We start from the raw sequence: 134421 nt of genomic DNA on the forward strand, positions 1-134421 counted from the left end.
TTTTTTCTTTAGTAAACTTTAATCCAGGATATTAGAATAGGGTATGACACCTGTGTAAAAACCTTCATAAACTTTTAGAAGCTTGCCTAGGGCAATGAAGGATTAAATAACTTATCCAGGGTCAAACATGTCAAGAGGTCAGATGTAAAATGGTATCTTCCCTTAGAAGTAGGCTCTGCCTTTCTCCATAACTAGTGTTTTACAGGAATAATAATGAAAGAATAATGTTAAGTCGAAGTGAGAACTCATTTCTTACTCTGTGCCAGTTTAGGACTAAAAAAATTTGAACTATACTATCTCCCAAGTACCCTTTAGCTAAGGAATAATAACTGGCCTGTCTGAAGCCAAAATGAAAGTATCTGGTAGGGAAGAATTGAGAATGGTTTCACATGTTGCCGAAAGATCTAAATTCCTTTAAAAGGCCATCACATCAGGCTATTATAAAGTTGTTTGGGAGAGCAATTTCATTAGCTCTTTAGCTACATTGCAAGAGTTTGAAAATAAACTCATGAGATCTCGCTACAGATAAAATTTATAATAAGCAAGTGGGAAATAAGCCATTAAGGTGAAGGGAAGGTTTTGTTTTTGTTTCTGTCGGGGTATGCTTTGTGGACAAATGGGAAGGAGAAACGGAAAAAGATTAAAGATGCAGGAGAAAGGGACAAGACTAAAGCCAATTCTCGAGAGGCGAAAGGGAAGGGATCAGAGATAGTGGACTGATTATATATACGATTATCCCTAAATGACCAGAGACAAGAGTGGGTGACGATCAGCAAAGATTCTGAAATAAAGTTCTCTTCCGATAGCCCCAATTCTTCCCTTGGGTTGGTTTGTCATCAGGAGCTAGAAAAGAAGCCCTTTATGGTGCGAGGCAATCTAGTTGTACCAGATTTAGAGAGAGTGCGATCTGCTAAAATGAAAAACGTGATTTGTGTGTGGCTTGCAAACTTCCAGTGGCAGCGCCGACAAAAACGCCAATCGCTCGGCTCTGCTGCGGAGGTGCTCACCCACAACCCCGACGGTCGCTTCCGCGGGGTACCGACGGGGCTCGGGGCTGGCTGGCGGGGTTACCTGACCCAGAGTCTTCGCTAGCTTGCTGGGTCTGGCGAGGCCACGGGCACAACTACACCTTCCAAGGCCTCCAAATCTCAAAGTTCGGGTGAAGTTGGACGTATTTGTTACTACTCTTTACGGTTTCCCCCTACGTGGTCTGAACGGTCAGGTGGCCCCGAATGGTTTCTCCCGAGGTGGAGTTGCAGAGAGAGGAGCGAGAAAAACCGTTCCCTTCAGGAGTCTGCGCAGTTCATGTCTTACTGTAGTTGGCGCATGCGCGTCTTCTGAGGCGCTGCAAGATGGCGGCAGGCCGCTTCGTCCCGATTCGGTGCTCCGGAGAGTTAGCGGAAGCGAGGGCTGCAGTCGCCCGGGAATAACAGTAGCTGCTTCGCAGTGGGAATTCCCTGGCCCTTTTCCGTGAGCAGAACGACATCAAGAGAGACCTTGAGGCCCCGAGATCCAAAGGGAGAGGGCAAAGCGGGCCCCTCCCCCAAACCTCCCCACAGATCGGCCGACTCTCTCTCCCCCCTCCCTTTTTTCCCAGCGCTCAACACGCGAGTTTGTGACACAGGCGCAGAAGGAGTCGGAGGGGGCCCTTTGCTCTCGCGCGTGTGCGGACTTCAGCGCGCGCTTTCCGTCTATCGATCTTGATTGGTCTAAGTGGATCGCCTCCACTCCTCCCCTTCCCTCTAGATTGAAGAGGAAGGGGAGGCGGGGCTGGGTGGCGCATGCGCAGCAACCTTACTGTCGCTGTTGCGTTGCAAAAAAAATTTCTGGCTGGGTAGTCTGGTGGCTCTCGTGCGAGGGCTGCGAGGGGTTTGAGAAAGTGTTACGGAGGGAAGGGGGTGGGGGTGAGGAGTCGGGTAGTGTTTAGGCGCCCGACACAACTCCCATCCCCCGTCCCACGGGACTCCCTGGTTCTGGTTGGGAGAGGGGCTATGAGTGCAAGGTGCCGGTCAGGCCCCTGCTAGAAGCAGGGTCCCTGCGTTCCAAAACGCTTGCCACTCGGGCCAGAGGTTTAGAAGGGCATTGCTCTAGGCCTTGTACGCCCCTGCCCTCTAAGCGAACCACCTCTGGTCCCGGACTGGTTTAAACACTACATCCGATTCCAAACTGATCAAAGTGCAAGACTAGCTGCTTCCTCGGCCGCCCCCTCTGAGCGCCTCGGGGCCGCCTCCGGCGCCGGCCCTCCCGCCCCCACCGCCAGCCCAGCCGAGCGCGTGCACCCGCTTTCTCTTTCCCTCTCAGCCCCCAGCTTGCACGCACCCGCAGTGATTGTTTTGCCCGCTCCCGCCGCCGCCGCAGGAGGAGCAGCAGCGCTTGTGCAAGGGGGAAAGATGGCGGCCGGCGGCGGCGGCGGAGGCGGCGGCAGCAAGGCCTCCTCGTCGGCTGGGGCCCTGGAATCTTCGCTGGATCGCAAATTCCAGTCGGTGACCAACACGATGGAATCCATCCAGGGCCTGTCGTCATGGTGCATCGAGAACAAGAAGCACCACAGCACCATCGTCTACCACTGGATGAAGTGGCTCCGCAGATGTGAGTGGCCCAGCGCCGGTTCGGGGCTACGGGAGGGCAGGGAGGGCCCGGCCGGGCCCAGGGGAGGGGAGGGCTTGGAAGGAAGCGCCGCCGGAGCCGGCCCACGGCTGCCCCAATCCCCAACCATAGCCGGTCGAGGGGCTTCGGGGGCTGCAAGAGACCGGCTCCCGTGGGGCCGGGCATGGCGTGGGTGACCTTGGGCCGCGGGGCCCGGATCTAGACGGGTTCCAGGTGCTCCTGGCTTCGGAACGGCGCTTGGCGAGCTGGCCGCGGCGCTGGGTTGGCGTGCGGGACGCCAACGGCTTCGTGCCTCTGTGGCCCCGGGCCTCGGCGTGCGCGGCCCCGATCTCCTCGGGCCGTCCTCCACTAACCCCCGAACGCCCCAACTTCTTTGTGCTCCGCCAATTTCCCACCCCGGGGCCCGGCGAAGGGGGTGGGGAAGGGGTCCGGCGCGAGGAGCGGGGGTCCGAGGTATAAAGCCCCCGGCCGCAGGCGGAGTTCCCACCCCGGCCTTAGAAAGGCGCTCGGCTCCTGGGGTGAAGGGGAAATGTAAACTTTGCTTCAGCCTAAATGCATTAATCAGGTGCTTTCCTCCAGGTCTTATGTTAGGAGAGCATTTCAGCCCTCTTCCTGTCCATAGGCTTAGAGAAACGAATACAGAAAACAAATTTGGAGGGGTAATTTTCCCCAGGGATAGCGTTCTATTACCTTCTCTTTGAATTTTCCCTTCAATAGAATTCCTTCCGTATTACTGCTTGAAATGGAGTTTCCAAACTGTCACTGAGTGGTGAATTTGCAGGAATGCCCTCATTTTGTAGGAAGGGTGACTACGGTGCCAGTTGCTGCTTTGTGAGAGAATACTTAATCTAAGCTCCTCAATGACCTTTCCGAATTTCATGTCCCTTGTGGCATTCTTTCTAGGACTTGTGCCCATCTCGACTTATAGTTGAGTTAAGCAGACTCGGGTGGTGTGGTTTAGTTTTGCTACTTAGTTTGGCCAATGTGGCCAAAAGTATCCAGGATGCACAGGTTACTGTGGAGAAATGTGTTGTGTGTTCTTTGATTTGGGCAACCGAAATATGGCAAGTATTTCGAAACTCAATTTTTTAAATTGCACTTATTTTTTATTCTTACTCCCTTTGCTTCAGTAGGCCTTAAGTAGAAAGGTAAAACATACAGAATTAGAGGCTTTATTATGTCTTTGTGTGCAAGTTTGTTGTTGGGAGCAGTGTTTCCAGGTTACCGTGGTAATCACACTGTACTACTAGAAAAGTACAAGGCTGCTGGGGTAGTCATTTGTGTGCTCAGATAGATTTTTTAAAAAATTAATCCCTTTCTGGGTAGTAAGTCATAGTAATAAAGGATACTTATCTGTAACTAATAAAGTTAACCAAAACTTTCTGTAGATTATAGTTTTTAGGGTTGTTGTTTTTAATGCATTGCATAACGTATGTGCTTATAAACAAACAGGTTTTTAAAAACTGAATAACCTTCCATTCTGTTTTAAAACATAACTGCCTTACCATTTAAATATTCTTATATCCGATTGGACATTGGGGGGGAAATATCAAATATATTGAAGTTGCAAGAAAATCCTATATTTTAGAGAACCAGTTGATCTTTGTGATGTTAGAAATCACAAGGCATATATTTATTAAAATTTCTGATTCTGGTTCTGAAGAAATATATTTCTGTGATTACAGATTGCCTTTTCTGCCCCAATGTACTGTTTATACTATGGCAGGTCAATGAGGGAACTAACCTTATCTTAAGGAGTAGAAAACAATTGATTCAGGCAGGCTTTTTCTTTCGAGTCCTTTTCTTTGGGAGGAGGAGAGGAAAGAGGGGTAGTGGAGGGGAGTATGATTATTTAGCATTTTTAAAAAGGACAATATGGTTGGAGGTCAGGATTTGGAGTCAGGAAGTTCTAGGTTCAGCTTCTCCTGCCTCTGACTTAAGGGGTCCTGGGTGACCCTGAGCAAATCACTTAACCTTTTTCTGCCTCAACTTACTCACTTGTAAAATGGAGATAATAGCATCCTTTTCAAAAAGGATCGTTGTGAGGGTCAAATGAGATATTTCTAAAGCATGTAGAAAGGTGTTTGGCACTTTCCTTCCTCAGTTTCCTCTTCTATAAAATAAGGGATTGGCTGCTTGATAATTAAAAGTTCCTTCCAGTTCTAATTTTGTGACCCTATAAACAGTTTTCTTGAGAACTGCCTGCAGAATGAAGTTATTCTGAGAAAATAATGATTTTTCAGGAATGATTTTATATAGTGACATTGCATTTAAATTTAATGAATAACTTTTAACCTTGCTTTTAAACCCTCTGAAAACTCCATCATAAAGGCTTTGAAATCTGACCAGGTTTCTAGGGCCAACTGGTATATAAAACTGAACAAGTGAAGTTTTATCTTTTGGCACCATCACCCTCTCTTTATCTCTACCTTGATGCTCTCTCTCTACCCTGCCTATGTCCCTTGTTTTTTGTTTTTTGTTTTTCTGGCAATCATTGTCTTATTTCAGTCATTTTAACCTTTCTAAGATTTTTGTTGAGTCCTTTCAGTTGCCTACATTTCTGTGACCCCATTTGAGGTTTTCTTGGCAAATATACTGGAGCCATTTGCCATTTTCTCCTCCACTTTATTTTACAGATAAGGAACTGAAGCGAACGGGAATAAGTGACAGACAGGCTCAGGATCATATAGATACTAAGTGTCTAAGGCTGGATTTGAGCTCAGATCTTCCTGATAAAGCTACTAAGTGTCTAAGGCTGGATTTGAGCTCAGATCTTCCTGATATTTCAGACACCTAGCTGCCCTTGCTGAGACTATATAAACTTAATTACTACTCCCTAGAATGTTTGTATTTTTTAACTTTATTTTCAATTGTAGAGTAAAAGGTGGAGTACCTTTTTAAAAAAAATTTCAATATTTTTGCATCATAAAGTAAGTTGAGGACAAAAGTTTTGAGGAGGGATATGTTAGGGGGTCATGTTTTAGGTGCTTTAGGTGATAGCTGCCTTCTTTTCAGGCTGCAGGAGGACCCACATTAATTTACCTATCTGAATCATATATTGTATGATCACTTTGGGAAGTAACCAATCCAAGCCTGAAGAAACACTGAACTGTTCCATTTCAAGATATTTTAGGTAGGCAAGTAAGAAAAGTAACTGATATAGGTGGTATTAATGGGCCTAAACTTTGGCTCTGACATGGCCATTACTTACAATTTTGTTAAATCCTTCAACTGTTCCTCCTTCCACATCTTCCAGTTCCTCCCTTCCAAAAACAACCAACCATTACTAGTTATTGTTTTTGTGAAAAGTCCTGAACATTCACAGATTGTAACCAATTTGTGTTATGAATTCACAGCTACAGATTACATTCACAGAAAGCAGGAGTTCAAAACACATTGGAACATGGTTCTGGAAGTAAGAAGGCTTAAACCAGGTCATAAGAAACAGTTAAAGAATTGAATGTGTTTAGCTTGGAGAAAAGATTTGGAAACATGATTGCATGATTTGGAGGATACACAAGATACTGAGTTTCCGAAGGAAGTTTTTGAACATTATTCCAAGACACCCATCCCACCCCCCACATACACTTTTTATATATGAGGAAAGTGAGATCCAGATAGTGTCACATGAATAATAGAAAAGCCAAAATTTGAATCACATATGATTCCAAATCTCTCTATGTCAAGTGGAAGGAGAAACTAGATTTGTTCTGCATGGCCCTGGAGAATGGAATTAGAAAGAATGAATAGATATTATAGGGAACTGCATTTGCCTTAATATAAGAAGACCTTCCTGATAGAGGTGTCTTAAAAAAAACTGAATGGGCTGTCAATCTGAGGCTGAGTGATTGCTTGAGAAGGGGGAACTTGAACTTTACATAGGGGTTATATATTCCTTCAAGCAGTAAGATTTTGTGACCAAATGATCCAAATAGCTTACTAGAGGGGAATGGAAAATCTGGCAGGGATAGGGCTTATAGATGCTAAATAAATGTTTTTCATTCATTCTCATTTCACCTTTGCTCTTTATCCTCCAGACCTTGTATCTTATTCTGTGCTGGGTTGATTTGGTTTTGGAGCAGAGAAAGGAAAGAGGGATTGATAAATAATTGTCTTGAATGGTAAAATGTTATTTTTGTTCCTTTTTTTCTACAAATTAGACATTTTAATTTTAGAATGACTGCAATATAGCCACCGACCATATGATGAATTCATTGTAATCAGGGTACCAAAAAATTATTAACATGTTAATATGGCGACTGACAAACCAAGCTTTCTGGCCTTTTGGTTACAACCTGAGACCCCTTCCTGTGACTGGTCCATAGACAGCTTTTCTTTTCTTCATAGTAAGACCCTAACAGTAACACATAATCAGGCCAACCTTCTTTAATGTCACAAAATCTACTTTACTATGGAAGTGAGACTTTATAATGATATAAATTCTATAGGTATAGGCAGTACATATTTCAGCTTAGATGAATTTTCCTTAGACATCTCTAGTTGCATGCTTCAGTTCTCTCCCTACTCCAATCCATCTTCCCCTCAGATGTCAAATTGATCCTTCTAAGGTATAAGTCTGCCTGTATCACATCTTGCACTCCCCATTCAAAAAACTCTAGGGGTTCTCTATTACCTCCAGTTTTTTTCCCATGACAACAGGAAGAATGAAAAAAATCTGGTCTCTTAATTATTACTCTCAGGCTTATACTGGGCTAGTTTCCCATACTTCAAGCTGACTTATTCTATTTGATTTTCCATAAACTTAAATATTTTCTCTATATTTCTAACTGTCATTTACCTTCCTCTAAATACTTGGGTTCTGTCACCTATTTTTTCATGAATTTATAGACTCATAGAAGATATTCTGTACTTCATGGCATTGCTAGAGATATATCTTACTTAGCTGTTCCTATGATCCATCTGCCAGGACCAGGAAAGCCTTTAATACTTTGTTGCAGTGTTATTCACCATTATGGTGCATTTGTGATAGTTAGAAGAAAGCATGTTATTTTGGTACCAATAGAAAGACCTTGTGCCATACATATGTGCCCTACCACTCCTATTCCTCTCCCTAGTCTTGAAGGAGCATCTAAGAAAGAGTGTAGAAAAAGGAATACTGGCTCTGGACACAGGAGACCTGGGTTGAAATCGTACCACAAACTTATCAACTGTGAGCTCTCTTCAGCCTCAGTTATTTCATCTATAAAATGAAAATAATAAATTTTTATAAAAGCTGTGACCAAATCAAGGTTTTTGTGAGGACTGAAAGAAAATAATTTGTAAATCTTTAAAGTACTTTTTGAATGTCTGATGTAATTAATATGTGTTCATATTGTAAGAGACACCATAATACAATAGAGTTGGCTTTGGGTAGGGAGACGGGTTCACATCATGTCTGTGTGATCTTGGGCAAACTTAGCCTTGTCAGGATTATAGGCAGCTCTTTAAGACTTACATGACATGAGGACTAGGATAAGGAAATTTACCCGGAAAACTCAGGGATACTTAGAGGAAATCTCTGAGAAGAGAGTAATTAACTGGCCTCTGGGGTTCCTCCACATGAATACAAGTGTAAATTAGGAGAATGAATCCAGAGAAAATGATAAAGTATAAATCTTCTTGGGAATATATCAGAAAAGACATTCCACATTAAGTTGTAAAGTTCTTCAGAATAAAAATTGTTTTATTCTTTGTAAACTCAGATCTTGGCATTGTACCTGATACCTACTAAGTGCTTCATGTTTATTTATTGGGGGGAAAAAAGACTTATATGACAAAGTACCAGTCTACAAGTGGTAGAAGGCAGTATCCTACTCCACTGAAATAACAGGTCTAGTTCCTATTTTACTATTCCTAATGTAATTTTTCAGATCTGTCCAAAATTCAGGAGAAAATAAATTATTTTTCCAGTTTTCCTGAAACAGTACCAGAACATTTATCAAAAGAAATATAATCATCTTGTATAATGGCTAAGCTATATTTAAAAGAAAATTTTAACCACCTAGAAAAATTCTGATAGAATATGCTGAATTGGACTTTATGATTTTTGTCTTAGCAGCCAATAGGTTTTGACAGTGAGGAGAAGGTTTACACATAAATTAAAAAGTAGCATTGGAATTATTTAGGGATTCAGGCTGACATTTTGAGGTTTTACTCTCATTTCCAAACAGTTTTAGCTTGTCTGAGTTTCCTGGCATTCACAGATAATTAACACAAAAAATTCTCATTTGACTTATTGGTCTTGGCCAATCTATTAAAATCAAAATCACTTTACTAAGTATTAATTTTTGATTAGGGTGAATGAAATTAGTGATTAGGATATGTAAAAGGAACACAAAAGGAAGTATATAATAAATCCCACATTATCTTCAGAGTTGTTCAATTTGTGCTTCATTACTTACATATGATTCATTAGTATATGTCTTCTTTTACCATCACTTCCATTTCTCTATCCTCAGGACCTCTGTTTTTCTTATTCACTCTTTCAGTACCTTTTGAAGACCTTAAGGTTTTTAAGAGGCACTTGTGTCTCCACCCATGAAAATTTTTATTAGTCAGTACTGTATCATATATTACTCTTAATATGTTTATCCTTCTAGGTTTCTCTGGGCTCTTGTATTTGTATTTCAAACCACATACACATTTCTGATCTTTTCATCTCAAATACTTAAAAGACCCCTATTTGGTTAAAAGTCTTCTTGCCCCCTTCCTTCTTCTCAGGATTATATTCAGCTTTGCAAAGTTGGTTGTATGTCTTCATCTTTTGTCTTTTAGAATGTTGTATATCCCATGATCTCTCATTTTTAGTAGAAACTGACAGGTCTTATATGGTCCCAACTGAAATTCCTGAATATTTGAACTGGTGTTTTTTTGGTAATATTTTTTCTTTGACATGAAAGTTCTGGGTTTTGGTTGTGACATTCCTGGGACTTCTTTTTGGGAGGTGATCCGTAGATTCTATCTTTACTTTGACCTGTGATTCTAATACATTTGGACAGTTTGCATTTGATTTCTTGTGTCCAGGCTTAAAACAAAAACAACATTAACCACATTGTTTTCAGGGAGCCCAATGATTCTTAAAATCTTTCCCTTGTTTTTTAAAGGTCAGTTTTTTTATATTAATATCTTATTTTATTCTGTCTTTTCATTTTTTTAGGGGGGGGGTATTTTTTTTAACTGCCTCATGGATTCATTGATTTCTATTTCCTTTTTTCTAGTTTTGAATCTCCTTTTCTACAAAGATTTTTCTTAAAGGTCTTTCTCTTCTAAGCTACTCTTTATCCTTCCATTGTTTTCCTTCAAAATAAATTTTTTTTTTCTATTTTACTTCATTTCCTTTGAGTATTCATATAGTTTTTGTGGAGAAATCCTTTTTTTTTTTAATTTTTTATCTACTTGTGTAATGTGCAGGCTAGCTTTCTGGAGGATCTCAGAACCAGCCCAAGTCCTTGGTCTTAGTGGAGGAGGCAGGAGAGCCACCAGGATGATCAAAAATAAAATGTCTCTCTTCCAGTCCTTCTTGGCCCTTACATACTCTTATTACAATTACATCATTCCATCATACTTGTATGTGTGAACTAGAGAACATCACTATACTAAGTATATATGTGAACTAGAGAACAATCATCTCATCAATTCCACTGAGTTAATAATACCTGGTTTCAAGTGTACTTCTCCAGTTCTGGCTCTCTACATATTTGCAGTTGTACTCCTTCCTTTTCAGAGGGCTCTGGATTTGCATTAATTTTTGATACTGAGTGATGTTTTTAAAAAATGTACTTTCTTCTCCAGCTTTAGTTCCTAAACTGTTAGTTTGTGGTAAGATTAGGCTTCCCTTCCTTCCTCCTCTTTACACTTTTGAATGTGTGGTTAGTTTTGTTTGGTTCTTGTCCTAATCCTTCTTGGATTAGGACAATCCTAAAACCTTCTTGGAACTTTGAGGTTCAGCATGGTAGATGTTCAGGACTGACTCTTTCCCTCCCTCCCCCTCATGTGTGTGTCACGCGCACTCACTCTCTCTCTCTCTCTCTCTCTCTCTCTCTCACTCTCTCTCTCTCTCTCTCTCTCTCTAGATAGTGTTACAGATTACAGAGCCCCTGGTCTCCCTGGAACTTTTGTCAGGGAAGTCCTTTGCTCTTGCTGCCACAGAGAATCTTGCAAAGTTCATCCTGTTTGATCTCTCATAAACCTGGTGCTCACTTTGCTTTCATTCCTTTTCTAGTCAGGGACTTTTGACAACTTGTTGTAAATTCTAAGGTAGAAGATATCATTACAGTTTCCCATAAATTTTTGACCATTATTCAATCTGGTGGGAACTTAAAGGTTTTGTTGAAGTAATAGGTATAGTGGAGCTGGGCAGCATGCTCATTTTTAGTGGAAAGTGTGAATTATTTGTTTATGAGATGCAATTTACCTATTTTATCTATCTGAAAAAAATACCTTTAGTCATTTGTATAGTGATTTGAGGTTAATTATTATTATTAAGAGACACAAGTGCCTCTTAATGTGTATAAAGAACTCAAAGATTTCAATAAAATTCCCCACAAGAACATATTTTCATACTGCCTTGGCTTGTAGTTGCATGGAGTTTGTTTGCTTGTTTTTTTGGTCAGGACATCAAATCATTATATTTGTTTTTAGTTATATTCATGTTTATTATTAGATATAAAAACTATTATTTGGCTAGGGAAAATTGTACCTTTTTATGATAAGAAATAATAGCAATTCTGCTCCATTTTTTGAAAGGTACAATGGCAAAAATTAAAATTATTTTGTGAAATTTTATATTTCAGGTGTTTGGGTTCTGTTGTTTTGTTTTCATTTTTATAGAGAGTGTACTAGGTTCAGTTACCATCTTTATCCAAATAATTCCCAGAACCATATCTCCAATTCTTAACTCTTCTAAGCTCAGGTTATGTACCAGTAGTTGCCTATGAAACATTTCAAGTTAGATAGCCATTAGTAAGTAAGCATCTCAAATTCAATAGAATTTGTTATTTTTCCTCCCAAAATCTCTTCTGCTCCAAAGCTTCCCTATTTTTTTCAAGGGCATCGACCACTCTTGATGTTATCTTCCTCTCCACATTCCCCTTTACCCCACACATGCCAATAGTTGCTAAATCTTGTCGTTTCTTTCTCCACAGCCTCTTTTGATTTTGTGTCTGCCACAACTCCAATCTATCTTCCCTACAGCTGCCAGGATGACTTTCCTAAAGCATGTCACTTCCCTACTTTATAAACTCCAGAGCCTTCCTCTTAATTTCTGGGGTCAAATATAAATCCTCAATTTGGCTTGACAGTCTTAATAACTAAGCCCCTTCTTCAGTGTTCTTCTACATTATTCCTCTTCATGCATAATGAGTTCTAGTTTTATTGGTCTACTTGCTATAAATGCACACATGATACTCCATTAACTGTGACTCCCCCATTGACTGGAATTCTTTTCTTACTTATTTTCATCTCTTTCAAGAGTTATATTCTACATGAAACCCTTTCTTATTCTCCTTCCTCCTTATATATATATTCTCCAACCCCCATCTAAGCCCCTGTAATACAGGGACATGTATTACTTTATCTTTACATTTCTAACACTTATCCTGCTTTCCTGAGCCCACAGTAGGAGCAGGACTTACAGAGTAATTGAATAACAGCTAAAATTTAAATTTAGTGCTTTGGTTATAGGGAAGGAAATACTTTGCATACATTATCATTTCATAATAAGGATCACTCTTATGAGGAAAATGGGACATGTATTATTATTCCGATTATACCTATCACAAGGTTATAGAAATAGCCGTGGACCTTAGAAGTATTTGAGCCTAGCTCCCTGGTTTTACAGATGAGAATACTGATAATGAGAGATGTTCAGCAAAACTGCTAACTTGTCTGACATAAAGTATTCCACAGTGAAGGTAGGGGGATGCCTTCTGTTATTTATTATTTAGGTCCAAATTTGATCATTATAATTTATAGCATTCAATTAGATTGCTTCTTGTTCCTTCTCTCGCGCACGTGCTCGATCGCCCTCTCTCTCTTTTTTTTGCTGAAGCAATTGGGGTTAAGTGATTTGCCCAGGGTCACACAGCTAGGGAGTATTAAGTGTCTGAGATTAGACTTGAACTCAGGTCCTTCTGACTTCAGGGTTGGTGCTCTATCCCATTGTGCCACCTAGCTGCCCCTCTTATTCCTTCTCTTTGCCTTGTTGTGTGTATAATGTTTCTTGGTTCTGTTGTTATCATTCTGCATCAGTTCTTATAAACCTTTCCCTGCTTCCCTGTATTTCTGTTCATCACTTTATACAACAATATTCTATCAAATTTATGTACCATAACTTGGTTTTTTAAAATGTGTTCTTACTAATCTATGCAAGGCAACTCAGTAGCACAGTGAATAGAGCCTGAATCTAGTCAGGAATACTTGAGTTCAGATCTCAGATAATGACTGTCTGGACAATGTCTGCTACAGTTTCCTCATCTGGAAAATAGGGGTAGCAATAATATCCACTTCTCAGGATTATTGTGAGAATCAAATAAGATCACAAAGATAAAGCAAGCTCCTAATACAGAAACTGACACCTGATAAGTGCTATATAAAAATGTTAGTCATTAATAGCTTTTGTTTTCATCACCAAAATTTCTCCCAGCATTGTTTCCCCATCCACGGGAGCCATCCAATAAAAAGAATTTATTTTTATGATGAAAGGGGGAAAATCAACAAAATGAATTAAAATATGATGACCTTGCAGAGGAATGTAATGAAAATATTTTCTCATTTTTTTTTCAAGTCATGCTAATTTTTTATACTTTTGTAACATTTCACTTTTGTTTTGTGATTGTTTTTTCCATTTACATTATCATTATTACATTGTCTTTTCTTCATTCTGCACTAGTATTTGCAAATCTTTTCATGCTTTTTGAATATATCATATTTGCTCTTTATTATAGCCCAAACATATTCCTTAAATTCAGTGTACCATAATATGGCCGTGTTTCCAGTTTTTTGCTTTGACAAAAAAAAAAAAAAAAAAAATGCTGCAGTCAATATTCTGATGTATGTGAGAATTTTCTGCTTATCAGTGGCCTCTTATCATATGTCTAGTAGTGAAATCCCTGGATCAAAATTTATGAATAATTTTGGTTACTTGTAATTCAATTTTGGTTACTTGTAATTCCAAAGTGCCTTCTAAAATTGCTTGATCAATTTCAAGTTCTACTAGTAGTAAATTGATGTCTGTCCAGAACCTTCCAACACTAATTATTTCTATCTTTTGTCATCCTTTAAGTATTGTATCCTAATAGTTCCTGTACTTGGTAGTTAAATCAATATTAACAAGCTGACGTTTTTCTCTTGAGGAATTTTTGTCATAAATTCATATGTCCAAACATATATTTAAAAATTCATGCTTTCATGCTACTAAGATGTGTTTGAATACTTAGATGTTCAAGACACTTTGCTGAGAATACATATATCTTTTTTTGTCTTCGAAAAATTTAAAATTATTTAGAAAATGTAAACATCAATATATAAATGCCAAGGCTGGTATAACAAAAATACTTTAATAATTCAGGCATTTAATCAGTAAACATTTATTAAGCACATACAGTATATAGATAGTATGCTAGGCCCTGCAGATGAAAAGATACAAATGAAATGATTTCTCTCTCTAATGGGCTTCCTAAATTACATTGGAAGAGACAATATATGACACATAAGGACAAGGTAATATGGATGAGGGGAGAGGAATTGGCAATTGAAAGGAATAGGAAAGGCCTTATGTAGAAGAGGGTCATAGTTGAGATGAACTTTAAAAAAAACTGAGAATTCAAAGAGGGGTATTTTTAAGGAGCAAGTGAATTCCAGGCATAGGAAACAATTGTGAAAAAGCCTGGAAAATTTATATGTGAACTTTAGTCCAGTCAAATTATTACACAGTTAGAATCAAAAACTGAGTCAGAGAGGAGGAGGAGGAAAAGAGGGATATATTTAGGAATCTTTTATGTAAAGGTAGTTTATGAAGCCATAGTTTCTCTAAGGGAGAAAATATAAAGACAAAATTTATACAGGTAAGAGTCTAAGCCATGGGAAACTGGAGGAGGGAAACCAAAAAGAGAAAATGTCAAAGCGAAATCAGGACATAGCTTTGTCTAAGGGAAAAGAATTAGGAAAAAAAGAAATGAAAAAGGTTAAATTTCCTGAAATTATTATTTGCATGTTTACCCTGTTGCTGGCTAGCTTGTCACTTATTTAGAATCAGTCCAATTTAGTGTGCTGTTTTTAAAAAATTATTTATTATATTGATGCTCTTAAGAAAAATAGATAATCACTTCCCAAATTTCCTGTCTACAATAAAACTCTCCTTTTGTTAAAAAAACAAAACAAAACAAAACAAAAAAACCATACCCAATCATTGACCGTATCTTAGAATGTGGTCTATCACCTCTCCACTGAGAAAATAGGAATGTCTCCATACCTTTCTGCTGTCATTGATCTGTGTTTTGATTGAGGTTTTTTAGGTATTTTCCTTTATATTATCATAGTCTAACTTTACTTCATTTCTGCTTACTTCTCTACCTTAATTCATATGTCTTCGTAAGCTTTCCTGAATGTCTCAATGTTCTTACATTGTAGTAATTATGTTACATTCAATTTGACCAGCCTTTCTCCAATCCATAGATACACCATTGTTTTTCAGTTTTTTTGTATTTTTCCCCCACTTTATTTGACTTATTTAATATTTTCCCCATTGTTTATTGTTTATATAACAATATATTGTTTATATTTAAACAATTTTGTTACATTTGTATATTTGGCTTTTTTACATTTGTTGTTTACATTTACTTTTTTACGTTGTTGAATTCTAGATTTTCTCCCTTATCCCCACCCACAATTAAGAAACCACGTGTGAAGTCATGTAAAACATTTCCATGAAACTTATATTGTAAAAGAGAACATAGATCTCCCACTCTAATAAAAATAAAAACCCTCAAGGAAAATAAAGTTTAAAAAAGAGAAAGAATGCTTTAATCTGTATTCAGACACAATCAAATTTCTTCTCTGGATATGAATAGGATTTTTCATAAATCCTTCAAAGTAGTTGTGGATCATTGTACTGCTGAGAATAACAAAGTCATTTACAGCTAGTTATCCCAGAACATAGCTATTTTGTTTGAGTTCACAGAGGATTTTGCAGATTTTTTTTTTCTGAGAGCATCCTGCTCATCATTTCCCCTAAAACATTAATATTCCATCACAGTATGTTGTTTTTTTCCATCACAAAAAGTGCTACTCTAAATATTTTGATATATATGAGACTTTACCCTCTATGATGTATTTGGAGGGATATGCTCAGTAGTGGTATTACCAAGTCACATGGTATAAACAATTGAATTGATTTCTGGTATGCTTCTTAAATCATTTTCCAGACTGATTGAACAAATCATCACAGGTGTATAGATTAATAACTGACAAGGACTTTGGAGGGCACTTATCTAGTCTATCCTGTCATTTTATAAATGAGAAAGCTGAGATCTTGAGAATTTAAGTGATTAACCCAAGGTCATACAACTTCATAACCTAATAGATCAAGAGTTAGAAGAGACCTCAGAGGTCATCTAATCTCATTTCCAATTGGGAAACTGAGGCTTATAGAGGTTCAGAGGTTTGCCAGTGATCACACAGCTAGTAAATAACAGATACGGGACTTGAAGCCTGTACTTCCAAATCTGAGTCACTAACTGGCTAATGACTGTCAGAACTTAGCTTTTAACTGAAGTCCTCTGATGCATTTCTCTTTTCTATCATATAGTATGCCTGTCTTTTCACAGCCACTCTAATTTTGACTTTTTTTCCTTACCAGTTTACTGAGTATGGCTGGTTTACATTCTTTTGTAAATAATGATGTGGGGAATTTTGTCCTATGATTGTCGGGGTTTTTTTTTTTTAAGTCAGCTAGTCCACAAGCATTTATTATATTCCAGGCACTGGGATACACATACACTTTCTCTCTCTCTCTCTCTCTCTCTCAAATCTTGCAGTGGAAGCTGCCTCAGAGAACATCTAATTCAGGTCCCACCATTTTTGTACCTGAGGGAACTGAGGCCCTTGGATGGTAAGCAACTTTGCCAAGATTGACAAGAGCAATAAGTAGTGTTAGAATTGGCATGTGAACCTAGACCCTCCAACATAGAGCCAATACTTTTTCCACTGAATTATACTATCCTCTTATGAATTTTTCCTCTAGCGGTAGATCCAAAACCTTGATCCCTTTGAGTTTTTTTATGATGTCTTTTTACATTAAGGGAAAATATATTTGAAATCCATTTGTTAAATATTTAGTACAAGATATTAGCTTAAACCTAAATTTTGCTAAACTATTTTCAAGTAGTTTTCCTTACAGAACTTGTCGAATAGGGAACCTTTTCTTAATTGTGTTCTTGGGTTTATCAAGACTGAGCTTCAATGAGTCCTGCTCATTGAATTTCTTCTACTGATCCACCTATCATTCCACTTCTTTTGTTGTTGCTCATTTAGTAAGTGCCAACTCTTTGTAACCCATAAACCATAGCACACCAGATCCTTCTGTCCTCCACTGTCTCCTAAAGTCTGAGTTCATGTTTGTTGTTTCCTTGACATTATCCAATTCAACCTCTGCCTTACCTTTTTCCTGTAATCTTTCACAACATTAGGGTTATAGCTAATAGATCTGTCATCTTCTTATCTGGCCAAAGTATTTAAGCTTCAGCTTCTGTATTTGACGTTCCAGTGAATAGCCTGAATTAATTTCTTTCAAGTACTGACTGATTTGAGCTCCTTGATGTTCACAGGACTCTTAAAAATCTTTTCCAGCACCACAATTCAAAAGTGTGGATTTTGCAGCACTCATCTTTCCATTACTACTGGAAAAATCATAGCTTTAATGATATAAACTTTAGTCAGCAAGGTGATGTCTCTGCTTTTAGTATGCTTTCCAGATTTGCTATAGCTTTCCTTCCAAGGAAAAGGCATTTTTAATTTCATGGTTGCAGTTGCCCAAAGATATTAAATCTGACACTGTTTTCCATTTCTTCTCCCCGTTTGCCATAAGTGATGGGACCAGTTGCCAAGATTTTAGTTTTTTGATGTTAAGCTTAAAGCAGCTTTTACATATTCTTCTTCACTTCAAGAAGCTTCTTAACTATACTTTCTGCCATCAGAATATCATCTACATATCTGAGGTTGATGATATTTCTTTCTTCCTGTAATTCCAGCCTGAGGCTGGATTCTACTTAACTAGTACCAAATGATTTCATGATTACTGCTTTATGATATAGTTTGAAGACTGTGCTAGTCAGTTGCTTTTCAGTCCAATTTTTGAAAACTATGTCCTTTGAAATTTTTGATCTTTATTCCTCAAAATAAATTTTTGAATTTAGATGGCAAAGTGGATAGAGCACTGGGCCTAGAATTGGGAACACTAATCTTTCTGAGTTCAAATTTTGCCTTAGATATTTACTAGCTGTATGATTCTGTACAAGTCACTTAATCTTGTTTGCCTCAGTTTTCCTATTTGTCACATGAATTAGAGAAGGAAATGATAGCCCACTCCAGCATCTTTACCCCCCCCCCCCCCCCAAAAAAAAAACCAGCCAAACAATTCTTTGGGAAATTGTTTTATCACTAAAATTATAAATTTTATTTGTCTCATTGTGTATTTTTATCAATCATTAAATATTTATTAAATGTCTACTGTGTTAAATGCTGGGGATACACAAAAAGCAAAAAATAATCCCTGCCTTCAAGAAACTTACAATCTAATGGAGGAGACAGTTTGCAAGCAAATATCTACAAAGAAGGTTATACACAAGATGAATAGATGATTAGCAGAGGGAATTCACTGAAATTAAGAGGGGGTAAAAGAAGACTTCCTTTAAAAAGTGAGAATTTAGTTGAAACTTAAAGGAAGCCAGGGAGGCTAACAGTTGGATCAGAGGTGGGAGAGTGTTCTAGACATGGGGGAATAGAGAATCCTTGGAGCCATGAGATGGAAGACCAAGAGATAGAAGGCATGTTGCATTATGAGTTTTGTTTATAATTGGTTACTGCATTGATCAGAATTTCTCATTGTCTTTCAGAATAATCTTCCTTTACTTTTTGTGGTCGTTATATAAATTGTTCTGGTTCTGCTCACTTCACTTGCATTAGTCATATAGATCTCAGGTTTCCATAAAATTGTAATGATTGTCATTTCTTACAGCACAATAATAGGTTACATTCATATACCAATATTTCTTCAACTAATCAGTTATTCCTTAACTGATGGATACCCACATTGTTTCCAGTTCTTTCTATCACAAAATAAACTGCTTTAAATATTTTTGTACATCTGCATCCTCTATCTTTGTCCTGTACTTCTTTGGAGTGTGTATCTTAATAGTGCTATCTTTGAATCCATTCTTACTTTTTCATGACACCAGCCCACCAAACAAGTCTTAGAAATGAGATTAGTTTGATATGACACAAGTGGTTTGTTTTTTGTTTTTTGCTTTAATAACTTTTTGTTTTCAAAATATATGCAAAGTTTTCAACATTCCCCCTTGTAAAACCTTCCAAATTTTTTCTGTCCCTTCCCTCCACTCCTTCCCCTAGACAGCAAGTAATCCAGTCTATGTTAAACATGTGCAATTCTTCCATACATATTTCTATAGTTATTCATTCTATACATAATTCTATAGTTATGCTGCACAAGAAGAATCTGATCACAAAGGGAAAAAAATGAGAAAGAAAACAAAAAGCAAACAAAATCGACATAAATGGTGAAAATACTCTGTTGTAAACCACATTCAGTTCCCATAGAGTACTTTGTGGATGCAGATGACTCTCTCAATTATAAGTCTATTGGAATTGGACTGAATCACCTTCTTGTTGCTGTGTACAATGATCAGGTTCTACTCACTTCACTTAGCATCAGTTCATATAAGTCTCTCCAGTCTGCTGGTCATTTCTTATAGAAATGCTCAAACTACTATTTTCATATATAAAACTGCTTCATCCCATCTATCCCAATTTTTAATTTTAATTAAAATTAATTTTATCCCAATTTTAATCCCAGATCTTTCTCACTGCCAGGTTCTTCTTCCTCCCACCAAACTTTTTACCTGTTTGATAATCAACAAGTATATAGTAGCACCAGCTTATGCCAGGCACTGTTGGTGCTGGGGTTAAAGAGACAAAACCTGATTGTTCTGCCTTCCAGGAATTTGGGTTCTACTAGGGAGATAATACTATGCTCAAAGATAACTTATAAGACATATTACTAAATAAATACATAGTGCTGGTGAGGGGCACTGACAACTTAGAGAATCAGGATAAGCCTCTTGAAGCCACTTGAACTAAAACTTAAATGGAATAAGGATTCTAAGAGGCACTTCTAGAGAGAGAGCATTTCAGGTATGGGGGACGGCATATACAAAGGGATAGAGCGGAGAAGATGGAGTGCCATCTATGGCAATATGGCCAAGAATACCAAGTGGCTGACCTGAAAAGATAGACTGGAGCCTCAAAGTGATGGGCTTCAAAGGCCACATCAGACAATTTTGTCTTCTTTCCAGGAGGAAGTGAGGAGCCACTTAAGTTTTTTGAGCTGGGGAGTTACATACATGATCATCACTTTAGAATATCATTTTGGCATCTTTGGATGGATCATAGCCAGGGAGAAACTGGATACAGATTAGGAGGCTTTTAGGTAAAAGTGAATGAACGACTTTATTTGGGTAATTGTGATATTGATGAAGGAAATCAGTCATTAAAGTACGTACTACTACAGTGCCAGGCCCTGTGTTTAGTACTGGAATAAAAGAGTCTAAAGATAATCTAGTCCTTAAGGAGGTCACATTGTAATGGGAGAGATAAGAAGCAAATATATACAAATAAGCTATATTCAGGGGTAAATAAGACATGGTTAACAGAGGGAAAGCACAAAAGTAAGAGAGGTAGATAAATTTGAGAAGGAACATTCAGACATGGCACCAGTCATTGAAAATGCCCAGAACAGAAACATGTCTTATTTATGAAAGAGTAAGACAGAGTCACTGAATCCAAGAGTTCATAGCACAGAATAAGATATGAGAAGACTGGAAAGATAGGAAGGCATAGAATTTAATGGAGAACTTTGGACACCAAACAGAAGATTAAGGGCCTGATGTGGTCACCACTATGTTTTAAGAAAAACAGTTTAGTGACTGAATAGGGAATAGATTGGAGTGAGAAAAGCTGGCAGACTTACCCCCAGGCTATTGAAGTGAGCCAGGCATGAACGGCCTACACCAAAGCCTTGGCAGTGTCAGAGGAGAGAGTCGTATTAGGGACTCTCCTTCAGAAAAGATGTTCTGAAGGTTAAATTAACAGGCCTTGACAACAGCTTGTATATTTGAATGGGTGAGAAAGAGTGAGGAGTCCAGAATGAATCTTAGGCTGTAAGACTAAGAATAGGTAGAAGAGTTTAGGGGAAGAGATACTGAGTTCCATTTTGGACATGTTGAATTTTAAGATGGACATCTGGTTCAAGATTTATGAAATAATTGGAAATGTGTCATTAAAGGTCAACAGAGGTTCCTTTCAAAAGTTGAATTGTCGACTTCATATTGACCTTTTCTAAAATTTAGCCACAGAGGGCTGAAAAGATATAAGCCATAGTTCTCAGGGGTGGAAGGAGAAAATGAAGCTTTTTTCCAGGCTGGGGGAAACATAAGAATGATTTTAGACATTAGATAAGAAAATACTGAAAAGAATTAATACAGTGGGGGTGACGGGGCAGTTTGGAGACAAAGAATGGGATTGCTTGAGCAAGTAGAAGAGTTAGATTTGGATGGGACCTTGGGAAATTGAGGAGAGATGAAAAGGTTTGTAAGAGTCATTGTAAGAGAATGGAATGAGTTGATAAGGCAGGTATAGAAGAATTGCCCTGTTGAAGTTCTGTAACAGATGTTATACAATGTTGATGAAATGGAATGGTGAGATATTGAAGAAATACAAAGAAAGGCAAAACGCTATATACCTGCTCTCAAGGAGCGCTTTGTTGTTTGTCCTTCTTTTCAAAGAAGATCATGACATCAGGAAGGGGATGCCATGACATTCAAGTGAATTGGATTAAAATGAGGGAGGCTGTGTAAAGTCAGTTGCCTCACTTTCCCCTCCAGAGCTATCTGGGTCCAGTGCCCAGATGTAGATCCGGATGACTAGAGATGCATTGGGAGACTTAAGCTAAGGTCTTCAACAAGTCTGTCTGATTGAGGCTGCCCATTCATTGATTAAGGTTAGGTAGCAATTCAGGCAAAAAAAACCTCCTCCTTCAAAGGGCTGGGATACAAGACAAATGGAATGAGTCTTGAGGGAAAGGATTGAGGTTTGGGAGTGGGAAAGGTAGGGACTTACATTCAAATGGTATAACTTTTATCTTTCTTCATTAAATTTTTGAGCTTCCTGAGGGGGAGCTTATACCTTTCTTTGAATCCCCAGCACTTAGCACAGTGCTTGGTATAGATAAGGCACTTAATAAATGTTTGTTGACTTTGCCTCTTTTCCTAGATGGAGCCTTGGAATGAATGAATGAGGAGAATGAGGAAGATATATATGGTCTGACTTGGATTTTAGGAAAATCAACTTGATTACTGATTAAAAGATGAATTAGAGTAGTGATAATCATACTTTGATCATCTTACTCTAGGCAGTCATCAGGTTGACAAATCAACTACCAACATTTATTGAACATCTGCTATATGCACACATTTTTAGTTGAAATTGCTCTTCCTAAAGTTAGTAATGACTTCTTAAATGACCAAATCCACTGACCCAAGGCTGAGTTACTCTTCCTGTTCTCTTCCATTCTTAGAATCCCTGGTTTCCTTTAAGACTCAGTTCAAATTCTCCCTTCTGAGGGAGGCCTTTTCTTTCAGTTCCTCCCACCTGCTAGTACTTTCCCTCTCATCTATTCTTGTATGTGCCTATTTACATATTTTCTTTCTCATTAGTATGTTATTACTTTGAGGACAGGAACTGTCTTCAGTGGCAGGTCAGAATTGACTAATAGACTTTAAAGATCGCCAACTCTTGGATTAATCATTGCTACATTGATACAAATACAAAAAAAAAAAACCACATTCCTTTGATCTCACAGAATTTGTAATCTAAAGGGAAAAAATATGTACACTTGGGCATAAGGACCCATGATTTAATTGAAAGGAGACTCTGTATACCAGTACAAGCTCCACTTTCTCTGTAATTGAGTTGCTCAGAGCCCAGATTATTAAACTGTGATTTGTGACTCCACATGGGATTTTGTAACTGAATGTGGATGCCATAAAATTAATTTATTAGTAATAAATGTTTGATTTGTATGATTATTTTATATACTTATATATCCAGCATCACGTAAAAATTTCGTGGGCAAAAAAGGGGTGATAAGTGGGAAAAGTTTAAGAATCCTTGAGCTAGGGCACTGAAGGTGATCACACAGGTAACAGAGGTAGGGCTAGAACTCAGTTCTCCTTTTCCTGGCTTTGATACCAGTTTTCTTCTCCTAATGCTGCTTTTCATGTAGATATGTATCCAAGAGAAATACATAAGTCATTAGGGAGAGGAGTACTAGCAGTAGGAATGGTTCAGGAAATTCTTTATGTTCCTGCTGGTCCTTTAACCGAATATTGAACTGAACTGGTGGAAAATGAATTAGGAAAAGATGAGAACAGCTATGGGGACATGAATTAAAAGGTACAAATGAGAGGTGAGGAAGGCCTCCCTGTGGAGGAGGGGAGGTGGAGAGAGAGAAGGGGAATGGGGGAGGGGGGAAAGAAATATGGCTGTGTAAATGTAGAGAAGGAGACTGCATGCCAGAGAGAATGGATATAAGTCTTTGCTTGGATGTGGGGGGTGGGAGAAGAGAAAAGGAGGATGATTGCAGTTGCTTGTATGAGTGGTTAGAAGTCTGTTGAGCTCCTTGAAGTACTGGGATGGATCTGTGATCTCATCACAGATCAGATCACAGCCATACACTTCTGCCTCAAGGTATCAAGCTGGTGGGAAGGGGGGAGGCATTCTTTACTTTCCCTTGATGTTTCTTGGATTCCAGTGAAACATGAACTCCTCTGTCCATTCATTCCTCACACTGACTACCTGAGAAGCCTGTCTTTTTTTGCTCATAAATTTCTTTGATGGCACACTTTATTCCACTTTGTGGTAATTCCATGTTCATAATGTGTTGCAACCTACTGGAAGCCATCAAATCAGTTAACTTTTATTAAGAACATACTATTATTTTGGTTGGGTAGCAAATACGTATGTAGTAAACCTTCATAGGAGAAGTTAATTGTGTGAGATATCAGAGGATTCAATGCCCTTACCTTGACCAGTGAGTTAGGTCCTAACTGTTAAGAAAATGAGTAAAAGTTCATCTACTGCTGGAAAGGGTAGTAAAGGAAAGCCAGGATTCAGAGAGACCCAAAGGATGAAATGAGTAGAAGAGGAAAAGATTTGAGATGTGAGCAAATTTATCTTTAAAGAAATAGTTCTAAGCTCTATGGTTTATATGTTTATTTTTTATAATAGTAAAATCCAAGATGATTTTCTATGCCTTTGCTTTCTTCTCCTCCCACAGATTTCTTGAGATTCAATCCTCAACACCCTCAAAATTATGTCATCTCCAGCATAAGACTTCCTTTGTTTAACCTTAGCCTGATATATCCATTTTCCCCTATCTTTTTTTTTTCCCTTCAATACCATTTCCACTTATTTTATAAGTGCTTCTGGGCCTATGTCAATAGAAACCAAATGTTGTGATTCTGATGGTCTTAATGATGAAAAGACTTTGTTTTTAAAATCTTTTTTCAATATTTTCTGTCATTCTATTACTGTCTTTTCAATTTCATCTTTTATGCCCTCTTAATGACTCTACCTAATTGAGTCCTGCCACAGTGACTTGAAACTGCTCACTATTTCTTTCCACTTCTCACTGTTTTGCATCAGTATTGTTCATAATCTCCTACCACCCTTCCCCATAGGAAGATTATGTCTACTTCCCAAGGACTAACCTAGCTCAGTACATAGAAACTCTTTACCAGACACTTGGTAAATTCTTTAGCCGTGGAAACTTATAAAACAAAGAAAAAATACAAAATGGCCTCATTCCTAGATCAGAGGCATTTGCATCTGCAATGATAATATCAGAAAAAAGACAAGAAGATAGTAAGATTCATGCAGTTTTAGGACCTTCTATAAACATATTAGCCTTGCAGTTTGTACTCCAAATGTGAAATTTTGTGTGTAAAGTGATTGAATAAACATATTATGGCAATAAGTGAATCATATCAATGTTGATATTTTCCTTACAAAGTAAGAAGTTAGAAGAATATTTCAGCTCCTTGGAAAGATAGTTTATAAGGCTTTCTTTGGAGAAGCAAATGAAAGAATTGGCAGTTTTATCTTACATCTCAAAAAACAAGAAGCATCATTTCATGAGACATTTGGTTATTTCCAATTACAGTGCTAAGAAATAAATATTTGGGGGATTAAAAAAATGACCATGAGAATAATTGTTGATTATGGACCAACATGTATTGGCAGAATAAAAAGTTCTATTCAGAATTTAATTAAACCAAATTAAATAGCAGCTAACATTTACATAGTAATGTAATTCATGCTTATATTATTTCACTTGATCCTTGCAAATAATCCTATAAATCAGGTGATATTATAATCCCTATTTTTCAGGTGAGGAAGCTGAGGCTAAGACAACAGTGATTTTACCCAGGATCACATTGATAGTGAATTTTAATTCATTTCCTTCTAAATACACATCTATAACTCTCTTCACCATACACTTCCCCTCAATTAACATTTTGGTACAACTTAATCATGAAAGACAATGTCAAAGGTTTAAGAACACTTCATTTTGCTGGACAACCATGACTTTTATGTGTATGCATATATTGGATTTAACATATTTAATATGTATTGGACTACCTGCCATCTAGGGGAGAGGATGGAGGGAAGGAGGGAAAATTTTGGAACAGAAGTTTTGCAAGGGTCAGTGTTGAAAAATTACTCATGCATATGTTTTGTAAATAAACATCTATAATAAAATTTTTAAGAATAAATATTTAAAAACTTTTTTAAAAGGGGGGGGGGGAAGAAAGGTGTTTAGTTTGGATCAAAATATTATTGTTCTGTAAGAAATGACCAGCAGGATGATTTCAGAAAGGCCTGGAGAAACTTGATGATGCTGAGTGAAATGAGCAGGACCAGGAAATCATTATATACTTCAACAATGAGATGAACCAAATCAGTTCCAATAGGGCAGTAATGAACTGAACCAACTACACCCAGAGAAAGAACTCTGGGAGATGAATTAGTGTGAACCACAATACAGCATTTCCCACTCCTGTTTTTGTCCACTTGCGTTTTTGATTTCCTTCTCAGGTTAATTTTACCTTATTTCTAAATCCGATTTTTCTTGTGCAGCAAAATAACTGTATGGATATGTATACATACATTGTATTTCACATATACTTTAACATGTATTCATCTGCCTGGCATCTAGGGGAAGGGATGGGGAGGAAGGAGCAGAAAAGTTGGAACAGGTTTTGCAAGGGTCAATGCTGAAATATTACCCATGCATATATCTTGTAAATAAAAAGCTATTAAAAAAAAAAGAAAAATAATATATTATGTATTGGGACTACCTACCATCTAGGGGAAAGGGTGGGGAGAAGGAGGGAAAAATTTAGAACAGACAGTTTTGCAAAGGTCAATGTTGAAAAATTACTCATGCATGTGTTTTGTAAATAAAATGCTTTAAATTTTAAAAAAGGAAAGAAAAATAAAATAAAAATGTGTTAAATCTAATATATGTATACATAGTTATATAATTATCTTGCTGCACAAGAAAAATCAGATCAAGAAGGAAAAAAGAGAAAGAAAACAAAATGCAAAAAAACAACACCAAAAAGAGTGAAAATACTATCCACATTCAGTTCCTACTTTTCTCACTCTGGGTGTAGATGGCTCTTTTCATTGTCAGGTCATTGGAACTGGGGGAGGATTATTAATGAAACATTTGTAGTATATACAGAAAAGAGCAGAAGTTCTAAAAGAGATAAGTAACTGGACAGTATTGGAATTACAGTTCTAATTAACAATTTACAGTTTGTTTTTTAAAAAATCTGATTTCATATGTAATTCTCTTTTTCATAATTTATCAGAAGCTCTGAGTTACTAATTTTGTTTTTTAAAAAATTAATCTGGGGTTGCTGGGAGAAGAGGAAATAGTATTGACAAATGAACTATGTTTACATTTAAAGATCTTCCCAGACTTTGTGCTGAAGTGAAAAGTTAATTGTTCTATGATTTGCTTCCTTGTAAAAAGTGTTTGGGGGGAGGCATAGCATAAAGAAAACAAAGTTGCCATGTCTGAGACCACAGCAAAATGAGATGAAGAGATGAGTATTATTTCCAAGTAGTTGTACAAGAGTGAAACTTCCTGCACTATGGATGGATGACATTAGGCCAAAGACTCTGCGTCTCTGTATAGAAAGATCTAACCTGGATTCAGTAATACTTTTGTTGATATATCATGACTGAATTTCCCTAGAGATTGGTTTAACTTCCCATGCCCCAAACAACTCTCTAAGACCCTTAAGTTATAAAACATTTATAAAGGCATATAGAGTTTCCTTATTAAGTATTTCCTATACAAATAAATCACAGATCCTATCCTCTTTATTAAAGGAGGGAGAAACACAGATAAGTTGAGAGGGAAACAGTATGTTGGTGAGGACTAAATAGTGAAGGTGTTTTTTGCCAACTATTTGCAGTGAAGAAATCTACAAAGAGTTTTTAGTGGGAGAATTAAGAAATCAAAATATTTTTGTAAAAAGTTTAGTCTGGGACCACTATGTTTGATGGCTTGGAAAGGGCAGAAAGAGATTGGAGAATAGATGGAAATTAGATAGACCATAAGATTATAAGGGTGGTGAGGACAGGAATAGAAAGAAAAAGAGAGAGGAGATGTAAAGAAAAAAAGATAGATATTTGACTCAAGGAGCCTAAGAATAGGTAGTCAGAAGGTGAATCTTTCTGAAGTTGAATGACTGGAAGATTACGTATTATCCCTTAGTCATGAAATGGAGAGACTCTTAGGGAGAAGGAGCTTAAAAGTTTTTTGACCTTTTTTCAGTGAAAGTTACCCTTGAGAACATGACTTATTCAAGTCTTTTTGCTTTGAGATTCGGAGGGACTACAAATAAACACCAAAGATAAATGAAAACCTTGACAAGCATGACAGATAGATAGATAGGAAGGAAGGAAAGAAGGTCCATGCTTAATTATGTGCTAAGCACTGAGACTAAATAGCAGCAAGCAAAATAATTCCTGTCCTCAAAGAGCTTATATTCAGAAGGATTAGCTACAGTGTGAAAAGGTAAGCTTGAAAAGGGATGAGGGAAGCCCATCTGTAGGCTGGTGATAGGCGAAGTAAAGCAGTGGCTCATTTCTTACCAGTCAGCCTGGTTTCTAAAGTTTGAATGAGGTTGGGGTGTAGATGATATCTAGGGTTCAGGAGGAACAGTGTGAAAATAGCCAAGAAGAAACAACATATATGTATTCGGAATTTGTCAACTAATAATTAACTTACATAGATTTTTTTATTTTTGCCTTTTATCCCTTATGTCTTGCACAATTAGTGCCTTGTTGAATTGAATAACTTTAAAAAACTGATAATTTATCAAATTTGTGTCATCAAAATTCAATAAAATGTGATCATCCTTTAATTCCTCTATTCCCCTATGCAAAATCTTTGCCCTAAAATGAATAGATCATTAATTTTCCATCCTCCCCTTCCTTGTTTTCCTTCAGAAAGAACTTCTCCATTTTAATAACATGTTTCTAAATTATCTTTGCTCTCCAGTTATTATTGGAATATGGTTCTCATTTCTTTGCATTTTTAAATTACTACCTATTTTTCATGTTCAAATACCAATTCTACTTTGAAGCCTTCCTGATCACTCTGGGAATGATTATCCTTTCCTTTTAGTTCTAGAATATTTACATCATTGTTACTTGGAATAGATCTTAGGTCATCTTGTTCTAAGTCCTTTCATTTCACAGGTGAATAAATTTGAGGTTAATTTGCTAGTCCAGAGACTAAACCTAGACCTGCATTTCCTTGGTCCCACTTTGTCATTTTTTCCATTAATATGTGTATAGATAGATAGATAGATAGATAGATAGATAAGATAGATAGATACCACCCCCAACTATCCTTTTGGTAATAACTTGACTTTTTTTAGTTGATCTTTTAAATATGTATACATCTCATTTTCTCTACTTGCTTTTAAGTTTTCTGAGGAAACCAACAAGGGTTCTTGTCATCATCATCAGGGAAGGGGGGTTGGAAGAGTGGATTTATATTTGTAATTTTATCTGTGAAGGAAATTCCAATGAAAATTATTACTGAGGACAAGCGACTTGCCCAGAGTCCCATAGCTAGCATCTAAGTTTTGTACTTTTTTTGGATCCTCTTCTCTCCCCCATCATATCTCTGCCATGCAGTCAGACTATTGCACCCAACAAAAGAGCTGCTGACCAAAGTATGCTAGGAGCTACATGTGTTTTTGTTCAGCTATTTACTTTTCTGTATTAAAGTTGACTTTTTTTTTTTTTTTTTAGTGACTATTAGTTTTAGTATTAGATTAGACATTATGATTATTCCTTTCAGGTAGATCTCAGGTTACCATGGTGAATCTTGCTGGCAAAAAGCCAGTAGAGATGGGGAATTTATCCTTTGAATTTTCTAAGTTATTTTCCCACCTAAATAAAATATCAGCTATAAGATATTTCACCTGCTGTATTCCCTAGTGACAGCCTAAAGTTACCTTAAAATACTCAGGTATTAATTGTTGACTTTTATATTACATTTCTTTTGTAAATTATAGGTTTAATTTACTTGACGATAAAGGGTCAAATATCATAATAACCCTTCAGAATTTCATATATTTCTCTAGAAAACAGCTTATTCAGGTGTTTGAACATCAAAGTACCTCTCTTTTGGTCTTACTGTCATCCAATCAATCTGATGAAATAGAAAATAGACATACCTACAATGTAGTTGAGAATACTGTGTGCAGTAATATCCCATACAAGTACTAATTTTTAAAAAAATCTTTATTCATCTCTAGCTGCCTTTCCACACCGACTGAATCTTTTTTACCTGGCCAATGATGTTATACAGAACTGTAAACGGAAAAATGCAATCATATTCCGCGAATCATTTGCTGAAGTGCTTCCTGAAGCTGCCTCTCTGGTGAAGTAAGTATTCTTTTAAGTTTTTAAAATTGTATCTTAATTTCTTTTTGCACCTGACAAGAATTTGCTTGAATGATCTTTTTCCCTTATATTTTATAATTGACTTAGAATTTTTTAAATTTGTGCCACTTATTCGTTGTCTACTTGTATATTTCTTTATAATTCTCATGTGTATAGAATAATATTTTTCTTACTTTAGTGGATCCTTTTTGGATAGGATTGTCAAGATGGTAAATGAGGAAAATTCTGGGAATGTCACAGACCTAGATTGTAACAAAACTTCTGACAAAGTATTTCTTGTCCTTGTGAAAACTAGAAAATAAAGCAAGTAGATAGAAGCAAAATGATTAGTTAAAAGGCTAAATTTGTCAGCTAATTCTCAGGATGTCTTAGCCTTAGGAAAGACTCAAGAATGACTATAAAATTGCAAATCTGTAAGGATAGAAGGACACTGATATCTTTAACAGAAATAGAGGACTTTTTGAAGAGTATGTTTAGGGAGCAATCCTATTTCAGTAGCATTTAACAGAGAATTATTGTATAGGTTTAGAGTAATCTGCATAGTGGTGATATTTGAAACTATATATAGATGAAATCAAAGTAGGAGAAAGGGACAGAACTTACGATAGAACCTTCAGTGAAACTCATACTTATGGGCAAAAACAGTATGGCCAAACGTAACTGGAGAACCAGAAGAGAATAGTCTTACAGAAGCTAAAAGAGAAGAAAATAATTGGGGGAATGGCCTCAGTGACAAAAGTTGTAGTATTGTTCCAGCTGAATTATGAAGTAGGACACACTTTTGAAAATACAAAAGAAATCTGAATTTTGAAGCCAAAGTTGTATGAAAAGCTTTTTCTAGACTCAACTGAAAGGAAGAAAGATAGAGGAAATAGCTTAAGGAAATAGTGGGCTCAACTACCAGAGTTGTGTGATTTCCTCTGGGAGTGTTCAGTCCAGGAGTAGAAGGATATCGCAGATGTTTTACAAACCAAAAGTTTCAACCCCAAGATCCTTCCCTGCTCAGAACTTAAATAATTACAATGAAAGAAGACTTGAGAGAGACTTGAAGTTAATGCCAAGGAAAAAGAGAAGGTAGTAACAAGAATAATAGTTTCCATTCTTGTAGCAAACTTTTCTTCCCAGAACCTATGTGAGATTGGTAGTACACGTGTTACCATCCCTGTTTTATAGTTAAGAAAACTGGGCTGGGGGTGGGGAGAGGGCAGATGGGAAGTTGAGTGACTTGTGACCCATAAATCGCATTTAACACATGTCTTCTAATTCCTAAGTCCAAAATTTTTTTTCTATCAAATAATACAAGCTATATTCAAGGATTCAAGTGAGCAATGAACACAAGACAGACAGAAAACTTAATTGGAAAGGACATTGGGGGTAGGGGAGTTTGGTTGAGCTTTGGGACTATTCTGATGATAACCTTTGTTTCATGATAAAAAAAACCAGACGACTGAAAAACACACCTCTGCTATTGCAGAGGTAAAGCCCTGGTTTCTCATTTTCCTCATTAACCCTTTATGATTGCTTGCTCTCAATGTTTATTTTGCCTCATTTCACCTGCTAACAGGTGGGAAGAGTGCTAAGGGCACCAAGGCTTCCCCAATTGCCCTTGGAAGTGTCAGGTATGGTTGAATAAATAAGTTGAGATCAGTTTGTAAAATTAGGAAAGTATAGGGGATAGAAAAAGAAAATAATCAGAAAAGATAAAAGAGAGGTTTTATCTATAAGTGCTCATTTTTTTCTGTTTCTGTGCATATGTGCATATACGTGCACATATATACATACATACATACATAACACACACATAAGTATGTGCTTGTTGGCAGTGGATGTAATAAAGTAAATAGACATTCTAACAGTTGGATAGACATAAACAATCCCAACAATTATATAAATATTAGAGGCTACTCATTTTTGTGACTTTTTACCTTAGTGCAGATGACATATACAATCTATACAAACATTTACTACCGCCACCCCTCACCTCACCCTCTGCAAAATAGTAAATCATTTCCCTAGAAATACTGTGTGGCCCAATCTTGGCTTTAAAGGAGCAGTGATCAAGCAACCTTCTTCTCTACAGAAAGAACCACAAATGGCATTTGGGAGATATACTAACAGACATAATAAGTTTATTGGTTTCTTCATATGACTGCAATTTTTTCTTTTTAAGCAAGGGGGTAATTGGAAGATGACAGTAACATTTAATTTTTTTAAGCATCTATAAAAAATTTTTTTAATTTAAATCTATTGGATAAAACATTATGCAATACACTTCATTCTAAGAATTATATTATGAAAATGAAAGCTATTTCTGCTGCAGCCATACTGCTCCTTAACAGTTCCTCATACACAATACTTTTAATATGTGTCTTTAAATTGGGCTGTCCTAATTTTTTTTTATCAGCTAAATTTTATTTTCAGTTGTATTTTGTTATAGTACTAAAATGTTTTGAGTTTTTGTTTTTTAATTTTTCAAAAAATATTTTGTTTTAATCATCCAACTCCTTCTCTCCCTGCCATTTTAGGAAAGAAGAAAAACCAAACCCATTACAAACATGTATTGGCAGGCTAAATAAATTGCCACACTGGCCATCTCCCAAAAAAAAATAAAATAAAATAAAAATTGGTCTCATTTTTTTTTTTTTTTTTTCATTTTGAATCCTTCATTGCTATACCTTTAGTGCTATAAGAGACGGTATAGGTAGCATGTTTCATCATTAGTATTCTGAAATCATAGTTGGTCATTATGTTGATAAGAAATCAGCACATTAGTATTCCATAATATTTATGTACACTAGTTCATCCATTGTAATGTGGTTCTCTTACTCTCCCTTTCAGTTCTTCAGTTCATCAAGGTATAACAACTACTCCTAGAACTTATCTAATTGGACTCCCTCTATGACTCCTGATGAGAATGGAGTTCAGAGGGGGGATATATGTATTATCTCCCCATATGTGAATGTGAGCATTTTGTCCTTCATCAATATTCATTCATATTTACCTTTTTATGTTTCTCTTCACACCTGTGTTTGAATTTCAGAGTTTCTTCATAATTTTAGTCTTTTCATCAGGAATGCTTGGAAATCCTCTGTTTAATTAAAGGTCCATTTTTTCCCCTGGAGTAAAAACTAAGTTTTGCTGAATAAATTATTTTTGTCTATAAACCCATATATATTTTCTGCCTTCTAGATTATTGCATTCCAAGTTTTGTGTTCTTTTATAGTGAGGGCTTATAATTTGTTTCTGACTGTAACTTCTTAGTGCTTGGATTCTTTTTTTCTAGATATTTGCTCTATTTTTTCTTTGTCCTGGAAGCCATGGATTTTGGCTATGATCTTAGGAGTTTTTAGTTTGGGAATTTTGTTCAGGTATATGCCTTCTATTTATACTTTATTCTCTATTGGGGGGCGGGGTAAGAAGAGTGATTGATTTAAAGCTAGACAGAACCTTAGTGACTTAAGTAGGCTTACTAGAAAAATGCTACGTTTTTTTTTTAATCAATTCTTCACATCATTATGTTGTTGGTAGGTTTTTAGTAGAGAACATTTTTTTCAAGGAGATTATATAATCAAGCATTGTTACTGTGTATGTCTGTTTTATTTATTTTCTGTAAATGAATAGGCCATTTAGGCCATGAATGCAGAACTGTTAAAGTTTTGTGATAACACAGCAGTATTTTATTTGTGTGTGGGGTTGGATTTTTTTTTTGTTGTTGTTGTTTTGATTTGGTTTGGGGGTTTTTTTGGTGAAACAATTGGGATTAAGTGACTCACCTAGGTTCTAAAAGAAGTCAGGAAAACTAAGAAGTAGGTGAAAGGGCAAAGCATTCTCAAGGTAAGAGACTTACAAAGAAGTAAAGACCAGATATAGATGTTGTTTGAAGTTGTTTCAAGTAGACCAGTGTTGTTGATCATAGAACACATGAATGGAAGTGAAGAAAAGTATTAAAAGACTAAAAAGGAAGGAAGATGACAGGCTATGAAGAGCTTTCAGTGCCAACAAAGTAGGAGATATTTGATCCTTGAGGTGATAGGGAACCACTGAAGTTCATTGAGCAGGAAGGTGACATAACTAAAACATAAACTTTGAAATAGTAGAAGCAGAAAGCTGGGAAACAATTTTTTTATAGCTAGTATTTCTGGTAAAGGCCTTATTTCTAAAATATTTAGAGAACTGAGTCAAATTTATCCTCAATTGATAAATGGTCAAAGGCAGGCAGTTTTCAGATGAAAAAATTAAAGCCATCTATAGTCATCTGGAAAAAATGCTCTAAATTACTATTAATTAGAGCAATACAAATTAAGACAACTCTGGGATATCACCTCACACTATCAGATTGGCTAAAATGACAGGAAAAGATAATAATAAATATTAAATAGGATGTGGGAAAAGAGGGGACACTACTACATTGTTGGTTGAGTTATGAAATGATCCAACCATCCTGGAGAGCAATTTTGGACTATGTCCTTAGGACTAGTTGGTTGGTTGATGCCCTTCGTTCTCAAAGAGGACTAAAATAGTGATGGACGTGGCTCTCTTAAACAATGAAATGAACCAAATCAGTTCCAATTGTTCAGTAATGAAGATAACCAGCTACACCCAGCGAAAGAACTGTGGGAAATGAGTGTGGACCACAACATAGCATTTCCACTCCTTCTGTTATTGTATGCTTGCATTTTTGTTTTCCTTCTCGGGTTATTTTTACCTTCTTTCTAAATCCATTTTTTCTTGTGCAGTAAGATAACTGTGTAAATATGTATACATATATTGCATTTAACATGTATGGATCTACCTGCCATCTAGGGGAAGGGTTGGGGGGGAGGAGGGGAAAAGTTGGAACAGAAGATTTTGCAAGGCTCAATGCTGAAAATTACCCATGCATATGTCTTGTAAATAAAAAGCTATAATAATTTTAAAGTGAGAGAGAGAACCAAAATAGCATCACTGTGTTACAATTGAGTCACAATGTGGCCAATACAAGTCCAGAGCATTCTGCCACAGGTCAGACACAAATAGTCCATATGAACATTTGGGGTAGCTTCACTAATTTTGCTCATCTCACGTTTCTTTTGGGCTAACTTCATTCTACTTTGCTCATAGAGCACATCTTCCTTCTCTGGTGAGGGCACATCATGCTAGGCGGTCCTATGCCAGGGTTTCTCATGTCCTACAGTCAATTCTAAAGTTCTTAAGAGAAACCTTGAGAGTGTCCTTGTATTACTTTTTTTTTGACCATCTTATGAGCACTGGCTCCTCCATAAGATAGTTTTTTTGGCAAGCCTACATTTGACATTGGAACAATGTGGCCAGCCCAACAGAGTTGTACTCACTGCAGTAGAGTTGGAATGCTTGGCAGTTTAGTTTGAGAAAGGACCTCAGTGGCCAGTGTCTTATCCTGCCAGGTGATCTTCAGAATCTTCTCCCATACTTTTCTTCAGAGCATCCAAACACTGAGCGAACTTCTGGCAATGCATGTGTCAATCTCTTATCAATGTGGACATCCCTAGAAAGTATACAAGGTGAGAACTTATCCACAGCATTCAAAACCTCACCATTTATTGTAACTACTCATTCCACGTATGGATATTGTGCTGCTGGCTCATGGGAGGACCTGTGTTTTCTTGTTAATTGTTTGCCCAAAATTAGCACAAGCAGCAGAGAATTGATTCATACTTTATTATATTTCAATTTCAGAGGCTGCACTGAGTATACAATCATCTGCAAACAAAAAATCATGTACCCATACTCCCTCCACTTTAATTTTGACTTATAGCCTTTTCAAGTTGAAGAATTTACTGTGTGTTACTGTGGTAACTGACTTTGATTCCATGTTTGTCCTCATTGAAGGTGCTTGACAACATGGCTGAAAACATCATGCTAAAAATTAGCATGGGAGCAAGCACACAGCCTTGTTTCACTTCATTGGTGACTAGGAAAGCTCAAGAATATTACCCATTATCCAGAACCCGGTCAAACATGCCATCGTGAAATTGGCATATTGTACTGATGAACTTCTTATAGCAACTGAATTTTGACATAATTGTCCATAGGCCCTCATGATTGACAGTATCAGAGACCTTGGTCAAATCTACAAGTATGTAGTATGCAGATCTCTGTTTTGCTCCTAGCATTTTTCCTGGCTAAGAAGTAGTTGGCTTTTTTTCTAGGTCAGCCTATTAGGGAGGACTCTGGCAGTGTTGTTGCTTGTCCTTGGTTCCCTAAGAGGACCATGACATCAGGGAGATCATGCAAGTGAATTAGATTTAAGTGAGGGAGGGTTGTGTCAGCAATGACTAAGAGAAAGACCTCCCTGTGATTGTCAGGATTGTCAAGATTCCCTTTATCTTTATAAAGATGGATAATGGAGGCATCCTTGAACTCCTCCTGAGACGTATAACTTCTTTTTGCTGTATAATCTGGAAAATGTCAATCAGCTTTTGTATGCCCCCCTACCTGCCCTGTAAATCTCATTTACACCCATTGCTTTACCACACAAAAGTAACCTAATGGCAGTCAAAGCCTCTTGAGTTGAAACTTCAACTAGAGAGTGATTGGTTTCAACTTGAGGTAAACAATCAGTAGCGGCAGCATTGATTGATGATTGATTGATTGATTGATGAATGCTGCTGCTACTGATTGATGATGGTCTGTTGAGAACACTATGGAAGTATACAACTCATCTCTTTTAGGATCCAGTCCTTATCACCAATCAGTGTGGCACCTAAGTAATGTAAGTAAACCTAAGTGTGGCGCTAAGTAATTGAGATGCACCATAACTCAGGGCATCATAAAAACACTTTGGATTGTTGCCAATAGCATAAAATTGAATTTCTTCTGTCTTTTTACTAAGCCAAGAATCTTGCATCTCTCTTAAATTTTAATTGTACTTTACTTTTGATGGAATTAGACATGGATGAACTATCCTGCTAGTACACCCAGTAGAGATCTTGTTTTTCTTTTAGCAGCTTCTGAATTTTCCCATCATTTTCATCGGACCAGTCTTGATATTTGTGAGTATTTTAACCCAAATGAATGAATACATTGATATACGCAAAATCTATGAAAGTTGCCTGCCCCTTTTCTGCTCCATTGTTGCCAACTGTGTGTTGGCTTAACTTATCTTCCAAATTGGAAACAAATTATTCTTTCTCAGAGAAGCACTCTAATCTGTTGACATTAATTCTTCTAGTAGTCTTTTTGTCTTGGCCACCACTTTGGTTGAATGCAAATTTTCATCTTGAAGAGAAAAAATATATGATCAATTCAGCATTCTGCCCCACACATTGCTTTGGTCACTTTCACATCTGTTTGTTTGTCTCTTCTTATTGTAACTTCTTATAGTCTATTAAATGCCAATGTTTGCTGCAAGGGTGTATCCACAAAGTTTTATTTTGTGTTGCTTTTATTGCATTGTTGGTAATGAAAAGATCATGAGATGTACAAGTTTTCAATAGTAAATGGCCATTGTTGCTTTTTCCAACTCTATCCCTCCCAGAGACTCCCTCCATGTCTGATAGTCTGAGCCTATACTCAGTTAAAGTCACCCAGAATTATAAGCTTGTCTTCTTTTGGCACCTTGATAAGGGTCTCCAGATCTTCATAAAATTTTTCTTTGACCTCATCAGGATTCGTCATGGTGGGAACATAGGCACCGATGATGGTGATATGGTATTTTCCTTCAAGTAGCAATCACATTTTCATGAGCCTGTTATTTGCTACTTTTGGAAGGCATATGAGCCCAAATGATAATAACAACTATGCATACCTTTTGATCCAGCAGTACCATTACTGGATCTGTATCATAAAGAGATCACAAAAGAAAGAAAAGGTACAAACATGTACCAAAAATGTTTGTAGCAATTCTTTTTGTAGTGGCAAAAAACTGGAAATTGAGTGGATGCTCATTAGTTGAGGTTGTGTGATGATTAACTATGATAGACTTGGCTCTTCTCAGCAGTGTGGTAATCAAAGACAATTCCAATAGACTTGGGATGGAAAATGCCATCCACACAAAGAGAGAGAACTATAGAGACTGAATGCAGATTGGAGCATACTATTTTTTCCTTTGTTTATCTTTCTCGTGGTTTTAACCTTTTGTTCTCTGTCTTCTTTAATAATATAACTAATATGAAAATATGTTTAAAATAATTTTTCTTGTATAACCTATATCAGATTGTTTGCTGTCTTAGACAGGGAAGGAGGGGGAAATTTTTGTAACTCAAAATCTTACAAAAATGGATGTTGGAAACTATTTTCTTTTAATTGAAATTTTCAGTTTTCAAAAATGCAGGGTTAATTTTTCAACATTGACCCTTGCAAAATCTTGTTCCAATATTTCCTCCCCTTCTGTCCAGTCCCTCACCTAGACGGCATGTAATCCAATATAAGTTAAACATGGTAATATATATATGTTAAATACAATATAAGAATACATTTATATCATCTTGCTGCACAAGAAAAATCGATCAAAAGTTTAAAAAAGAGAGAAAGAAAATAAAATTCAAGCAAACCACAACAAAAAGTGAAAATTGAAAACTAGCTTTACATGTAATTGGAAAAATATTACGGTTAAAAAAAGGAAAGAAAAACAAGAGGGGAAAAAAGCACCTTAACAGATAAGATAGGAATGGATCAAAGTAGGGAGAGGTTTTTAGGTTAAGGAAATCAGTTAGTAGGTTATTTCAGTAGTTCAGATGAGAAATGATGAATAAGAGTTGTGGTTGTTAATGGAGATAAGGAAAACAAGGTGTTTTGGATACAGAAACCACTAAATTTGGCAACACATTGAAGGTGAGTGGAAGGGAGGAGTTGAGAATGATAACCAAGTTTATGGGTCTGGGTAACAAGGAGGTGGAAGAATTTAAGGTTCTTCAAGCTTTTTCCTTTTGAAATTGTAATATCTCTTCAATATCATTTTTATGTATTGAAAAAGAGGCATTTTGTAAATTGAGAGGTGACCCTCGTGAAAATCTGAGTTCATGTTTTATTTCTGATACACAGTGACTTGTTATCCCTGGCAAGCAAATCACTCAATATCTTGATGCTCACAACTACATAAAGTTTCTGGGTCTATGAAGTACATATTGTTTATCACCTTGTCAAAAGTTTTCCTAGATATTTTACTATTATCCTCTCTCCTTACTATCTGTGCATCATGAAAGATAAGTTGAAATTATGGAGAATTATTGTTACAATCTTCTTTATCTTTGATGGGGTTCATGTAGAAATGATCTTGGGACAAGTCACTATTGTAGTGATGAATGAAAAAACTCTGATTTTATAGTTGAACAGAAGGATTTGGATATAAGCTCATTTTCTGTAGGCTTACTAAAAGCATCCTTGTACAATTCCAGTAGCAGACAAAACAATAGAGCTAAATTGTACCTTATTCTATTATGAATTTTTATTTTGTTTGCCAAGTGTCTATGCCTTAAAAGTTTTTAATTCTATGTTGCTTAGAGAACAATTATTTGGAATTATGACATTTGTTTAAAATGTTACTATTGAATTTTTATGAATTGATGCTATGTCAGCACATGTAATTGTAGCAGTATTTCCACGTATGATGGCACTCTTAATTCTAATACCCAGGATACTTTATGTCTGTACTTCTAATATGAAAAGGTTTGTCATGTCAGTCCATGAGATAGCAAGCTTCTGATGTATAATTCTGGACATCCAATTATGTCTATCTAGATATTTAATAGATACTAAATGTTTAAAGGCTGCAGTAAAATATTGCCTTGTCTCCACAGTTCCCTTGTATAATCTTTGATCATTGAGGCTAGTCTTTAACCCTTCTGTAATTTCTGGACAAAAGCCTGGTCCTGAATTATCATTATCAATCAGTCAACAAACATTATGTGCCTACTATATGTTGGGTGCTGGTTATACATATACAGAGGATAAAATGAATTATGTTTTCTAGGAGCATACATTTTTAATGGGGAGAAAACAAATACATATACACAGAATGCAAATAAAACAATGTAAATACAAAGTAGATAAATATAGTGTAGGAGAAGGTACTAGAAGTTGGTCAAAGTAAGGAAAATCTTCATAAAGGGTAATACTAAACGTCACCTCAGGAAGAAAACCATTCTTTCAGGCAGAAATAAGGAAGGAGGGCATTTCTTGTAGTTGTCAAGGACAGTGCAAGGGGTGTGGTGATGGGAGTTGGAATGTTCTGTTAGACGATAAGGGGAGAAAGCCAATGGGGCTGAATCACAGTTTATTGGGAGGCATAGTGTCCAGTGAGACTAGAAAAATGACTCATTATTTCTTCATGTCGATAAATTTTAGTAGAGTTCATGTAGATTTCATTAAAAGGAGCTTTGATCCCACTCTTAGATCTTAATAGTTTCATAGGCTTTATCTTGAGATAAGCCACTTTTGGTTTCATTTAACTAAAATGTCTATTTGTCCTCTTACCTTCTTTTTTTTTAAAGTGTCGTTTCTTAGCTGTGTGATCCTGAACAAGTCACTCTGAATGTTGTGGGTACTGTGCTTTCAATGCAACCTAAGATTGCATTAGTTTTCTCAGTTGCCACATATCTCGTTGTTAATTCATATTGAGTCTGCAGTCCATAAAATGTCTACATTTTTATTTTGTTTTTTTTTTTTTTAACTGCTCTTCCCCTCCTTTTTACTAGTGAACTTCAAACTTTTGTTCCTCTTAAATTTCATCTTAGTATATGTGGCATAGTGTCCTATCCTGTCAAGATCTTTTAAATTCTTACTTTTATCTACTTTACTAGCTGTCTCTCCATGCATTGTGTCAGGTGTGAAGCTGATTAGCATGACATCTATCCCCATTATTTAAATCTTTGCCAAACTAGGTTAAAACAGCACAGGGCCCAGCATAATCCCTGGAACATTCCACAGGAAAATCCTTCCAAGTTGACAGTAAGCAGTAAATGATCATTCTTTGAGCTTGGCCATTCAACCACTTCTAAATCCAATGAATTGTCTTTTTGTATAGCCTAGGCTTTTCTTTTCTATACAAAAAGCATGAGAAATTTCATCAAAAACTTTGCTAAAGACTAGCCAGACTATATCTATCAGATTCTCCTCTCCTGATGTACCTGATTTGGTTTTTAATAGTATTTTTATTTTTCAAATACATGCAAAGATAGTTTTTAACAGTACTATCTCATGTTTTTGAAGTAGTCTACGATATAATTTGATGACAATGTCATTTCTTCAGTTTCTTCAAATAAATATATTTTAATATACATTTTGTCCTGCCCCCTGTTTGTTTTTGAATGATTTTCTCAGAACTGTATTCCAGTTACAAATCTCTTTGCATCAAATCTCAGTGATTTCTTTGAGGACAGATTTGCCTCCTTCATTTTAGGCCAGGAGTTCTTAACCTGGGAGGAGGGAATATTTATACTTGTTTTTCTAATATTCTGTTAACTGTGTTTCAGTATAATTCATTTCCTATATAATTTGTTGTATTTATTTTATGCACTTAAAAACATTTGGAGGAGTCCCACTTCTTCCCACCTACCCCATTCATTTTTCATTCTGTTTTTAAAAATCTACATCCTTTATCTGTAGGACTTTTGAGAGTCAGCATTGTATTGATTTAAAAGCTTTTGTAATCAGAAGAACAAGGTTTGAGTCCAAGCTCCTTAGCTGTGTGATCTGGAGCAAACCACACTGACCATTTTTTTTTTTTTCTTTAAAAAAAAAAATCTTTGTTCTGTCCACATAAATTGTATCAATACACCACAAATGTTTAACATTGTGTTTCCATCTAATTTGCATAGTTATGTTGACATATTGAGTATCCTCCTTTAAGTTACAGTTCCATTTTGTTTTCAGTGAATTTCTCCAGTTTGGTATGTGTGAAGATCGCGTATTTTAAAATCAGCCGGAGTCAGGAATTCAGGTTAGGGGAAAATCGTCAGTCTTTATTCTCAGTGAAGAAAGGTCAGAGGTGGAAGGGAATCGGCGATAGCAATGTGTGCAGCCGAGTCAAGAAGCTAGCAGACCAGCAGCCACACCACCAGCAGCTACCAGCATAGAACCCAGGCCCAATCTCCCCCAGCTTCGCTTACTGTCTCCCTGCCTCCACCCACCAAAATCGTCATTTCCTATACAACACATCAGGACTTGCACTGAGAGTGGGCAGGGACCATTCTTTATCCAATCATGTATATTAATAGAGTATAGCTCAATTACTATTTAGCCTCACGTACTTGGGACCTTAGTGCATCAACTCAAACCTCAGCCCATTACAGGTATGAAAATAACCATTTCAGGGGCTGAATATCTATGGGGTAGTGGAGCAAGGAGAATGAAGGAGGGAATGAACAGAGATATGTACTGGATCAGTCACAGAAAAGGAATAATTTTCAGAGCTGGGTAGAATATCTACACTGGTACCCTACTTTCTTTAAAAGTTAGAACTTACTGAGCTGCATAAAGATTCTCTTGACAGCTAACCAGAACTGTAGGTCTAAAGTGTTTGGGTTCCTCAGGCCCCACAGCTCTTACTTAAGCTTCTGAGCAGAGCAGAAGAAATAGTTTTTTATAGACTGGAAAAGATTTACAGAGCCAAAGAAGGGATAGTGTTGCTAGAAGAAATGTCACAGGAAAAGTTAGATCATCTATAAGATCCTCCTGGAAAATAAATTTATTTGAATTGTAATCATGGTCATTTATTAAGGTCTGTAGTTTTTTGTGTGTTGCGTCCTCCATTGGACTATAAATACTATGAGATCAGGGGTTGTTTTTTGCCTTCTAACTATACTGTGCTAATTTATGAGGATACAAAGAAAGGCAAGGTGCTCCTGGTATAAATAAGGAGACAGCATGCAAACATACAGACCAAATTGGAGATTATCTCAAAGGGAAATTACCATTCAAAATGACTGGGGAAGCCAGGAGGCAGACATAAGAAGGGAGGGGGATAGCTAAGGAAAAAGATGGACTCCAGGCAGAATCAAGATGGCAGAATAGCAGGGAGAAAGACTAAGACTCTCCCTCCTCTCAAATTCATCTAAGGAGATCTAGAAAATGTACCATATAAAAAGAAAAAATCTGTGAGTCATTTGTCAGATTAGGTTAGCACAGGAAGACAGATAAAGAAGTCTATGGACTCGAAAGACAGGATGTGTCCAGGAAAACAGGAAAGGGGAGATTAAAGAATAATTAGTCTGAAGTGAAACTATAAAAATACAAAAAATATTCATAGCTCTTTTTGAGGTAGCAGAAATTGGGAATATGAGGGGAGAAGGGTGTCCACGACTGGACAACTTATGGTATATAATTTAAGGAAATATATTGTGTTCTAAGAAATTTTGAAAGGATTAGTTAGATTGAAACCTAGGAGGATTAACATTAAATGCTACAGATTAAAGTGAGACAAATAACTTTGAAAGAATTTGGGACTTTGATCAGGGTAATGAACAGCTATGATTTCCAGAGAACTAATGATGAAACATTACTCCTATGTCCTAATAGATGAAGGGAAGGACTCCATGGCAGGATAAGGCATATTTTTTGGATATGTCCAGTGAGGAAATTTTTTTTGCTTGACTTTCTTGGTAAGATTTTTCTTTTATTCTCAATTAAGGAGAGGCATAGAGTAGGAGAAAAACAATTTGCCAATTAAAAAATAAAATATTTTTTAAAGGCATATGGACAAGGCAGAAAAATAAATGCAGTAAAAAGTTTTAAGACAGTGTGGTTCTTGGAGAAGACAGTAAATGAAAAGCTCTTCCTGGATGGATGATTTTTCAACAAGTCATGTAACTTGCGTTGTTTCAGTTTTCTCACTTGTAAATTTAAAGTTGAACTAAGTGACCTTACAAGATCTCTTCTACTTTTAAATTTGTGATGCTCTGCCATTAATCAAATTAGAGAAGAATAACATAGGACATGATAAAGAACAATGCAGGTCCCTTGAGTACTTGAGTAGTAGTTTAAGTAGTTATTAAGACAACTTAGTGAGTGTTGATTAAAATTATCATTGGCTTCTCTTGTAGTAGAATTCTTTAAATGATCTTTATGGACCCAAAAATGTCAGTATGCAAACCTTGAGTCACAACTTTAGAGGCTAAAAGGACAGAAGTCATCTAGCTTGATCCATTCATTTTCTTGTTTTAAAAAACTAATACACAGAGAGATTGTGACTTGCCCAGAGTCAATGGCTAGTCACAGCCAGTAAGAGCAACATCTCGGGTTTCTTTCTGGCATGCCACATTGTGTCCTCAATGATTATAACTTTTAAAATCAGTTTTTTGGTTTTGTTTTTGGTTTTTTTTTAACTGAAGCTGTGAGTCATGCCTGAATTCTTGGGAAAGTAGGGGAGGCTGAGGCAATCCAGGTTAAGTGACTTGCCCCAGGTCACAGATGGTGTCAAGTGATGGAAGCTAGATTTAAACTCAGATCCTCCTGACTCCAGGGCTGATGCTTTATCTACTGTTCCACCTAACTGCCCCTTAACTCCTGAATTCTTGATGATCCCAGTTCTCTGTAACATAAAATAAAAATTTCATCATCAAACATAAATTACATTCCAGATTCATTTATAAGAAATACCAAAGAACATTAGGAGAGTGTTAGGACTTTTAAAGTAAGTATCAACATAAGACGGACTATACTATATCTCTTCTGAAACCTTTGAGACTTAAATTTTCATCTTGGCTTTGAATTTGCTTTCATAGCCTTTTTACTACAGGCTTATTAAGTCATGTTTTTCAACATTTTCTTTCATAGTAACATGATGAATTTCTTCATGTACTTTTTCCAAAGACATGAAGTAGTTAAGGTTGTGATAACAGCAGTAGTTACTGAAAATTCATGAACCAAGCTAGGATATTTATTCTGTTCTTATTCATATGAATTAATTAAGCCATGGTTATCCTTGTTCCCAATTCTAGGAATCTTCATAACAATCAAGTTATTTGGAGGTTTTTTATTTGAGGGGGTTTGTGTTGTTGTTGTTTGTTTTTGAGGCATCTGGGATTAAATGACTTGCCCAAATAAGTTTGAAGTCATATTTGAACTTGGGTCCTCTTAACTCCAGGGCTGGTGCTCTACTACACCACTAGCTGCCCTAATTTGATGTTTAAGAGAACTGTCTATTGCAAATCAGCCTTAAGTGCTATCCCAGTTACTGAATGTGTAATTGCATTTTTTTTTTCATCAAAAGGACATTCCAATAATCAGTTAGTCAACAAAAAATTAAACAATAAGTTATTTAACAGCTATTAAGAACTTTGTAGGAGCATCTTTTGTCCTTAAAACTTCAATTCTTTTCAAAGAAACTCCTGTTAACTTTTAGGATGGATCCGACTCAGTATCTATGTACTTCCCTATGCCTGTTAGTTTCACCTGAGTGTTAATGTTGAGACACTCTTGGAGGCAGATTAAGAGTTGGAGTAGAAACATAGAGCTATAACCTACTGAGTTCACCGGTAAGAATTGTCAGTGTCTTTCAGGCTTGGAGCTTCTAGAGCTTCTGCTAAGTGAAAGAAGAACTTAAGAAACCCTTTCTTTGTTCTCATTTCAAGGGAAATTGGCTCTGTTAGTGAAATGAATTATTGTTGTGATGTCAACAGGCTCAGATCTTAGCTCTTAATTGCACTTGATTGACAATTTGTAGAATGAACAGAAGGAAATTTACTCAGCTACCCACCTCTCTCGGCTTCTCCCATTCATTTTCTTCCCCGTGTAGCTATCCTTCACTTCTCCCCCTCCCCCCACAAAAAACAACTTTCATGTTAAAATTAGTTACAGCAAAATATTTAACATTTGGTATTGCCAATCATCAGTAAATAACATTCCCTAGACAACTCTGGCAAATTATCAATCTCATAAAAATAATGTGGGAGAAGTGACTAAACAGGGAAATAAACCTGAAAGTTTTTTAGTAAAGTTCATTGTAGTTCAGCAGTGTGATGGAGTAGCCAGAGGTTTTAATCATTTTTGTCATGGAATCCTTTGTCTTTGTGTTGCTGCCTATCAACCATTTCTCAGAATAACATTTTTAAATGCATTAAATTAATAACAATAATAGCTAACACAGCTAGGTGACAGAGTACCAACCTTGGCCTATAAGGCCCTTCTCTGGAGTTATATTCATTTCTAGTCCCCGCTTTTATATTATAAGAGACTTCAACAAATAATAGAGAAGTGATGAGGATGGTGAGAGGATTGGAAATTCATGTCCCTTTAACTAAGAATGTGTAGCTTAAAATTTAGGGCAATTGCAAGGGTTGGATATCTTTAAATATAGAAGGTTTCCTCATAGAAGGATTCAAGTTATTCTACTTGATGTCAGAGAACAGTAGGTACAATTTACAGATAAGCAAATTTCATATCCTTATAATTAAAGGGAAGAAAAAAGTAAATGGGCTGCACCCTAGTAGGTAGTGGATTTCTTTTCACTGAAGGCATTTAGACAGAAGCTAGATAATTATTTGTTAAGGATTTAATAGGGGAAGCCATCTTTTTATTAAAATGGGGATATATATGTCCTTCAGTTACAAAATATTTCAAATATGCAAAGCAGTGAATACTGTTGTTTCATTTTTTACAAAGTTACAAAATCTTTAACTTTATAGGGACTTCAGATCATTTCACCCAACCTTTCACCTATTCTACACTCATTAGTGTAGGCTCACATTAATGGGGAATTCAATACCTCTCAAGTGTAACAAAGTTGGAAAGTGTCCTCAAGTCAAACAAAAACCTTTCTCTATCACTTAAATTTTATTTAAACAAACATATATAAACTCTGTTTTCTTGAATTAAGCAGAATAAATCAAATCCGTTTTTTCCCATGTGTTCCCAGTAGCCCTTTAGCTATTAAGATGTCTTGTTCCCTTTGCTCCTGTCCCTCAAGCCTAAATGCTTTCTTGAGTAAATCTTTGGATTGCATGATTCTCCTCACAATCCTCCTGGTACAATTAAGCCTGTTTGTACTCTTCTTAAAATATAGTACCCAGATCTGAACACACTAGATTATTTAGAACATAGCATTGTAATTCTGTTAGGCTGCTTTTAAATGTACTCTACAATCTCATTAACTTACTTTTTCTACTCTAATATTTCAGTGTTGACATGTAGGTTTACAATTGATCAGAACATTCAGTTTTGTTTCTTAGCGGGTAGAATGACCATGGCTACAGCCTGTCCTGTAATTTGTACAATTAAAATTTTAAATTTAGATATAGGATTTTATATTTATCACTTTTAAATTTTATCTTTTGAGATTTTGGTATCATTCTAGCCTATTGAGATTTTTGCAGAGCATAGTGGGAAAGGTAGAAGAGTTAGATTCCAATTCGTTACCTTTTTTTACTTACTGTGAGGTCTGGGAGGATCAGGAGGTGGGAGCATGTTAATAAATCTGAATGTGAATTATTGTTACTGTTCTTATTTTGGATAATGATCTAGCCATCCACTGCCATGAACAATCTACGCCATCCCCAGTTTCATATCTTCTGATCATGATCATTCTATATATTCCTTAATTCGGGTATTTATGAAAATATTCACCAAACTAAAATAAAGAACAGAACCCTGTGTAACTGCACTATAGCTCTTTTTCCAAAGTGATATCTGGTCCATTTTATTACCTACTTAGAAAATTTCTGGTTTGGAATGAGCCTAGAATACTTAGAAAGGAGGGAAGCATTTATAGAGTACCTCTTGTGTACTAAACATTTTTTGCAAATACTATCTCATTTGATCCTCAAAAAACCTTAGGAATTAAGTACTGATGTTATTCCCATTTTATAGTTGAAAAACTAAGACAAATAGAGGTTAAATGACTTGCCTACGCTCACATAGCTATTAAGTGTCAGAAGTCAGATTTGAACTCAGTTCTTCCTGATACCAAACCTAGGGCTCTATTTTGCACCTAATTGCTAAATTACATGAATAAAAATCTATAACAGCACCAACTATTGATAATCCTGTCATTTCATTCTTTTTAGTTGTCTCAATTGCATGTAAAATGGTTTAACATTTGCTTTTTAAATTTTGTTCCCTTCTTTCCCTTTCCCTCCTTCAGAAGATAAGCAATTTGATATGGATTATACATGTGAAGTAATGTACAAAATGTTTTCATATTAATTGTGTTGCACAAAAACACAAAGTAAAAAAAAATGAAAAGTTGACTATTATTAAATTATTACTATTATTGTATACAAATGTTCTCCTGGTTTCTGCTCTTTTTATTTTACATCAAATTCATTAAGTCTTCCCAGGTTTTTCTGAAACTATCATCATTGTCATTTCTTACAGCATAATAATATTCCACCACAATCATATACATGTTCAGACTTTTCCCAATTGATGGACATCGTCATAATTTCCAATTCTTTGTCATTACAAAAAGAGCTGCTATAAATGTTTTTGTACATATGAGTTCTTTTCCCTTTTCCTTTGATTTCTTTGGGATACAGAGCTAAATAGTCATTTAGGCTTGAGGGACAGGAGCAAAGGGAACAAGACATCTTAATAGCTAAAGGGCTATTGGGAACACATGGGAAAAAACGGATTAGATTTATTCTGCTTAATTCAAGAAAACAGAGTTTATATGTTTGTTTAAATAAAATTTAAGTGATAGAGAATAGGCCAAAAAGTATGCACAATTTTCTAACTCTTTGGACATAGTTCCAGATTACCTTCCAAAATGATTAAATCCATTCACAACTCTACCACCAGTACATTAATGCCCCAATTTTTCCATCCTCCACACTCAACATTTGTCATTTTCCTTCTTTGCCATTTTAGCCAATCTGATAGGTATAAAGTGGTACCTCAAGAGTTGTTTTTCTTTAATCAATAATGATTTAGAACATTTTTTCATGTAATTATATATAGCTTTGGTTTCTTCTGGGAAATTACCTGTTCATGTCCTATGAGCATTTCTTATTTGGGGAATAATTCATATTCTTTTTTTTTCCCTGAGGCAATTGAGGTTAACTTGCCCAGGGTCACACAATATCACGAGAGGATTCAAAATATGAGACAAATTTTCATTTCTAGAAAATCTATATAATAAATAGTTAACACACATTGTGTTCAAAGCTATCTTTTCTTTGCTTACTTACAGGATTTTGTTTTGTTCTCTTGCTATACTTTACTTTATTCTTTTCCTCCTCTTTCCCTCCCTCCACCTACCCCAAGAAGGCTACAATTAAGTACAGATATATTTGGGTTCATATAAATATATGTATATTTATACATGTGTATATATAGAAAGATATATATAATTATATATATATGCAGGTATTCATAAATATTTACATAAGGTTGTACTGTTCCAAAGGTGGATAACATCAACTTTCATAAGTCCATGTCTTTCCAGTGTTTTTCTAAATCTACCAACTCATCATATCCTACAGCACATTAACATTCAACATTTTACTATCTAGTTATTTTAAATAGTCTATAGCAATAGCAATAAAAAGTCTACCAATCACCCCCTGAAAGAGATCCTTCAAGGTAAACATACTGAAACATCATTGCTAATTTTGAAACTCAAAAATCAAAGAGAAAATTTTACAAGTAACCAAAAAAAATTCAAATATGCTGGAACTATAATTAGAATTACAAGACCTGTCAGCAGCTACAGTAAAAGACTGGAGGACCTAGAATACTATGTATCACAATAAAAAAAAAACTAAGGTTATATTCAAAAATATTAAATCTAGTAAATATTAAGTATAGTACTGAGCAGGTTTTTTTGTTTTATTTTTAAGGATATTCAATACACTGTTGTATTTTAGGATTTTGTTAATAAACCATCTGAACTCAATAGAAAATTTGGCATATAATAGTATCAAACACTAATTTCAAGGGAACTCAATAAGTATAAACTGTTCATGTTTTGTATGTGGAAATGTAAACTGTATGCCCTAGATTGTCATTAGTAATTGGATAATTCAAAAGAAAAACTGGGGTAAAACTAAGTATGATGTGATTCTAAAAAACAAAACTATGTAAGAAGAAGTAAAAATATATATATTGTTATTATTATTATTATTATGCTACATAAATGAAATTCAAGACAGCAAGAACCAACACAGAGGAATTCAATGGGGAAGGAGGACTGACTGGTAGATTAGAAATCCTGCTCACATCCAGAATGTCTTAAAAGAGGGAACAATTACATATATATATATATAATCTCCCCTCCAAAATCAAGAAATAAGAGAGGGAGAGAATAGGATAAGGCAGGGTATACAGAAAGATGTTTAGATTAAGGGAGAGATTAAATAATAATAAGGCAAACTAGGGAGTAAAAGTAAAGTAAAAGAATTAGCAGGGAAAGAAAATAAGAGATATTCAGAAATGCAATGAAAATGATCAGAAGTAGAATTTATTAGGGAAAAATAAGGGTAATAATCTTAAATCTCAAAGTTAAAAATATTAAATCTACATTCATGTGTGTGTGTACATATTTGTCCATGTACATAAATATAGGCTTAATTATAACCATCTTGGAAGAGGTAGAAGGGGGAGGAAAGGGAGAATAAAGTGAAAAGTGCACAGCAGAGACAAAAGAAAACCTATAAGAAAGCAAAGATGGACAAGTTTCCTATTATTATATATGCTTTTTTGAAATGGAAATATATTGTTACATTTTTTAATCCTCTTACGTTCTGCTGTGCACACTTTTTTTTTCTTTTCTTTTTCTATTTTTTATTTATGTAATCTGTGACAATATTGATTAATATCACTGATACACATTGTGATTTCTTGAAATTCATTGTCTCTCCTCAATCTATTTTCCAGGTCATTTGTTTTTCCAATGAAATATTTCACATTCTCTTCTATTTTTTAATTTTTTTTTTTTTATTACTGTTCTTTGGTTTCTTGTATAGGGTCATTAGCTCAACCTTTCATCTAACACATAAATCTTGACTTTTCTTTATATGATCACTGAGTACCTACCCTCCACTTGAAGACTTCATTAATGGGGAATTTGCTCACCCTTGAGGGTGACAAACAGAAGTGTCTCTACCACTTAAAATTCAATTAAGCAGACATCAGCTCTGCCCTCTAGCATTAAGTAAAATAAGTCTAATTCATTTTATCCATGTCAACCTTCAGATATTTCAAGACAGATCTCTTGTTCCCTCTACTCCAGTCCCCTTCACACTTACCTTAAATAAATGCTTGGACGACGTGATTCTCCTCAAAATCCTCTGATCACTAATATGCCAATACTCTTCTTAAAATGTAGTACCCAGACATGAACACACCCTAGCATGTTTTAGAATGTGACAGAGTGTAACCTCCATTGTTAATTCTGTTATGCTTCTATTGAATATCGTCTACAGTCTTATTAATTTCTGCAACTTTGATATCACAATATATTCTCATAGTGACTAATTAACCACATTCAGGAAAGCTAGATAAACTCAAGCCATCTCTCGACTTATCTTGGATTTTCCATCTTTGTTCACCTTTTTTAGTTCTTTCTATCCCGGTCTAAAGAACAAAAATAAGCAAAATAAGAGTTGAGTAGTTGGGTCTTCCTTGAACTGTTATTGTTGTATCCATCCTGACCGGCAGTCTGATCCCTTTGTTGACCAATTTCTATGTTACAAAGGTTCTTAAAGTTTTTGTTTTCAACATTCTCCAAAAACCTTCACAAATCCTGGACTTCTTTATTCTCCCATCTTATTTTTTATTTCTTCATCTTTTTAAAACTCTTAATTAGTAAATTGAATAACCATATCTATTTCTCTAGACAATGTCCGCATTTCTTGTTCATTGGAATCAAATCATATATGTTTATGTCGCTATATAGCTGCTTTTTTTTTTTTTTTTTTTTTTTTTTTTTTTTTTTTTTTTTTTGAGGCAATTGGGGTTAAGTGACTTGTCCGGGTAAATGTTAAATGTCTGAGCCAGATTTGAACTCAGGTCCTCCAGACTTAAGGGCTAGTGCTCTATCCACTGCACCACCTAGCTATCTCTTTTTTTAGCCAAATCTCTTTTTTACCTGATTTTTATGGATATGGAATCCAACTTATCCCTTATTTTTCCTCGAAATCTGCTATTTCATAATCAACGATAGACAATAAACTATGCCCAGCATTCCTTTTCTTATCTGCCATTATTGTAGTAGATAGTAAAATGTAAGTTCTTTCAGGCCAGGGATTGCCTAAAGCCTCAGAAGAAGCCATGAGCCTAATATATATTTGATAAATGTTGATTGAATTTAATGAACTTTGTGAGGTCTGTCTGAGTAGTAGAAGAAGATAGAACTCCCTCAATAAGAGTGACATGGTCAGGTTAATTTATCAATATCAATATAATGAGAGGTCTTATATAAATAGAATCAAAGAGATTTAACAATTGATTAGGTATGGGTGATGTAGGATTAGAGATTTTGAAATTGTGAACCTGCATTGGAAGGAGGGGGTAATTAGGTTTGAGGGTAAAAGTCATGAGGTCTCTCCTGAACACGGCGAGTATGAGGTATCTAAGAAACATTTAGACACAGCTGCCAATTGAAGGTGCAAGACAACATCTAGAAAGAGACTAAGACTCCATATGTACACATTTTTGCTAAAGACTTCAGAGCAGGGCCATGGGGTATATCTAAGGATTGAATAATAATCCAGCAAAGAAAACGGAGGATGGAACAGCCAAACAAGTAGGAAGAAAAGCAGAAGATAACATAAAGACCCAAGAAGGGAGGGTCAAGGAGAAAGGAATAATCAACAATATTTAATGCTCCGTAGAAGTTGACTATCAGATTTAACAACTATGAGATCATTAGGAACTTTGGAACACTTTAATCCCACCTTGTACATGAAGCTTTTTCTGATCCTCTTAATGTTTATGCTTTCTACTTCATTAAAAAAAAATCTCCAGTTTATCTTGTATATATCTTGTTGTACATAGTTGTTTGCATGTTGTCTCCCTCTCTATCCCATTAGACTGTGAGCTGTTTGAGAACTAGGGCTGTTTTTGTCTTTTTTTTTTTCCTGCAGTTCTTAATTCATTGCCTAGCCCATAATAGACTCTTAATAAATGTTTACTGAGATAAGAATACAAATTGCAAGAATAATGAGTAGGAGAAAAAGTGAAGCCAATAAATGTAGACAGCTTTTCCTAGTTTCACTGTGAACTAAGTGAGAAAAGGGGGTTATAGTATCAAGTTCTGGTATTTTTAAGGATGGAGATCTTGAATATATTTATAAGCAAGAGGAATAAGAATAGATGGACAGTTGGGGAGTGAAAGGGCTGATCTACCAAAGGAACTGAAGTAAGGATAGTATTATGGTCACAAATAGAAAGTTTGATACTTAGAGAATAGAATCATTTCTTCCTATGGATCATAGGAGGAGAGCGTTTGAGATAATGGAGAAATGATTTGAAGTATAAAGTTAGGGATAAAGGGAAACTTGGGATGGATAGATGTTGTCAGTCTTCTCAGTGAAGTCCTTGGTGAGGTTGTCTGCTAAGAGGGAGAGGTAAAGGGCAGAAGAGATGGTTTGACAAGAAATGGTTTAAAGAATGAATCACTGTGAATACATCCAGTCGTTCTGGAGAACAATTTGGAACTATGCTCAAAAAGTTATCAAACTGTGCATACCCTTTGATCCAGCAGTGTTTCTACTGGGCTTATGTCCCAAAGAAATCTTAAAGAAAGGAAGGGGACCTGTATGTGCACGAATGTTTGTGGCAGGTCTCTGTAGTGGCCAGAAACTGGAAACTGAGTGGATGCCCATCAATTGGAAAATGGCCGAATAAATTGTGGTATATGAATATTATGGAATATTATTGTTCAGTAAGAAATGACCAGCAGGAGGATTTCAGAAAGGCCTATAGAGACTTACATGAACTGATGCTGAGTGAAATGAGCAGTACCAGAAGATCATTATACACTTCAACAACAATATGATGTTCAATTCTGATGGACCTGGCCATCTTCAGTAATGAGATGAACCAAATCAGTTCCAATAGAGCAATAATGAACTGAACCAGCTACACTCAGAGAAAGAACTCTGGGAGATAACTATGAACCATTACATAGAATTCACAGTCCCTCTATTTTTGTCTGCCTGCATTTTTGATTTCCTTCACAGGCTAATAATACACTGTTTCAAACTCCAATTCTTTTTGTACAGCAAAATAACTGTTAGGACATATATGCTTTAACATACTTAATATGTATTGGTCAACCTGCCATCAGGGGGAGGGGATGGGGAAAAGGAGGGGGAAATTTGGAACAAAAGGTTTGGCAATTGTCAATGCTGTAAAATTACCCATGCATATAACTTGTAAATAAAAAAGCTATAATGGGGGGGAAAAAAAAAAAAAAGAATGAATCAGAAAACTATACAGTATGATCAAAAAGATTTTTTAAAGAACTTGGTGATTTTGTGTGTGTGTGTGTGTGTGTGTGTGTGTGTGTTTTAATCATGAAACTTGGTTGTTCATTACTATCATAACAATTTAGTTTTGGAGTACCAGTTTAGAATATTAAACTATGATGTCTTTTTTCTTCTCAATTAGGGATCCATCTGTCTCTAAGTCTGTAGAAAGAATTTTTAAAATCTGGGAAGAGAGAAATGTATACCCTGAAGAAACAATTGTGGTACTAAAAGAAGCTTTGAGTAAGTGCCTAGTTTTTCTTAAATTTTTGAATCTCAGTTTCTTTACCTTTTTTCTTTGCTTTTTAAGGGGTGGGGTAGGACCACCCCCAGATGGACTTCATACAGAAAATATTTTTGATTGCTAAATTAGTTAACCCAGGATCCCTGGGAAAAATACAACTAAAGTGGAGTACATCAAGTGATAATAAGCTGACAAAACATAGCATATACATACATATGAAAATGACAAATATGTCCTCTGTTTTTGCTAGAATAATGCAACTTAGCATATTATTGGAATAAAGAATTTTTGCTGCTCAGTTGTTGTCATTAATCTAAATATGCTCTTCCTCTGTTAACTATTGTTGAGTTCAAGAATAAGGGTATTCTCATTGTTAGCAAATATACATTCAGATACCTTTGGTATAGATAGAAAAATAAGTAATGAGTCTACATTAAATCTATCTTGATGTGAAGCAGAAAAATCTACATTTACTTTCTTTCAATGGATTAGTTGGTTATGAATAACTTACTAAAACTGAAGGAACCAGTAATTTCTGACACTGACCAGCAATTATTCAAAAAATTATTTTTAAAAATAGAGATGTTTTCTAAGAAGCTGTTGAATTTTTAATTGTAATTCATTAAGAGGAATTTTTTTTACATCTTCCTCCATTCTTCTTGCCTATTAATTTAATTGACTTTTGAAAATTTTCATTTGGCAGCTTCTTAGATTTGGGTGGGTGTTTTTAAGGGAAAGAAAAAGAGGACAAAAAGAAAGAAACCACACACAATCTTGGATTTCCTTTTATCGTGCTGCAACTTTGGCAAAACTGAAGTGGAGAGTCAGAGCAGCTTCCCGTAATGCCAGGCTGCAGCAACTGAAATGTTTTCCAGGTACCACTTTCAAAACTCAGAAGCAGCTGAAAGAAAATCTGAACAAACAACCGAATAAGCTGTGGAAGAAATCACAAAGTAAGGAAACAAAAGTGACCTATGTCAACTAATGTAAAATTACCTCCTTTTTTGTGGAGCAGAAGAAAATGTAAACCATATGGCAACGCACCTGGCATAAACCATGGGCAAGCCTGTTTTCCGGGCCTGGGAAGCTCCCACTGGCATACTCTTAGAAGGCACCAAGGAGTTGCTGCTAGAAAACCTCTTTTAAGCAATGAAAACACACCAGAAGGGTTTAAATATGCCACGATTGAAGAGTAGTTGGGGGATCCTTTAAAAAGAAAAGAAGAAAATAATTCATTATGGTAGTTGTCAGGCGCATTTTCAGGTTCAAAGATATATGAAATTAGAGGCATTAAACAACAAAGCTGAAGAAGAGAATAGGCATAAGAAGCATTTCTGTGGGCAGCCACGAAACCTATCAGATTTGGGGACACCCTCTACCAGAGTAGACATGGCCTCCCTACTGGCCAGAAGCTTTATTCTCTGACTGGAGCTCTTCTTATGTTTACAATACTATATGAAAGCTTCCCCAACAAGAGAGCAAGGGAATGGATTATACTACATTGTAGTAGCTGGTGTGGGCCAGAACTGAGAAATATTGAGATAGATTTGAAAGAGTGGAGGGAATCAAGATAATAGGCAGTAGAAATCAGTTACTAACTCAGGATAACTTGAGCTGGTTTTGCTTCAGTAGCCATATAATATTCAATGTGAATTAGGGAGACCACTGGCATCATTTTGTCCACAATTTGCATGTTTAGCAACATTTCAGGAAAATGCCAACCATAGATAACTTTAAAACTTTCTCTGTCTACTTCTGCTATTAAATTAGTAGCAAAGATACTTTGGGCTAATGGTTTAGGGACAGGAAAAGGGACATCTATAAAGAATGGTCTTCAGCCACTATTCACAGTTAATTGACTTGAGAAACAGATCCTTTGTTAGGTGCTGTTGAAATGCTGCTACCGCATAGCAGAGTAGGACAGCGACATCCTGCTACTTAGTATTTCAGAATTTGTAGGGTTTCCAGGGACTATTTGGAGGTAAGTGGGAATAATAGAGTATGTGTTTTTCTCTTTTGGAACATAAAAAGTGCCAAAATTTCTGCTCTAGAGAGTATTTCCCTCATTGCTTTCAGAAAATCCCTAATATTTAAAATAATGACACAATACAAATGATATGCAAATGCATGTTTGACATATATTCAAAAAATAAACTTTTAGACTATATATCTTGTGGAACTTAGAATAGAGAATTTTTTCTGAATTTCAGGTGCAACTCTCTTTATTTCCTTGACTTCTAAATGCATTTGTCTGCTTTGATTCCAACAGCCTCTACCAACCCTAAAGCTGCTCTCAAGTCTAAAATAGTCGCCGAATTTCGAGTAAGTTATAAAACACTGAAACTTGCCAAAGCAGCATATAATGTTAATCATCTTTAACAATCACTTTGCATGCTTATATTTTATTTGTATTTTCCATAGATATAAATACATGGCCATTTATATCTTTCTATTTTGGAAGAATTGGAGAGGGAGGAAAATCAGTGGGATTAGTTGATTTGATTTTTCTTAATGTATTATTTTATTTGAGTGAGAATCTGCTTTCAAGGTATATATTACCAGGAGAGGGACATGTTAAATTTCTGACAACTACAGGAGTAAGGCAACATGGAAAAGTGAACACAGAACAGGCTGAAGAGTCAGAAAGACCTGGGTTCAACTTCTGCCCCTCTCATATCCTCCATATGATCTCTTGGCAAATCCCTTCATCTCCAGGTGCTTCAGGCAGTTCTGCTGTCAGTTGTGGAGATGTGCCATTCTTCATCAGTAGAAGTTTCCTTATTGGAGAATTCTCTATACAGGGGAAATCCTAGATTGGTCTGACCTTTGACCCTCCCTCCCTCCCTCCAAAATCCCTGAAAATTTATTAATAGAATGTGCATATCTGTGAGTTAAAGTAATAGAGTAAGTTAAAAACATTTTATTTACAAAAACTCCAAAAGAGACTTCTATATCCTTCTATCCATTGATTAGCATCCTAAAAAAGGAAAATATTCCTTAAGAATTGATGTTTTGATCTAATAATCTGTTATAGAAGTACCTGAATTTTTAGATGAGGAATGTTGAAGCTATTTCCTTTCATTTTGATTGTATTCGATTGAAAACAAGTATAGTACAGAATAATCAGACGAGTGTGCACTTTCATAGTATGTGTAATATGCTAAACACTGTGGTGGCTCTGTTCAGTCTCAGGCTCTCATTGATGAACTGCTGCTGTACAAACGTTCTGAGGACCAGATTGAACTAAAGGAGAAGCAGCTGGCCACTATGCGAGTAGATGTGTGCAGTACAGAGACTCTTAAGTGCTTAAAAGGTAAAATTTTTTGACTCAGGTGTGTGTGTGTGTGTGTGTGTGTACATATGTACACTACATATGTGGGGGGACAGGGTTTTCAAGGGCCTTTGTCAACCAAGGGTATTATATTTGATACTGGAGTTAATGGGGAATCAGACACTGAAGTTTTGAATTGGGGGGATGTTGATATGGTCAGATTTGTGCTTTAAGGAGGTTCATTTGATAATGGAAGTGTGAGATGGACTGGACACAGGAGACAGGGAGATAAACCATTAGGCTTTTAAAATAATTAAGGCATGATATGTTACAGAGGTAAAATTTATAGGAGTTGACTACTAATTGGATTGTGGGATGAAAATGTGAGGAGTTGGGGATGCCCCTACAATGTGAACCTAAGTAATAAGGAAGATGGTGGTACCCTCAATGGGAAGAAGGAAGTAAGAAAGAGAGAAGAAGTTTGAGGGGGAAATTAATGAGTTCAGGTTGAGGTTAAGATGTTTATTAAACATTCACTTGGAGATGTCTAAAAGGCAATTGGAGGGAGAGAGGTTAGGGCTAGACAAGTAGATCTTTGAATCACTTAATAATAATTTAAACATTGGATGATGATAAGATCATGAAGGGGAATATTATAGAGGGAGAAGAGGATTTGGGAAAAGTTGTGTGAGACCCTCTACTCTGAACAGATGTGACATGGATGACAGAAGCAACCCCATAAGAATGAGAAGCAGGAGAGCACACTGGCACACAAACTAAGAGAAAAGAGAGTAATGACAATATCAGGGGCTGCAGAGAGGTCAAGAAAAATGACCATTGAGAAAGGGTTGACAAGTGAAAAATCTCTGGAGAAAGCAATTTCAGGTGAATCAAAAAGCACATTTCAGAGTTAAAAAGAGGGTGACGGGAAAGGAAGTAGATGTGTCTATCATAGAAGGCCTTCTCAAATTTAGCCACCAAAGGGAAGAGAAATATGAGACAATAGCTAGCAGGGATGGATGAATCAAGCAATGTTTTTTGAGGATGAAGTAGAAAGAGCAGTAGCAATAAAAAAGTATAATCAATGTATACATTGTCATTCTTTGGTATTTTGAGTTATTGTTTCCCTTTCTATTTCATATAGATTTCTCCATATTTATGCATGGAACTCATATTTTAATCTAAGTGATAGGATCTAAATTTGTACAATAGGTTTGTGCTTTTTTTTTTTTCCTTCCTAGAGTTTCTCTAAGTGTTGGGAATATTGGGTGAAGTTAATCATGATCAGTTTTATAACTCTAAACATTACCAGTTTGCTCCACCAAACTATTTTGACAATGCAAATTACATAGCGAAAAGTCTGTTTCTCCATAGCTTTGCCAGCATTGTTTTTATCATTTTTATTTCTTTTCACTTAAAATTTCCTTGTTTTAAATGGAGTGATCCATTTTATTAACAAATAACATTTTCAAGGAAATAGGCAAACTCATTTTTCTTTGGTCATTGTTTGGGTCCTTATCAATTCAGAGAAAATGTAAATAGCAGTCATTTCTGTTTTGGCCAGAAATCCTGAGGGTCTTCCCCTCCCAAATGTTTTTTTTCCCCCATTTTTGGACTAAGTGAAAGAGACTATTTTCTGCCTCAGTTTCTACCTAGCCTTACTCACTGAATGGGTGTGGCCTTAGTCAAAACTGAGACCTGTTGAAGACCTTAGCTTAAAACGACGAAGATCTCCCATTGCTTCCAAGACCATCTCCAGTAGTCCTGATCTGTATTTGACCCCTGGACTCGGATGGTTCCAGAGGAGAAAGGGAGACAGATGACTGCACACCTTCCCTCACTTCATTTGAGTTCAGTTGCATGTCATGGCATCACTCATCTGATGTCATGATCCTAAGAAAATAGATTGATTGTTCTTGGTATTGATTTCCTAAGTTGTGATTTAACAAATATAAATGGCAAATTAAATCCTACCTGCCTTCCCATTCTTCTGTTATAGTGTTTCTTAAATTTATTTGGTTTCTGTCTGTTAGATTTTTTCAGATAGTTGGGACTTAAGCTCATGTGGATAGTTTGAAGGCAGATGAGAAGTGCAGAAGGCACAGATCTGAAAGGTTCAGTCCTAGCTCAGCTACTTCCTGCCTCCTTTGACCTGTAGAAGGTCAATTTCTTCACTTTCCACTTTTGTAAATGAGAACAGTTGGACCAGTTTTGGCTCTGAGGTTACTTCTAGCTCTTAAATTGGAGATAGCTCCAACTATCTGAGATAATGGGGATCTCTTGAGGCCCACATTAGCCAGTTGTGTTCTCCCTATTCCATAACTACAAGATGTACCTTTATCCCCAAGGAATGTCTTATCAGTGTATGTCATTTGTCACAGAAAGGTAATAGACAAGAGATTATGTAAAATCCCTTATGCTGAATAAGTAATTCAAGGTTATCTTACCTGGATTAGATTAGTAGAGTTGTGTGTGTGTGTGTGTGTGTGTGTGTGTGTGTGTGTGTGTAATATGAAGGATATCATGTTTTGAGTGTGACACAGATCATTTATCTTCACTTTTTTAGGCCTTGGTTACTTCATTGCCATCTATATCCCGTTTTTGAGTTCTGGCTCTGAGATGAAACAGTACACACAAAGATTCCAGAAAATGAGTCTTTCTCAGAGCTGGAGGCTGTTTCTCAATGGTCAGAATAACTCCCTCCTAGGGGTTATATTCTTATATATGTGAAAAAAAATAAAAAGCTATTTTGCCATCTTGTCCAATCTGTACCCAAAGTCCTACAGTTTGTTAGCCATTCAAGTTCTTTTTGACTTAATAAATTCTCTTCTTCTAGGGCATAAAAAAATATGGATCTAACTACCCAGCATTAAATAGACATTAACTATATACATACTATTGTGTAATACATTATCTGATTATTTTTGATATTGGACTCCTATTTTATCGTGATAGAATTTAGCATTTCATCTTTGAGAATAGCCTAACACATATATCCCAGGTGAATTGACCATCATAGGAAAAATGGGATAGAACTGTAAAAAATTTGAGTTGAAATTTGTTTTGTTAGGTAATGTTGACACTGAATTCAATAGGGAAAGAAGCAAGTTGCCACATTTTATTTAGCCACAACTACAGCTATTTTCAAGGAGCCACTTTTGCTTCAGCCCTTCCAGAAAGGGCTGAATCAGATTAGTCTTAAGAATTGGGGAAAATTCTTTGAAGTGTTACCTTATAGGACCACACTGCAGGTCACAATCTGGAACAACAAAAGCAGCTTTCTGGATTTTTGAAAGAGAACTTACTCAATAGTGTTTTCCCGTACTCGGCAAAAGTTTAAATGCCTACACCATGTAGTGCATTGAGTTGAGTATAGAGAAAGATAGCTAAGCTTTCATTTTTGCCCTACAGGAGATGACAATTTTTTTTCAGATCTAGCTTTCAGATTCTTGATTTGGATGTCTCTATCATTTAAGATAAAACTGGTGGGAAAAAGTTTTCCAAAGAATTTGAAGAGGCAAGCTCCAAGCTGGAAGAATTTGTGAATGGCTTAGACAAGCAGGTGAAGAATGGGCCCTCACTGACAGAGGCACTGGAGAATGCTGGAATTTTCTATGAAGCTCAATACAAGGAAGTCAAAGTGGTGGCCAATGTAAGTGATTAAACTTCCCAGTAGCAATATCTTTGTGGGTATTTAGGTGTTTGTTTGGTGGGATAAGCTGTATTTTGGTACTTTGGAGAGATGGGTGTTGACCTGTGACTACTAGAAACTCTGCCTTTTGGCCCATTATCATGGGAAGCTACCTGGGATTTTTTTGTTGAAATTTGTCCCACAGTGGCAAAAATTTAGAAGCTTGTTGGCAGAAAGGACAGTATCATTTTCTTGCTTTATGCTCATATTCAGTTTTGATAGTGCTATCACCATCCACATGCTTGAGCTGAATCAAGATAACTATTAGTCCTTTCCTTCGAAAAATGAATGATTCTCCCCTTCTCCATCAGGCATATAAAACCTTTGCTAACAGAGTGAACAATTTAAAGAAGAAACTGGATCAACTCAAGTCAACTTTGCCTGATCCTGAAGAATCTCCAGTCCCTTCACCAAGCATGGATGCTCCCTCACCAACTGGTTCTGAGTCCCCTTTCCAGGGAATGGGAGGAGAGGAGTCCCAATCACCAGCTGTGGAGAGTGAGAAATCGGCCACACCTGAGCCTGCTACAGATAACCGGGATGTAGAAGACATGGAACTTTCAGATGTGGAAGATGATACATCAAAAATCATTGGTATGTCCATATGGGATAAGTAAATGCCTGTATATCATTTTGCTTTTAATATTCCAAAGGGAAAAATACTGCCATATTTGGATTTAGAAAAAGGGAGAATCATTTCATTTTCCATGATAAATTACCCATAGATATCCTTAGTAGAGTTGGGAAAGAAAAAATGCTTACTAGAGAGGTCTTCCTGATTCTCTCAAAATCTAATAGGTTGACTGTTTTGTTTCCTGAATGCTTTCTAAACTGCTGAGCTAACTGCTGGGGTGACATTTGTGGGATCATCATTATGTTATACTAGTCCCATACATTTATTATTGCTGTTAATGACTGAGTCGTATTTTTATATATTATCTTCCCAATAAAGTTTGAGCATAATTATTTTAAAATCTAAATTTAATTGGGGAGGGGGGAGCAGCTAGATGGTGAAGTGGATAGAGTACCAGCCTGAAGTCAGGAGGACCTGAGTTCAAATCTGGCCTCAGACTCTTAACATTTCCTAGCTGTGTGACCCTGGGCAAGTCACTTACCCCCATTTGCCTCAGCAAAAAAATAATAATTATAATAATTTAATTAGGAAAGTTTTAAAAAATAAAGTGTTGGAGGAAATAGATTTAGAAGAATTAGAAAGGACTTTATTCACTCCTCCTTGCCTTCTTTTTCTACCTTCTCATTTCTTTCTAGATCATCTGTAATCTGCCTTAAGTTCTCATTGCTCAATTAAAACTTGCTCTCTCCCTGCCAAATCTTAGGGATTTTTGGACTTTATCCTATTGACAAGGACTTTCCCTTCTTAGATACTCTCTTATCTCTGGGTTTGTTTGATACTGCTTTCTTTTGGTACTCTTCCTATCCATATGTATACTCTTTCTCAATATTCTTCACCCATTCATTCATGGCATTTCCCCCTTTCTGTGGACCTTCCATAAGGTTTTTGTCCTGAATCCTTTTTATTCTACTCTTTTGTTGATGATTTCATCAGCTTCCATGGGTTCATTTATCATCTTTATGCAGATGACTTCTAGATCCAATCCCAGTATCTATCCTAAATTCTAGTCTCCCGTCATCAACTGTCTCTCAGACATCTTAAACTGAATGTCTCAGAGACTCAACACATCTAAAACAAACTCATATGTTTTCCCCAATATCTTAACCCCTTCTCAGGCTTCCAAGAACACTAACATTGTTCCAGACACCACCCCCTTTTACTACAATGTCAGTGCCTTCTTTGACTCCTCACTCTTAACGCACATATCCAATCAGTTGCCAGACATTGTCATTTCTTTCCCCACGCCATGGCTCATACACAGCCTCTCTCTACTCACATGGCTGTCATTAAAGGTGCCAGAGTGATGTTCCTACCATCACCTCCTTTCAGTCTTCCAAAAGCTCAAAAACACAGCCAGCTTCATAATCTCTCAGTGGCTTTCCCCATTAAGTCTAGGACCAAGTATAAACCCGACTCTTTGTCAATTAATGCTCTTTGTAAACCATCCCCATCCTAATTCTTCCTATCTTGTTGCTAACCATTATGCCCCATAAATGTTACAACTTGGCTACATTTAATTTCTTGCTATTTCTCATATGTGACAGTATTTCCTAAATCATTGCTTTTGTGTTAGCTTTCTCCTTGTTTTTCCTTTCAGCCTTTACTTTTGGAATTGTGGTTTTCTTCCAAGCTCATTTCAAGCACTGTCTTTTCCATGGCTCCTTTCCTGGACTTCCAAGCTTTGGTGCCTTTCTGTTCAAGGCTACTTTATGTGTTTCATATTTGTTGTTTAGTATTCATTTATATACAAACTATCTCCCTGATTAGAAAATAATCTTGCCATCAGAAATCTTTGCTTTTAATCCTAGCACTTAACACTTGGTGCAAGAAAATGCTTAATAAATTCTTGTTAATTACAGAAAGTTCTGTGAAAGGTGAAAGTCTATGAAATTTTGATGTAGTTTGTGAAATGGCAGATAAGAACTTAAGAAATTAAGGGGGGAAAGCACATGTTAATTTTTCTTTGTAGTGTTCATAAATTACAATTACAAATTCAATTGTCAATCAGTAAAGAAATATAGTACCCTCTCTTAATCAAAAGCAAAACATCGGCCAACAAGAAGATACTTTATTGCCCTTTTCTTTTTAAACAGTGGAGGACAGGAAAGAAAAACCTGTTGAGAAGCCAGCTATATCCACGTCTGCACCCACTAAACTAACAGAAAGTATCCCTAAAGCAGCACCGTGTACCACGGCTTCTGTGGCTGTGACATCAACTCCGCCACCACCAAAACCCATGAGCACATCAGTTCTTCCCCCTTCCCCCGCCTTGGCTTTGCCGAATCTAGCCAATGTGGATCTTGCAAAAATCAGTTCCATCCTTAGCAGTCTGACATCTGTCATGAAGAATACAGGTAAGTGCCAGTAAGAAGGGCGGTCAGAGGAGAAGGGGAAAAATCAGTCTTGAACTAATTGTAATTGAGAAGACTGTTTACTCAGTCTTTTTAAAAGAGAAAAATCTTTCAATAAGATTTGTATTTGGCAAACATTTCCCTTCTTACAAGCAGTGTCTCTCTGTTTCATTGATATAGTAAAATGGCAACATTTATTGAGCACACATTGTGGATAGATCCCAGGGGTGAGGGTCTAGCACAGGGTTCCTCAAACTTTTTAAATAGGCAGCCAGTTCACTGTCCCTCAGACTGTTGGAGGGCCGGACTATAGTAAAAACAAAAACTTTGTCTTGCGGCCTTTAAATAAAGAAACTTAATAACCCTGAGTGAGGGGGATAATTGTCCTCAGCTGCATCTGGCCTGAGGGTCGTAGTTTAAGGACCCCTAGTCTAGCATATCCACAAGGAGACCTTATGATTCTACCCTTTGTCCCATTCAAAATCTAATGGACAGAAATGAAATATGTACACATGAATAGATAGATACAAAGCAGATAGAAATAGTATATCATCATAAACTTAAGAGAGGGTTGTATATAGATGCCCACTAAGGGAGAAATATTGCAGACTTTATTTTCTAAACAGTCCTTTGTTTAAAGTGAGATAGTCCATTTGTAAATGTTTGATTTAAATAACATATTTATTTGTTAGGGAACATAATAAACATATGAAGCAAGTAGGGAGGTATATGTATGTGTATATATAGGAAGGTATAATGATTCTCTTTAAGTATTTAAAAGGCAGTTGAGTGCAAAGTTATCAAATTTCTTTTATTTGACCTAGAAGGCAGAATTTGAGTGTTATGTGGAAATTTCAAAGAGACTGTTTTAGTCTTGAAGTTAAATGTCCAGATAGAATTATCCAGAAGTCAAATAAGCCATTCTTAAAGGTAGGAAGTTTCCTTTGAGCCTAGATAAGCACTAGTTTAGATGTTATATTAGAACTTGATTAAATTATCTCCCAGGACCTTTCAATTTTGACATTTCATGAAACCAAATATTGTTATTCAAGTCATGTCTAGTTGAACTTTGATCTTTCTCCACCAGGGGTCAGTCCTGCATCAAGACCATCTCCAGGTACTCCTACGAGTCCCACTCACCTCCCAGGCAACCTGAAAGCTCCTGTTCCTGCTACTACAACATCTCACAATCCTCTGGCAAACATCCTCTCCAAGGTGGAAATCACCCCGGAGAGCATTCTCTCTGCCCTTTCCAAAACGCAGACACAGGCAGCCCCTGCGCTACAAGGTAACACAATGTGCCTCGCAAAGACTCAGATTTGTGTATGGATGTTTCTAGTCAGTGTGAATTCAAAGAATACAAATTAAGTATGATAATATTTTTTCCTACAGAATCTGATGAAATTTGTGACCCTGGGCAAGTCATTGAACTTGTTTGCTTCAATTTCCTAAACTGTAAAATGGGAATTGTATTATTCCCTACCAGCAGGGTTGCTATGAGGATCAAATGAGATATTTGTAAAAGATGCTTGGCACAGTGCCTACTATATAATAGGTTCTTGCTAAACATATAAATGCTAATTTCCTTCCTCTTCCCTTCCCTCTCCCTCCACCCTTCCAAGTAGGGAACCCCCCATGAGGAACTCCATCCTTCCACAGATGGAAATCTGCATCTATTCTGCACTTTATTGTTGTAGAGAGTGACATAGGGTCACCGAAAAGCAAAGTGTACACAGGGTCACACAGCTCAGTGTCAAAAGCAGGTCTTGAACCTGGCACTTCCTGAGAATGAGGCAATGCTCTCTGTCTACCCCACCATCATGGATCTTCATAGTAACCAAAGACATGTAGAAGAACCCCATTGTAGCAAATTTGATCAACATGAAAATTTCTTCGTTGTATGCTAATTTTGTGTGTATGGAAACATCTTACAATACAAAGATGCATGTAGTTGACCAGATAAGATTGAGTACTTGTTGGATTGTGTTGTTTTCTTTTTGTTTCTTTCTTTTTACTTTTCTAGCTTTAATGCTCTACTTTACATCTTGTTTCAACTGCAGTGATTCCAGCATGTTATTATGTGGGTTTTCTTTTCACCAAGCCCTCTTAAATCTGTGAGATGTCTCCACAGAAAACAGCTTGCTGAAGGACTTCCTCTGGGTATATTATCATTTTGTAGATAAAAATTCAGTGTGACATTTGGTTTATCTCTTGATATGGCCTCTTCTACATTGCTTCATTTTTATCAAAAGCATCAATATTAATGTGATTCTATTTCTCTAAAATTATATTAATTTGGTAGTTGGACAGAAATTTCACATTTTGTAGAAAGTTAAAATAAGATTTCTTGGGACAGCTAGGTAGCACAATGGATAGAGCACCAGCCTTGAAGTAAGGAGGACCTAAGTTCAAATTTGGCCGAGACACATAACACTTCCTAGCTATGGGACCCTGGGCAAGTCACTTGACCCCAATTGCCTCAGCAAAAGAAAATAAATAAATAAAATAAAAGAAGATTTGTAGAGGATTTGATTAAAATGTATGATTCTTAGCATTATCTGCTCCCTTTTCTATTATTCCATCCCATCACTATCAACACTGTAGAAGGAAATAACACTGGACTGAAGACCATTTTGTATTTCCTTTTGTTTTGTGGCTTGCTCTAGCCAAAGAGTTTGTTACTTGTGACCAACCTGTTAGTTCTAGCCTTTCCTTACTTAGTTAGGCTAGTCTTCAGGTACCAGGTACATTGCCCAGACCTGACTCACAGGATTTTTACATCTTTGTTGAATTTTTCAAAATTTGCTTGCATAACCTTTGGAAACCCACATTCTAATGAGAACTTTTAGGGAAAGTTCTGAAGCTCTTTGCTGATAAGCATACCTCAAAAGATTATCTAGGATAGTCTTTGATAAAATCCTTTTATGTTAGAATATTTTATACTTTAAGTTCATAGCATACTACTAAGTACCAAAATATTGTCTTCACTATCACTGTCCTGATTGCTTCATAGTCAAGGACTGGTAGAATGATGATCATGTAAGATTTGACTTTTAATAGAGCTCATTATAACTAGATCAGCTTAGTTAGCACTGTTGGAATGGATCGCCTGTCCAAATGTAAAAGTAGCTCCTGTTAATAAGCAGGGTATATAGGGTATTTCCAAGTAGTTAAGATCAAATCACTCCTCTTTCCACTGAGATAGAATATATAAAGTTAGTGATACTGTTAGTCATATCATAGTAATAATTTTAAGGATAATTGGAAATTTTAACATAGATATGGATTTCCCTTTATTTCCTTTATTTTTCCCTAATTTTAAATGTTATAAAATAGCACATTTAAATATATTATCACTTATAGTGAGCAGCTAGGTGTCACAGTGGATAGATTGCTGGCCTGGAGACAGGAAGATCTGAGTTCAGATCCAACTTCAAGATATTTACTAGCTGTATGACTCTGGGCAAGTCACATAATCCTGTTTACTTCAGTTTCCTCTCTTGTAAAATGAGCTGAAGAAAGAACTGGTAAACCATTCCAGAATCTCTACCAAGAAAACACCAAATGGGGTCACAAAGAGCCAGATACAAGTGAAACGACTCAACCACAAAAATGTATAGCAGATTCTTGCACTAGTCGCTTGTGAATTTCCCACTATAATGCAGATACTTCTGTTGCTAATAGAATGAGCATTGGGTAAGTGGCCAAGGGATAAAACTAAAAATGAAAAAAATCTCCCTTCACAATCTTCCCTCCTAACAATCCCTAACAAGATTAATTTTCTTAACTTTTGTAGAGTATTTTCTACACAAAAGTAAACAGAACACAAATTCATCTTAAACTTTTACTGACAGTGGATACTGCATTCTCTCTTTGACAGAAGAATAAAACTGAGGTAACTTTGGTGATGATGAGAACTAACTTTACTTTTCTGGAAATGAAATATGGCTCAAGAAAAACTGATGTCATCCTGCCTTAATAACAGTAGCTTATCAAAATTAGATTGTAGAAGTATTTATTTGAGACTTGTGTTGGAGGTATTTTTGAAGTTTGTTTTATTTTCCCCCAGAAGGATAATACTTTTTTTTATTACTATTAAAAAATTGTTCTAAAGTGGATTATGGTTACTAGAATCTTAAATTAATGTATTTAATACCAAAAGAAGTTAATCTTTTTTTTAATTCCATAACAATATTTAAAATTAAACTAAGGCTTTTTTTTTAAACTCGGGTTTCTCTAGGATTTTTTGCAATCACTAATTTAGGGTTTTTCTTTAAAATGTTTATAGGAGCAACTCTTTTCCATGGAGAAACAACTCCTCTTGTAGGGAACATCCTGGGAAAAAATTTATTATTATTTTTTTCCCCAACAAGTGGGGCAGATTTTCAGCTGTGTCACTTGCCTAGGGTCACTAAAGACTTTTCTTTTCCTTTGCCTGTGATTGTGGGGGCTGGGAAAAGGGGGGGTTAGAGATAAAGTCATGATAACTTTAAAGCTCTCTAGTTTAGGAAATCCTTTCTGTCTATACTGATGTTGCTAACCTGTTCTAGAAACAGCCAGTGAGTTAGATGATTGTTCTTTTTTAATTTATAACTTCGACATTTTGAGTTACATTGAACCATTGGATATTTTTGACCAGATTTGCTTTACTACTTGCAAAACTTTGTGGGTTTATTTTTTTCCCCCAGATATCTTACTAGTTTGTCATCAGACGGGATGAGAGGGACTGGTTAGTCTTCATGATTTTTTCTAGGTTTTTTTTTTAATTGTTTCTCAGTTATCCAATCTTTTTTCCCCCTCCCAGGCCTGTCATCCTTACTTCAGAGTGTTACTGGGAACCCAGTTGCTTCAAGTGAAGCTGCATCCCAGAGCACTTCATCTTCCCCAGCCAACACCAGCATCTCCAGCATGAAAGGGAGGAGTCTGCCCTCTAATACACAGTCCTTTATGCCCAAAAGCTTTGGCTACTCTCCTAACTCTTCAACTTCTGAAGTTTCTTCCACTTCAGTTAGCAAGGTCCCCATAGGACACAATCCAGGGCTCCCAACCTCGAGTTTTAAGCCACCATCCAACTCGCTGGGATTCTCTGCTTCCCACAGTGCAAATCCTGCTCTTCCATCCACTGAGCCTGCTCTGGGGCAGTCCTCCGAGATCTCCAAGCCAAAGCTAGAATCAGAGCCCACCTCCCCGAGCTTAGAGATGAAGATCCACAACTTTTTGAAAGGTAACCCTGGCTTCAGTGGGTTGAATCTAAACATCCCAATCCTCAGCAGCTTGGGGGCAAACATCCCAGCTGAGAGCCATCCATCAGACTTTCAGCGAGGTCCCACAAGCACTTCCATGGACAATATCGATGGGACTCCTGTCCGGGATGAACGGAGTGGAACTCCTACCCAGGATGAAATGATGGACAAACCGACATCCAGTAATGTCGATACTATGTCCTTGCTGTCCAAAATCATTAGTCCTGGCTCTTCGACACCCAGCAGTACGCGATCACCACCCCCTGGGAGGGAGGATAGCTATTCTCAGGAGCTATCTAATTCTGTATCTTCCTATCGGCCTTTTGGCCTGGGCAGTGAATCCCCTTACAAGCAAGCATCTGATGGAATGGAGAGACCCTCCTCACTCATGGACTCACCACAGGAAAAGTTCTATCCAGATACCTCTTTCCAGGAGGATGAGGATTACAGAGATTTTGAATACTCAGGTCCCCCTCCATCAGCTATGATGAATCTAGAGAAGAAACCAGCTAAGTCGATCCTAAAAGCAAGCAAGCTTTCTGATAGCGACTACCAGCCCATCATGTCCAGCTACAGCCACAGGACCCAGGAGTTTGGCGTGAAGTCTGCCTTCCCTCCAGCAATGAGGGCTCTCCTGGACCCAAGTGAGAGTTGTGACCACCTGGCCGCCTCTCCAGGCCTGTACAGCACCTATAACCTGAGAGGCAGCGAGTCCAGCTCCGAGCGGTCACCCTCGCCGAGTAAAAACGACACCTTTTTCTCTCCCGACTCCAACCACACGAGCCTCTCTCAGACTGCCACCACACACCTCGGCCTGCCCCAGAAGCAGTACCCGGACTCCCCTCACTCCATCCCCCACCGCTCCCTGTTCTCCCCACAGAGCACCCTGGCCACTCCCACAGGCCGCCCAGCCGCTTCGGGCGTGGACAAAGTCCTGGCCTCCACCATTTCCACCACTTCAACAATTGAGTTTAAAAATATGCTCAAAAATGCCTCCCGCAAACCCTCTGAGGATAAGCATTTTGGCCAGGCCCCTGGCAAGGGGAACACGAGTGACGGGGTCGGGCTCACTGGCCTCGTTCAGCCCAGTCTGAGCTCCAGCGATCAGCAGCAGCCGCAGCCAGAGGAGCACTACCGCATAGAAACCCGGGTCTCCTCTTCCTGCTTAGACTTACCCGATAGTACTGAGGAGAAGGGGGCCCCCATAGAGACCTTGGGTTACCATAACGCCTCCAACAGGAGGATGTCAGGGGAGCCAATCCAGACAGTAGAGTCCATCCGGGTGCTGGGGAAAGGGAATAGAGGACATGGGCGTGAGCCTTCCAGGGTGGGTTGGTTTGAGCTGAGCCCCTCCGGCAGCTCCTTTGACAATGGCCCCTCGAGTGCCTCTGAGCTGGCCCCCCTCGGGGGTGGGAGTGGAGGGGGGCTCTCTGGCTTCAAAGCAGCGGCCTACAAGGAGCGGGCACCCTCATTTCAGGAAAGCGTCAGCTTTCGCTCCAGCAACTTCAACTCTACTTTTGAACACCATCTTCCCCCGCCTCCCTTGGAGCATGGGGCACCCTTCCAGAGAGAGCCCATGGGGCCATCATCTGCCCCCCCTGTTCCTTCTAAGGAGCATGGTGGGCTCTTCTCTCGGGATACTCCCAGCCACTTGACCTCTGTGGATCTTTCGAACCCCTTCACCAAGGAAGCAGCCCTAGCCCATGGTGCCCCACCCCCTCCTCCTGGGGATCATAGTGGGGTTCCTTTCTCTACTCCGCCTCCTCCCCCACCCCCGGGGGAGCACAGTGGCAGTGGTGGCGGTGGTGGTCCTTTCTCTAACCCTCCCCCTCCTCCTCCCCCTGTCGACCACTCGGGGGTGGTCTCCTTCCAAGCCCCACCCCTGGCAGAGCACAGTGGAGTGCCGGGGCCTGTCGCAGTGTTCTCCAAGGAGCATAGCTCTCTCCTCCAAGGCAATCTAGCTGAGCATTTTGGTGTGCTCCCAGGACCCCGGGACCCCACACAGAGGGACCTCAACGGCCCTGGCCTCAACCGTGTGCGTGAGGGCCTAAACCTGCCCACACATTCTCGGGAGCACCTAGGCCCAAGCCACGGAGGAGGTGGGGGGGGCGGCAGCAGCAGTGGCCCTGCATTGGGTCCCCCACACAGAGACACCATCAGCCGGAGTGGAATGGTCTTACGGAACCCCCGGCCGGACTTTCGGCCTCGGGAATCTTTTCTCAACAGAGACCCGTTTCACAGCTTAAAGAGGCCCAGGCCACCTTTTGCTAGGGGCCCTCCGTTCTTTGCACCAAAACGCCCATTCTTCCCTCCCAGGTACTGATGGAGACCAAGGGAAAGCATTTTGAACACTCTAGAGAGCATTGGAAGTAGGTTTTTTTGGTTTGTGCTTTTTTGTTTTTGTTGGGTTTTTTTTTTTGTTTGTTTTGTTTTGTTTTTCCTTCTGTCTCATCCCCCCCCTTTTTTTTATTGTGATAAAGGCCCCCTCCCCCCATGTCACCTTCCTAAATTAAAAGAAATCTCTGCTTGCACTTCCCAACTCTACTAGACTTTCTATCTTCTCTTACCAGCCTCCCACCCTCATTTATTTTTGTAGGGATTATATGTATATGTATATATATGTGTGGGTGGCTGTGTATGCATATACACATACACACCCCACACACACACATACACACACACACACACACACACACACACAGCCATTCACTTTGGTTGTAGGTCATGGGGCAGCAGAAGAAAAAGCAAACAAAATCTGTTCAAACCCCATTTTCTGAAGAGTATTGCCATTTAAATAAAACTTCCAATAGTACAGATAATGATATGTGCGATGTTGGGGTGTTATTTGGGGCTTGACTTATCATGTGGTCAACTGATGGATTCCATCCTTCCCTTTTTCCCCTCACCTCATAAACAGCACTGCTATCTATAATCAGCTTAGTTGTCTCCACTATGGCCGTCTGTGTCCTGCTGATGATAGTTGAAGGGAACAACTTGGGAAGAAATAGGAAGTTTTGGTTATGGTAGTTTTTTTGTTTTTGTTTTAAGACACATTTAAGTTTCTGAGCACATATGTATCATTGCTCATCTCTTCTCTCCTAAAGTCAAATTTTAAAATTCAGACATCCTTCCCAAATAGTTTTACAAGTAATCTTTGGGACAGAATGAACATCCTTCTCCCCCTCTCCCCCAATCTTAAAATTCTCATTTATGGAAATGCTAGAGAAAGGTATTTTCTAGCTAGGTAAAAATAGAGGTTGATGATAGATAATCTATATAAAGTGTGAAGTAAAGCAGTTGGTGTGACATATTTCTGTTCTTCATAAACACGTTTAGGGATGGGACCAGGATCATAAGTGACTGCTATTCACAAGTTTGCACTTAGGTCTTTGCCTCTGCTTCCATATCTTTTTCTTTACCGTTTCCCTTTGTTTCTACTCTTGGTTTGTCCAAAAAGAAAATCACACAACTGAGATCTAGTCATATGGAAACAAATGCTTCTCAAATTGGGGAGGGTTTGTCCTTTGTCTCCAGGCCACTGCCCCAGACATTTCTGTACTCAGAATTTGGACTTCTTGAGTTACTGTTTCTGGTATCTAGAAAACAATTTTTTCTCTGGGATGTCAGCAGTCTATCACAATGATTGACTAGGAGAGGGGGGAAATGTTTTGTTTCCCCTTTGCATCCCACAAGTTTCTAAATAAAAATCTAGCATTTTTTAATTGCTATATATACTTGGGATGTATAATTTCTTACTCCATAAGAGAAATGTGGATAGAAGAGGACCTGATGGATCTTAATTTCTAGGATTCATGTACAGCAATCCTCAATCTCCAGGCAGGAAGAAAAGGTCTATCCCTGCCCTCAAAGGGACCTAATTGCTGTAAAAGCTTGAGGAAAACAAGGGTGAAATTGTCATTTGTCTCCACTCTCAGTTGAGCCCTTGCGTTGCTACTGTTTCCTTTGTCTTTGTGATTTTGTGTTTTTTCCTGCCCTCCTTTTTTCCCTTCCCTCCCTCCCAACATATACACCCGATATGGAAATGGCCTTGTGAGAATTTCCAACTGGGTAATTGAAATAGTATCTGCTGAGGTCGTCAATAGCTCCATCAGGTTTCTTGTACTTTCTTCCCAGGCCAGGAAAGAGGAATGGGATCAGAAAACTGAGACTTGCTGAATGGAGGGCAGTTGGATTGAGGGGGTGGGGGGAGGGGGAGATTGATGTTTGGCAGGGGGTGGTGAACAGTGGAGAGATAATAGAAGGTATGGTTCTCTGTCTTGTTAGAGCAAGCTTACTTTGGTATTAAAGAAAGGAAACCATGTTTAAGCCTTTCAGAGTGTTTGATGTAACTTATTCCACATTATTTATTTGAGCTTAGAGGTTCATGTCTTGTGTAGTTAGGGTGCTAAAAAAAAAAAAAATCCATCTGCCTAATGTGTGTCTTTAGCCCAACTCTTCTCCCTTTTACTGATTCTCCAAGGTTCCCTGCAGCTCCCTACATTCATGCACAGTCTTGTGGGAATGGCTGGGTTAGTAAGCAAAGAAGCAGTTCAGTAACATTGAGCCCTAAAATGTTGGGGGAGTTAATATGATTACTGAATACTGAAATAGACTTCCTTTGGGGGAAGGGAGGAAGAGAGAAGGGATGTGTTTCCCTTTGGAATATAAGAATGTGAATTATTTCTGCTGCTCTTTGCTTAAACTATATGTGGTGTTTACTTGAAAAAGCTCTCTCACCATTTGATTTCATCAGAAGATGGCCTGAAAGGTGCCCAAAAAGTAGACTCCTGAATGTTTGAGGGTTTATGGGTTTGTTTGTTTGGGGGGGAGGGGGGAGGTTTTCATTAAAGCATGATGGTTAATGCCTAAAAGGAAAACTTTGTTGTACAGTTTAAAAGACAGAATTTTGGAGGCTTTTTTTAAAGCCAGAAAATATTACATATTTGTGTTTGAGGATGGAGGTGAGAGTTAGTAACTTAACTCTCAGCTGTTAACTTCAAAGAAAACTATCTACAACGGTAATAGAAGATACCCGTGTATATATATATGTATGTTAAGACAAGAAAAGAGGGGGGGGAAAAACCATTTCTGGTATACATAACATGAACTGAGAGATTTTAGTCTTTCTGTGTCTGTGATTTAAACCTCTTTGACCATGCTCTGACTTTTGTATTTTACCTTGAGTTTAAAAAATTAACAATAAACAAAATATTTTTACACAACATCGTGTGTCTTGACACAGACATGATTATCATAAAAGGAAAGAAAAGTCATTGCTGAAATCCTTACTGCTCACTGTGAAATCACAGACAGAGAACTGGGGGACAGGGAAGGGGAAGGGAAGGGAAGGGAGTGAGATTACACTGGCACCGCTTTAAGCTTTGTGAATAGAATCAGATGAAGAGATCCTAAACATTGGCAAAAGTTTGGTGTTTTTGTCACTACAAAATCTGCTTATCTGGGGCCCATTTCTCTGAGTCCTAATCTTCTGCCTCTTAGACTGCCCTCCAAGTGAGGACTGCAGTATGGAGGTGAATGTATGGGGAGGCAAAAAGGCATCTAGATAATGTGAATACGCTTTGCTTTCTAATTCTAAAAGACTTGGTCCTATTATGAAGTTGCTGGTTTATGCAGAATTAAGCTGCAGCTGTTATTGTTTTGAAACCGCTGTAAATGACTGCTTTACTTTTTTTTCTTTCTCTTTTTTTGGAGGGTGGGGTGGGTAGGGGTGGGAAGGGGGAGTGCCTGTTAAGCTTAAAAATAGATATGTTGGATTGATAGTCTCACGTGTTCGGTGTGGAAAACTAAAGTACCTGCATTTAAAGGTAACAACAATGAAACTGCAGATCCTTTGAAATGTATATTGATAACATTTAATAAAATAACTAGTTCTAAAGGTTTGACATTTTTCTTTGAGATTCTGGACCCCTGAGGAAGCCCTCAGGTTTCCTCTGATGAGTGCAAGCAGGAGACTGAAGAGCAGCTGACCTTATTATCAGAGAGCTGGCTTGTGGTCAAAATCTTACTTTTTTTCCAGCAGACATCATATGATTCCCAGGACCAGTGGTGAAACCAACAGCAGGAAACCAGAAGAAGGAAACCAGGATATGTCTCCGAAGAAAGGGTTGCGTGTCCTTTTGCTTTAGAGATGTATTTATTGTGCACACTTGTGGGCCTACACAAGAGGTGTTGTAGACCAATGGTGTCAGACTCAAAGGAAACATTTCCTGACCACATATATACTTTAAAAACCACAAATCAGCATTATCTATGTTGTATTTTTATTTATTATGTTAAACATTTCCCAATTACATTTTAATCCAGTTCAGGCTGTATCCCAGAATTTTGTGGTTCCAGTTTTGACACCTCTGTTGTAAACTACACTGTGTCCTTCCCTTTGCCTATTACACACATCCCTTTCCTCCAGGCCTTTCCCCATATTTATTCAGTTCCCTCAATATCACTTTTTGTTTTCCAGTTTAATAAAGAATGCTCTCCTCTGTAGTGTTGTTTACTTATCAAAAGGAGCCTTTGCACATTTTTTGATCATCTCCCTCCTGGGACTTAATTTTGCTGCGATCTATGAGTAATAGTTATGTGGTGAAAAGGAACAGGGCCATTTTCTATGTCTTATTCTTCTTACAGTAGACTTAAGAGGAAAGGGTAATAGATGTAAAAGGTTAAAAGTACTTCTGAGAGGAGGATTCATAAAGGGAGGGAAGGGTACTGACATGCACTGTTTAGGTGGTTAAACTGAAAAACAATTTGTAGTCAGCTATCTGGGCATACAAAATAGTAATAATGAAAACTGTGGAAGTCTGGCAGTCAGCATAGCCTCCATATTTATTGTTGCTTCCTTGCCAAGTGATCTTTTGTAGTTTAGAATTCTTATTGCTTTCCTCTACCCAACCCTATGTAGCCTACTAAATGAATCTTTGGTGCTCATCTGGTTTTACCGATTAAATCACTCATTGAAGGTGGTTTCAAAATCCCTCTGATTAGATGATGTTATTATGGGATGTAATTGGACACTTTAAAAAATAGCAATGTCCCCAAACAATCCCAAGTATCCCCTTGTTATCTTTCCCAATTCCAGAATGGGGAATTCTCTTCATTGCCCTAAGTTTTTCTGTTATAGTGATACCTTAATATCACTAAAGAAAATAATTGCTCAGTTTATTTTTTACTTAAGCTCACATGTAAATTGCTACAATCACACATACTAGAAGGGTTTAAACAAACTTTTGGTATTGGGGCGTTTCTCATACTTTCTAATGAGTAACTGCATAGACAAGCCTAGTCAGCTGCTATTGTTCACAATAGCTGAGTAATAACTCATTGGGGCTGCATAGACGGGACTATGAGAACAACTCATTATCGAGTTATGGGCAATCAAACAGGTTACCCCCCCCCCTCCCTTTTTTCCCCACTCCTGAGTGGAATTCTAAGAAAGATAAATAATTCCCTGGCTCCTCCCTCTACCACCATTACCCTAAGCCTTGCACCCCTAGGAACCAGAACATATATTTGAAATGTAGTTATTTGGGGATAGAGAATATAATCTTGTCTACAGATTCTGATTATTATGCAGCAGTGTATTAATCCCCTCCTGTCCAGTTTCCTGCTGTCTTACTAGTTAGATGTCAAAACGGTGATAGAATGGGTAGAACAAGCAGTTCCTGGTGGTGTGAGCAAGATAAAGTTTCTTGTGTTTGACTCAAAAGAATAGTGGCTAACGCAGTCTACCCCAGAAATCATCTACTTTATATCAGGCAAAAGACCTCTCCTAGAGGTTGCTGCATTTTTTTTTTTTTTTAATTCCTCTTCTGGCAAATCAGTTTTCCCTTGTGGAATGGAACGTAGGCAAGATGCCCAGTCTTCATCCATTAAGGACAGAAAAGTAGGAAACCTAGTTATCTACTATTTTAATGGCTATGGGCTGTCGACTCACCTTGTCACAAATGTACTAAGATCCAAGTTCTTAAGGAACTACAAAACAGTTTAGAAAGGAAGGAAGGCCAAGGATCCTTCTCGATTCTTATGAAACCAGACCAAGGATATTTCCTTGGCCCCTTTTGCCCTCCACATCAGAGCTTTGTGTGCTCTTCAAACAATCTCTTAAAAGAGTGAAGTCATTTATGTTCCCTTTATCTTTGCTTCCTTATGCTTAGTGTCCTTATTTCTTTTAAAATCTTAGGACATTGAAAGGGATATCCTGAAAAAGGAAATTAGTATTTTCTTATGGCCAATGAGCTATCTGTTTACCTGCCTTCTCTGGGAAAAAAAATCCTTAAAGTGTCTAGGAAATTAAGTGCTTTTTTTCCTTCTAAGGGGTTTCTAGGAGAATTTGACAATTTGACCCAAGTTCTTTGAGGGATTTAATCTGTTGTACTTTCAGCCAAATCTTTTTCTTGATCTTTGGAAAAAATTGATGTAGTACTGTAACAATTGTCTTTAACAAATTGCTTGCTTCATTGAGAGCTTTACTCAATCTGAGCATATGTGCTGATGGGAAATGGATTCAGATCATTTTTCTTGGCAAAAGATTCCACTATACTCACGGATCTGAAAAATGAGTGTGCTCAACTCCCAGGTGGGAGGGATATAACTGGTGGTTTTGGTAACGGAATAATGCCTCTTTGCTCTTGAATATGGGAAGGAGCTGATGATCTTCTAAAATAAAATTACTAGGGATTCTTTGTCCGTGACCTCAATTTGCCATGCTTCTTTTTTTTATCCTTAGTCTTTTAGAGGAACATTTGTGAGACATCTCTCGTATTTTCTATCTAGTATATTCCCTTCTCTGGGTTTTTAGCCTCTGATCTTTGGGAAAGGCTCTCAGAAAAGGAACCCTATTTGATCCTTTTTTTCCTTCAGTGTTAGCATGACACTGAAGAACATTGAATGACAGGGAGGAATGAAGAAACCTCAGCTCTAAGGATAGATATATCCCAGCCAGACTAACGGGTTAAATTTCCTAGAGCTGGAACTGGTCTCAATCACTAGTCAGGATAGTAATTAGGTGATTCAGAGTTAAGTCTGTTCTGTAGAGGTGACTGGAGAGAACCTTCTTTTCTCTTGTGGCTCAAAACTGAAAAGCAATTTTAATGATTCAATTCAAGTAGCTTTACTAAAATCAGGGCACTGTGCCAGTCACAAGGAATACAAAACAAGTTGCTCTTGAGGAGCTTTATGTTATAATAGATATAACTTGTGTGCAAATAAATACAAAATAGTTACTACAAAGGAGGTTTTGCTAATATCTCTGAAAAGATCAAATGCAGGAGAAAAGTACCAAATTGGAGCTTTGAAGGAAACTAGGGATTCTACTGCTCTGGTGTGAAGGTAGGAGTGTGACATGCTAGATATGGAAAAGCACTTATACAGTAACAGGCAGAGGTGGAATGTCATGGGGAGAGGAGAGGAACAGCTAGTCTACCAATTGGTTGTAGCTTACAGAAAGGAAAGTAATGTGAAATAATGTTGGGGGTGGTGAGGGGAAAGCTAGATTGTGGAAAACCTAAAATGGCAGGCAAGATTTTGCATTTCATCCTAGAAACAAGGTGACAGTTTTTGAGAGTGGGGCTGATGTATTCTAGGACTATATGGCAGTTAAGTAGAGGACAGACCAGAGAGGCAAGCAGGGAAGTGAAATAGGTTTTTGAATTTTTCCAGGTGAAATGAGAAGAGAGCCGGAATTAGGGTTGTGCCCTTTTGATTCCACAGATAAGGCAGTTGGCCCCGGAGAAAAGTCACTTCATGTTACTGAGCAATTGTCAGACTTTTCAAATATGGATTTGCTAAATCTTTTCGCGTGCTTGTTCTTTGTTTTAAGGGATTATTCCATGGAAAAGGGTGACTGAGGGGAATACATTGATGTAAAGAAAAATTATAAAAATTGACTTTAAAATTAATGAAAAAATAAGGTACAGGAGAAAGTTACTGTGCAGATTTGGACTGATGAGCCGATGAAACCTTCCGTGGAGCGTTGGGTGCACACTGCTCTCCTCCAGCGGGAGGAGTATGGGGTGTCTGGGGCGCCGTGCTCATCCCCACCCCTTTTCCCTTTTTCCCCACTGAGTGAAGCAGGGGTGAGGACTTCTGCGTGCCTTATTCCTGTCCAGTTGTATGTGATCTGCATGCGCCCACTTGTGTAACCTTGCCCACAACGTTTCTTTTTCTCTCTCCATTTCAGGCTGTTCCGCAGGCCAGAAGACAGAGGCCAGATCTGGGCTCCTGGATCTATGACTCGGGCCAAAGACTCAGCCCCCTCTCTCCCTGCCCCTCAGGAAGCTCTGACCTCTGTAGCCGCGCAGAGTCAATAAGCTTCTCTGAGGGAAAACCCACCGTCCTCCAGAGACCCTTCGTCCTCATTTTCCTTGTGACTGATTCAATAAACAGATTCAGCCCCAGTCTCCGGTGTCCAGATTTAGTGTGGGAAGGAGAGGCTAAGGGCAGGGAAGCTCGGCCCCACGGTCGGCAGGAGGCGCCGGCTTCGTAGTGCGAGGTGAGAGCCGCGATGGGCAGTCCTGGGTGGGGGCCAGGAGGATGCTCCGGGCTTCAGAGAGAACACGTGTCCGTCACGTGCTCATTTGCATGTTCGTTTAAAGGTCGAGGGGGCTTCCGGGCGCCCTCCCTAGGTGCCGGGTGGGCAGCTTAGTCAGGCTCGGCCCCCGAAACTGCCCTCCGGTAGCCGGAGGAGCTCAGATTCAGGCGGCATCCCGAGCCGCCCAGGTAGGCGGAACCTTTGGCAGCGGATCCCCCTGCTGCCTGGGGTATGTTTTTTCAAGCGTTCCCAGAACGGTTGAGTGGCAGGCTCCTCGGCCAATGGGCGAAGGCGGTCTAGGACCGGAAGCCTAGTGGGGACGAAGGAGACCGGTAAGAGCCGTTTCCGGGACAAGCTCAGTGGCAGCTTTTGCTTGGAGCTCGGCGGTATGCGTGGGCCGTGGCGGCGCCTCTGGGCCCGGAGGGCTCCGGGCCGCGGCTTGCATACGGTGCGTGCGGATCCCTGGATGGGTCCCCTGCCCCCGAAACTGCGCGCCGGCCCAGCCAGCGTCCGGCCCATCCCCCCCCCCCCAGCGTCGTGTCTCCTCTCCCCCCCAGGCCCCCGCGACCACCCTTCCCCGCCGGCTGGCCGAGAGGCTGGGCCTTTTCGAGGAGCTATGGGCGGCGCAGGCGGAGAAGGCCCGGAGGCAGCGGCGGCCCATCCGTGTCCTGGTTCCCGGAGGCCGCAGGCTGGAAGGCGAAGCCTGGAGCACCACCCCCTACCAGGTAGCGCGGCAGATCAGGTAGGTGGTGGAGAAGCGGCGCGGGCCGCGGGCGGGGCTCCCGACCCCTGGGGGCCCAGCACTTCGTGACCCCCATTTCATAGAGGGGTAAACTGAGGCAGGCAGCGGCACAGGCGCTGACCAGACTGAAACGCGGGACTCCCGGGCCACCGCTCTCGAGGCCCCACCAAACTCCCTCCCTTTCTCTGGGGGGGGGGGGGGTGACAAGCTGGCGCCCGTATTTGTGCCCCAGCTTGCAGGGGAGCGGGTCCTGACCCAGGCCTTTCTCTCCCCACTCCCCTCCCCCCCTCCCCGTCTCAGTTGTTCCCTGGCAGACAGCGCTGTAGCGGCCAGAGTCAACGGCGTCCTCTACGATTTGGACCGGCCCTTGGAGGGCGATGCCGACCTGGACTTCCTGACTTTTGATTCCCCCGAAGGAAAAGCGGTAAGCGAGCCCTCCTCCGAACCTCCTCCAAGTCCGGCTGGTAACTGAGGTGGAAAACCCTCCTCACGAGGTTCTCAGGCCGAATCTGTCCCACCCTTGAAGGCCGCTTCGGTCCTTCCCTAGCAGTACTAAGCAGGCGGAAGCTCTTCCAGACCTTCTGCACAGACTTGGGGTTGCTGCCTCTCCAGATTGGGCCAAGCTGAGCTTTGTCCGTCACTGGGCTTGTAACCAAAGCCTTTCCGGCCTGCTGATTAGGATAACTGGCCTTTCTATGTAGCTCTGTAAAGTTTGCATTTGCGACTTATGCTCACAGAACCTTCTGAAAGCCAGTGCATTGAATAGGGCAGCACTTCTTAAACTTTGTCCACTTAAGACCCCTTTTTGCCTCATAGGCATACAGACCAAACATTTACTGATAGTAAATCATAATTTCATGATTCCCACATCCAGTTACTCAACCCCATATGGGGTAGCAGCCCATAACTCAAGAAGCTTTGGAATAGAGGAAGTTAGGTAGACTTTGTCAAGTTCTTTTGGTTTGATTTCTATAATTGTCACATTAAGTGCAGCTAGGTATTACAATGTCCCTTTTACAAATGGGAAAACTAAGACTCAAACTGCTCAAGTGTCTTGCCCCAAATCCAGGTCTTCTATTAAGTTTTTTCCAGGCCTCCCTCCCTTCCCCCAGCATACAGCATGGACAGGTACTGGTAGAAAGGACAGATAGGTAGCATACAACACTGAAAGACATTAAACCAACAAAACTACTTTTGAGAATTATCTGTTATCCTCAAAAGCGTATTGACCTTCTCTTCCAGCCATCTAAGATCTGGGGAAGATCTTAGAGCTTATGTAGTCTAGGCCTCTCCTTTTACAGATGAGGAAACTAAGACAGCATTCATATGATTTGCTCAAGGTCACACACATCTGCAGTCCTCTTGAGTTTTTGTGAAGGCCGCGTATTTTTAAATCAGCCGGAGTCAGGAATTCAGGTTAGGGGAAAATCGTCAGTCTTTATTCTCAGTGAAGAAAGATCAGAGGTGGAAGGGAATCGGCGATAGCAACGTGTGCAGCTGAGTCAAGAAGCTAGCTAGACCAGCAGCCACACGACCAGCAGCTAGGAGTATGGAACCCAGGCCCAATCCCTCTCAGCTTCTCTTCCTGTCTCTCTCTACCTCCACCCACCAAAATCGTCATTTCCTATACAACACATCAGGACTTGCAGGGAGAGTGGGCAGGGACCATTCTTTATCCAATCATGTATATTAATAGAGTATAGCCCAATTACTATTTAGCCTCACGGGCTTGGGACCTCAGTGCACCTACTCAAACCTCAGCCCATTACAAGTTTTCTTCTCCACAGTGTATCCCACAGCCAGACTGTCTTCCACTTTCCCCTTTCCTGGTTTATTCAGCTAATGCAGATTGACTTTAATCTAATTCAGATACAACCTGTCACTAAGCTGTTTGGGGGAAGAAAGAAAAGATGAGAAGACCAAGAGAATTCTATATGTTTGGTGCTGAAAAAGAAAGTTAATAGACTTAAGATAAAGCCCTGTCTAAAGCTTTCATAAGTATAAGAAGCAAGATCAACATAGAGTCACAAAAGCCAAGTAGAATTAATGTTTCATGTAGAAGGGAACAAAGAAGGAAATATACACCTCTTAACTTTCCTTATACCCTCTTTTCATTTATTCATGGCTAATGCAGGAAATAGGGTGGGTAGTAAGAATAGAATAAGACAGAGAGGAAATATGTGTTCTAATCCACACTTCTACTAAATAGCTATTGGACTTTGGGTATTCTCTGGATCACTTTGCTGGACCTCGTTATCCTCACCTATAAAATTAAGGGTTTGAACTAGAAAATTTCTGAGGTCCTTTCCAGCCCTAATGTATTTTATTTCTGCCTTAATCTTCTTCCACCTTCCTGCAGTCCTCCTGCAGGACTGAGGTTACCTGAGGTTAACAAGGCAAGGAGCTAATTAATTATAGAATGTTAAATGTCGGGAGGGAAAGATACTCATTACTCCTTTCTTTTGATTCCAGTTGTTCTGGCATTCTAGTGCCCATGTTCTGGGGGCAGCTGCTGAACATCTTCTGGGTGCCCTACTCTGCCGTGGCCCCAGCACCTCTTGTGGATTCTACCATGACATGGCTCTCAGAGGGAATCGGTGAGTGGAAAAGAGTTAGGAGAGGGTGAGAGCAAAAGGAATTTTTTTTCCCTCAGTAAGCACTCTTTGGAGGTAGAGTAGTGTTCATTTTGGAGAATGCAACATGACTAGGTTAAGATTCTTTAGAATAGATCTATGTTCCTCTGCACTCTGACCTTTTCCTCCCAGGTTTTCTGTTTATCATTGAGTGGAATTTGAGTGAAAAATGTGTTTTATTTGCAAGGATAGAATAAGGGAAAGGAATGGTATTCTTTATCCTAGTCCCCAGCTCTCAGGTTTCCCTCATTCTTACAATTCCTGATCCTCCTCTCCTTTCATATTTTCTGATTTAAAGTTACTTTAGGCTTCCCCTGCTTAACCTCTCCTGACCATTCTCCTCAGTGCTAATTTTCCTTAACTACTCAACTAGACTGTGTGTACTATGACTTTCTCTCAGTTTCTTACACTCTCTCCCACAGAAGCTTCTGTATTTGTCCCTCTATCTTCTCTGAATGGGTCTTGTCTCCCTCTGTGGGAGGGAGAACAAGGGAACAACTCTCCCTTGTTCTTTCCTCTGTCCAATGTAGGTTGAAGGGCTATCTCATGTATTCTAACCAATTATTTTTCTAGGACAGTGCGGGGCTCAGAGTTGCCTATCCTAGAACAGACATGTCAGAGGATCGTGGCTGCTGCTCACCCTTTCCGGCGGCTGGAGGCCTCTCGGGAGCAGCTTGGTCAGCTCTTTAAGGTCAGAAGGAATCAGAGGCAGTGGCACTTCCCTCATCAGTTGGAACCAAGGGAAATGATTTCCTCTCAATAACATATCACCTTTGACTTCCTCTCACCCAGGATAACCCTTTTAAGCTTCAACAGATTGAAGACAAAATAAAGGAACCAACTGCTACAGTCTATGGGTAAGAAGAACACAAGTGATGGTGACCAGGGGTAGTGAAAAACTCATTCTGTCATAATCAAAGACATAGCAGTAGATCCAGGGGCTGGTTTTATCTGCCATATCCTCCCTCAGCCACCAGGCAGCCTTTCTTCAGTGCCTACATTTTGTGAAAAGGAGAAAAATAGAGGCTCAATACTGTGGGATACTGATCCTTTTACCCCCTTCCTTCTCCCAGATGTGGCACATCAGTTGACCTTTGCAAGGGCCCCCACCTCCGACATACAGGACAGATTGGTGTGCTAAAGCTCCTGACGGTCAGTGAAAGGAGAAGGGGAAGATGGGGAGGGGAGAAGGGAGCAGTGAGCCATTATCCTAGGGACACAGGAATGTGCTTATTACATCAAAATTAAGAGTGTAGGTGTATCTTAACAAAAATGAACTGGGAAAATGTAATCCATATAGTAGATTAAAGCCTTCATCAAAATCAGATAAACTTCAAGATATACTTTTATTAATGTCTTTTGGTTTTTTATTACACACATATATACTTTCAATGCCATGCCCTTCCAGAGAACTGAACCATTCCATTTTATAATAGGAAGGGGGGAGAAGATAGAGACTGCCCCTGTGATTTCAATGATAGATGGACCTTCCACATGAGGAAGCCCCACCAGGGTCAGCCCTGAAACCTAGAGTTCAAGAGAGAGGCCTTTGGGGGCTGGGAGCTTAAGGGGCTTACCCTGGACTGCACATGCAGTATGTGTCAGAGGCAGGGCCTGAACCCAGGATTTCCTGGCCCTCTATCCACTACAACGCACTTCCTCTAATAATAATTTTTAAAGAAAAAATGTTCAATGTTAACCCCTAAGGTATCATACAGTCTGAAATTGTATTCATTGTTCCACGCCCTTGATCCTCTACCTCTGCAAGGAATGGGGGTGGAAAGAGACACAGAGTGTCTTCTTGTGCGTTATAAACATTTTCCATTACTTTGTTGCTGGAATTGTTTTAGAAAGTAACCTGGCACTACATAGTAAAAGTTACAAAATAATTACGCTTTTGATTGAATAATAATTCCCTTACTAACAACGTACCCTGAGGTTGTTGGGGGTCTTTTCTAAGGCTGTTCAAAGATTTTCCTGGCTTCACTATTTCCTATTGCAAAAAAATGGAAGCAACTTGAATGTTGATTAATGGGAGATGCATAAATAAATTGTGGTATATTGATGTATTTGAATTCTATAATGCAACTAATATCAGCATTTATGAAGAATTAAGAGAAATAGGGATAGATAGATGTCCATGAAATAATGCAATTTGAGAGGGAGAAAAAACAGAATAGAGTTCACATTATGACCAAATAAGAAAAATAAATAGACAATCCAGTGGAGATTTGGAAGAAAAACAAAAGTTGTGACACTTGTGTTGACATTAATGCAAATATTTCAAAACAGAAAAAGAAATGAGAATATACTGTTTATGAGAACATATCCCTGTATGTGGTGAAGGGATACAGTATAAATGAACAGGAGCTGGAGGAGGACTTCTAGAAAAGCTTCTCTGAACCAGGGACAGAATGAGGGAGCAGGGCAGGAAAGGTTAGGCACAAATGGAAAAAAGGAGGAGAAAGGGCTTCCTGCTTTAGAGGCTTGCCCTATAGGAAGGCTTGGTAGGTTGACAAAGTGAAACGCAAAGCTTTAAGTCTACCCTGCTAGAACAGCCAGGTCCAAATCTGTCCAGATGGAGAGCAGCCCCAGGACTGAGAGCCAAAAGATTCTGGATTCTGGGCCTGACTAGCCCACTCTGACCATGGGGACAGCTCCCTTTACTCTTAGGCTTCTCTTTCCTGCTGTCTGTCACCACTTCTTAGAGATATGGTAAAATAAATTACCTACGGTAGATTATATACAAATTATATATATTTGTTTGAACTTCATTCTCAAAGAGGACCATGACCTCAGGGCAATGACGCTGTGACAAGTAAATTGGATTTAGGTGAAGAAGGGTGAGCAAGGTCACCAGCCTCACTTTGCCCTCAGAGCCATTGGGGTCCAGTAGCCAGCTATAGGTCAGGACAAGTGGAGAGTGCCCAGATGTAGTTATATGTAGGTATATGGGAAAATGCTTTAAATAGCTGAAAGTACTATTCCAAGGTGGTAGAAGACATTCACTAGCATTAGCATTAAAAGCCCAGTCATGATGTTGGATTCAAAACTTCTTGTTCCATATTCACTGTCACTGACACAGACCAAGCCTTCCCCTTCCAACACTAGGTGATTTCCCTTCATCCCCTTCATCAGTCCTCCATCACTGGGGCCTGCTCGGTTTACCATGAGCTCTAGTCAGCAGCCGAACCTTTGCTCCATTTAATAGCGTTACAAGCTTTCAAGTTACAACATGCTCCAACATGTCAGTGACAGTGAATATGGAACAGGAAGTCTAATTCAGATCAAAATTTGGATGGTATAAGAAAGAAAGGAATTAAATGTGAATGAAAAGCATCTGATCACTGGGAGCCAGAAGAGTGGAAGCATTTCACTGCTGGTGATGATGAGGAAAAGTGGAGTTAGGGCAAAACGGGCTTTAATGGAGGCAACTCTACTGACTTCTCATGTCACCAACAGGGGACAGGATGGAAGGCTGCTCTTGAGCCCTTTCTACCTTCCCTTTCCTTTTTCTCCCTTAGAACTCATCCTCATTGTGGGTGGGGTCTTCAGGGGCTGAGGAGCCACTGCAGCGAGTATACGGCATTTCCTTCCCCTCCATTGAGGGGTTGAGAGCCTGGGAGAAGCAGAGGGAGGAAGCAACAGCGAAGGACCACAGACGCATTGGGAAAGTACGGCAGGGTTGGTTACCAGGGAGGAGGCATGAAGGGGAGCTTAGGAAGCTGCTGGGAAGGTCTGGCTCGGGACCAGAGAGGGACTAGGAAGCTCTGAGGAGCTGAGATCTCCAGCCAATAATGACCCAGTTTGTGGATCTCCAGGACCAGGAGCTTTTCTTTTTCCACGAGCTGAGCCCAGGAAGCTGTTTTTTCCTGCCACGGGGGACAAGAATCTATAACACGCTGATGACTTTCATCAGGGTAGGAGGGACCAGAACCTTGAAGGGAAGAGACCAAGGGAAAGAGGGGATTGCTAAGGAGGGAGCCAGGTCACCCCTGAGAGAACAGGAACAGAATAGGGACAGAGCATCAATGTTTGTATATGTCGGGGATGAAGGGGAAGAGAGCATGGGGAAGGGGACATCGGTGTGCCAGGGTCAGGTGAGTCAGGCGGGGGGAACTGGCAGCTCTCCACTTCTGCTGATCTCTGCCATCTCCATCAGGAAGAGTATGCCCGACGAGGGTTCTCCGAGGTGAGGACCCCAACCCTCTTCTCTACAAAACTCTGGGAGCAGTCAGGACACTGGGAGCATTACAGTGAAGACATGTTCATTCTTCAGCCTCCAGAGGCTGATGGGCCCACTGATTGCCAGAGTGACTATTCCACCAGCCAGCGTAGGGACCGGCTGGCCCTCAAGCCTATGAACTGCCCTGCCCACTGGTGAGCCAAGAGGGCCATGATTGGTGGGTGGGAGGGGCTTGAGTTCTGGTCTCCCCTCTGCCACCTCTAGCTGCACAGCCTGGGAAAACAAAATCAGACTAGATATTCCCTGATGTCCCTTCTGGCCCTCACTTTGGGCAACCAGAATTTGTGTCCTGAGCTCTCCTCTGCCCCGGTGGTCACTTAGGACACCAGATTCTTGTCCCCAGCCTAGCTGGGTAGTGAGATAGCACACGTGACATGACATGAGGATTACAGAGCCATCTGAGTGACACAGAGAAGTTGGCGGCCCCTGGAGTGGAGCAGGCCCTAGGCCAGGACGTGTGGAGGGTAGAGAGTGGCAGGGAAGGGGCCAGATCCTCTCAGGAAACTCGGAGTCACTCCCCTCTCCTCCCCACCTCCAGCTTAATCTTTGCCCACCGACCCCGGTCCTGGCGAGAACTGCCCCTGCGGCTGGCGGATTTTGGGGCCCTGCACCGAACCGAGGCCTCTGGGAATCTGGGGGGCCTGACTCGGCTTCGGAGGTTCCAGCAGGATGATGCCCACATCTTCTGTGCTCCAGATCAGGTTATCTTTACACCTCCCTGGCTGCTCTCCCAGCTCTTTCCCACACTCCCACATTCCTTTTTTGTGGGGACCTACAGGCAGACCTGTCCCTTCTCTGTGGCCCTGAGGGTCACCCTCTCTCACTCTTGCTTCCTTTCGATTTCTCCTGCTGTCACTCCTCCTCCTCAGAGTGGCCCCTGGACACAAACAGCTCCTGGGCCCTCCACCAAACTTGCACTTCTCCTTGTGTCTGTCCCCCAGCTGGAGACTGAGATCCGAGGATGCCTCGATTTCCTTCACTCAGTCTACACAGTCCTTGGCTTCTCCTTTCATCTGGGGCTCTCGACCAGGCCGTCGTCTTTCCTAGGGGAGGTTCACCTTTGGGACCAGGCCGAGCAGGTCAGGAGGAGGGGGAGAAGGGAAGAGAGCCTCCATGGGGCTGGCGGGGGGGATGGTTGGTCCTGGACCCTTCATCCACCATTATTCTGGGGAAAAATGGGTAAGATGGGAGATCCCCTAGAATTTGAGTGACTTTATTCTGCCACCCTCCAGATCCTTCAAAAAGCCCTGAATGAATTTGGGAAGCCCTGGGAGCTGAATCCTGGAGATGGTGCCTTTTATGGACCCAAGGTGAATGGCACACCTGGATGGAGGGAGGGTTGTATGAGGGGATTGGGACAGGTAGGAGCATGGTCCAGTGGGCAGACACTCCCCTCAAAAAGGCCCACATCACCTCCCTCTTCAGTTTTCTCTCTAGGTGGCCCCTGAGAGCCCCTTCCTGGTCCAGGTCCATGATCCAAGGCTTAGGGTCATGGAGGACCCGCTCCTAACTCACCCCCCACATATCTGCTGTCATCCTCCAGATTGATGTTCATATCCAGGACGCCCTGGGCAGACCCCACCAGTGCGGGACTATCCAGCTTGACTTCCAGCTGCCCCTGAGATTTGACCTCCAGTACATGGGGTAGGGAGGCTTCTCTAGGTACCAGCCCATGGGAAACAGCCTCTGCCTCATCTCCTCCTTATCCTCTTTGCCAGAAATCAACACTGTAATTAAGAAGTGGTTCAGATTGACACATGCTCATGAAGCACCCACAGGCCCTGCCCCTCCTCCCTCCACCTTGACCCCATAGGGAGCTTTCTCTGGTATTTAAGGGCCTGGGAAATGGGAAGGGGCAAGCGTCACTGGCTCTGACCTTCTCCTTCCCTTCACCTCAAGGCAGGCGGGGGTCCTGGAGCGCCCGGTCCTCATTCACCGAGCAGTGCTGGGCTCAGTGGAAAGAATGTTGGGGGTGCTGGCCGAGAACTATGGAGGCAAATGGTAAGGCCGCTGGTCCTGACTTGTGACTTCAAATCATCTCCCCCCCCAGTAGAAGCCCCATGATGTGGTGGATGGGGCCACTGGGGTTCACTTTGTGACCACAGGATCCTAGGCCAGTTATTTCATCTTTAGCTCATGGGGTGGGGGTGGGGGTAGGGGCTTCCAGCTCTAAATCTGCAATCCTTTGAAACTCTTAGATCCTGAAAGCCCCCCACCCCCACCCCACCCCCGATCTCTACTTGCTCCTCAGCTCGTCTCCCACCAGGAGACCCCACTCCATTCTGTGTTTCTCCCTCTCCCCTAGGCCCCTGTGGCTCTCTCCACTGCAGGCCATGGTCATTCCTGTAGGAGCTGAGCAAGAGGGTTATGCACAGGAGGTGAGAGGGGGTCCAAGGGAAATCGGGGCTGGGATGTGGAAGGGTCCGGTTTGGGAGCCAGCACCTACTATGTGCAGGGCAGAACTACAGAGACAGCCATGAAAGGATCCCTCAATGCAATTAAAGGAAATTTGAAAAGGGAAAGAGCATTACCCCAAAGAATAGGGAAGAGATCCCAAATCTGGGCCCTGGGGGAAATTGTAAAGGCCCAGGGATGGGAGCTAGAAGCTGTGGCTGCTCATCCAGTCAGGGTCGTGGAGGAGAATGGTTCTGGGCCCCACTTGTGCTTTCTGGGCCTGCCGGTTTCTAGGGACCCTTGGTCACTTCCTCGTCTGCCCTCAGGTGCAGGAAGCCCTGCTCGCTGCAGGCCTAGTGGGTGACTTGGATAAAGATCCCAGCGTGACCCTTGGCCGGAGAGTGCGGCGGGCCCAGCTCTCCCAATATAACTTCCAGTTGGGTGAGTGGTTCCAGGGTGGGGAGCAGAGCCGGCACCTGGAACCCTGGCATCTGCCCCCATTCTTAGGTGGTCTCCTCACCTGGGCCCAAAGGAGGAGGGGACCGTGCCAGGTTTCCCTGCCCCCAACTTTGCCTGGTTTCCTATCTCTGGGAAAGAGGGAGGGAAGGTGAATGAGCCCCAGAGTAGTTACTGTCTCTGCTCGTTTTTCCTGGACTGTGCCAGCCTGGGGAAATGGCACATTCTGGGGCATAGGGGGTACGGCATGACTCCGAACCTGGACCTGAATCCGACCTCGGAAGCCTGAGGCTTGTGGGGGTTTGGGCAGGTCCCAGAGTTTCCATGTCTGTAAAGGGGTGTGTGTGGAGATGAGACCCCCCACATGTCTGCGATACCGGTGTGGGGCTTTTGTGCATGCCTCGGTTTCCCCATCTTCCCAGGACAGGGCCTCTCTGTTAGAAAACGCATTCCTCGTGCCCCAAGGCCTGGGTGCCCGGGCCTCGGCGCCCAGGGGCAGATCACCTGCCACTTTCTCTTTTGGCTTACACCGTCTGGATCTGTGTCTGGTGCAGCGCAGGACGTTCTTGCACCTCTCCTTGTCAGTCTTTGGCAAGCTGCTAACACCGGTCCTGGAATCCTGACCGGCAGTGATAGCGGGGCCAGGGAATGGGGCCGGAAAGGGAAGGAGCTGTTACTTATCTCTGTCTCCCCAGCTGAGGGCTCATAGCAGGGGCACAGCTAAATATAGCTCTCTTCCTCCGCTGCCACAAGCACTTTCACAGAGCCGCGCTCTCCCAGAACCCCATGCATCTGAGCCTGAGCCCCCTGCCCGGCATCTGACTCCCTTTTTCCTTCCCCAATAGTGGTGGGTCCCAGAGAGCAAAGTCAAAGGACAGTGAACATCCGCGCAAGAGATGGGCGCCAGCTTGGAGAGCGGGCTGTCGCAGAGGTGGTAGGTCGGCTTCGGGAGCTGCAGGCCGCCAGGGTCCGCAACGCCGAGGAAATGTTTTGAGCCACACCATGAGCACGAGCCACACCATGAGCACGAGCAATCTCTTGGCTCTGGAGACTGAGCTGCCGCCCTCCCTCGGGAATGGTGGGAGAAAGAATGGGATGGAGATGTCGGTCCCAGAGGAAAAATTGGGGGGCATTTCGCTGGAACTCTACTGGAGTTGTGGGAAGAGGGACGTCCCTTTTCTCCTGAAAAGACCGACCCTGTGGACTGGTGAGGGGAAAGTGTGGACAAGAATGAGAATAAAAACTTGAACTTCCTGTTGTCTGTCGTAGTTCTGATCAGCCTTTGGGTAAAATAAATGGGCAAAGGGCTACTCGCTCTGGCCCTGTGAGGGGAGCTTCCCACTTCCCTGGAAGGAAGGCAGCAGTGTTGGGGGCCATGTGCCCCGCTCCCTAACTTAGCCCCTCTTAGAGCTCCTCCAGGGAGCAGACCCCCATGCTGGGTGTGAGCGATAGAGAGATTGAGGTACAAGGCGGTGGGAGCTCCAAATTGTCTCCCCAGTTAGTGTCCTCCAGCACTCAGTGGGGGTTTTCTCCCCCAGACCCCCCTTCTCAGCTTCCTGGCAGCTGAGTGGGAGTTGGGGAGAGAGAAGGGGACTCCCAGGCAGCTGACTCCAGGGGGCCCCGGTATCTGCTCCTTGGGAGTCACCTGGTCTGAGCAGACATCTCAGTGACCACCCGGGCTGGAGGAGGAGGAGGGTGGAAGCTGCCAGGGATTAGAGTGAGTCACATCAGGAAGCTCCAGGGGAGGGCGGGAGCTCCAGGCCTGGCCCATAAAGGGAGGAGGAACCCCACTGAAATCACAACAGCAAAAGTGCAGCCCAGACAGACGCCTTGTTCCCAGAAGCTCCTGAGCAGCCAGGACACCTGTCCCAGAGAACCCGGGCGGCCGGGCGCCGATGCCCAGCCCCTGCTCCGGCATGGAGGCCCCACGCACAGCAGCCTTAGTCTTGGTGGTTTGGGCTCTGGGGGCCTCAGCCTCTCACGGAGGTGAGTCTGGGCTGGGAAGGAAGGGGGTAGAGCCCGGGCAGGAGGCAAGGGGCCCTCCTCCCACCCCCTGGCGCGGTGCTTGTACCACAGTAGGTGCTTAACAGGTATGGGAACTGACTCACTGCCAGGTAAATGCCCTGGACTTCCCATCCTGAACTCGAGCTACAGAACCTCAGTTGGCTAGTTTATAAAATGGGGGTATCCATATGTTTACATAAATTTTGGGAGTAAACCCGGAAAGCTTCAGCACTAAGTGGCTAGCTGGCGATTGATGGATGGCTCGGGCGGCTTCCCTCCTTTCCCATCTGCCTTTGGGTCAGGGCCCTCTCCTCTCCAGAGAAAGGCTGGAGACCCAAGGAAAGGGAAAGGGTGTCCCTGGGGGGGTCGGGGCTACTTCCTTCCCTGCGAGCAGAGGGGCTGCTCAGAGGCGTTGGGGCGTTACAGCGGGAGCGAGGGAACCCGGATTCAAATCCCAGCATCCCAGCCAGCAATCTCAGGGTCTGGTTCTCAATAAAGTTAGACTAGATAACAATGGCTCACCCAGAGGGGATTGGAGATGTGCGAAGTGCTTGCTATTCTCTTGTTGGCTGGGTAGAGGCTCTCATACGGTGCTTTCTAAGCCTGATGCTGGGAGCTAGAAACCCCCTCAAAGCCTTCTTCTGCTCCTTCTCCGTCCTCCCTTAGGTCATTATCTCTTCCCCCAGGCGCCTTCTGCTTTCCCTCATTTCCTGAACAAGGGAATTTGGGGGGGGGGGTGCTGCTAATCCAAGGCACTGACGGGTTACTGAGAAGAGTAGGTGGGGCTGAGTGAACCCGGGGAAGGACCTTGGAAGGCACTGAGGAATTGGGGAAGGAAGCACTTGAGGGAGGGGCCCCACTGCCCCCCAGGGGCACAGGAGAGGATGGTAGCCAGAGCATCTACCATTGAAGATTTGAGACCCTCCTGGGGGAACGGGCAGGAGCAGCAGCATTGCCTCCGAAAGCCCAGTGGGCCCCAGAGGAAGACCGTGGCAGGGATCCAGGACTATCCACCACCAAAAAGCCCCGTGACTCAGCAACCCCTCCCCGACCTCTTGGCCACATTCCCTTCGGGCCAGGCCGGGGTGAGGCTCGGAGCCAGGATGGAGGGGTCACTCGCTGCCCCTGTCAGATGACCCCCTTGGTCAAACACGGAAGAGGAAGGAACCAAGCTAGAGGACGAGGGGATGTGGAGGAAGCCCCTCGGTCAGTTTCAGGGTTTGTCCAGCTTTCAATAAACTCGATCTGAATTTTTTTTTTTTTTTTTAAATATCTGCACGTCCAGTACATGCAGGGCCGGGGGCTGAGCCTTTGGGTACAAAGCAGAATGAGGTGCGGCCCCTTCTCCTGATAAATCAAATTGTGAGTTGGGTTAACTTAAATCCTGCTCCCAGCTCTCTCCTTCCCAGCCTCCCTATCGCTTCATCTCAGGGTTAGGCAAGGCAGGGAGATGAGGGCCCTTCCCTCTTACCCAAATACTCTTCTCGGGGCTGGAAGCCAGGCGCACTCGCTGGCAAAGAGCTGGGAATTAGGGGCAACAGGATGGAGCCTCCTGACCACTGTCCCACCCGTTATGTCTCCTCAGGACCCAAGCCTTCCGAGCAGAGAGAGTCGATTCCCCAGTTTTTCCTTTTTAGCCAGGAAGAAGGTGAGAAGGGTTTAGGAGTGTAAGGGGAGGTTGGGGGGTGGGTGGTTGAGGATTGTGGGAATCACAGCTAACTGAACCATTTCTTCCTAGTTGGCTATGCAGCTCCCCCTGCTCCTCCCAGGCCCCAAGAACCCAGTCTTCAAGACCCTGTCACACCCCAGCACATCTTTGTGGGACAAGAAACGGGTCAGTCCCAAGTTTCCCTTTCAGCACAGATGCCAAATCCTCTTCTCCCTCTAGGTCTGTCTCTGTCTTCCCTTCTTCCAGGGTGGGAGTAGGGGCTGGGTAGCGGGACTGATCCCTAAAACCAGGAAGGGAAAGCCCTCCAGTCTACCAGCTTTCCCCAGCCTGTAATTGTCTGCTCTACCCACAGTGGATTACCTGTTTGAAGACTTTCCTGTGCAGCAGGCACAAAGCCCTCAGAGAATCCCTTTGGAGACCGGAAGTGAGTGACGCCCCCCACCCCCACCCCAAGCCCATCCCTCTTCCTGCCTCTCCCAAGATGACAGGGTCTCCAATTCTCTTCAAGCACAAAGTTATAGAATCTCAGTCTCAGAGATCCCCTAACAATCTACCTCCTAACCCTCCAAAAGTGAGCAATTTCCACCTGAAGACCTCCAATGAGGATGAATGCACTCCAGCAACCTAAATTATTAGAGTCTAAACAACTCTAATTGTTAAAAAGTTTTTCCTCATTTGGGGCTGAAATTACCTCTATGCAATCCATTAATTCTAGTTCAGCCCCTCTGTGGTCAAGCAAATCAACTCTTGGTCCCCTTCCACAGGCCAGATGCCATATCCCGGCTCCATTCATCATCATCTTGTATTGCCCGGCCCTGTCTGAGCCTTTGGAAGATTTCCTCCCCACCTCCCCCATAAGTCTAGCCCCAGTCTTGTATGATCTGGTTTGCTCTCAGTAGGGATGGAGAATGGTGGAGCCCCCTTCTCCTGTCTGAGTCTAGGAGGGCCCTGCCTAGTGAAAAGACATTTTATCTTCTTCCTCTCCTAGTAGAATCCACTCCTAATGAAGCCATACCTCTTCAAAAGGAAGTGCATGCCCCTCAGCTCCCCATCGAGCAGAAAGAAGGTAACCCCTTTTCCTTCTGTCTACCCCCCTGCCTCTACCTCCTCATCAGCGCACCTTCCTGACCTAAAAGAAATCCCTTCTCAGGCCTGGGAGCAATGGGAACAATAATTCTCCTCTGGAGATGATTCTCACTCCATTTTCTCCCCACCGCAGTAGAGTCTCCTTTCCACCCTCCAAAGGATGATGGGTTTCCCCAACAAGAGCAGAAAGAAAGTAAGTGATTCCATTTTTGACCTAGAAGGAATCTGAGAGACCACCTAGTCCGCCCTCCTCATTTCCCCAATGAGGAAGGAGCCTGAGAACCAGAGATGTCAAGTACCATGCTTAGAGTGACCCAAATGGTCGGTGGTGGAACCAGGACTAGAACCCAGATCCCCGCCTGCCTTCCATGTCATAAAGCTAACTTCGCAATGCCCTTTCCTGTCTAGTCTCCTGCTTCAGTGCAAGGAAGCTGGGAAAGGGAGAAGTGATGGTCCCTGGGGCTTTCGGAGTCTGGGCTCCCCATCTCTGATCCCTTTCCTCTCTCGCTCTCTCTCAGTCGATTTCTCTCAGGATGAAGAGCATCCCAATGGCCAGAGAGGTAAGACCTCAGAATGAATCCTTCGGTCCCTCCTTTCCTAACCTGCCTCCATTAAAGGCACCATCTCCCTGAGCTGCCAACTTCTCCCCTTTCTTCCTCCCTCTACCTTCTCCTCCACACGCAGCCTTGTTCCCCATTCTCCCATTCCCTGTCTGACTCTGCTTTTCCTTGATCCAGAAATGGAACATCCCAACCCAGGATCCTCCCCTTACAACCAGCCTCGTCACTGCCCTCAAGACCCCCGCTTTGGGGGCTGGGGTCACCGACTGGACGGCTTCCCCCCTGGGCGCCCTTCCCCGGACAACATCGACCAGATCTGCCTCCCTGACCGCAAGCACGTGGTGTACGGCCCTTGGAACCTGCCTCAGACCGGTCACTCCCACCTCAGCCGCCAGGGGAATGCCCTCAACTTCCTGGAGACAGGATACACCCGCTGCTGCCACCTCAAAATGGGCCGACTGGATTGTGCGGCGTCTGTGGTGAGTGTCGTGGGTAGGACTGCGCTCTTGGGGGCCGGTGGGAGGGGAGCGAGGATGCTGCGAGCTGAATGTGGGCCCCCGCAGGGAGCTTGAGGTGGGAAGCCATGGGCTCCCTGCCTCTCGGTAACTCCGCTCCGGATCTCCCAAATAAGGGGATAGAGAGTAGGATCCGCCGACTTCCCGGAGGTCTGTTTAGTCTGAATTGCAAGGAGAAGGGGATGTGGGCGCCAGACTCCTGGAGTGACCGACTCTTTTTGCTCTAGTGGGCAGACGCCCTGTTTCGGTTCTGTGAGTCTGAGTTCTCAGTCAAGACCAGAGCCTACTCATGCTGCTGGCTGCGGGGGGAGGCCCGCCTCTCCTGCTTCCAAGAGAATGCCCCCCTGCCAGACTACAAGCTTCTCCAAGGGCCCTGCCCCGGTCACCCCCCCAGGCCTTCCTCCGGTCTGGCGGTGTCCTTCCCCCCGGGAGTCCCCACGCAGGGCAACATTAGGAACATCTGCCGTTTCCGCCGATACCGAGCTGTTCCCCGAGGGCTTCAAATACTGGACCACCTTGTGCCTCAGCTCCGGGCCGTGGCGCAGCTCGAGGGAAAATTCAAGCGCTGCTGCCACCAAGGAGACAACTACACCTGTGCCCGGCAGGCAGTAAGTGAAGGCCCCTCCAACCTCTGATCCCACCATCTGACTCCGACCTCTGATCCTGTCCATCAGTCCATCCATCTCCGGCCTGATCCCATCCCAGCAGTCTGCTTCCAACCTCTGATCCTGGTCCATCCACCTCTGACCTCTGATCCCGTCCATCCGTCCGTCTACCTCTGACCTCTGATCCTGTCCATCCGTCCGCCTACCTCTGACCTCTGATCCTGTCCATCCGTCCGTCCAACTCCGACCTCTGATCCTGCCCATCCATTCGTCTTTGTCTCCAACCTGCATCCATCTCCAACATCTGGTCCCAAATGCTTCTGGCCCTCATCCACCCGTGACCCCAAGTTGTTCCACCAGTCTCTAAGCTACCCTGGTCCTCTGTAGACCCATTTTACCTCTTCCAGAGAATAGCCCGAAAGGTTTATTTCCACCTTGCTCCTCTCTGCCCGCAGCCATCTAGGTGGTCCATCCCTTCTTCAGATACGACTCCCCTCCCTAAGCCCACAGCTTCCACACCCTATGAGCTGAGAGTCTGAGGGAGGGCTGTCCCTTCTCCTGCCCTGTCCCCACCCGCCCTGACCTCTTCCTCCCTTCTCACGCAGTGGGAGGATGTTCTGGACAATTACTGTGACGAGGAGCTGGCAATTAAGACCCACCATCACGTTTGTTGCCACCGCTCCCCCATCTCTGCCCGTGATGAATGCTTTGCTCGCCACGCTCCCTACCCCAACTATGACCGGGACATCTTGACCGTTGACCTCAGCCGGATTACTCCTGATGTGATGAACCAGCTCTGTGGACACCAAAAAGTCCTCACCAAGCAGTAAGTTTGCCCTCCCTTTCCTCGGTATTCATGTCTTGTTACTTAGGCACCTAACTTCCCCCAACATTCCCTTGAAGAAGGCAAAGTAGGAATCTCCAGGGCTCGAGTCCACGCTTGACCCCTGGGAGGCAGGATCTGAGCTGAGAATTTAATAAGTTTCTCAAGACATCCCATTTTCTCCCCATTTCAGTAAGCAGATTCCTGGGCTTATCCGGAACATGACGGCCCGGTGCTGCAAACTGCCAGCAGCGGAGCAAGGGGCCTGTGCAGAGGAGGAGGTAAGTCTGGGCCTGGGGGAGCTGCAGGGGGGACACTGGGGAGGCCACCCACACGGCTTGCCAACTCAGCCGCTCTCTCTTCAGTATCTTGAATATACAAACTGAAGCAGGGAGGCCTTTTTAGGGAGAAAGGGGAAGGGGGGGGGAGAGGAGGAATGTATTTTCTTAGCTCTAGAAGTTCCAACTCCATTCTCCCTGCCCCCATTCTTCTCATGCCTCTTGTGGGCCTCAAGCTGGGCCCCATTTTCCTATCTCCAACTCCTTGGAACCCTTCTAGCATTTCCCGATTTGAACATCTGTCTGTCATCTGGACTCCAGCTTTGTAGTAAAAAGGCTTTGCTTTTTCTCACAAGAAGGAAGAGTTCCAATGGAAAAGGAAAATGGCCTGGGGCTGAAAAGGACAACTGGGAGAAGTTGAAGGGTAGAGTGGCAAAGATCTAGGGGTGGGGGTGAGGGAATGAGGAGAAAAATAGGAACAATTCCAGAAAATGGCATTTTCAACACCTTTCCATGACAAAGTTTATCATCTTTAACAAACCACTCTTTGCTTTTCTCTGCACCTTTCTCTGCAACTCCCTCTCACAGAAATCGGCCTTCATTGAGGATCTCTGTGGCTCCCGACGTGACTCATGGAGGGATTCTGATTACTGTTGTGATGAGAAGCCTGGGGATGAACAAACCAACTGCTTCAATATCCATTATTTAAGGAATGTGGCTTTGGTGGCCGGGGTGGCCCAGAAACCCAAGGACCAGCAAGAGACGGGGACAACTGAACTACCTCCTGCCAGCCCCACTCCAGAGCACAAAGGAGAATGAACCACATCTGGCTAAAGTTTAGGGAGGACCCGAAAGGGGAAAGAAACCCCTGCTCCTCTACAAACTGTCTTTCTAATAAATACACTGGTCTTGGATCTGGTAACTCGTATTCATTTCTTCCCCATCCCATGTCACATTGCTCTCAGCATCTGTTTCATCCTGAGACAAGCTCTTAGGGTCCCACTGTCCTCTTCCTGGACTGTAGAGAAAGGGCTATAAACTTTATGTATTAGGGATTTCCTGTAATGATGCCAGATAATCACATTTTATCTGTGTCTGCTGCATTTATCTTTTCTAAACATTTCAATGCTATTCTTCATTTATAGACATTGGGATTTAGAGCTAAAAGGGACTCTAGACACTTAGTTCCAAACTGAGGCTCTGAGAGAATTTATTAGGGAAGTTGACCAGCTTGCCTTGAAAGGGTTTTGGGGAAAAAGGAAGGCTTTATGAAGCACTTACTATGTGCTCAAGACAGCCAGATGGCTCAGTGAATAGAGCTCAGAGCCTGCAATTTAAATCCAGCCTCAGATCAACACTTAAATCTGTGACCAAGGAGAAATCACTTAATCGCATTTGACTCAGTTTTCTCATCTATCAACCGAGCTGCAGAAGGAAATGACAAACCATTCCAATAGCTGCCAAAAGAACCCCAAATGGGAGTCACAGAGTCAGACGCGCAACAAATGTGCTAAGGGATTTCCAAAAATTATTTACAAAACCACCTCGTTGGAGCTCCACCGCCCTGAGATTATTATCCCCATTTTACAGCTGAGGACACTGAAAAAAGCTGCGATTAGCCCTTAGTCATATACTAGTGAATGGTGAGGTCAGATTTGGGTTCGTCTTCCTAGACTATAGGCCCCGCGTTCCATCCACTGCCCAGCCTCAAGAAGACTAGCAAAGGGACCCCCGGGTCCTGAGGGCCCGCGGTCCGGGAAAGCTGGCCAGGGTCCTGGGGGTCCTTCCCGGGGACACAGAGCACAGGCTCAGCTTTGCTCAGGAGTGGTTCTGCCTCACACGGGTTCGGGGGCGCCAGGGCCAGGCGAGGGTGGGGCTCGAACTCGGCCAAACTTGCGGTTCGCCCTTAAGTGTCCACAGATTCCTGACCGCGCCCCTCTGCCCACACTCTGGGAAAGCCACAGGCGGGCAAGAACCGACGCCCGCGGGCCGGCGGCCCCGTGATTGGCCGGAGGACCCCGACTTTGCCGAGGAGACCAACCAGAGAGAGGGACGCGTTGTGGGGGAGCCCAGCCGCCCTGGCCCGCGGAGGGACCCTGGCCCGGGGCCCGGCCGCTTGGGCTGGCCCGCGTTCGGCGGGTTTTACTGCGGCTGCGGCGGCTGCCTTGAGGGAGGCTGCCCGGCTTCCATTCCTGCGCCTCGCCTAACCCGGGGGGCCGAGCCCGTAGCGCGCTCCGGCCGGTTGTTCCCCCAGCCCCAGGGGCCGCCGAAGAAATGCAGCCGAGCCCGAATAGCGCTACAGGGAGGTCACCCGCGCAGTGAGGCGGGTGCCGGGAAGGGCGAGCATCGCGCTCAGAAGGCTCCAAAGCCTTCAGAGCGGTCTAGAGCCCCGGGGGCCAGCGGTTAGCGGCTATGAGGGGGTTACGAATCCCCTTTAAATCGGCCGCAGGTCCTAGGCGCGGAAGAACTCCCTCATTGCCCAATTATTCGTTGCAAAATGACAGTTTATTGTTGGATAGAAATCAGTTACCCAGAGACTGACTGACTTCTACGGTGGCAGACCTATGGGAAAAGGGGTTTTGCCCTGAGTGCAGTTCTCGTGGACAGAAAGTCCTGGCACCAAAGGGAGCTGCCAGGGTCCATCTGCAAGGACGTTAGTTGATGGAAGCTGTTACATTGGGTGTCTTGGTGGGGGCTGGGACAGCCCAGATCTCCTATTGGAAGTAAGAATACTTCAAAGGGATGCTTTTTGACTTGGATTAATTGAATCAGACTCTGCATTCTGGAAAGATAACTTATCTAGGGAGGATAAGCCTTCCCCAGGAGGGGCTGAGAATCTGAAAGGGATCACAAGGAAATACAATTTCTTAAAGGGACCACAACCCGCTTCGATAACATTGCTGCCCACCTACGATAGTCTAGACTAGTCTGATGTTCAAGGCTCTTCCCAGCCTGCCTTCATAAATTTATTTCTCAATTCTGCCCAGATTGACATTCTATTACATTGTCAGCTCCTTAACAACAGGGACTGGCTCTTTTTCCATATTTGTATTTCCACCTCTTAAAACAATTTTTAGCACATAGTAGGCTCTTAATAGATGTGTATTAACTAGCATTACCATTCCAACCACAGTGTTCACTCGTTTCAGTTGGGTCTGATTCTTTGTAATCCCGTTGAGGATTTTTTTGGTAAAGACACTTGGAATCCTTTGCCATTTTCTTCTTCAACTCATTTGACAAATGAGCAAACAGGCAAACAGAGTTAAATGACTTCCCCACGGTCGGTCACACAGTAAATGTCTAAAGCTGTAGATCTTCCTGATACCAGGCCAAGAGCTCTATTCATTGCACCACCAAGCTGCATTGTTAATCTAATCACCAGATGGCAAAAAGCACCTTGCATCTTTCCATGGCTACCTTTATCTTCTTCCCCCTTTCCAGAAATTTTCTAGACCCTTCATTGGAATTTAATTCATCCTTAAGACCCAACTCTGTTTGATCTGATTTTTCTTGGGCAGAATGATAAACATGGAAATATGTATAGAAAATTGCATATGTTTAACAGATATTGGGTTATCTGCAGTCTAGGGGAGTGAGGTGAGGAGAAGAAAGGAAGAAAAATTTGGAGCACAAGTTATTGTTGAATGTTGAAAATTATCTTTACATATATTTTGAAAACAAAAAACTATTATTGATTCTATAAGAATCTTCCTCCTATAGGAATCACCCCAGTCTGAAATTATATCTCACCTATTATGGACTCCCACAGCATTTATTGTTTTTGTTTTCAAAATCATCCACATGAGGAAAAGGATCAATAGCCTTAGCAGGAAAAGTGTTGGACTTGGAGTTGGGAAATGCCTAGTTTTGAATTCAACTTGTCACTCAACTGCATGAACATAAATAAGTTACTTAACTTTTATATGGCTGTTGTTTCCTCATCTGTAAAATGGGAATAAGTAACAGCTTCAGTTCTTAGGTTCACTTGAGCAATAATGGAGACTGGGGGAATGCTTTTAAAGGCCTCTACAAAGAAAGAATGAAATTCTAGCGTACCAGTAAATGTGAGTTGTCTGTACAAATACATTCTACATGTGTGTTTCACTACCATTATATACAAAGTTTGAGCCTATTCTTCCCATGGATATTGTTATGTATTTGGAGAGAATATACTCTCTCAGTTATAGTACAAAAGTTTCATGACTCATGGTCTAGAGTAAATTTGAGTAAATGCCTCTACTAAGAGTTCATTGAGTCTACTGGCTGATTGTTATTAGGGAGCATACTAGTAGATGCTTGTGAGCAAAAATGTTATGCAGACCCATAATTTTACCCCTTGAACTTGAACAAGATGAGGTGAGATCTTTCAAGACAGTTGTGAAAATTGAGCAAGGCTTCACCTATTTCAGAGTTGGAGTAGGCCTGAAGGACTTTAAGCATCAAGTCAAGGGCATACTTAAGTTCCCTCCCTGCTATCCCCTAAGGGCATCTTAAGTCCCCTTGTTATCCTCCTATGACATCACTGTCTTTCTGTTTAGGTCAAATATGGGCAACTATGTAATTATTGGTCAAGTTCAATTTCTTGGGCAGTTCCCGAGTTTAGAATGTAAGATCCTCAGCCAATAAGGATGAGGGTCAGTGGTGGGACGGGGTATCTGCGTTAGGGATAAAAAGTGTTGACCCTGCCCCCTACGGTGTGCCTCCTCCCTTCCATTGTCTGCTCCATGGGTGGGATGCCCAATTCTGGCGAGATTGTATAATAAACTTTTGCTTTGCTTCTAGAGATCTCTCCAGCTTTTTTTATTAAATGCTCTCAGAACCACACAAACTCAAGAAGCAACCACCTTCTAGGGACCATCGCATATGAGTGCAAGTTTAGATCAGCTAGTAATAACCCTGTGAGTCTACTTTAATAACACTATTGCTTTATAAGCTTGTTGGCTGATTATAACCCCCACTGATGTTCTTCTCATTAGCAATCAGCCAGTAAATATAATTCACTCTTAGTGTAGGACAAACAGTAATTACAAAAAATTTCTCCCATAAATTTGGAGCAAACTGTACCACAACTACATATGGTTTATGTGGGGAAAATGGGCTCAGAACTTGAGTCACAGAAGCACATAGGTAGACTACATATATAACAAATTACAATTTCTATTTTTGGAAATGCAGGGCCTGGAAGTCCTTTTTCTCTTTTCATTCTCACGTTGATTACTTTCTTTCTCAGGTGACTATTGAACGAGATGAGGTGAGATCTTTCAAGACAGTTGTGAAAATCGAGTAAGGCTTCATCTATTTCAGAGTTGGAGTAGGCCTGAAGGACTTTAAGCATCAAGTCAAGGGCATACTTAAGTTCCCTCCCTGCTATCCCCTAAGGGCATCTTAAGTCCTCTTGTTATCCTTCTATGACATCAGTGTCTTTCTGTTTAGGTCAAATATGGGCAACTATGTACTTATTGGTCAAATTCAATTTCTTGGGCAGTTCCCAAGTTTAGAATGTAAGATCCTCAGCCAATAAGGATGAGGGTCAGTGGTGGGAGGAGGTATTTGTGTTAGGGATAAAAAGTGTTGACCCTGCCCCCTATAGTTCCTCCTCCCTTCCATTGTCTGCTCCATGGGTGGCATGCCCAATTCTGGCCAGATTGTATAATAAACTTTGCTTTGCTTCTAGAGATCTCTCCGGCTTTTTTTTATTAAATGCTGTCTGAACCACACACTATTTCTCTATATCCATATCTGTCTGAAGGGTTTGTCTTGAAGTTCTGTGTTGCATGAAATTTTTCCTCCTGGATTAGCAGCTCTCCTTTGGAGAAAAAAGAGAAATGCTTTCCCCTACCCTTAAAGAGGTCTTCCACCCAGGCTTAAAGGATCTCCAACTCTTCCACCTTTGGAATTCTGACATTTGTCCAGAGTTTGGCTAATTTGTTTACTTAACACTCGTTTTCTTCATGGCTTGGCTTACAGAGGTGTTTGTACCTCATAAAACGATTGAGAACCTTGTTTAGTTGTGATTATATTCTGGGTCCTCTGTGACTACTTTAATTGAAGTAGAGAGGAACTTTCTCCCTTACATAAAGATCAATTGAGATTTAAAAAAAAAAAAAAAGGGTAAAGTGTTACTTAGATACAGCTGACTGAAATCATAGTGCTACAAATTTAATTTGAAAAGGGACTTTAAAAATCTTTAGGATTTTAGATCTTAGATCATTTATTCTAACCCCAATCATTTTACAGATGAGGAAATCAAAGTCCCAAAATAACAAATAACCTATGTTATGAAATGGTCCAGCCCCAGCCATTCTGGAAAGCAACTTGGAACTATGTCCCCCCAAAGTACTAATCTGTTCATTGCCCTTGACCCAACAATACCATTACTAGGCCTATTCTCTCAAAGAATTAAAAAAGAAAAGCAGCTGTATGTACACAAATTATTTATAGCCACTATAAAGAGGCAAAGAACTAGAAACTAAAAGGTTACTTGTTGATCCGGATTGACTGAACAAAACAAGTATGGTATATGAGAATAGAATATTGTTGTGCCATAAGAAATGATGAAGATGATTTTAGAGAAACGGGGAAAGGCTGTATGAACTAATGTAGAATGAAGTGAGCAGAACCAAGAGAACAGATTTTATTATAACAACTTTGAAAAACTTAGGAACTCAAATCAATGTAATGACTAATCATTATTCAGAGAACTGATAATGAAGAATGCTACCCACCTTCTGACAGAGAGGGAATTCGAGACACATTTTTGGACGTGACCAATGTGGGGATTTGTTTTGTTTAACTATGCCCTTTCATAATCTTTCTTTACACACCCCCAGTCTTCTGATACTTTACTCTCTTCCCCTGTTCCTTCTAAGCTTCCAGCTTCCTTGTCCCATTTAGTCCCACCTAAAATCCCACCTTATAGCAAAGCCTTTCTAGATCCCCACTTAATCCTAGCACCTTTCCTCAATTGATGATTTCCTGTTTATCCTGTCTATAGCATGTTTTTAGCATGATGTTTTCAACAATGTTATCACCTTCAACAAGGATGTAGATGGCATCAAAGTCAATTACTGCACTGATGGTAAATAAATTAACTTGAAAAGTGCTGAAAGAATTGGTAGGTGATTTTTTATTTTCAGTTGATTGTACATTTGATGCAGCCTCTGAGGCTGAGATGCATGTCTCTATTGCTTATGTTAATTTGGCCTGACAATCAGTATCAGGTAAGCAGAGATTCTTCAACAGCCAGCAGCACATCATCTAATCGGTTACAACAAATGAAGAAATGTTGACTGCTTTAGATAAATTCACTTACCTTGGCAGTATACTTTCCAGGGATGTACACATAGATGGTGAGGTTGATACATACATTACCAGAGCTAGTTCAGTAATTGGGAAAGCTCTGGAGGAAAATATGGGAGAAAAGAAGTAATTAGACCATCTACCAAACTGAAGATCTACAGAACTATAGTGCTTTCCTCTTGAGTGCCCATGAAACCTGGACAGGATACCAAAGCTACACAGGGAAACCAAATTATTTCCATTTGAATTGTCTGAGGAAGATTCTGAGGATCACTTGGGAAGATAAGGTACCAGACTCTGAGGTCCATTCTTGAACCTAACTGCCAAGCATTCAAACTACTGCAGAGAGAGCAGTTCCAATTGACAGGCCATGTTGTTCAAATGCCAAACATACATTTGCCTGAAAGGCTATTTTATTTTAATTTATTTTTTGCTGAGGCAATTGGGATTAAGTGATTTGCCCAGGGTTACACAGCTAGGAAGTGTTAAATGTCTGAGAGTAGATTTGAACTCAGGTCCTCCTGACTTCAGGGCTGGTGCTGTATCCACTATGCTACCTTGCTATCCCTAAAAGACTATTTTATGAAGAACTCACACAAGGCAAGCACTCACATGCTGCATTGGAAGAAGCCATATAAAGACACTCATAATGTTTCCCTGAAGAACTTTGGAATCAATGGTAGACTCTGGCATAGGACTGTCCAACATGATATGCCTGCTGTATGTGCTCCATGAGCAAAGCAGAATTGCTCAAAAGAAATGGAAGATACACAAATTTAGAGAAATTTCCTCTCTAAATGTTCACATGGGACTATTTGTACCCAACCTGTGGCAGAGCTTACAGAGCTCCTACTGATCTGATCAGCCACAGTTGAACTGTGTCTTAATACTACTGTAGGGATATCATTTTGGTCCTCTTCAAAAACAAAGGACAACAACCAACCAGCTTTTTTGTACACAATTGTTTATATGTTGACTTCCCCATTAGACTGTGACTTTTGCCTCTCTTTGTATCCCTAGTGCTCAGTATGCTGCCTGACACATAGTAAGCATATAATAAATGTTTACTGGCTGCTAAAAGGATTTTGTTTTTTTGGTTTTTTTGTTTTTTTGTTTTTTTTTTTTTTTTTTTTGGTTTTCGGAGGGAAGGCTGAGTGGGAGAGAGTAAAAATAAATGCTTGTTAATTGAAAAAAAAATTTTTTTAAGATCACATAGGTAGTAGTAACTGGGACAGCTGGAATTCAATCCCAATTCTTCTGGTTACATATTCCATGCTCTTTAATCCAACCTTTGCTCAAATCATCAATGGCCTCTTTAACATACTTAAACACATTATCATCGAGGCCCTACTTGAACACCTCTGATATCAGGGAACTCCTTATCTGTCAAACAGCCCATTCTTTTTTCGGACAGCTCTAATTGTTAGGAAGCTTTTTCTTTATATCGAGTTCTGTACTCTGGGGCCAAGCAAAACAGATCTAATCCCTCTTCCACATGACATGCCTCCATAACAACTACATTTAACATATTCTTTCTCAATCTCTTTGTAGTTTTATCTCTCTATCTTCTCACCCCAACCAACTAAAATGTAAACTCTTTGAGGGTGGGAATTGGGTCATCCCATCCTGCACACAGTACACAGAGTAGACATCCTATTTCTGAAATGAGTAAAAGAAAGAAATAACTGAAAGGAAACACTACACTGTTTCAAGTTTTTACAGATTAGTCCAGAGGCAACTTTAGAATAAGAAAAAAGTGGTGGCAGTGGCCTGGGGGAGGGTAGGGAGAGAGGAAGAGGGAGAGGGGGACCAAGCTCTTGGAGCCTCAAATAACAGAAGATTCCTGGATCATCAAACTGGAAAAACTGATCAGCCTCCACTGAATGAATTGAGCTATTGGTGAAGAAAAGGATTGACTCTGATTAGGCCTGCAGGCACTGAATCACAAAAGAGTGTTTGTTATATTTTGATTGGAAAGGAAGCTGCTCTGGTTCATTGGGAAAGGAAGTGCAGGCCTATGGGCAAAAGGAATGGCACAAATAGTGACTGTGAAGAGACAGGATCAGACCAAGATGGCTGGGCACGGGTCCCCGGGCTCACCCGGAGGCAGAGCCATATGCAGTGTGAGAGAAAGAATGAAACTCCATGGCAGTCCAGGAGTTCAGAAGTCTATCCTGTTCTTGGATAATTAACCTCTTCCAGTCTGTTTTCTCACTCTGTACAGTCATCTTATAGAAAACAATTGCAATATCCCCTAGAAAAGGCCAACTGAGATCAGTGATTGTAGAGAAAAACATTCAAGCAAATGTGCTCAATTTTTCGTTATACCTGTAGAGACTTGATCCACTTACAAAGTTTAACCCAACCTTTTCAGGGTTGGAGACAAAGGAAAAATCATCTGGCCTCAGTCCTGCTTCCATAAATACTTCTTGCTCCATTCTTAATTCCAAACTTTGCTCACCACTTCCTTTCCTTTTTGGTTCTATGTTGGCACAAAAGCCAACCTCTTCCCATAACTCCAATTAGACACTGGACCCTGCACCCTGAGCTCTTGTTTCTTTCACTGGGTTCAGTTTACATTTAGAACCTTTTTTTTTTTTTTTTTTTAAAGATAAATCTGATCTCCCCTTTATCCCTCCCCGATCAACATCTTACTCATGCTTCATTTCTAAGAACCCCACCCTTGACACTCCTTTAGAGGCTTTCATCATCCAAACCTATTACTAATTAATCTCTAAGAGATGATAGGAGGTTACTTATATGTGGTAACTTCTTCAAAAATATCTAGATTATCTGCCTTTGGTACTATTTTGATCCTTGCAAGTCAGGGATCTCAGATTCATAGAATGTCAGACCTGGGAAGTTTAGTTTCTTTGAACTCACATGGTTCTAGCAAGGTTACTTTGTACTATCCTAGACCTCATTAAAAAAAAAAAACCTGGGATTCAGATCCTACCTTGGATATTTTAGCTATAGGACCCTAGTCAACTAACTCTCTGAACTACAATTTCCTCATTAAATGGGGATAATGATAATTATGTAGTACCTGCTTCACAGGATTTTGTTGAGGCTCAACTAAATCACAAAACAGAAAATCAGCTACCTAGTCCAGCTCATATAAGAGAGGAATATTCACTACAACAAACCCTACAAGTAGTTCTGCTTGAGGAAGGGGAGCCCACCCCTCTCTAGGCAACTCATTCCACTTTTGGACAACTCTAATTGTTAGGAACTTTTTTCTGGTCTCAAACCTAAATTGGCCTCTTCCCAACTTCTGCCCATTATTACTACAGGTTCTGCACTTTGGGGCCAGAGAAAATGAGAGAATCCCTCTTTCCCAAAAGAGTTCTTCAGATACCTCAAAAACAGCTATCATGTCTGTCCTGAGAATTTCCCTTTCCATGCCAAATATTTTCAGTTACTTCTGCCAATTTCCCTGAATGAACTGGAGACTCAAGACCTTGGGGGTCCTCTAGCCTCCAGCTTATCAGTGCTCTTAAATGGAACCACCCAGAGCTGAATACAACACTTAAGATGAGTCTATACCTGAGAAAGTCAGAGAACAATGAGATTATCACCTCCCTTTTTATGGAAGTTTCACCTTCTTTCATGCTGCCCACATGAGTTTATACCTGAGAAAGTCAGAGAACAATGAGATTATCACCTCCCTTTTTATGGAAGTTTCACCTTCTTTCATGCTGCCCAAAATCACATTAGCATCACCTTGCTGACTCATAATTGAATTTGCAGTCTATTAACCCCTTCCCAGATCTTTTAAACTTTTTTTTTCCCCTGAGGCAATTGGAGGTTAAGTGACTTGTCCAGGGTCACACAGCTAGGAAGTGTTAAGTATCTGAGAGCAAATTTGAACTCAGGTCCTCTTGACTTCAGGGCTGGTGCCTTATCTACTGCACCTCCTAGCTGTCCCTCTCCCAAATCTTTTTAAGAGCATCTGCTCTCTTGCCATCTTCCTCCTCATCCTATGCCTTTCCCACCCAACCTCCTATCTTATATTTGTGAAGTGTATTATATTAAATTTCATCTTTAGATTTAGTTCAATACTCTCTAGTCTAGCTCCTATCTGTATCACCCTGGACAAGTCATTTAACTCTGTTTTTTCATCTGCCAAATGAGCAAGAAAAGGAAATGCCAAAACACTCTAGTATCTTTGCCAAGAAAAACTCAGATGGGGTCACAGTCAGAAATGACTGAAATGACTCAGTCACCAAAAACAACAACATCTCTAGTCTATCAATCTCTTTTCGAATCCTGATTCTCTTGTAGAGCATGTTTGCTTTCTGGCCATATCATCCTGAAAGAACCCAATCTCATCTGATCTCAGAAGCTAAGTGGGTCCAAGCCTAGTTAGTAATTTGATGAAAGACCACCTAGGAATAATAGGTGACATAGGCTGGAAATATGGAATAATGGTGGATATAGGGATGGATTTGTAATCAGAAAAACTTGGCTTCAAATCCCAGGTCTGAACAAATCCTAGCCTTGTTCTCAAAGGGAAATCATCTTGGAGATGATACCATGACATGCAAATGAATTGGATTGAAGTGAGGGAGGGCTATGCAAGGTCACCTGCCTCACTTTCTTCTCCAGAGCCAGCTGGGTCTAGTGGTAAGGTATGGAAATGGCCTTGGATGCAGTAGGAGACCCTGTCCTCTTTAAGCTAAGGTCTTCAACAGATCTATTTGATTTGGCAACCATTCTGTGATTAAAGCTAGGTAAGAATTGAGGCAAAGAATGGCCTCTTTTATCTAATATATACATTAAAAAATCCAGTCTGGGAAAGGAAAACCCTCAGGGTTTCTAGCCCAGTCACTTAGGCAAATGACAACTTTCCTGATCATACTGTTGGCTTTCCACTTCTCTGCCTTCCTATCCTAAACCTGGTTTTTGTCCAAAATGTGTTTTCCAATCTTTCAGCCTCTCAGGAATCTCCCGCCCATCACTTCTGCACTAGCCATACTCTCCTCCTTTCCTCATCTTGATCTTTTGGTGAACTTATACAACTCTACAAGATTTTTTTTCTTAAAGTGCCCTTATTTTAAGGTTGATCTCTCACTGGCAAAGCCTCAGCTTTGCATCAATCCAAGCATCTGCTGTCTACATTCCTGCTGACCGGGTGGGACTGCATGCTACTGAATGAGGGAGAAAATCAGTCAACTGTTTTTAGTGGGTCCAATACAAATTCATGTCACAACTAAGCCCTAATAGGCTAATTAACTAACTGTTCTACCTTCTTTCTTCAATTCTTCTTCAAATCTACAATGGCTTCTCTTCTCCATATTCTCTCATTTGGGAATTGACTCATATCCTACTGAAAAAGTAGAGACAATTTTTACCACATGGCTCAAGCCAGTTACAGTGAAAGAATAATCTGGTCCCTGAGATGGAATCACTTTAGGGGGAAGAGGAAAGGGTTATTTTCTCTTCTCTTTCCCTCTCTATTATTCATAGAAGTTTAGTAGTAGAGCCAATAATCCAGAAGAAAGTACTCCATCTCTCCGTCTCAAAGCTAGAAGCAACTTAAAGGAGCTGGAGCTGGAGTTGCAAAGAAAAGATCTAGCTATGAATTCAAGAGATAACTAGCCCTGACAATTAAGCATCCAACAACCCAGTGAGCAACCTGACAGTAGAGATCCTTCCCTGGGCAGAGAGATCAATGAGGGGTTCCCTGGAAGGAAAAAGATATTAAGGCTCCATAGTTCTGGAATTGTGGGGTCCCTTGGCCATACATTCCCTCTATGTGTGCCTCACTCTCAGGTACTCTAAGTCAGCACTGAGTACTACTATCCTCTCTAAGTCTGAAGGATCCGTCTTTGGGAAAAGTGGGCTCCCGGTGACAAGGAGAATTATTACGGGTGTTTATAGGTTCAAGCATGAACCCAACATGTTCTATATTTTTTGACAGGTGACATAAAATCTATCTTGTTTAAGAAAACAGTTGTTGAGTTTCCTGTGCTTCTACATTGGTCTCTTCAGAGAATTCCCATTTATTCTTCTAATTTGAATTGTCTTCAGAATTTCATTCTTTAGCAAAGAATTTGGAAAATGAGTGGATGCCCAACAGTTGGGGAATGGCTGAACAAGTTGTGGCGCATGAAGATAATGGAATATTATTGTTCTATAAAAAATGATGAACAAGCTGATCTTAGAAAGGCTTTTTTACAAGAACTGATTTACATGATTTACATGTAACTGATTTACATGAACTGATGCTGGACAAAACAAGCAGAACCAGGAATACACTGTCTACAATAACAGCAAGAATGTGCCATGATCAGCTATGAAAGACTTGATTCTTCTCAGTGGTTCAGTGATCCAAAGCAATCCCAATAGACTTTGGACAGAAAATACCATCTGTATCCAGAAAAAAGAATCAAGGAATCTAAATGTAAATCAACACATAGAATATTTACTTATTTTTTTGTTTTTTATCTCTTCTATGATTTTTCTCTTGGGCTCTGATTTTTCTCTCCCAACATGATTCATAAAGCAACATGTGTTAAAAAAATAATAATAATAAAATAAAAACACATAGGCAAGGAAAAAAAAGTAATTTCATTCTTTGGAAGTTTTTGAACTGCTTGGCCTGACTTCTTCGGAGCATTTAATCCCTGGGATCCAACATAACTTTCCTCTGAACACTTTGAAATTTGTTTTCCTAAAATTCTAGAGTGTATGTCAAGCTAAACCCAGATTTTCTTTCCTCTGTGATAAACTCTAGGAAGGAGTGGCTACATTCCCCTAGGATTCCTATCACTTCCACCCCAGAGACCAGTTCCTCCTTGTTAATGAGAATCAGATCCAGAATAATATTTTCCCTTGTTGCTTTTTTACCTTTTAAAGGATGAAATTATAATTAAGTCAAAAGGTTATTGGTTATTCTGTTTTAGGCAGAAAAAAAGAGCTCCAATGGATTCCTGGATAACCACAACTATATATCATGTCTCTCTACCAAGTTTGTGATATTTCCCCAGCTCCTCATCCATTTCTTCTATTTTAGGTGATCTGTAGTATAAGTAAATAACAAAATCTCTTCTGTTTTTCCTTTTATTTCCCCCAGTACTCTCATGCTTCTCCTTCTCTGGTCCTTAGACTACTTCACATAAATATAACATCATCATCATCATCTTCTTTTTCTCCTTCTCCTCTTTCTCCTTCTCCTCCTTCTCCTTTTCCTTTTTCTCCTTCTCCTTCTCCTTCTCCTTCTCCTTCTCCTTCTCCTTCTCCTTCTCCTTCTCCTTCTCCTTCTCCTTCTCCTTCTCCTTCTCCTTCTCCTTCTCCTTCTCCTTCTCCTTCTCCTCCTTCTCCTTCTTCTCTCTTTATGAGGCAATCAGAATTAAGAGACTTGCCAAAATCACACAGTCTATATTCTCTTAAGATGTAATACAATCCCATTCTACCATCCCTACCGCTTCCATCTTTTAACTATCTGGGTTTTGTTGGTTGGTTGGTTGGTTTTAAAGGTAAAGTCATCCAGAGACATAGGTCACTCATAGGTTTCATTCAGCTAAGTCTCATTGATATCCAAGGGATCATATGTCTCAAGACCTCTATTTCTTCTTACTTATTGACTAAATTTGGGTATTTGTGTATAGACATTTGAGACCATAAATTTCACTAATGACTCCTTTCTTGGATTTTTTCTCCTGGCAATTTCTGGGAAAGAAACTGCTATTCTTTTACCTTTGTGGAGTCTGGTTTGCAGAATAAATACAGACTTTATTCTCCCTTGCCCATAACTTTTAAAGAACTCTTATTTAATATCTTTCCCAATTACATGTAAAACAAAATTTAATATGTTTTTTTTTTACATTTTGAGTTCCAAATTTTCTCCTTTTCTTCCTCCCTTCTCTCCTTATTGAGAAGGCAATCAATTTGATATAGATTATATATATGAAGTTCTGCAAAATATATTTCTATATTAGCCATGTTGCAAAAGGAAAGAAAGAGCCCCCCCCCCAATAAAACAAGAAAAATAAAATTTTAAATGTAAGCTTCAATTCAGATTGCATTCAGATTCCATCAGTTTTGTCCTCTGGAGATAGATAGCATTTTTCATCATCAGTTTTTTGGAATTGTTTGGATCATTGTATAGAGAATAGCTTAGTCATTCACAGTTGATCATTATACAATATTGCTATTACCATGTAAAAAGTTTTTTTGGTTCTGTTCATTTTACTTTGCATTAGTTCATGTCTTTTCAGGTGTTTCTGAAATCATCCTGCTCATCATTATTTATACCAAAATAGTATTCCACCAAAATCATATACCATAACTTGTTCAGCCATTCCCCACATGATAGGCATACTCATCATTTTTGCCCTAGGTCACACAGCCAGGAAGAGTTAAGTGTCTGAGACCAAACTTGAACTCAGGTCCTCCTGACTTCAGGGCTGTTGCTCTATCCACTGTGTCACCTAGATGCCCCATATACGCTATCATTTTAAAAAGCTTTTTTAATTTAGATTTTCAAGACACTCAACAGATATTCTTTTTTTTTTTTTTTTAACATTCAGCACTCAAAATTTGAATTTTCTTCACTGACAATTTTCATAGAAAAAAATGAAATTTTATTTTAAAATGAGAAGCCAGTTTTGGGATTCTCTCAGTCATTTGAATTAATGAGCATACCTTAAAGTTATCTGGAGTTTATCTGAAGAAAAAATCAAACATAACTTCCCACTAAAAATAAATACCAAGTGTAGGAATACTACACAGAGGACATCATTCACACTCAATGTTTTAGTAATTTACATTGTTCATAGATGTAAAGACTATGAAGTAGTTCTCATTCAAAAGTTTTAAAGGCCGAATGTTTCCCTTTAAGAAATTAAAATTGTTTGAGAACTAGATACAGCAGGTTCATCTGGCAAAATTATTTAAGATATAATCTATATAAAATGGGCAGGAGGTTGAATAGTAGATAGAGTGCCAGGCCTGGAGTCCAAAATACTCATCCCCATAAGTTCAAATCCATCCTTGAATACTTTCTAGCTATATAATGCTGGATGCCATTTGCCTCAGTTTCCTTATCTATAAAAATGAGCTGGAGAAAGAAATGGAAAACCACTCCTGTATCTGCTATGAAAACCCCAAATGGGGTCACAGAGTTGGATGGAACTGAACTGTTAACAGCAGAATTGAGATGAGAACCCCCAAGTTTCCTGATTCCACATCTTATCGGTGTTCTTTCCCACTGACCCAACCTGCATTTTAGCCTATTTGACTCCGGTATGTGGAGGCTACAAATTAAAAGGTAAAGAGTATAAGGTCATGTGTGTTTTTCTGTTTTCTACAATTCTATGAATCTTGACTTGGATATCTTGCAAGCCCAAACAAGTTTACTCAAGGCTTTCCTTAAGGACCCACCTGTTTTGGGTTTGTTTTTTTTTTTTAGCAGTCATCAAAAACAGTTGACAAGAAAGCAGGCTTCCCTTTGCATGTTTAAATCCCCAGCAATTTTCACGAGGCTGCCATTCAGGGATGATAATTTAGTTGCGTACTATATTTCCAAATCAACATACCACAATGAATAACAACACAGAGCCCTCCTGATTACTGTAGGTATCTGCCTGGGTTGCTAAGAAAAACAATAATAACAAAAAACAGTTGCTGCCCATTGTAAAATTATATAGTCTTATTCAAGGTACTTTAGTGAACTTCTAATGTAGTAGTACTATATTGGTTACCTATATAGGTAATATATGTATTGGAATTAATTCTTTAAAGTCCAGCAACTGAAACAACAAAAGTCAAAATCTAATATACTGGAGGTGGAGACAAGAGTGGGAATTAAGAGAGTTGTGAATGGACGATAGAAGACCTGTGTTTGATTTGCTGTTTGATTGCTTGATTGATTTCGAGATCTTGAATGAGTAACAACTTGGGATTCTAAAGGACAAAATAAGGTAATGGCAAGGATTTTTAAAACTATAAAGTGCTGGACAAAAGCAAGAGATCTTTCTTATCCTGGCCCTTCTTTTGTATTCTACTATCCAAGGGACTCCTTACTCCAATACATCAAAAGAAAGGTAATTTTATCAGTGTAGACATCACAGTCTCTTAGGGTAGTGCCAATCCCTTCACCTTCTTAATAAATGTCCTTCAAACAAACTGTTTCCAGGTCCATCCTAAAGACTGTTACAACTCAGTAGGGCTGGCTGGCCCTTTCTATTGGCACAATCTTTGGTTAAACCAGAGTCCCCTTTCAGTTACAATTAGGTATCAGAGTTAGGTACATTCTGCTGGAGGTGCTGTCAACAACCTTCATTTTTCTATTGTTTAAATTATGAAATAAAATTGTTATCATATTTCTGGGATATAAAGTATGATTGGGAACATGAAGATTTTGAATTTATGACATACTTAAAAAGAAAAGCAAGCTCTACATCAGACCTTTTTAAATTTTTTCCACTTGCAACCCCTTTTCACCAGAGAAAATTTACATAATCTCAAATATATAAGTATCTAAAATAGGCATACAAATCAAATGTTTACTCTGAGATACCACTACACACCTCTTAGACTGGCTAAGATGACAGGAAAAAATAATGATGAATGTTGGAGGGGATGTGGGAAAACTGGGACATTGATACATTGTTGGTGGAGTTGTGAATGGATCCCACCATTCTAGAGACCAGTCTGGAATTATGCCCAAAAAGTTATCAAATTGTGCATACCCTTTGATCCAGGAGTGCTACTACTGGACTTATATCCCAAAGAGATCTTAAAGAAGGGAAAGGGACCTGTATGTGCAAGAATGTTTGTGGCAGCCCTTTTCATAGGGTCAAGAAACTGGAAACTGAATGGATGTCCATCAGTTGGAGAATGGCTGAATAAACTGTGGTATATGAATATTATGGAATATTATTGTTCTGTAAGAAATGATCAGCAGGATGAATACAGAGAGGCTGGAGAGACTTACATGAACTGATGCTGAGTGAAATGAGCAGAACCAGAAGATCATTATACACTTCAACAACAATACTGAATGAGGATCTATTCTGATGGACATGGATATCTTCGACAAAGAGAAGATCCAATTCAGTTCCAATTGATCAATGAGGGACAGAATCAGCTACACCCAGAGAAGGAACACTGGGAAATGAATGTGGACTACTTGCATTCTTGTTTTTTCCCCCCCAAGTTATTTTTACCTTCTGAATCCGATTGTTCTTGTGCAACAAGAGAACTATTTGGTTCTGTACACATATATTGTATCTAGGATATACTCTAACATATTTAACATGTATGAGACTGCCTGCCATCTAGGGGAGGGTGTGGAAGGAGGGAAGGGAAAAATTGGAACATAAGTGAGTGCAAGGGATAATGTTGTAAAAAATTACCTATGAATATATGCTGTCAATAAAAAGTTATAATAAAAAATCAAATGTTTAATGATAATAAGCCATAAAGAAATTTATTTTAAAAAATTCTTTGGCATATATATGTTTACCCTTTATTAAAGATGAATGCAAATTTGTATACTAATGAGATGGCCGTGTTTATTTTTACATGAAGAATTTTCATTATCTCCACAGTCAGTTGTGCAACCCCATATGAGGTCGCAATTCACAGTTTAAGAAATTTTGCTCTACATAATAGAAATTTGCTGTTTTAGGTGCAAATCAACAAGCTTTTGTTAGGTTTCTACTGTATGCCAGGAACTGTTAACTAAGTTAAAAATAAAAGCCAAAAAAAAAAAAGTCTATCTTTAAGATGTTCAGTCTAATGGAGAAGGCAATATGTAAGCAATTAGACATAAATCAGATTTATACAGGATAAGCTGGAGATCATGCGAGAGGGAAGACTAGGAAATGCTTCTTGTAGAAAGTTCAATTTTAGTTGAGACTTAAAGAAAGCCAGGAGGCAGAGGCAAAGGAAGGAGAGAGAATTCTAGGCATGGGAGACAGCCAAAGAGAATGCAGAGTATCAAACAGGAGAAACATCAAGGAGACCAGTGTCACTGAATTGTAGGAAAATAAGATTTTTTAACATAGTCGTTTATTTTTCCAAACATAGTTTTCAACATTCATCTCTTTAAAACTTTTTGTTTCAAATTTTTCTCCCTCTCTCTCCTGCCTCCTCAAGACAGCAAGCAATCTGATATGTTAAAAATGTGCAATTATTCTAAACATATTTCTATATTCATAATGCTGCAAATGAAAAATTAGATCAAAGCAGGGCGGGGAGACATGAGAAAGGAAAAAAAAAAACCAGGCAAACAACAAGGGTGAAAATATTTAAGGTACATTCAGTCTCCATAGTTCTCGCTCTGGATGCAGATGGCTCTTTCCATCACAAGTCTGTTGGAACTGGCCTGAATCACCTCATTACTGAAAAGAGCCAGGTCCATAGCAGTTATCATCACATAATCTTCTTGTTACTGCATGCAATGTTCTCTTGGTTCTGCACACAAGAAAATAAGATCTTAAGAAGACTAAAAAGATAGGAAGAAGCTTGCTTATACAAGGTTTTAAAAGTCAAACAGATGAACCACTCTGATTTATTGATTAGGGAGGTGATGTGGTCAGATATGAACTTTAGAAAGATTCCTCTTTTTAAAAAAAAAATTTTAGCATTTAGATAACACTTTAAAGTTTGCATAATGCAACTCAACAAATATTATTTCATTTTACCCTCACAACTACCTGCCAAGGTACTGTGGCTTTGTTTTGTTTTTTTTAATCCCCATTTTACAGTTGAGGAAACTGAGTTTGACTTGTCTAGGATCATATAGCCAGAAAGTATCTAAAGCCGGATCTGCACTCAGGTAATCTTGACTCCAAGTACAGAATTCCAGTCATCTCTCCAACTTAGCTGCTTTGATAACTGAAAGAAAGATGGGCTGGACTTCAGAAATGGAAATCCAGGTAATAGTTGGTAATAGTTTAGGGTAAAGCCATGAGAGCTTGTACTAGTGTAAAGGTGGGGAAAAGTATTTGTGAAAAATGTTACAAAGGTAGAAATTACAGCACTTGATAACACATATGGAGTTGAAAGAGAATGAAGAATTGAAGATCACTCTCCAGTTGTAAGGCTGTACTCCTGGGAAGATGGTGATATCCTCAACAATAAAAAGGAAGTCTGAAAGGATGAAGATTGTAGGGGGAAAGATAATGAGTTAAGTTATGGACACAAAAGTAAGAAAGATAAGGGGAAAATATGTTTCAGTGTACAGTCTGAATTCATAAGTTCTCTGCTAGAGGTGGATAATATGTTTTATCATGAATCCTTTGTAATTATAATTAGTCATTGTATCATTTGGAATTACAAAGTCAGAATTACAGTTGGTTATCTTTGCAATATAGCTCTCATTGTAAATAGTTCTGGTTCTGCTCACTTCACTTTGTATCTGTTCATGTAAGCCTTCCCAAGTTTTTCTGAAATCATCTGATCCTTCATCATTTCTTTCTTACAGCATAATATTATTCCACACGTTCAAATGCCATAACTTGTTCAGCCATTCCCCAATTGATAGGAGTCACCTCATTTTGCATTTCTTAGTCACCATAAAAAGAGTTGCTAAAAATATTTTTGTACATAAAGGAAGGAAAACATAAGGGAAAGTAAAAAAGGAAACTTGTTGTTTCTCATAATTATTGTGTTTGAGAGAAAGAATATAAAAACTCAGAGGAAGGGGTGGGAAAGTAAACATCAGGTGAACCTCACTCTTTTTTTTTATTATAGTTTTTTATTTACAAATTATATGCATGGGTAATTTTACAGTATTGACAATTGCCAAACCTTTTTGAACTTCACTCTTAATGAGCAAAAGAAAAGTGAACATGCAGTTTGGTGTAAAAATTCATCAAATTCAACAAGGAAACCAGGGAATAGGGGAGGATATTAAGGAGAATAATACTTGGGAAGGAATAGACAAGCAAAACAAACTTCCTATTTCTAAACAGAGCAGGGACGGGGTAGGAAGAGGAGAAAAAGGGAAAGAAAAATAAAGAATTAGAACCTAAGCTGGGGGTGGGGTGGAAGTGCCTTAGATTGTCTTAGTTGAGGAATTGTGCTGAATGAATGTCATGGAACATTATTACACCATAAGAAATGACAAAAGAGATGATTTCAGAAAATCTTGGTTACTAGAGCGAACAAAACTTGGAAAACATTTTATACAACAGTTCTTGTCACAGCTCCCCTTTTGCGTGGTGAAACCTATGGACCCCTTCTGAGAATAATATTTTTAAATAATTGAAGGAAATGCTAAATTTCAGCTAGAGGTTAATGAAATAAAGATGTATTTTTTCCCCATCCAAGGTCATGAACCCTGACAAGGAACCCAAAAATTCCAGATTGGGAGCCCCTGTGTGGATACCTTTTGTTTGGCTGTATTTATTTGTTATAAGAGTTTTATTTACTCTTTTTCTTTTTCTTTTTTAGTTGCAGGGCTTATGGCAAAGGAAGGCAGGATTAGGAATAGTGATTATGCCTCCAAATATTTGCCACTGAAATATGTTTTTAAAATGTGCAGAAGAGAATATAAATTCAGGAAGCACCAATAAATACAAACCTTGAAAAGAGAGAATTTATTATATTTGTTATATATATTGTATATATTTATTATATATGTTTTTAAAGTAATATGAAATAGAGATCCACAATTTCATATAGAATCTGCTTTGTTTTTCTGCTATGGGCATGAAAATGCTCTTTTTTTAGATGTTTAATTTGAGAATAAAACTAAAATTTTTAAAAATGTAAATACCTTTTAAAATGTCAAAAAACTGAAAACAAAACAGAAATACCTATAATTTCAGAAAAACAATGGAGTCAATTGTTTTCTTTGTCTCTGTCTCTGTGTCTGTCTCTTAAATGTTTGGGAAAATCAAAGTCTGTGCCTTGATCACCCAGGAGACAGAGATTGAGACATGCTGTAGCCCAGCCAGGGAAGAAGTGAGGTATTGGCTTCTGATGGAAAACCCTCTGATGAAATACCAAGCAAGTCACTCGGGTGAGGTGAGACTGTATATGCTTCAACTCTGTGATGGTGATTTTGGAGGAGACAGAGATGGAAAGGATGAACAAAATAGGTGTCTTTGGCCAAAGACCTCTGGGAGCATATGTTCCCTTGGGAAAAATCAAATTGTGAACTGAGAATTCAGACTTTATTAGAAACATGAATGAGTCAACTGCTTCAGAGTTTGAATACTGTTTTTATTATCCACTTCATCATCAAATGTATTCTAAACTATAATATAAGTATGTTTTCCTTTGGGAATCACATGAAATTGCAAAGGAGATAAGGATCTTAATGGGAAATGAGATACCAATAAATTCTCTGTGTGTTTCCCTTTGGGATCACATCAAATCAAAAAGGAGATAAGAATCTTAATGGGAAATGAGATACAAGTTAAATTTGAAAGTTTTCCCAGAATACTAGAAGAGACATAACAAGCCAATTTGTAATAAATTGAAGAAATATTATATATGAATTATATTATACTTTAAACCTTTGACTGAATTAAGAGGTTTGTGGGCCAAGTGCTTCTGCCTTTGGGAAAACTTCCTGAATTATCTGCACCAAGTCCTCACATGTAGAAATGCCCTATCTTTTTAAATGGAGAATAAGTCTACAGGTGAGATTACCTTTATCCTTACTATACAAATGCTTTTTAAACCACAGTTTATTGGCATTTTTTGTTTTTTACATCATTATAATTTTTTCCAGTATCTCTCTCCTCCCTCCCCACTTCCAGTTAACTCCCACATATGCCAAATAGTTTTAAAGGGACAAAAAAAAAGAAAAAGATTTTTTTTTTAATCAACAAAACTAATCAATACATCTAAAAAAGTAAGAAAATATATGCCATTTTCTTCAACAATGAGATGATTCAAACCAATGCCACTTATTCAGTGATGAAGAGAGCCATCTACCCAGAGAAAGGACAGTGGGAACTGAATGTGGACCACAACATAGCATTCTCACTCTTTTTGTTGTTGTTTGCTTGCATTTTATTTTCTTTCTCAGTTTTTTACCTTCCTTCTTGATCTGATTTTTCTTGTGTAGCAAGATAACTATATAAATATGTATACATATATTTGATTTAGCATATTTTAACATATTTAACATGTATTAGACTACCTGCCAGCTAGGGGAGGGGATGGGGGAAGGAGGGGATAATTTGGAACACAAAGTTTTGCAAGGGTCAATGTTGAAAAATTACCCATGCATATGTTTTGTAAATAAAAAACTTTAATAAAAGAAAAGAAAAATTCACTGGCAACAAATAGAGAAAAGTGAAAAAGAAAGAAAAAAGAAAATATATGCCATGTTTCACACTTGTGAACCTCCTACTTCTGCAAAGGGGATGGTGGTGGAGAGGCAGGAAATCTCATCTCTTTTGGGGGAGGGGGGCATCCTTATTCCTTTTGAACATATCCTTTTCATGAGAATTTACAAAAGGATTATCTTTTGCCAGATTGGATGTTCTAAGTTTTTGGTTTAGAAAATGCAGGCATCATAAAACTAGGGACCATGAACCAACCCTGTCTGGTTGAAGGGGCAAACTTGTGTTCCCTGCTGCCTAAACTTGTGATTCTCCAACAGCATGCCCTAACTCCTCAATTTCTGACTTCAGGTCCTTGGTATGCGTGACATTTTTGCTTTTCCTTCTACTACCCAACCCTCTTTGGCTGTAGTTTCAGTTCCAATGACTATTACTTCTTGTAGTATAGCCTTTATTCCTGCCTGCCTTTCTGGGTTCTTCAGGACCATAAGAACATGCTGGCATTCTATTTACTCTAAAATCAAATTGGATTTCTTTAGATAAACAGCCGAACTTCCAGTCACAGGAACGAGTTAGTACAGTTTAGGGAAAATCCCATCTAGCCAGTACTGTTGAGTCAGTTTATAGGGGATTTTTGTGTTTATCTAAACATAGCTCCCTATGTTTACAGGGTTCTGTTCTTTGTGATATGTGGTCATAGGCAGTAGCCATTCTTGGAAGGAGAGTTCCAAGGCCTGCAGCCTTCCCATTCCCCATTGTGGAAGAAGGCCCACTGCCTATTTCTATGGTATTGGTATTTCTATAGCCAGAAATTGTTCTGCTCCCTAAATAGAATAAGCAAGCATTCCTTATCTCATGGACTTGGTTCTTGTTATTCACAAATCTTTTTGTGATATGTTTTTCTTTGACCTCTTGTTATGAGTTGGGTCTAATTACCATGGGAGCCCTCTTTTTGAGACAGCCGCTTCTTTCCCTGCCAGCTAGCTGATGTTGGTGTACCCCATGGCCTCAATAGGCACACAGGGGACTAGCTCCAGGCTTCCATGGAGCCAAGTTCATCACTGGGCAGCCTGTCACTTCTGGGAAATGAGGGGGATGGGAGGGGAATCAGGTTTCTTTCTTTAGCTCTACCTCCACCCAAGAGTCAAATCTGTGGCTTTAAAGTAAAGCCGACATTTGGCTCATCTATCATCTCCCCAAAATATGCGTAATTTTTAGAAAATGTGCAATTTATCATCTGTATTATCAGATATAAGACAACAGCTTTTTGTTTTTTGTTTTCTGCATCAGAAAGTGCTTAAGACATAAGTCATTAAGGGAAAAATATTATAGCTGTTAAACTATCTTTGGAAGGTAAAGACAACTTTGTGGTATGACCAAACAGATATTTCACATTCTTAATAACCTCAGACCTGAACTTGAACCTAAAGTGTTTTAAAACAGACTTCAGTTTTGAAAGGTGGATTGATTCATGGGAAAGAAAGTATAAGAACTAGTTGATCAGTGTTTGGGCTGTGTAAAGATAGGAGTAGAATCACAACTTTTCAATTATGGTTTATTAATATTGATCACATTCTTTTCCCTATCTTCTTTGTAAAGAGCAGTTGGGGCCAAAGAGAATAAAAATTTTAAGAGGATATATTGATGGAAACATACAATTAACAATCATAACCATGGATGTGAATAGGATGAAGTCACCTATAAAATGGAAGAGGGCAACAGAATGAATTTGCAAGCAAAACCCAACAATATGTTATTTACAAGTATACCAAGTAAAGTTAACTACATCTTTCCCTCAGAGTTCTAGAAGTATCCCTGAGGGGTTAGGTTTAGTGTTTCATTCTCTTATCTTTTTGGGTCAAGCCTTAATTCTGGTGGAAGGACTTCCTATTGATGTCTGTCAGTGACCTAGTTCCATTCAAACAACGAGCAATCACTGACTTTTACAAAAGGATATTTATTTAGAAGATACAGCCAGGACAAAACTTTAAGCATCTGCCCTCTCCCCAGTATCTTAGGGAAAGCAAAATTCTTTCCTATGGCACTTTAGTCTCCAAGGAAAGTAGATTTAAACTTAAGATAGTTTCTACATAGTATTGGTCCCACCAAGATCATGTCCAAATGAAGTATGGCCATAGAATGGGTCTTCCCCAAGTTATCATTGGGTCAGACCAAGATCACTCTTTGATCTCTAGGATTCAATTCCTACACTCCTAAATTACCAGATTCCTGGGCAGCTCACTCTCCTGACCTTTGAAAATTCACAAGGTCACAGCTTCAGGCTTCCTTTACCTACCACAAAAGAGTAGATGCTAAAAAAAAAAAAAAAAATGAATCAAGGCTCAAGCTCACATGTTGACCTCAAATGAGGAAGAATAACAAGGGCCTCTTCCCAGACAATATTTCTTTTCCTCATATCAACAAAAAGGAAGAAATCAAAGAAAATTCCAATCATGAAGAAACATTCTGACTGTTCTCTCCATCACCAACCTACCCTAGCTGCAGGTTCTCAATGACAGCAAGTCAGCATGTGGTTAACACAACCAGGAACAGTTACCAAATGTCTACAGATGTCCCAAAGTCTCTCCAAACCACTTCCTATACGTGCTTTTTCCATGTGGAAAGTGCTACATCAGAAGCACATGCTTGTTCAGATTGTATTCATTGGCTAGTCTCCCATTACATGAGAAACACACTTGAAACAAAGATTTACATGGAGTTAAGATAAGAAGTTGAAGCAGAATTGGTTATGCCTTAGGTGAATTTGTTTTAAAAATAGGAATGGCAGTCAAAATTTCAGGCAAGGCAATAGTAAAAATAAACATAGTTAAAACAGTAAGCAGGGAAACTACAGTATTCTTAAGGACACCATAGAAAATTAAGTATTTAGATGATTATGTAAATATTAAATATATAGATAATTCTATATATAAAATATATGCATCAAATAGTCCAGCATGTAAACACTTCTTAATCCAATTACAAGGGAAATAGACATTTATAAAACTATTTACCTAGAAATCTCAATGAGTCCTTCTCAGACCTAAACAAATTTAATTTTTAAAAATGGCCCTGAATAGAATTTTAGAAAAGTTAGATATACATCACTGGGAATTTCTAAATTAGACTCAAAAAGAAAACACTTATCATTCAGCATTGCATGTTACTTTTTTAAAAACTGACCACAAATTCAGATTTTACGCTGAGGAGTATTTAAAAAAATAATAATAATAACAAATTAAGAAAAGAACAAACAGAAAATACATCTTTTATTGACCAAAAAGCAATAAAAATCATAATAAAGACATTAAAAGGAAGAATTGAAACCTAAAGGGAGGCTAAATAACACAATCCTAAAAAAAATGTGGTTCACTCCCTATTTGATAAAAATTGCTGGGAAAACTAGAAAATAGTCTGGCAGAAATTAGACTTAGACAAATTTCCTACACTGTATTCCACAAGAAACTAAAAATGGACATGTAACTTGAATATTAAAGTTAATTTTAAAAATTTAAAGAAAAGCAAATCACATACATTCCACAGCTATGGGAGAGAGATGAATTATTAATTAAATAAAAGCAATTACAAGAGACAAAACTTTGATTTTGATTACATGAAACTGAAAAGCTTTTAAAATAACAAAATTAATGTATCTAGGATAAGAAGGGAAAAGGTGGACTGCAAAAAAAGTTTGTATTAAATATTGCTGATAAGAATTTGGTATTTGATTCTGGAGAGCAATTTGGAACTATGCCCAAAGGGCTATCAAACCGTGCACACCCTTTGATCCAGCAGTGTTTCTACTGGGCTTGTATCCTAAAGAGATTTTAAAGGAGGGAAAGGGACCTACGTGTGCAGAAATGTTTGTGGCAGCCTTTTTGTGGCAAAGAACTGGAAACTGAGTGGATTTCCATCAGTTGGAGAGTGGTTGAATAAATTATGGTATATGAATGCTATGGAAAATTACTATTTTGTAAGAAATGACCAGCAGAATGATTTCAGAGAGGCCTGGAGAGACTGACATGAACTGATACTGAGCAAAATGAGCAGAACCAGAAGATCATCGTACATGGCAACACAAGATTATATTATGATCGTATATGATGACCTGATGGACATGGCTCTCTTCAACAAGATGATTCAGACTAGTTTCAATGGTCTTGTGATGAAGAGAGCCAACCACACCCAGAGAGAGAACTGGGGGAACTGAGTGTGGATCATAACATTGCATTCTCACTCTTTTTGTTATTCTTTGCTTGCATTTTGCTTCCTCCTTTTTTTTTTTTCTTTTTGATCTGATTTTTCTTGTGCAACATGGTATTTGTGTAAATATTTATAGAAGAATTGCACATGTTTAATATATACTGGATCACTTGCTGTCTAATGGAGGGGCTGGGGGAAGGGAAAGAAAAAATTAGAACACAAGGTTTTGTAAGGGTGAATGTTGAAAATTATCCATGCATATATTTTGAAAATAAAAAGCTTTACAGCAGTCACCAAAACCATTTGGTATTGGCTAAGAAATAGATTAGTTGATCAGTGGAATTGGTTAAGTTCACAAGACAAAATAGTCAATAACTGTAGCAATTGGGTGTTTGACAAACCCAAAGATCCCAACTTTTGGGATAAGAATTCATTATTTGACAAAAACTGCTGGGAAAACTGGTAACTAGTATGGCAGAAATTAGGCATGGATCCACACTTAACACCATACACCAATATAAGATCAAAATGGGTTCGTGATTTAGGCATAAAGAATGAGATCACAAATAAATTAGAGGAACATAGGATAGTTTACCTCTCAGACTTGTGGAGGAGGAAGGAATTTGTAACCAAAGAAGAACTAGAGATCATTATTGATCACTGTGAAGACCGAGTTAGCACCCTGGATGCCTTAGAATCAGCTAGAATCAGGATAAGCAAAAGTCCTTGTTCTTTACTCTTGATCTTAAGAGTAGAATTGAAGGGAATGGAGACAGCAATCTCCACACCTTCTTTCTCTTCTTCCCCCCCAAAATGTAATTCTTTCTTGTCTTAGTCCATCCTCTAATCCCTCCTCCAATTCTCTGTACACCAACAGATCGAGCCAGCACAGAATAGTGGGGTGGGCAATTTTCCAAGCATATGCCAATAGAGTATTGTCCAATAAGTAATTAGCCTTAAGTGCTCAATTGTCCAAGTGCATCTGCTCAGAGTTTCAGCCCTTTACAAATCACAAAATAGAAAATTTTGATTACATCAAATGAAAAGGCCTTGTACAAACAAAAATAATGCAAACACAATTAGAAGGGAAGCCACAAACTGGGAAAACATTTTTAGAGTTAAAGATTCTAATAAAGGCCTCATTTCCAAAATATATAGAGAATTGACTCTAATTTATAAGCAATCAAGCCATTCTCCAATTGATAAATGGTCAAAGGATATGAACAGACAATTTTCAGATGATGAAATTGAAACTATTTCCACTCATATGAAAGAGTGTTCCAAATCACTATTTATCAGAGAAATACAAATTAAGACAACTCTGAGATACCACTACACATCTGTCAGATTGGCTAAGATGACAGAAAAAAATAATGATGAATGTTGGAGGGAATGAATGTGGGAAAACTGAGACACTGTTGCATTGATGGTGGAGTTGTGAACGAATCCAACCATTCTGGAGAGCAATCTGGAATCATGCCCAAAAAGTCATTAAACTGTGCATACCCTTTGTTCCCATAGGGCTAGTACTGGGCTTATATCCCAAAGAGATACTAAAGAAGGGAAAGGGACCTGTATGTGCCAAAATGTTTGTGGTCTCCCTGTTTGTAGTGACTAGAAACTGGAAAATGAATGGATGCCCATCAATTGGAGAATGGTTGGGTAAATTGTGGTATATGAATGTTATGGAATATTATTGTTCTGTAAGAAATGATCAGCAGGATGAATACAGAGAGGCTTGGAGAGACTTATATGAACTGATGTTGAGTGAAATGAGCAGAACCAGGAGATCATTATACATTTCAACAACAATAATGTATGAGCATGCATTCTGATGGAAGTGGATATTTTCAACGAGAAGATATAATTCACTTCCAACTGATCAATGATGGATGGAATCAGCTACACCCAGAGAAGGAATACTGGGAAATGAGTGTAAACTGTTTGCATTTTCATTTTTCTTCCCAGGTTATTTTTGCCTTCTGGATCCAATTCTTCCTGTGCAACAAGAAAAAAAACAAAGAAAAAAAAAAAAAAAAAAAACAAGAATTTGGTATTTGGATATATAGGCAACTTACAAAAATATATGGCCAAAAATCTTTTTCCAATAAAGAAGTTGCCAAAGGGTATGAACTTCTCTGGGCACAGGGGCCAAGGTACCATTGTTCTAGAAAGAGTATATCATTTGACTGCCCTATGGATCAACTCATCATCTCTGTGATTTCACTGACCAAAATTCCTTCAGGCCATACTACTCTCCTGTATATCCTGTCTTCAGAATGTAAGGTCCACTAGAATTAGGACTATCTATGTCCCTTTTTATATTTGCAACTTCAGTGCTTAAGTCAGTGCCTGACATATAGTAAGTACTTAATAAATGCTTCTTAACTCACTCATTTTACTGTCCCTAAAATGAAAATGCCATCTTATTGCCATAGACAATTATTTTCTGTTATTATCTCACAGTAAAACAAGAAAAACAAATTGAGGTGAATAAGTATAGGCAAACTTAACAATTATCCCTTTTTGCAGATATGACAATTTAAAGAATTCTAGAGATTCAATTAAACAATTGATTGAAATAATCTGTAACTTCAGAAAAGCAACAGGACATAAAATAGGAATGGGGATAAGGCCTGGATCTGTGATTTCATTGGTATAGGGAACTCCTGAGTGAGAAAGGTTCTATTATCAATGTAGATCAATACTATCTCTACAACTCAAAACCCTTGAGAGTTGAAGAAAGTATTGAGAAATTATTGTGCAATGTCATACTCAGCCAAAGTCAAAATTTCAGTCTCAAAAATCATGTCTTTCAGCATATAGTCAGTAAAGTTCAGCAGGAAGAATTTTTTTACTTAATTAAAAATAATTACAGAATCTATCTACCAATGTGTGTGTGTGTGTGTGTGTGTGTGTGTGTGTATGTGTTTAGGTATTAAATGAATACAATTATAAAACATTCTTTACAGAAGCAAAAATGTAAATAGAAAAATATTAATTTTTCATGGTTGAGTCATGCTAATGTAACAAAACAACAATACTATCTAAAATAATTTAGAGATTAACTGCTACACTAATCAAATCACTAAAAGGTTACTTTGAAAAGCTATAAAGAATAATATCCATTTGGAGTAACAAAAGGTCAAGAAACGCAAAGAAAATAAAGAGAGAAAGGTGGGGAGAGGTAAGGAAGACTGTATCATATCTTAAACTATACTATAAAACAATAATTAAGTGATTTGGAATTAGCTTAAAAAATAAAAAATGCTGCTTAACAAAATATTCTAAAAATAAGATCCAGAAGAAATCAAGCATAACATTGTGTTCAACAGATTTAAGGACATCAACAACTAGGATAAAAGCTCCCTCTTGGTCAAAACCTGCCAGGAAAACTTCAAAGTGGTATGGCAAAAATTAGATTTATACCAATATATCATACCATATACCTACCATTTATGTAACACTTTAAGGTTTATAAAGCAATTTACATAAGTTAATCTATTTGATGTTCCCAATAACCCTGGGAAATAGATGTTATTATCATCCCTATTTTACAGATGAGGAAACTAAGGGTGAGAAAGGCAAAATGATTTGCCAAGAATCTCACAGCTACTATGTAGCTGAGGCAGAATTTGAACTCAGGTTTTCCTGACTTCAAGTTCAGTCTAAGACACTGTGCCTAACCCCATGCTTCAATAAGCTCCAAATCTAAATAACTTACATATAAAAGTTTATATCTTCCCTAATAAATGAATGGTCAAAGAATATGAACAAATAGTTCTCAAAAGAATTGCAAATGATTAACAACTATATGAGGGAAAGAATGCTCTAATAAATCTTTAAAAGTAAGAAAAATATGAATCCTAGGACCTGGTTCAAGATTTTACTTTACATTCAACAAACTGATGAAGATGAAGATGACAAATGATGAGAATAGTTGATGTTGGCTAGTTTGGGGAAAAATAGGCTCACTACAAACGACAAAAGGGGAAGTCTATATTCTCTGCATCTTTCAGTCAATAGTACAATGGTAAATATATATATATATATATATATATATATATATATATATATATATATATATATAGTCCATTACATACCAGTGCTTTTGATATCCTGACAGTTTCCTATTAAAACACTAATTGAAGATATCCTCAATGCTGCTTCTCAAATAGATTGTGACAAATGGGAAACTAGGTATAGAGGTTAGTAGTTGTTAATTTTTAGTCTTAAGGTTTTTTCCTCCCTTATTTCTTGTTCTATCAATTGATTCTTCAACATCATCACGTAACTCTATTTTGATTATTCTCTTTTATTTGATGGTGAAAACATTTTTAAATAAAATTTTTTGCAAGTATTTTCCATTTTTCTTTTATTTATTATCCGTCTTCCAGTTTCATTTTGATATGCCACCAAGATGACCTTGCTTAGTTGGATCTCTTGTGAAGCTTTCTTTAAAATGGTTTTATTCTACAGTGTTTCTCTCTTCTATATGAAGCGATCCTGTTTAGAATCATCCATCATTTTAAATCAGAAGATTTGTACAAGCAAGTTTTAGTCTAAATGATTCTATTCTAAACCAACCATCTCTCTCCACTTGGCAAGTGAGCTTAGTGTTTGCTGACTTAAGAAGATTTTTAAGCCTTTTAAAATTTTCTTAGGCTATTTTTTAGATTTTCATTCAATAAAATTTAACAAAAACAAAATAAAATGATAATTTCCCCACACATAGTAGAATAAAAAGAAAAAAAATGTAAATGAAACTATGCAACTCTATTAATTGCTTTTCTTTTAAGTATATAATAAATTCAACATCTAACTTTCAAAGTAGTCCTCCTTGTATGTGATTCTTTCTGGTGTTTATGTTCTCTTCTTTTTGGGAGGGAACGCTTATCCTTTCTTCCTTCTCCCTTACCTTCCTTTCCCATGAAATTGGAAAGAGAGAGAAAAAGAAAGGAACACACACACACACACACATACACACACACACACAGAACTCTTGTAACAAAATTGCACAATAGAACAAAACCATTGGCTATGCTTTTTAGTTTCCTTGTTGAGGGAATTGATTTATGTGAGTTAAACTTCTATATAAAATTATCCCAGTTCTGTGTTGATGTTTTTCTTATTCACTATCTATTTATTATTACAGACTACTTATTTAAACAAGTTAGAATTGAGTTGTTTCACTTGCATTGCCATATCCTTCCCAAATTACAATTCTTCTTTCCATCTATTTACTAATTTTTATCTTTATTCTAACAAGTTGCTCATCTGACAGATGATTTAGGAGTGACTACTGCACGACTAAGTCTTTTCCTATCTGTTGAAATATGGTTATTTCTACTATTGGTGATCATCACGTGCAGAGCCTACAAATTCTTTTTTCCTAAGAAAGCATTTGTGACATAAAAGTGTGAGGCTTCTTTGTTGCCTATCAGTCTTTGTTCTCTTTCATTCCTCCTTCCTGACTCATTTCTTCCAATATAATTTTCATCATCATCAGCTATTCCCATTTTTGTATCAGTCATTGAGCCTTAGAATGTATGTGTCACTAATTATTAATGTTTTGAGTTCTTCATGGAATCTCTCTCTCTTTATCCTCTGTAACCTATATTATAAATTGTAATTATTTTTATGGTAGTCTTTTTTCATATATTTATCATGAGAGCCACAATGCAAATGAACAAATGTGCCACAAAATTGTATTTCTGTTTCCTTGGGGCGTGTGCTACTATTAAGTCCAATAATTCTTTTGTTCCTCTGGGGAATAATTGTGATCCACTGCAATTTCCTTCTTTCTTCTGGTTTAGTTTACTGTGATTTAGAATAACAACAGTGAAGTTCATATGAGTCAATCAATCAATAAGCACTTATTGAGCACCTACTATGTGCCAAGTACTATACTAGAACTATAAAAACAAAAATGAAAGTCTCTGCCATTCAAAAGACAGTGTGTGTGTGTGTGTGTGTGTGTGTGTGTGTGTGTGTAAACCATAGATATAAGGTGATTTGTAGGGGAGCTGGTAAGATCAGAAAAGACTTCTTATAGAAGGTAGAAGAGAATAAGCATTTCTTAAGTGCCTACGTTGTATTAGGCACTGTTATTATTATTATTTGGGGAAACTGAGGGAGACAGAGGTATGTGATTCCAGGATCACCACCAAACTGCCTCAGGTCACTGAGGGGCTTGAACTTAGTATTCAAGAAAAGCTGTGATTTTAAGAAGTAGAATAAGAAACAGAGTGCTAAATTCTAGCCAAAGGAATTAAAGGATGAGCCGTCCCATCACGAGATAAGAAAGAGAAAGCTCGTGGTAGGAGGGCTCATTCTCCAGAGGTTTTCAATAAACAACTTTTCTGCCTTCTACTGAGTGATCTCTGAATAGTCATTTTGGGTAAGGGTCCTCTACATCCCTCACATCCTCTAGATACAAGGAAACAGAGATACTGATGTGTCAAGGATGGCCTTTGTCTAAGAATCTTTTCAGAATTATATGCTAAATGAAGAGAAGGCAGAAGGAAAGTTGGGAGTTTGATGATAAAAGTACATTAGTGAATGAATTTGGAAGTCAATGAGAGGCTAATAAAAGTATTGCCTGAAAGAGAGCAGGTATAGTGGAAAGAGAATGGGATCCAGAGATATAAGACTTCATTGCAAATCTCATTCAAATGAAGTTTTCTATCTGTGTTACCTCAGTAAGTAAATCAACCTCTATGAGCTTCTGTTGGAGGGACTGGATTAGATCCTTCAAAGGTCTCATTCAGTTCTAAATTTAAGATCCTATATTATGTTATGGGTGTTATTGAGGGAGAGGAGATATGTGGACTTTGAAGTGTAGTAGTGGGGGCATATGATAGAAAGGGGAAGAGAAGGGGTCATTGAGAGCTTATTCCCCCATTACTAACTCCTTACCTATACAGGTTTCCTAGGATAAATGTTTTCTCTTTGCTCTGGAAAATTGAATCTAATTCTCTCTCCTCTCTCCCTCTCCCTTCTCCTCTCTCCCACTCCCATCTCCTTTCTCCCTTTCCTCTCTTCCCTCTCCCTGGTCCCCTTCCCCCCTCCCCTCTCCCTCTCTCTCTTTCTCCCCCCTTTCTCTTTTTTAAGTTTTTTCTGATGGAGACTAAATGTAAATTAACACATGCTATATTCACTTTTTCTTTCTTTTTTTTTTTTCCTCTTGTAGTTTTTCCCTTTTGTTCTGATTTTTCTCTCTCAACATGATTCATAAATGTGTATTTTTAAAAGTAATGTACATATATAACCAGAAAAAATAAAACCATAAAGAAAAGCAAATTAGGAAACATTTTTAAAAATTAAGTGGCATTTCAGCATTTAAAAAAAAAAAAGTTTTTCCCAATCCCCATCTAGAGATAGTACTCAGGCAAAATACCATAATTTTAAGTCCTTCTTTCTCTTTCTTCTCCTAAGATCCTTCCCTCAATTACCTCTTCCCAATTGCATTCTCAGTAAGACCATCTTGATTAGTAAATAGCTGTATTTTAACACCTTATTAAAACTATTGGCTTAAAAGAAAAAAAAAAAGGCAATCAAACTTTTAAGAAATATGCTTTCCAATGCTAATAATAATAATAATAATAGTCTTTAGACTTCCTTGAGAGAGTCTTGGGATGGGTGAGGAGGGGAAGGTTCAAGAATCACATTTGTGATCCATAGCAAGAGAGGGTGGGGCTTAGTGACACAGGCCTCAAGCTTCAAGTCCATCAGTCCTTTTACAGCCTCCCATACTCCCAGCAGCCTGAAGCTTCTGGCAGTTACCTCCATCTCTACTCCCACTCTTCCAGTTTCCTGTGGCTTCCCTTGGTCTCCCTTCTCCAGCTTCTGATTCTTCCACTGGTAGAGTCTCATTAGGAGCCAGGCTGTTTCCCTTTCCTTAAATTAAACAAGCCTTTTCACATTAGGAATAGCAACAGGGCAGAGATCTTTTGGCAATTAGTTTAGCATTGTACCACCTCATTGACTCTGTTATTTCCTATCCCATTTCCTATAATTAAAGGTTACAACTTACAAGTAAAAGGTTGTTGTATGTGAAATAAGTTGATCAAAAAGTATCCTAAATAATCTTTTCCACTTTACTCCTGAAAGTTAAATATTATGAATATTCTACAAATCATCTGTCATGTTTTTGGCACATGGATCCATACTCTCAATTCTGAATAGTTCTCAAATGGTTTGGGATTCAAGTCCAGGATTTAAGTCCTTTCAGATGCCTTCTCCCCAAAATTCTCATAGGATACCATTAATTTTGCTGTTTGCTTGGCTTGATTTTTGCCAGACTGCCTTCCCTTAAGCCTCTTTCAAAGTCAGGGTCCCATCCAAGGTCAAAAA

General features: G+C 39.6%; 3 protein-coding genes across 12 annotated transcripts; all 3 read left to right on the forward strand.

Moving 5' to 3' along the window:
* Nucleotides 1-1171: 1171 nt before the first annotated feature.
* RPRD2 (regulation of nuclear pre-mRNA domain containing 2) lies at nt 1172-80213 on the forward strand. 5 transcript variants are annotated; one of them, XM_031967459.1, is made up of 12 exons: nt 1173-2589; nt 29808-29937; nt 54460-54560; nt 55437-55514; nt 56831-56883; nt 57748-57874; nt 61309-61484; nt 61835-62117; nt 64251-64511; nt 65596-65796; nt 69313-72067; nt 79947-80212. In XM_031967459.1, exons 1-12 carry the CDS (start codon nt 2391-2393, stop codon nt 80074-80076), a joined length of 4494 nt encoding a protein of 1497 aa, XP_031823319.1. In that variant the 5' UTR covers nt 1173-2390; the 3' UTR covers nt 80077-80212. The 5 variants fall into 5 exon arrangements, with proteins under 5 accessions (XP_031823320.1, XP_031823319.1, XP_031823322.1 ...); XM_031967462.1 differs by having other exon boundaries at nt 69313-72120; nt 79947-80058; XM_031967460.1 differs by lacking the exon at nt 55437-55514 and having other exon boundaries at nt 1172-2589; nt 79947-80213.
* A 387-nt stretch (nt 80214-80600) lies between these two features.
* TARS2 (threonyl-tRNA synthetase 2, mitochondrial) lies at nt 80601-92022 on the forward strand. Of its 4 annotated transcripts, XM_031967465.1 has the most exons (18): nt 80604-80745; nt 80855-81039; nt 81340-81463; nt 83512-83636; nt 84246-84363; nt 84465-84529; nt 84746-84824; nt 87197-87346; nt 87494-87592; nt 87835-88052; nt 88457-88619; nt 88860-88997; nt 89151-89228; nt 89462-89562; nt 89818-89919; nt 90224-90296; nt 90639-90753; nt 91614-92022. In XM_031967465.1, the coding sequence occupies exons 1-18, from the start codon at nt 80686-80688 to the stop codon at nt 91760-91762; spliced, it is 2142 nt and encodes a 713-aa protein (XP_031823325.1). In that variant the 5' UTR covers nt 80604-80685; the 3' UTR covers nt 91763-92022. The 4 variants fall into 4 exon arrangements, with proteins under 4 accessions (XP_031823326.1, XP_031823324.1, XP_031823327.1 ...); XM_031967464.1 differs by having other exon boundaries at nt 80603-80745; nt 90639-91707; XM_031967466.1 differs by lacking the exon at nt 87494-87592 and having other exon boundaries at nt 80601-80745; nt 90639-91707.
* Nucleotides 92023-92546: 524 nt separating this feature from the next.
* ECM1 (extracellular matrix protein 1) lies at nt 92547-99227 on the forward strand. 3 transcript variants are annotated; one of them, XM_012549691.3, is made up of 12 exons: nt 92547-92754; nt 94358-94420; nt 94511-94606; nt 94794-94865; nt 95430-95507; nt 95661-95720; nt 96046-96087; nt 96265-96566; nt 96830-97210; nt 97813-98033; nt 98224-98311; nt 98897-99227. In XM_012549691.3, the coding sequence occupies exons 1-12, from the start codon at nt 92664-92666 to the stop codon at nt 99125-99127; spliced, it is 1725 nt and encodes a 574-aa protein (XP_012405145.1). In that variant the 5' UTR covers nt 92547-92663; the 3' UTR covers nt 99128-99227. The 3 variants fall into 3 exon arrangements, with proteins under 3 accessions (XP_012405145.1, XP_023359324.1, XP_031823334.1); XM_023503556.2 differs by having other exon boundaries at nt 95433-95507; XM_031967474.1 differs by lacking the exon at nt 96830-97210.
* Nucleotides 99228-134421: the final 35194 nt, after the last annotated feature.

Source organism: Sarcophilus harrisii, chromosome 4, assembly GCF_902635505.1.
Source record: "Sarcophilus harrisii chromosome 4, mSarHar1.11, whole genome shotgun sequence".
Classification (NCBI taxonomy): domain Eukaryota; kingdom Metazoa; phylum Chordata; class Mammalia; order Dasyuromorphia; family Dasyuridae; genus Sarcophilus; species Sarcophilus harrisii.

Coding starts and splice junctions, on each gene's coding strand:
- TARS2 (XM_031967464.1), top strand. CDS start 80,686: ATGCGTGGGCCGTGGCGGCGCCTCTGGGCCCGGAGGGCTCCGGGCCGC. Junction 81,464..83,511: donor ATTCCCCCGAAGGAAAAGCG/GTAAGCGAGCCC, acceptor TTTTGATTCCAG/TTGTTCTGGCATTCTAGTGC. Junction 90,297..90,638: donor AAGAGGGTTATGCACAGGAG/GTGAGAGGGGGT, acceptor GTCTGCCCTCAG/GTGCAGGAAGCCCTGCTCGC.
- RPRD2 (XM_031967459.1), top strand. CDS start 2,391: ATGGCGGCCGGCGGCGGCGGCGGAGGCGGCGGCAGCAAGGCCTCCTCG. Junction 57,875..61,308: donor GACTCTTAAGTGCTTAAAAG/GTAAAATTTTTT, acceptor CTATCATTTAAG/ATAAAACTGGTGGGAAAAAG. Junction 61,485..61,834: donor AAGTCAAAGTGGTGGCCAAT/GTAAGTGATTAA, acceptor CTTCTCCATCAG/GCATATAAAACCTTTGCTAA.
- ECM1 (XM_012549691.3), top strand. CDS start 92,664: ATGCCCAGCCCCTGCTCCGGCATGGAGGCCCCACGCACAGCAGCCTTA. Junction 92,755..94,357: donor GGCCTCAGCCTCTCACGGAG/GTGAGTCTGGGC, acceptor ATGTCTCCTCAG/GACCCAAGCCTTCCGAGCAG. Junction 94,421..94,510: donor CCTTTTTAGCCAGGAAGAAG/GTGAGAAGGGTT, acceptor ATTTCTTCCTAG/TTGGCTATGCAGCTCCCCCT.